At 45.0% G+C, this 144,179-nt stretch overlaps 1 protein-coding gene across 1 annotated transcript; it reads right to left on the reverse strand.

The window, feature by feature from the left end:
- Positions 1-8,459: 8,459 nt before the first annotated feature.
- On the reverse strand, positions 8,460-110,754 carry LOC144819505 (uncharacterized). The gene is made up of 2 exons (XM_078677358.1): positions 109,763-110,754; positions 8,460-8,713 (listed from the first exon to the last, which is right to left on the reverse strand). The coding sequence occupies exon 1, from the start codon at positions 110,737-110,739 to the stop codon at positions 109,858-109,860; it is 882 nt and encodes a 293-aa protein (XP_078533484.1). The 5' UTR covers positions 110,740-110,754; the 3' UTR covers positions 8,460-8,713; positions 109,763-109,857.
- Between the last annotated feature and the right edge of the window lie 33,425 nt (positions 110,755-144,179).

The following is a 144,179-nucleotide window of genomic DNA, read 5'->3' on the forward strand; positions in this document are numbered from 1 at the left end:
ATCTTCTTCACCGCCTCGTGTGGATGATCAGTCGCAGTCTGTCTCCTCCTCGTCTCGAGGGAGTTAGCGGGAACACCCCGCTGTTGTGCACTTGAAGTCCGTCGAAAGTATGGAAGGGACAAGGACCCGACTTACATCGCCGGCGCATAGGGAAGAGGGAGCAGTCACTGTTCGGGCGCCAATTAATGTGGTAAATAAAAAACTAATTATTTACGCTGTCGGAATTTCTATAATTACCCAAGAAATGGTAATACATAAAATGAGGAGCAGAGTCCGTGGTCTTCGAGTTGAAAGGGTTTTATTCCAGAACTCGAGTTAAGGGAGAGCTCCTTCACCAAGTGGGTTCAGGAGTAGTCTGCTTTACTTGGAACATAACAGCACTTATATACATTATGAGTACAATCAAAAGAAGAAGTTCCCCCGGACTTGATTCAATCATTCATGATGTAATCATACGGAAGACATAGCATGCTTGTTCTCGTTTAAAGAATAGCTTGGATTACATTTACACATAGACAAACATATTGCATTGGAGTGATTGTGGTGACAAGTTGCAGAGTTACTAGTGTCTGGGGACAGAGAATCAAGGCATTGTTACAGGGTCGTTTCTGTCGGAAAGGTAAAGAGGACGAGGCATTGTGCGTTCTTTACTTCTTACACAAGGGCGGTGATGTCTCACAATGGTATATGTGTGCAGCTGGGAGGAAGGAGAATGGGCTGTGGTTAACTATTCCCATTCATGGCTGTCTCGTGTGCTTGATCAGGTTTTCTCTTGATTGTTGACCCAACCCGTGGCTGCCCCCGCAAGCTGAGAGATCATTGACGAGCGAGAACTGCTCGTTCTGTGAGAGAGGTGGAGAGGGGGGGGTTTTGGCGAGCCAACCATCTTAACTGACTCCGTTCTGGTCTAAGGGAAAATATCGAACGGGACGGAAACCCGTAAGATACACGATGGCTGGCCATTATTTTCTTTGCAGGTGCCAGTACAACGAAGAGAAAAATAGGCAAGAGGGGGTATAATAAGATCTGTGCTTGAAGTAGGAAAATCGGCTTGCCTGGTCGGTGTTAGGGTGAATAGGGTGCATGATGGGACACCAGGCGGAAGAGGGAGTTTTTAGTCAACTTCCACAATTTGTCAGGACTTATTACAAGAAAATGTTTCTGTTCAAAGAAAATGTGCTCAAAATGAAATAAAACAAAACTGCACAGTGGTCCAGTGGCAAATTCAGAGAGTATCCACTGCCAGTCAACCCGCAATTGTTGGGTGTGGTGCATCAACTCGGGGACCCCGGCGTGGGAAAAGTCCCACGCTCTGGCGTGGAAAAAGTCCCACTCCAGGGTCCTGGAGTTAATTTCTGTTCATTCTCCTTCCATTTTTCTTTTTCACACTGTCTTTCTTAGCTGCTTCTCCTTAATCTCTCCCTTCTTCACTTGTCTCTCTCTCTTTCTCTCTCCACCTCTCGTTCTCTCTCATATTTTTGACGCCAGAGCATTTTTCCAAACATGAGCCCCATTGCTGTGGTGTACGATATAAAAAAAGAAAATGACATAGAACAAGTAGCTCCAGTAGCACAGCAACACCACAAAGGTCTTATCTAACACAGGATAGCCTTCTCAGTTTTTCAAAAAGTCTGCGGTGCTATGGCCCCCATCTGTAAAGTAAAGGAGGATATGACTAGCACTGCAGGCTTTTTAGATCTTGCCTACCAGAAAGCTTTTACCTGTCTGGTAGGCGAATGCCTCTTGTGGACTATACCAAAAAACGTACTGTGGGCCAACCCACTGCTTAGCATTGGTAGTCTTTGTTGCCACTATTATTTGCTTACTTTTATGCAATGGCTTTCCTTGTCCTTCTTGTTTTAGTCCCTGCTCCACTTCTGTTTGTCTCTTCCCTGGAGCATAACCTCTCTAGCACCCTTTTGACTGGATAACTTGTATTCCTCATGTCTGCTGTAAACCATCTTAGGACAACTTAGCAATGTAATCTGTCACTTGGCAGTTCAGACTTTATAGTTATTGTGAGTTTTGCAGAAAGTCTGTGAGTCATCTTCTGAGTACCCGCAACAGCATCCTTATTAGCTCTTGAGTGTCTATTAATGATTTGGTAGTTCAGTGGGATCTTATGTCTTCTTCAGTTACACCACCAAACCTCACAATAACCACAATGAGGTACTCAGGAAATGGATTTGTGATACCTCTAAATGTCGTTGTAGTAGTTGATGCACAGCTGATGTTTCAATAAAAGTTTAACACAAATTATAGATTCATTACTTATTGTTCGTTGGTGCTCTACCAGGTGGCGTCGCGGGTCCTACCGACGTCAGGTAAACTTTGATAACGTGATGCTAGAGAAGCTCTAGTTTCATCCCCAAGTAGGCACACATTGTTTGTCGACCTCCCTTAGCTAAAGAAAAGACGACTTAGATGCAGTTCCATATATGTTTCTTGATTTTATTTAATTTTTCACAATTTCTTGTTTCAAAGTTTCTTAGAATAAGGCGGATTCACATAACTGTGATTTAAATCATTTTTCAATGTTGCAGTTCAGACATTGTCTACTGAGTATGTCCAATGCATTTCGGGCATTTAGAAAACAGCCCTTCATCAGGGACTTGACACTAGGAGCAAAATGAATATAAACACGATTTAGTAAATTATAGTAATAAGATAGGCAAACATATGTGGTTGTTGGCAATAAAACCTAACACATTTTGTCCACAAGGAAAGTTTAAACCACAAGCACTAAATAACACCGTAATCATTACTGTTGATACAAAGTTATGCATCTAACCATTGGAGCAAAGTTATACATGTAACAAAGAAAGTAGCTCGGAGTATCACTTACATGCCTGTGTTCAAAGTGTAGGTGAACCTAACAAAACAAAAGTTTGTAAAAAAAACAGGATTAGGACCACTATGCTCGATATGAGATAGTTCAAGGTTGGTTGTTTAACCTAGCAAAGGGATATGAACTAACCTATTTAGAGTCGGTGAATGCCTTCGGTCCGGTACTCGTCTCCGCCAAAACGCCGGCTGAACACTTGGGTTTGCCGCGTTCATAATATTCAAAACACCTGAGTCATGTGACTAGTCACATGGGTCTCGAGACACTGTGAAAAGACTATAATCTATGAGCGTTTACTCGTATTGAAAGGAAAAAACTCGTACCTGGAGTTTAATATGGAAAAGAAGTGAGAACGCCTATCTTGGATAAAAATATATGTTAAATCCTATTCTCAAAAGCGAGAGCAAAAAAAGCGTATAAATTAATCATAAATTTTAATAAACTGTGGGATAGGTTAGGTGCAGACTCGAACTGGGATAAGAGCGGTCAGGAGTCCTGTTCGCTATTCATGGAGCCATAGGGAGGGTAATGTTAATCGTGCTAGGGAAATCGTGTCAGTGTGTGTGATGGTAGGAAACGAACACAATGACAACAAGAAGGTATGCAGAGCAATACAATCATAAATTATAAATAACATGAGAATTCAATCCTCTCGTTGAGTCCTGTAGGTTTCTGAGTTGATAATTTATGAATCCAGTAGTTCTCTCTCTGTAGCAGAAATTTATTATTGTCTCTGCCTTCAGTTTTCAACACAGTTTCAAGAACAATAAACTTGACTTGGGAAACATTATGCTGAGACTCCACAAAATGTGCAGATAATGCTGATTTTAAATTTTTCAGACGAATGTTTGATTTATGTTCTGTTAAGCGTACTTTCAACTTGCGTTCAGTTTTTCCTACATATAGCTTCCCACAGGGACACTTAATACCATAGATCAAATTGCTAGAATCACAAGTAGCACTGACTTTGAGTTTGATAGGATATCCTTGTGTAGGATGATTGATGATGTTTCCTTTAATAGTGTTATTACAGTTGCCGCAGTTTAAACAAGGCTTTGTTCCAGAAAATGAACCTGTCTGTCTTGGTTGATATTGAACTATTTCTCCCAGATTCTTGGCCCTAGTGAATGCAAAAATCGGTGGTTGACTAAATGAATTTCTGAAATCTGGTTCCATGTTGAGGATGGCCCAATGTTTGTTGATGATCCGCTTGAATTTGTTACTGCTAGTTGAATATTTGGAAACCACTACTGTTCGTGTTTGTTCTTTTTTGATGGTTGGTGTTAGGAGTTGGGCTCTATCAGTATTCTCAATTCTCTTTTTAGTTGTTTCAACAAGGGACTTCGGGTAACCTCTATTGGTGAATTTAGTTGACATTTCCGAGAGTCTCTGTTGAAGGGTGGTTGGATCTGAGGTAATCCTTTTGACCCTTGCCATTTGAGAATATGGCAAATTCCGTATTAAATTAGGTTCATGAAAGCTGGAATACAGAAGCATGTTATTCCTATCTGTTGGCTTAACATATAGATCGGTAATAAATCCTTGTGGAGTTACAGTGATTCTTGTGTCAAGAAAATTGACTGAAGTATCCGATATGTTCCAGGTTAGCTGAATACGTGGATCAATGGCATTAAAGTTGTGCAGTTCCTTTTTCAATGATTCCTCCGAATCAGTCCAAATGATGAAAAAATCATCAATGTATCTTGCAATCATTTTGAGATGTTTGGTCCAGTTTATGTTCTTGAGAATATGTTGATTTTCATACCATTCCATGAAAATATTGGCGTATACGGGGGCCGCTGAGTTTCCCATAGCCATCCCGGTAAGCTGTTGCTACCATTCATTTTTGATCTTAAAATAGCTATGGTACAACGTGTAGTACATCAGTTCCATAAGAAATAGTTGGAATTGTTGGTCTAGATCTGTTTTCAGTAATGCTGATTCAATAGCCTCAATCCCCATGTCATGGGGTATACTCGTGTATAAACTACAGACGTCCGCAGTGCATAGGAGTATTTTTTCTGTGTTGTTAAGAGGTATTTTTTGTAATTTCAATAAGAAATCTGAAGTGTCCTTAATGTAAGTTTGTGCAGCTTGTACTGACGGTTGTAAGTATTTGTCAATAAGTTGACCAATGGGTTGATGGAAACTCCCTTTGGTGGAGACTATTGGTCTCATGGGCGGACTTTGAATATCCTTGTGTATTTTAGGCGTCATCCTTAGAGAAGGGCTTTTAGGATTTGTGGTGGTTAAGAACGTTTTGGTTCTATCAGTAATAGTACCTTCTTTGTGAGCACGTTCAATGATGTCTTTAAGCGTGGTGTAGTATTCCATCGTAGGGTTGGTAGTAAGTTTGCTATATGTTGTCGTGTCATTAATGTGTTCCGTCACTTTATGATCATACATAGTAGTGTTCATTATGACAATAGCTCCCCCTTTGTCAGCCTTCGTAAGGGTTATTTTTTCATTTGTAGATATTCTTTTTAGTGTATCCAGATCTTTTTGAGTGATATTCCTTTTGGATGGTTTACGATGTTTGATTTTGTTAAGGTCTTGCTTAACCATGTTTTCAAACAAATCTAGTGTTTTGTGGCTCATTGGTGCTTGGAATGAGCTTTGTGGTCGTAATCCCAACAGTTGGTCTTTCTCTTGTGATGGGCGTTCCGGTATGACATTATCAAAAAAATGCCTAAGTCTGAGTTTCCGCATCAACTTAAAGAAACTGACCTCCAGTTCCAATTGGTCGGTGGACGTGGTTGGTACAAAAGAAGTACCTTTTTGTAGTAATTGTAATTCGTGAGTATTGAATCTTTGGTCACTGATGTTAATGACTAGGTGTTCAGTGGTTGAGTTTTCTTCGGTTTCTTGTCTTTCTCCTTGGTTGTAGATGATGTGCTTCGTGTATTGGGTGGTTCCCTTTCTTTCTCTTTTTCTTTTGCTTCTCCGGGGTCTCCTTTTTGGACTATGCACTGCGGACGTCTGTAGTTTATACACGAGTATACCCCATGACATGGGGATTGAGGCTATTGAATCAGCATTACTGAAAACAGATCTAGACCAACAATTCCAACTATTTCTTATGGAACTGATGTACTACACGTTGTACCATAGCTATTTTAAGATCAAAAATGAATGGTACCAACAGCTTACCGGGATGGCTATGGGAAACTCAGCGGCCCCCGTATACGCCAATATTTTCATGGAATGGTATGAAAATCAACATATTCTCAAGAACATAAACTGGACCAAACATCTCAAAATGATTGCAAGATACATTGATGATTTTTTCATCATTTGGACTGATTCGGAGGAATCATTGAAAAAGGAACTGCACAACTTTAATGCCATTGATCCACGTATTCAGCTAACCTGGAACATATCGGATACTTCAGTCAATTTTCTTGACACAAGAATCACTGTAACTCCACAAGGATTTATTACCGATCTATATGTTAAGCCAACAGATAGGAATAACATGCTTCTGTATTCCAGCTTTCATGAACCTAATTTAATACGGAATTTGCCATATTCTCAAATGGCAAGGGTCAAAAGGATTACCTCAGATCCAACCACCCTTCAACAGAGACTCTCGGAAATGTCAACTAAATTCACCAATAGAGGTTACCCGAAGTCCCTTGTTGAAACAACTAAAAAGAGAATTGAGAATACTGATAGAGCCCAACTCCTAACACCAACCATCAAAAAAGAACAAACACGAACAGTAGTGGTTTCCAAATATTCAACTAGCAGTAACAAATTCAAGCGGATCATCAACAAACATTGGGCCATCCTCAACATGGAACCAGATTTCAGAAATTCATTTAGTCAACCACCGATTTTTGCATTCACTAGGGCCAAGAATCTGGGAGAAATAGTTCAATATCAACCAAGACAGACAGGTTCATTTTCTGGAACAAAGCCTTGTTTAAACTGCGGCAACTGTAATAACACTATTAAAGGAAACATCATCAATCATCCTACACAAGGATATCCTATCAAACTCAAAGTCAGTGCTACTTGTGATTCTAGCAATTTGATCTATGGTATTAAGTGTCCCTGTGGGAAGCTATATGTAGGAAAAACTGAACGCAAGTTGAAAGTACGCTTAACAGAACATAAATCAAACATTCGTCTGAAAAATTTAAAATCAGCATTATCTGCACATTTTGTGGAGTCTCAGCATAATGTTTCCCAAGTCAAGTTTATTGTTCTTGAAACTGTGTTGAAAACTGAAGGCAGAGACAATAATAAATTTCTGCTACAGAGAGAGAACTACTGGATTCATAAATTATCAACTCAGAAACCTACAGGACTCAACGAGAGGATTGAATTCTCATGTTATTTATAATTTATGATTGTATTGCTCTGCATACCTTCTTGTTGTCATTGTGTTCGTTTCCTACCATCACACACACTGACACGATTTCCCTAGCACGATTAACATTACCCTCCCTATGGCTCCATGAATAGCGAACAGGACTCCTGACCGCTCTTATCCCAGTTCGAGTCTGCACCTAACCTATCCCACAGTTTATTAAAATTTATGATTAATTTATACGCTTTTTTTGCTCTCGCTTTTGAGAATAGGATTTAACATATATTTTTATCCAAGATAGGCGTTCTCACTTCTTTTCCATATTAAACTCCAGGTACGAGTTTTTTCCTTTCAATACGAGTAAACGCTCATAGATTATAGTCTTTTCACAGTGTCTCGAGACCCATGTGACTAGTCACATGACTCAGGTGTTTTGAATATTATGAACGCGGCAAACCCAAGTGTTCAGCCGGCGTTTTGGCGGAGACGAGTACCGGACCGAAGGCATTCACCGACTCTAAATAGGTTAGTTCATATCCCTTTGCTAGGTTAAACAACCAACCTTGAACTATCTCATATCGAGCATAGTGGTCCTAATCCCGTTTTTTTTACAAACTTTTGTTTTGTTAGGTTCACCTACACTTTGAACACAGGCATGTAAGTGATACTCCGAGCTACTTTCTTTGTTACATGTATAACTTTGCTCCAATGGTTAGATGCATAACTTTGTATCAACAGTAATGATTACGGTGTTATTTAGTGCTTGTGGTTTAAACTTTCCTTGTGGACAAAATGTGTTAGGTTTTATTGCCAACAACCACATATGTTTGCCTATCTTATTACTATAATTTACTAAATCGTGTTTATATTCATTTTGCTCCTAGTGTCAAGTCCCTGATGAAGGGCTGTTTTCTAAATGCCCGAAATGCATTGGACATACTCAGTAGACAATGTCTGAACTGCAACATTGAAACATGATTTAAATCACAGTTATGTTAATCCGCCTTATTCTAAGAAACTTTGAAACAAGAAATTGTGAAAAATTAAATAAAATCAAGAAACATATATGGAACTGCATCTAAGTCGTCTTTTCTTTAGCTAAGGGAGGTCGACAAACAATGTGTGCCTACTTGGGGATGAAACTAGAGCTTCTCTAGCATCACGTTATCAAAGTTTACCTGACGTCGGTAGGACCCGCGACGCCACCTGGTAGAGCACCAACGAACAATAAGTAATGAATCTATAATTTGTGTTAAACTTTTATTGAAACATCAGCTGTGCATCAACTACTACAAGTACATTTCCTCTTCTGTGTCCAACAGTTTGATAGCACGCATCTTGGAACTTTCAATTTGACATTATATTGATTTACAATATGAGTAACTACGATGAGATCTCTAAGAGCACTGAGGCCAGAGCCTCCACCTTTGCATTCGAATCAAAAGATGTGGACCAAATATATTCTCTCATCAGGGAGGAACTCACACAAGAAACCACAAGTCGGTCTAAAGAGCAAACAATCAAACAATTACTTTACCTATCCAAGAGGAAAACTAATCAACAACTTCACGCGAGTACTCTCATCAAATATCATAAGAACTTACGTATACCACGAGGACTGAGGATTGCCCTTAAACCTTCCCTATGCAAACACTCCAAAAAATTCCAAGAACGGTGGTATGAGATTCTAAATAAATGTTCACTGGACCTTATTCTCCTAATCATTCAAGAGCTTTCCACCATCTTGGAGGAACTTTCCACAGAAATTCAGGATACATCAACTGAACTCTCCAAGATGATGACTGAAGAAGAACTCAGCGTCACCCTGGAAGACATTAAAAACCAGATTGACCGACACACAAGAGAAATTAATGAACGCAAAATCAGGAAATTTAAACGGGATACTTTGGATTACCGACTAGGAGAGGTATATACATGGGCAGACATCTATGCCCAGAAACGTAGAAACCGTCCTTACAATTCAAATACCGATACCTCATCCACTGACAGTGAACAAAGACAAAAACCACGTCAAGCACAACCGACACGGACACCACAAGAACCCATCATTATAGTGGAACCAACTACCAGCAAAATACCTGATAAGAGTCCTTTTTTAGAACAGGGTCAATCCCAAAAAGGAGACCCCGGAGAAGCAAAAGAAAAAGAGAAAGAAAGGGAACCACCCAATACACGAAGCACATCATCTACAACCAAGGAGAAAGACAAGAAACCGAAGAAAACTCAACCACTGAACACCTAGTCATTAACATCAGTGACCAAAGATTCAATACTCACGAATTACAATTACTACAAAAAGGTACTTCTTTTGTACCAACCACGTCCACCGACCAATTGGAACTGGAGGTCAGTTTCTTTAAGTTGATGCGGAAACTCAGACTTAGGCATTTTTTTGATAATGTCATACCGGAACGCCCATCACAAGAGAAAGACCAACTGTTGGGATTACGACCACAAAGCTCATTCCAAGCACCAATGAGCCACAAAACACTAGATTTGTTTGAAAACATGGTTAAGCAAGACCTTAACAAAATCAAACATCGTAAACCATCCAAAAGGAATATCACTCAAAAAGATCTGGATACACTAAAAAGAATATCTACAAATGAAAAAATAACCCTTACGAAGGCTGACAAAGGGGGAGCTATTGTCATAATGAACACTACTATGTATGATCATAAAGTGACGGAACACATTAATGACACGACAACATATAGCAAACTTACTACCAACCCTACGATGGAATACTACACCACGCTTAAAGACATCATTGAACGTGCTCACAAAGAAGGTACTATTACTGATAGAACCAAAACGTTCTTAACCACCACAAATCCTAAAAGCCCTTCTCTAAGGATGACGCCTAAAATACACAAGGATATTCAAAGTCCTCCCATGAGACCAATAGTCTCCACCAAAGGGAGTTTCCATCAACCCATTGGTCAACTTACTTACAACCGTCAGTACAAGCTGCACAAACTTACATTAAGGACACTTCAGATTTCTTATTGAAATTACAAAAAATACCTCTTAACAACACAGAAAAAATACTCCTATGCACTGCGGACGTCTGTAGTTTATACACGAGTATACCCCATGACATGGGGATTGAGGCTATTGAATCAGCATTACTGAAAACAGATCTAGACCAACAATTCCAACTATTTCTTATGGAACTGATGTACTACACGTTGTACCATAGCTATTTTAAGATCAAAAATGAATGGTACCAACAGCTTACCGGGATGGCTATGGGAAACTCAGCGGCCCCCGTATACGCCAATATTTTCATGGAATGGTATGAAAATCAACATATTCTCAAGAACATAAACTGGACCAAACATCTCAAAATGATTGCAAGATACATTGATGATTTTTTCATCATTTGGACTGATTCGGAGGAATCATTGAAAAAGGAACTGCACAACTTTAATGCCATTGATCCACGTATTCAGCTAACCTGGAACATATCGGATACTTCAGTCAATTTTCTTGACACAAGAATCACTGTAACTCCACAAGGATTTATTACCGATCTATATGTTAAGCCAACAGATAGGAATAACATGCTTCTGTATTCCAGCTTTCATGAACCTAATTTAATACGGAATTTGCCATATTCTCAAATGGCAAGGGTCAAAAGGATTACCTCAGATCCAACCACCCTTCAACAGAGACTCTCGGAAATGTCAACTAAATTCACCAATAGAGGTTACCCGAAGTCCCTTGTTGAAACAACTAAAAAGAGAATTGAGAATACTGATAGAGCCCAACTCCTAACACCAACCATCAAAAAAGAACAAACACGAACAGTAGTGGTTTCCAAATATTCAACTAGCAGTAACAAATTCAAGCGGATCATCAACAAACATTGGGCCATCCTCAACATGGAACCAGATTTCAGAAATTCATTTAGTCAACCACCGATTTTTGCATTCACTAGGGCCAAGAATCTGGGAGAAATAGTTCAATATCAACCAAGACAGACAGGTTCATTTTCTGGAACAAAGCCTTGTTTAAACTGCGGCAACTGTAATAACACTATTAAAGGAAACATCATCAATCATCCTACACAAGGATATCCTATCAAACTCAAAGTCAGTGCTACTTGTGATTCTAGCAATTTGATCTATGGTATTAAGTGTCCCTGTGGGAAGCTATATGTAGGAAAAACTGAACGCAAGTTGAAAGTACGCTTAACAGAACATAAATCAAACATTCGTCTGAAAAATTTAAAATCAGCATTATCTGCACATTTTGTGGAGTCTCAGCATAATGTTTCCCAAGTCAAGTTTATTGTTCTTGAAACTGTGTTGAAAACTGAAGGCAGAGACAATAATAAATTTCTGCTACAGAGAGAGAACTACTGGATTCATAAATTATCAACTCAGAAACCTACAGGACTCAACGAGAGGATTGAATTCTCATGTTATTTATAATTTATGATTGTATTGCTCTGCATACCTTCTTGTTGTCATTGTGTTCGTTTCCTACCATCACACACACTGACACGATTTCCCTAGCACGATTAACATTACCCTCCCTATGGCTCCATGAATAGCGAACAGGACTCCTGACCGCTCTTATCCCAGTTCGAGTCTGCACCTAACCTATCCCACAGTTTATTAAAATTTATGATTAATTTATACGCTTTTTTTGCTCTCGCTTTTGAGAATAGGATTTAACATATATTTTTATCCAAGATAGGCGTTCTCACTTCTTTTCCATATTAAACTCCAGGTACGAGTTTTTTCCTTTCAATACGAGTAAACGCTCATAGATTATAGTCTTTTCACAGTGTCTCGAGACCCATGTGACTAGTCACATGACTCAGGTGTTTTGAATATTATGAACGCGGCAAACCCAAGTGTTCAGCCGGCGTTTTGGCGGAGACGAGTACCGGACCGAAGGCATTCACCGACTCTAAATAGGTTAGTTCATATCCCTTTGCTAGGTTAAACAACCAACCTTGAACTATCTCATATCGAGCATAGTGGTCCTAATCCCGTTTTTTTTACAAACTTTTGTTTTGTTAGGTTCACCTACACTTTGAACACAGGCATGTAAGTGATACTCCGAGCTACTTTCTTTGTTACATGTATAACTTTGCTCCAATGGTTAGATGCATAACTTTGTATCAACAGTAATGATTACGGTGTTATTTAGTGCTTGTGGTTTAAACTTTCCTTGTGGACAAAATGTGTTAGGTTTTATTGCCAACAACCACATATGTTTGCCTATCTTATTACTATAATTTACTAAATCGTGTTTATATTCATTTTGCTCCTAGTGTCAAGTCCCTGATGAAGGGCTGTTTTCTAAATGCCCGAAATGCATTGGACATACTCAGTAGACAATGTCTGAACTGCAACATCGAAAAATGATTCAAATCACAGTTATGTGAATCCGCCTTATTCTAAGAAACTTTGAAACAAGAAATTGTGAAAAATTAAATAAAATCAAGAAACATATATGGAACTGCATCTAAGTCGTCTTTTCTTTAGCTAAGGGAGGTCGACAAACAATGTGTGCCTACTTGGGGATGAAACTAGAGCTTCTCTAGCATCACGTTATCAAACCTCTAAATGTCGCTCATATTCACACAGAGGGAATTCCTCTGAAAATAGTCATATTAATAGAACATAAGCCCTCACCCCTCAGAGCGTGGCATGCTTTATCATAGGGCTCCACCTCCCATTGGTTAGAATGGTTACCAATGTGGACTATACCCCTGAAAGACAGGGGATCTCTCTATGTGTGAATTATGGGTGCCCAAAGATGTCTTGTGTGTGCGCTCAGTTGTTGAGAATAGAGAGGATAAAAAGTATTGAGACTAAAAATAGATGACAGGGGCTTGTTATGACCCAGAGGCTTGGACGACATGTTTCTGCCTTAATTCTTGCCCAAGTACAGGACCAGTGGTCTTTCTTCAGGGTCGAAATACTGCCTTTAAAATAATCACTCAATTTAGCGGATAATAAGACTGATATGTGGAACCAATGCATTCCTTGAAGGTGTTAACACTTCAACATCTTACGCAGCCTAAGGAAAAACAAAATAAACATAGAGACAAAAGATTCATATAATGTTTATATTAGTTATGTGGTCTTCTATGCTAATCGAGGACTGGAATAGTGACACAGCCATATCTATCTACCAAGCAGATAACCAGAGTGAAGGGGTGCACTCAATACCATAATCTTTGTTTGTCTGATATCAGTTTCAAGTGGTTTCTGACATCCCAGTCCATAACCATAATGAATCGGGAGCAAAAGTTGTGGAAAGCAAGTTCACTGTTTCCATCCAGTCTAAGAATTAATTGGCATGGCACAAACAAGTCAGATTGAAGGAACAGGTAGACAAAAAGATGAGTAAGCATGGCCATATACAGATTAAATAGTGTGGGGTTAAGAGAAGAGACTAGTAGCACTCCAACAAGGACCCAACTGATAACTTGAAGTAAAGCATAAAAACTGCCTGACTGCAGTTTCTTAGAAAGATGTGACTCCTATTCAGATCTTTCCTTCTGTTTTCATGGCAGAATCCTCTAAAGGATAGGCATCGATTATTCTGTAAAAGGGATATTTCTTGGATACTCAATGTGAACTCCATGACTTCCATACTTTGAACAATAGATCTTAATACCAAAATCTAGATATAGATCTTACAAAAGGAGGTAGGTGACTGGATCAGAGTGTAGGTGTTAAGGTTTCACTCCCAGAAGCAATTAAGATGGAGATTTGAAGGGATTAGTTCCCATGAATCTTGCTGAGAAGTATTAGAGGCCAAGATACCTACAGGCGAAGGGACCAATTCCAATGGATCACTGAAAAACAGTTAATTACATGAATGGAAATAGTCACAATCTTGCCTCAACGGGTAAAATACCATCGAAGTAAGTGTCAAATACGGAAGGGAACTATTCCTTACTCAAGGTAGTATCAATGGTGAGGGCTAAGGGCAACAGCAGCTGTACTGTTCCACAGTAGCAGTGGCTTCCATTGGTGGTAGAGAAATGAAGACATGAGGGAAAAATAGGAGCAAGCAAGGAGAACCATAGATGTCCCTGTTTGACGAACCCCTATGGAAGAAAACAAAAACTGTGATGGACACGTAATGGGAGCACGAGCTGCCCCATGCTAAATTCCACAATTGCTAAAGTTGACAGATGGCTTGTTCTTCCAGAATCTGCTATTTCTAGCTATCTGGAAGTGTTCTGGAAAAGTGACAAGTTTGCCTCCACTCTTCGTGTCTTTGGTGCCACAGCCGCATTGAGATGCCAGCACAAAAGCCAAAAGTGAGAGCAAGTCTGACCTGGCTTCCTCCTATGCTCAACTACATCCTAAGTAAAGACATATCTGACATTCCAACCACTAAGCCTACTCACTAGTGCAGCATGAAATACAGTGTCAGAGGCCGGAGAGAGCTCAAGTAGAATCATCACTTCTGCACCTCCCTGGTGCAAAGTTATATGGAATCCATTACGAATTGCTACCAGCACAACTTTTCTATGATAGGACCTGAAACTTGCTTGAGCAGGATTAAGTATTGTTATCTATTATGAACTCAGAGACTTGAGCTCTAGCTTCCTTTTCTACAAGCTGCGCACTAAATGCCAGCAGAGAGCTGGGATTATAATTGCCTAATGAGGAAGTATCTAAAATGAGTTTTTATGAGTAGGGGACTGATGCATGTCCTTTTCCATTCGGAAGGAAGAGTTTCAGATTCAAAGGATACATTTACTATTTGACGTGATACTGGAGAAGTTATAAGAGGTATCATCTGCATTATCCATGCAGGGCGTATTGCATGCTCTATTGTTCAATGGATTCCATAAAGATTGTGCAAATTCCTGTGCCTCATCGGAGCTGACAGTAAATTAGCAGGAGTAGTTGCAAAACAGTGGAAAATGACTGATACATGGGTTGGAACATATTCTTAAAGAAAGAGGATAGGAATTCACATAGCAAGAGTGAAGAAGAACCAGATTTATAATTGGATACGTTAAATAACCCAACACTTGTTAAATTTTGGCAGGGCAAACTTTCCAAATTTAACAGGAGAAAACACACAGCAGTTACTCTCTCATGCAGTTTTTGGTTAGTTAAACACCAAAATCTGCATGTTATTCCCCATAAATTCATATTAGATGTTATTTATCGCACCCAATAAATGGCGTATCCTGTGGTATTGCTATTTATCAGAGGCTGTAAATAACACCTCAACTCGTAATCAGGCCTTTTGTTTTTTTACATGGGCTTTTAGCCTGACGATTACTTACCACTGGATCGCTTCACCTTCATTCTCATTTCCTTGGTTCTCCTTGGTCAGCGGGTGCCGGCTTCACTTCCTCTTCCACTGGTTGCCCCCTCCTGGAGCAAGGCCCAAGTACTACTTCCTTGCCCAGTGCGTGCTGAAGTTATGTTATGTTATTAGAACTTGTAAAGCGCGCTGCTACCCTAGGGTGTCCTGGCGCTGGGTCCTAGTTACCTGGGGAAAACCGTGAACTGATTATTCAGAGAAAAGCCAGGTTTTCAAACCCTTCCGAAAGGAGATAAGATCTGGGGCATTTCTGAGGTGGAACGGAAGCTCGTTCCATGCTTTGGAGGTGCAGTGAAAGAAACTTCGGCCTCCCCAGTTAGTTTTCTTAAACATAGGAGTTCGAACTAGTTTAGACCTGGAGGAACGCAGGGTTCTGCTGGGGACATACCAAATGAGCATGTGTTTAAGAAACTCCGGGCCAATCCCGTTCACTGCCTTAAAGACCACACAAAGGGCCTTAAACCGTGATCTAAGTGGGATTGGAAGCCAATGTAATTTCCTCAGCTCTCCTCTAACCGAGGCAAACCTAGCAGTATCCGACAGCAGTCTGACTGCCGCATTCTGGACCAGTTGCAACTTGTACATATGTTGTTTCTATACATTAAGATAGAGGCTGTTGCAATAGTCCAGGCGGGACTAAATCAGAGCCTAAGGTTGCTGGCTGAGAGGAAGAGCTTGTTTTTTTGATTATCCTGAGGACTATAAAACAGGCAGACGTTACCTGGTTCACTTGGTCCCCCATGGTGAGTTTGTTATCCACCAGGACTCCCAGATTCTTGGCTTTCCTAGAGGGTATAGGGCGGGATCCCAACCCTGATTTCTACAGACAATGCTAATTCTTTTTTACTCAAGGCCAGTGCAAAGTATTATGGAGGTCGGAATAAATCAGGGAAACTTCTTGCAATTTACCTTAAGATCAATAAAGAAGTACTATTATTGATTCTATTCTAACTCCTTCTAATCAAAATCTATATAAGACCGAAGATATTCTTTCAGAATTTACAAAATTTTATCAGACGCTTTATTCCCCAGAGTTCCAGTCAGACACACATGACTCCTCTAATTATTTATCTTCCATTCCTGCACCTACACACCCTGACTTAGATTTTTCTTTATTAGAACAAGATATTCAGATACAAGATATTTCTACTGCTATTCGTTCTATTAAACAAGGCAAAGCTCTTGGACCTGACTGTTTCACTATCAAATTCTACTCATATTTCTCTTCTTTTCTTATACCTAAATTACACCACCTCTTTCATTATTTTATTTCATCTAAGTGATCCGTGGTTCAAGAAGCATTGATATGCCTTCTTCCTAAAGACGGTAAAGACCATAGATTATGTAAGAATTATCACCCAATTTCTTTAATTAATTTAGACTATAAGATTTCGACCACATTTTTAGCTCTACGTCTGGCAAATTTTTCCCCACATTTAGGGGCCTATTACGATTGCGGATTTCCCGCATCCACCGGGCCGGCGGAAGCCACCGCCGGCCCGGAGGATGCGGGAAATCCGCCGCGGAGCCTTGAAAGACCCACCGCCATATTAGGATGGCTGGTGGGTCTTACTATCTGTCCTCCGCTTTTCCGCCGCGGGCGGATTCCGCCCGCAGCGGAAAAGCATTAACATGGCTGGCGGTGTCTATCAGACACCGCCAGCCATATTAGGATGTCTGCAGAAAGATGCCTTTACACGGCGGCATTTCGGCCGTGTAAAGGCATACGGATTTGTGTTTGTGAAGGGGGGGTGGGGGGTGCACATGGGGGACCTATGGTACCCCCCTGCATTTGCCTGCACAAAGCGGCAGGCACCGCGAGGTGCCTGCCGCTTTGTGCATGCAAATGCACAACTTACATTTTTATCATTGCTGCGGGTGCTGCTTCAAGCAGCACCCGCTGCAATGATAAAAATACAGGATGTGACCGCCAGGGTGGCGGTCACATCCTAATTTGCACGGAGGGACCTCCGCTGCCCCTGCGGACGGTCCCTCCTACTCTATGGTGGCGGACGGACTCAGGTCCGTCCGCCATCATAATCGGCCCCTTAATTGGGAGAGATCAATGGGGATTTTTAAAAGGTAGACCTCTCTCCGATAATAGTCGCTTATTTTGTAATGTTATCAGTAAATCCTAATATTACAAGTCTTCCCTAGCAGCGATTTCTTTAGATGCGGAAAAAGCGTTTGATAGAGTTAATTGGTCTTTGCTTTTTGCCACTCTCCTCTGCTTTGGGTTTGGTCCCAAATGTATTCAAGTTATTTCATTGCTCTATTCTTCTCCCAAGTCTTCTATTTTAGTTAATCGTCTGATGTCTCCTTATTTTCCTCTTCGCAGAGGTGTACGACAAGGTTGCCCTCAAACCCCTTTATTATTTATTCTCGCCTTAGAACCCTTTTTAATAAAGATTCGTTCTAATCCACAAATTACTGATTTCTCTTATGGAAACTCTCAACTTAAACTTTCAGTTTATGCTGATGATAGCCTCTTATTTATTTCACATCCACAGTCGTCTTTACCAGTGTTTTTATTGGAAGTAGATAGCTTTGCATCGGTCACAGGTTGTAAATTAAATGCGGATAAATGTGAAATTCTTCCTTTAAATAATGTATGTTTCTATGCTGACTTTAATGCATCTTCGTTTCATTGGAGTCCAGATAAAATTAAATATCTTGGCCTATTGTTTTCGGACTCTGTTAAGAATTCTATCACTCTGAATTTGAACTCCTTATCTACAATCTTTCTAGAACTTACATCTCGCTGGAATCCCCTATTTCTATCCTGGTGGGGTCATCTTGATACCATCAAGATGATGCTTGTTCTTATTATATTGTTTTATATTTCAAAAATACCTGTTAATATTCCCCAAACTTACTACAAAAAGTTTACTCAATTTTGTCTACATTTTTATGGAATGGGAAAAATCTAGGATGTCTCTGTGTAAACTTAAAAAACCAGAACATTTGGGAGGAGTTAATTTAACGGACTTTGGTAAATATCATCTAGCATTTTGTCTTAAACATTCTGCCTTTTTTTTTACAAGATAATGATGTTGTATCTATACCTTTATGGGCAGATCTGGGGAAATCTTTTTTCAGTCCATTTTCCCTGCTGTAGTGTTTGTCTTTCATGTCCAGGCCTACATTCTTACCTCTTCCAATTTTCAAAAATATGTGCAAGATACATTCCCATATTTTTATTTCCTTCAAATCACATAAAGATCAATTTTTAGCCTCTTCTATTTGGTATAATGTTTCGATTAAAATCAACAACACAGTTATTTTTTGGAAAGATTGGTACTCTAAAGGTTTGAAATGGGTTTCTCAATTATATCATGATAGTTCCTGTTGTCCTTTTTCTGAAGTGCAATCACTTATTTCGCTTCCAGCTTCGTATGAAGATAAATATAGATTACTTATCTCAGCAATACAGGTGGCTTATCACAATTTCTCTTCTGAACAGTTATCTTCATTCTTTCCTTCTCCTATTTGCAAGCTATTAGATACCTTACTATCTGCATCAATATAAAAGCATTTAACTCTAATCCCAGTAGATAGAGATAAAACAGAAGTGGAACATCTTTGGGAAATAGATCTACGATCCACTTTTCCCACATCTCTTTGGAATAAGATTTGGTCCAAAATAAGAAAGTCTTCTAGAGCGGCTAATACAACCATATTTTTTTTATTTATAATAGACTATTAATTACACCTGTTAAATTAGATTCTTCAGTATCTTCCAATTGTTGGTCCTGTTCTCAACCGTTTGCAGATCTTAAACATATGTTATTCGAGTGCCCTCTTATATATGACTTTTGGCTAAAAGTTTGGAAACAGATACATTCTATTTTTAATTCACATTCTCCTTTTAATTTTATTAATCTTTTTCTGGGCAGCACTTCTGATTATTGGTCATCTCAATCCAGGGCGTTTTTGTATAATTGATTTACTTCTTGCAGTAGCTTTTCAACAATTTACCAAATCTTGGAAGGATACTTCTCAAGTGTCCTTTCAAGCATGGTGGTACGGTGTATGTTACCACCATAGACTTGATAGGGCATACATATACACTGTTTCATTAGCTATTAAAAGAGACCTTTTATGGCTCCCAGTTACCTCTTTTTTGGATAAGTCTGCTCAAGACGCACAAACTCATAATCCTCGAATTGAAGAAGTGCCTAAACCTACATGATTTATTCAGACTAAGTATATTGTTCTATTTATTATGTTTTATTTTCTGAATTTATATTGTTTATCTCATTGTAGCTATGTAGTTGTTATCCTGATGGTGTTATGTTGTGTTCTTTTTTCAAGATTTATGATTATCTGATCAATGATTATGTTGTTTATTTAAGTGTTATTGTTGCAAATTCTTTCTATAAACTTTCACTTTAAACCTTTAAAAAGAATCTGCTCCTGAGTTAAGAGGGAAAGAACATTAAAATGTTCAACCAGTACTTCATGAAAACACAAATTCAGCATATTGTTTCAATGTGCCTGCTGCTGCAGGAGCCTGTCTTGATCTTCACAGGCTTACAAAAAAGTAATCTGCCATTAGATATTGACATATATTTGTGTGGCAGCAAGTGGAATCCAAAGCCTCCTTCTGCACTCCATCCCTGTTTCTACAGAATATATATCACACGCTGATGTTTTGTGCCTTGAGGGCATGCACCTTTCTGCATGATGTCGTTTTTTGTTTTCTGTCAAGGGCTAGTAGAAAAAATAAATATACCTACTATTAATTAACCCTCATAGTATTCCATTCCATCACCCCTGTGCAGAAAAACACAAGCAATGGCAGAGATGTGGAAGCCTAATTGGGACAGGCACTATGAGCATTCAGTGCCTCACTGGTGAGGTTGTGGAGACCTGGTCTACTGTGGTAGTCTGTCGCTTTTGAGGGCACAGCTTATTAGCAGATCGGAGGCGCCTTTTCTGAATGACACAGTGGATGAATTTAGTGTTATGAGCAGCCCGTAATAAAATAAATGCCAGGGATAGCACTGAGTCAGCATGTTACCATTCTCCTTTTTCTTTTACTGTCTTAATGAAAGTGCTGCAGATGTACTCAAGTCCTGCTCAGGTTTTGAAAGACTGCTTTCTACTATTGCCTTTTAGAAATGTGTGTGTTGACTAGCACTGTTCTGTGCTTAGAGTGTTTACATCAGCTAGCACTGGAGCAGTTCTCAAACACTGAGGAGAAAGCAAGGAAGGCAGACTGCAGATTGAGTTTTGCAATGAATGGTTTGTGGGGGTGCTGTTAAAGGCTATGGAAAGAAGCGCTGGTGACTGCACCATGAGAAAAGTGAATGATGTTTCCCAGTTTCATCATCATAAAACAAGAACAAACGTTGTATGAAAGACATGTTGTACCGTCCCTTCCTTACTGCTTGAGCTGCTACTTAGGCTCCCTGGTAGAACAAGGACAGGTGTTGACTCTTGTTATAGCCTGTACATGGCCTTATAGATCTTGTCCGGCAACAAAGGACACAGCCATTTTTATGCACGCAAAGCCTTGCTGCCCCCATTATCAGAGTCCCTGAGCTCTTTTCAGCGTTTAACTGGGGAAAAAAATAAGACCAGGCACCAAAATATAAGTAAGATATATAGCTAAGCAGGTAGCTAAAACGAGTAATGTCAAATTTCATTCTCGACTGTGAGCCTTGCAGTAACCGGATAGGTTCTGTTCACTTTTACAGTGCTTCAAATTTATACTCTGTCGGTTAGTTGTACTTTTCTTTTCCTTTAGTTGACATCAGTACCAGTTTATTGATGTATTAGCCATTGGCTCCTGGCAGTGCACGAAAGAGACGCCCGTATGTGTTTACACATGGGCAATAAATCTCAATAAAGCTCAAGAGACAGCACACATAGGAAAATATTACACAACATTTGAAACACTCCTCTGAGAAAAACAGAACAAACATGTTTGTTTTATTTTGTGATAGGACATATTATGCTCCACTGCATAAATAATGAAGAAAGAATTAGAAACCTGTTTGAATAACTACATAATACCTCCCATAGCACTGTGAATAAGCTTTCATTCGTTTTTTTGACATTATTGTTTTTAAATAGCAAGGGCCAAGGCCACAAAGGCATCAGGGCGCTGAACAGGGGACTAAACATGGAGTTTGATGCAAATTTTACCAAATTGCACAATTGCAATTTTACACTTCTAGTAAAGGTTCTTTATAATACATTATGTAGCAAGAATATAGTTTGCCTAGTATAATGTTTTAGAACTCTAATACACTTATTAATGTAGTTATTCTGCAAATCTCTACACAAACAATTTACTTGTATTTGACATTGTCTAATTGTCTTGATTAAGTATATTGGTTACTCAAAATCATATATTCTTTCAGTATTAAATAGAATCTTCAAATACAGTTCATTCTATTTTCTCTCACCAACTGCTACTACTTAGTCTAAATAACACATATTCTAGGAAACACTAAAAACATTCTACCTGAATAAAAATAAAATATTAACAAAAGGGACCAGGCCACAATTTTTAGTTAGGCCAATATCATCCTGTAACATTATTATAAAATGCATATATCTCCCTTTTAACATCCTAGAATTAATCATGGCAACTGATGTTAAATCACAGACAGTGACTGATTGTATCTATCTATGTGGAAGACAAAGTTATAATGATGCTGATGATATTGTGATATGTACAGAAGAATGAGACATGCATTCTTCTCACTGACCAAGCTCCAGTGAGCTGTCGCTATCCCGAGTTCAAATCCTAGCAAGGCCTACTCATGCTTTCCATTGTTCCAACGTATGTAAACTCCAAAGTACCATTAAATTAGGTAGCGTTTAGGCACCACATAAGTGAGGCAGGGTAGGTCGAAGGCTATACGCGTGTTCACGCTGGACCCAATCGGTGTCCATTTCACCTGCCGGTAACACTTGCAAGTAGTCACTTGACAACAGTGTAGGTTATCAACCAGAGAACGTGGTATGTAGATTTTCACCTATCCACGCAGTGTAGATAGCGTTCCCTTTGATCCTGAGGTAGTGCCCAGATCTTTACGACATTTAAGGCACGAAACATGTCGATCACCCAAGAGTAGGGCACACACAGCTAGACACGAGGTCTCTAGTTTTCTGCCCCTTTCGTTATTTTAATCAGGCAGTTTACCTTCATAATAAACTTGTTGTTAGGACTAACTGACCTGTATTAGATTCATCCCCTCCCACATCTACACACACTAGGCCCCTCACCACCCGTGCAACTACCGGCAGGAACAAAAAGTCCCCGATAAAGAGCCCCGGTCCGGGTGCCGGTCAGGAATTGCAGCGCCGACCTGACGAGGGGCAGGCTCATATGATGAAGCATGACACCTAGCTTGCTGGGTGTGTGAGAGCCCTAGTTCCGACAAGGGGAATTCCCCCCCCCCCCCCTTTTTTACCAACATATGTGGGGTCAGAAGGTACCCAACCCACACTACAGTACCTCTCCTTTCCTTATCTTGAATCCTAGAGGAACTTCGTACCCTTCTTGTACACAGCCTTGGTGGGGCATGTACGCTGGACCTCGATAAACTTGCCCCTGTGTCCCTCCTTTTGATATACAAATTGCACAATTGCAATTTTACACTTCTAGTAAAGGTTCTTTATAATACATTATGTAGCAAGAATATAGTTTGCCTGGTATAATTTTTCAGAATTCTAATACACTTATTAATGTAGTTATTCTGCAGAATTCTACACAAACAATTTACTTGTATTTGACATTGTCTAATTGTCTTGATTAAGTATATTGGTTACTCACAATCATATATTCTTTCAGTATTAAATAGAATCTTAAAATTCAGTCCATTCTATTTTCTATCAACAACTGCTACTACTCAGTCTAAATAACACATTTTCTAGGAAACACTAAAAACATTCTACCTGAATAAAAATAAAATATTTACGAAAGGGACCAAGCCACAATTTTTAGTTAGGCCAATATCATCCTGTAACATTATTATAAAATGCATATATCACCCTTTTGACATTTTAGAATTAATCACGGCAACTGATGTTAAATCACAGACAGTGACTGTAATATCTATGTGGACGACAAAGTTATAATGATGTTGATGATATTGTGATATGTACAGAAGAATGAGACATGCAAATATCATTCTTCTCACTGACCAAGCTCCAGTTAGCTGTCGCTATCCCGAATTCAAATCCTAGCAAGGCCTACTCATGCTTTCCATTGTTTCAACATATGTAAACTCAGTACCATTAAATTAGGTAGGGTTTAGACACCACATAAGTGAGAATGAGACACTACATAATACAAGTTCTTATTTGTGTTCATTAAAAGGAGGCAGTTGCATTTGAGCCATTGAAAGCCTGTGGGTGGAAGTCTGTATACTGCATTAGTTCTACTTAGGTTTGCTCTGGGCAGCTAACATTTCCAACACTGTTAGTCATTGCCAGCATAATTACTTTGTATGTGATCTCGGTGCTTGAAGGGCCATCACTGTCATTTTTCAAGCTTATGTGACTGTACTTGTTGTAGCACCAGAAGAAAGGTCAATACTGAAGTCATTTATCTGGTGCCTATCGTTCAAAGAAATGCATTTTACAAATGAATTCAATATTAACTCATTAATCTTGTGATGTTGGATCTTTGTTACTCCATTTTGAGGAGGTGCAAACAATATTGATATGACCTCTGTCAAATATTTAATATCATCTATTGCAAGAGAAACAAACCTAGGCCAGCTTGCACTACTTTACTATTTTAGTAACATTACCACATCTCTGGGGGGGGGGGTGAGGGGTAGTGCATGCATTGCACATTCATGACCAATACTGAAGTGCATGTGCTTCTCCCATGAACGTGGTTTCATTTGGAGCATACAAAATTTACACATTTAGTTTACTGGTTAGTCCATTATATAGTGTTATACCATATGCCCAGGATCTGTAACTAAATTCTACTAGTGCCTGGTGGTGTCAGACACAATTTCATTGTTCACTTACTGTGAGTCCTACTCCTCTTAAAGGTATAACTCTTATATTGAGTGCCTTCTTACTGGTAAAGTTAGTTTTACCATTACTATTTTATACTTGTCATTTTTAGAAGTTAGGCATTACTCTGCTCTTGTAGATCTATGTCCATGCAGTCTGTCTTCAATATACATCTAGACATTGATGCAGCTACACTTTGTGCTTTTACTCTCCCTGTCCAGACTAGCACGCAAACTATTTTTCATATTTTATACAATTTGTCTCTGGCTTACCTTGAGTTGCAGGGCTTGCCGGTGATAATTGTAAAACTTATTTCTACTTACAGCTGTTTAAACACTTTCTAGTCGGCTTACCATTCTTTCCTTAAGGATCCACTTCTGTGAAATGTGCTTTGTCACTCACAATGTGCACTTATACCCTGAAAGATAAACACAAAAAAGGTTTCTTGCGAGGAATTTATTTTTTGTCAAAAAGAGTAACAACTTGTGATACTCAATTCAGCAGTACAGTGAGCCGGGAGCGAAAAGTAGCTAAACTTAGGACAAATCTTTCTCACAAGTTCTCGGCATTGTCTAAAAGTTGACAGATACAAATGTCCCCTTAAACAATTAGTTCAACGAACCATCACCATAGTACTGGATGTATCTGTGCTACAATTACACGAGATCACAGTATAACAGGCAAGCATTGGCATAGCCAATAGGTCTCGCCTTTGGGGCGTTATAAGTGTTTAGCTAGAGTTATTGTTTTTGCCAATGTTTGTTAGTTAAGTTGGCGTGTTCAAACCTCACAGAATATAGCATGCCTTGCAGAGCAGCACATGCTCTCTGACTCTAGACGCCCCAGTTTTTGCATCCCACTTAAAGTCTGTCAGTTTTTTTTACAAACACAGACATCAACTTAAAACTCAACGCACAGTCCTGCCACTTCAGAAAACTCCAATACTGTAAGATCAGGGAGAGGCGCTTTCATAGCTTATTTGACATGCAGGAGGGTCGCTTTTTGTAGGAAGGATAAAGCGAACGTCCAGGGACAGCATAGAACACCAATCTGAAAGTGATCCCCATTTTCTGCTAAAAGGAAACAAATGCTGCGGTAGATTGAACTATCTACCCATGATCACACTGCTGAGTTGGAAAGCCAGGATTATGAAAACAGAGGCCCCTCGGTTTAGACTTCGCAGGTTGGCCAATAAAGTACACAACCTCCGAGTATACACCAACCATGTCTGTGGGACGGCAGGGGCAAGGGCGGGTATGCTTGTCCTCTTATGTGCCGGGCAGCTACGGACTGAGTGCAAACCCCCCTCCCCCGTCCTCCTCCCGGTTCCAGCTCGCCGGTTCACAGAATGAGGCCAGATACCAACTCAAACTGGATTTGTAAGTTATCCGTGTCGGGGTTGTCAGGAGCACCAGGTATATCTACGCCACTAACCTTCTGTAAGAGCCAGCAGGAACGATGCCGTGAAGAGTATCTTCTCCCTTACCCTAATCATTACTCTCACCACAATGGAAGACCACACCATGGGAAGAAAAGCACCCAGGGGAAAAGGGAAGGGGATAAAATAATAAAGAACTCCTGTTTCTGCACAGGTCTGGTCTAGGCCACTTGTCACCCTCTGGGATCTCTGTAGGTAATAGAAAACAAGAAGAGAGTAAGAGGCACCACACGCATTCACACACAATACTCCTGTGCTAAGACTTAATTAACACTCACATTAGGTTCTGCAATGAAGCCCTAATAGCACAACCAGTTCGGGGACTCAGAGAAATCCCAAGTCTTCTGGATTCTTCTAAGGGAGTTCCCAAAGTACCCCAGCAAGGTTTAGTGTAAAAGAAACAAGAAGTGCACCATACCCAATGGTGGAAAGGTTGAACAAGTCCCAGCCGGGACGTAAGTATCAAAACAGTAATACGGCCGAGCTCTTAGCAACACCTTTGTATACTCCTAAACCAACCTAGGCAGGGTATGAATTCAAGATGCTGTGAAGGGGTAAGAAACACTGTGGCTGCTTCAAATATCAAAAGCTATAGTTATAGAGTTGCAAAATATTGGTAGCAAGATTCACGGGAGGAGAGCGCCTTTATGCGCTGTCTCCGACTCTCGCGTATGATAACAGAATACCTGTGGAGCGATGAACTGCGGCCTAGGAACCTCCGTGACTCCATAGAAAATGGCCGGTGGCTGGGATCAACCCTCAGGAGGAGAGCGCCTTATGCGCAATCTCTGACTCTCGAAAAAGCGTGCAGCTTCGGTGTTTCAACTGCAGCACTTCCCGGGAGTTTTGATGGCTCCGCGACGCTGTAGAAAATGGTATCAGGCAGGAAAAGCATCCTCGAGAGGAGAGCGCCTTATGCGCTGTTTCCGACTCTCGAGAAGGCTGTAACACCGGCCGAGAATGACCCGGAAACGATTGCAGGAGCCGGTGTCTTAGAGTTCAGGACGCTGAGCACCCCTGTTCTCGGAAGCAGAACGCTGCTTGAATCCAGGAAGGACAGCGTATCTGGGTGATATCTTTGTCAGGAGATAAACGGGAAAGCGAGACAAGTTCAAACGGGGTTCGAAGAAAGTTTGTCAAACCCCGTTACTTACAGAGGTGGGTCTTATATAAGAACATGCCCTTAGGAGCCGCCTGATTCTGCTTCCTTTAACAAGTCCCCTAAGCCTCCTGGGAAATGTAGTTCCCTCCGCTACTCTGCGTATAACGTACCTCACATTCACAACTGAGGAAGGTGTTGTGTGTATGTTGTACATAAAGGTACCCTTTCTGCTCTGACCATCCGAAATCGCTACAGAACCCCCCTCAAGGATCGCCGGCTCGGCGGTTGTCCAGGCTTCCCCGGGTGGTTAACGTGGAACTGCTCTAATAGGTCGGGACAGTTAAGGTTCTGCACAGGCTCCCACATTCTGTCCTCAATCCCGAATCCCTTCCAGTCTACGAGATACTGCACTCTACCTCTAACCAGCCGGGAATCGAGGAGGACTCGCACTTCATACTCTTCCTGTCCCTCTATTTCAATAGGGAGGGGCCAATTAGGTAACCTCATGCCGGATGGACAGGGCTGGAGCAAGGAGACATGGAATACTGGATGAATATGCCATGATACAGGTAAGGATAGCCTCATAGCTACGGGATTAATAACTTCCTCTATACCATAGGGACCGATGTATCTAGGTTTCAGTTTGTTTACCCCCTTAAGATGAATGTTCTTGGTAGACAACCAGACCTTGCCCCCCACCTGGTATATCGGTTCTGGGTTCCTCTTCCTATCGGCAAAATGTTTCTGAACTTGCTGAGCCGATAAGAGATGTTCCTTTGTATTGATTAACACAGCTTTGAGTTGATCATGGTGTTCTTGGATGCTCGGAAGTTTAGACTGGACAGGCCATTCAAATGGAAGCATGTTGGGATGGTAACCGTTCAAACAAAAGAAAGGGGAACAACCCAAGGTGGAGTGCTCATCATTGTTATAAGCGAGTTCCGCTGTCCATACCAAAGGATACCAATCTGTTGAGTTTTGGAGTGTAAAGCAACGAAGGTATTGCTCCAAAGTTTGGCTCAAGCGCTCTGTCTTTCCGTCGGTTTGAGGATGGTAACTGCTGGACAGTTTGGCTTCAATGTGCATGGATTTGCATAAGGCCTTCCAAAATCGGGAGGTGAATTGTGAGCCCCTGTCAGTAATCAAGACACTTGGGATTCCATGAAGTTTGACTATGTTTTGCAGGAACACAAAGGCCAGTTCAGAGGACGTGGGTAGATGTTTAAGCGGTATAAAGTGACCCATTTTTGACAAATGATCGACAACCACCAATATGGTTGTATACCATTCGCAGGGCGGCATTTCCACAATAAAATCCATAGATACCGTATGCCAGGGTTTAGGAGGAATAGGTAGTGGCCGCAGGAGATCCGCTTGTTTTGTATGACTGGCTTTTCCCTGCGCACAAACAGCACAGTTTTGTAGATACATCTCCGTGTCTTTCCTCAATGAAGGCCACCAAAAAGATCTTTGATACTGGCAATAGTCTTATATCTTCCCAGATGTCCTCCCAACGTTGAGTCGTGTGCCCATGCTAATACCTGTTTTTGCAGGTGGTGGTTTGGGACATGTAATGCTTGGTAATGATATAACAGGTCGTCTTTTTCGATGCGGCATTCAGGGCTCTCTTGGATCCAAGCATTGCTGTCTATGTCGGACACCGATGCTTTGAGATCTTCTATGAAGTCTTGAGAAGTAATCAATGCCAGCGAAGTGTTAGGAAAACATGAGTCAGGAAGGATAGACGGTGGTTCAGGCTGTTCTGGCGACAGCGAGTTATCGTTATCTCTATTGCGATACAATACATCGGCCTTTCCGTTTTGTGGACCGGGTCTGTATTTAATAACAAAATCATAATCGGAAAAGAACAAAGTCCATCTTAATTGACGTGGGGTTAAGGCCTTAGCTGTTTTCAAGAACAATAGGTTTCTATGATCAGTATATATCTCGATAACATGATGTGCTCCTAGTAGGTAATGCCTCCATTCCTCACATGCCCGCTTGATGGCCAGCAACTCTTTGTCGGATATTGAGTAGTTCACTTCACTAGGGGAGAGTTTCTTTGATAAATAGGCCACCGGTGGAGTTGCCCGGTTGAAGGATGGCATTGAGATAACACTCCTCCGATCGCATGCTGAGAGGCATCTGTCTCCATGATGAATGGTAGTTGTGGATCGGGGTGTTGTAGAATAGGGGCTTGTGTGAATCTTTCTTTGAGTACATTGAAGGACTTCTCAGCTTCATCACCCCATATGAAAGGAGTGTTTTTCCGCAATAGGCTGGAGATGGGGTGGATGATCTTTGAAAAATCCTTGATAAACCGCCTATAATAGTTGGCGAAGCCCAGGAAACATTGAACGGATTTCACATGTTGGGGGTTTTCCAATGAGTGATCGCCTCTACCTTGCTTGTTTCCCTCTGGAAGCCGTTTGCATTTATGATATATCCCAGGAACGCCACCTCCTGAACATGAAACAAATTTATTTTCCAGTTTGGCATATAATGAATGTATAGGGAGTTGTTCTAGAACAGTTTTTACATGGAGAATGTGGTCAGGGAGAGTGGACGAATATACAAGGATATCGTCTATATTGACGATGCAGATTGTGTCCAGCAATCCCCGTAGTACTTCATCCATGAAGTACTGGAACGCCGCCGGGCATTGCAAAGCCCAAAGGGCATTACTCTGTACTCGATAAGTCCGAACTTGGTTCGGAAGGCGGTTTTCCACTCATCCCCTTGTTTTACCCTTGCCAGGTGGTAGGCTCCGTGTAGATCCAATTTCGTAAAATAGCGAGCCCCTTTGAGTTGATCTAATAAAACTGGAATCAAGGTTAGAGTGTAATGATTTTTTATCGTGATCCGGTTAATCGCTCGGTAGTCTATGCATGTACGCAATTCATCGCAATCCTTTTTAGAAATAAAAAAGAGAGGCGAAGAGGCTGGTGATAAGGAATGCCCTATGAAGACAGAAGCGAGGTTTTCATCAATGTAGTTCCGTAAATAACACGTCTCAGGTTCCGTGAGAGCATATACCCTGCTACAAGAAATCTCTGTTCCAGGGGTCAGCTCAATCCGGCAATCATAAACCCGGTGAGGAGGAAGTTGGGTAGCCATCTGTTTTTCGAATACCAGCCGATATTCTTCATATTGCCTCGGTAAAGACGTAGCACAACAAAAAACAGGAGTAGGGCAAGCAGTAGCCAACAGACTGGCCTGTGATTCCTCTTGGGTTTGAGCAGATAGGACCGCCTGTTGGGTGCAATGTTCTCTGCAATACGTAGAATTCAATATCACTGTGCAGGCAGCCCATCCGACGACAGGGTCATGTACAGTAAGCCAGGGCATATCTAATTTCAGGCGGAACTGAGGAGCATCTATGACATCGAACTGTATGTTTTCGTAATGGCTTTCTCCAAACCTCATTACGATAGGAACTGTGTGGTACAAGACAGGTCCTGAAGTGAGGGCAGTCCCATCCACTGCATTCACCTGTGTTGGGGCCTTCTTCTTTTCCCACACCACACCTATGGTCTTGGAGTATTCCTGATCAATGAAATTACCCATCGCTCCGGCATCTAATAAGGCTGCACAGTTATGTTGAGATTATCATTCATATACAACCAGACATTGACTGTTAGATGTGCTACTGCTGTTTGGGTAGTATGCGCAATCACTGACGAGATCGTTTTCCAAGCGCCTGTTGAATCAGTGACCTCTTCCTGATTCAGGCTTGTCAGTTTTCCGACGACTCTCTGGATCCAATCGAAGCCTGCCCCCGTGGATTCATACTTCTGTCCTGAAGTTAGGCTCGGGCACGACATTCCCTGATAAAATGACCCCCTTTTCCACAATACATGCAAAGTTTCAATTTTCTACGCTTGTCTCTTCCTCTGTGGTAAGTGGCCCTCTGATACCTCCGATCTGCATTGGCTCGGATCTGTCGCTCTGTTTGGGGTTTTCTTCATGTTGAGGTTTAGGCCTAGGGAGGAAAAAACGCATTTCACCCTTTGACCTGTCCCCTTTTCGTTCCTGTAGCCGATGGTCCAGCTGAACAGTGAGGTCTATCATTTCTTCACAGGTTTGGGGCACCTGCACCACCTGTGAGAGAACATCTTTTAATTCACCCCTCACCCCTTGATAGAAGAGAGTGGTTCTTTTCTCCTGGGGCCAGTCGGTTTCCACAATCAGTCGGTTGAACGTCGTGATATAAGAAAGCAGGTCCTGAGAACCTTGTCGGAGAGTTAATAATTCATGATCTAGAGACATCATATGGGGATTGCGGTCAAACAATTTTCTTATTTCCAGACAGAAATCGATGAATCTATGCAATACAGGATCATTGCATTCAATCAACGGAATGGTTCAAATAGCGGCATTTCCTCCCATGTAAGAAATCATAAAAGCAGTTTTGGAGGCCTCATCCTGAAAGACTGCAAGCGACATTGTAGTGTAGTTCCTATCTTCCCAATAGGCTCTGCGCATTGGAATAATACCTACAGCAGTAAAGGCCTAGGCCAGACGTTAACTAGGTCTACTACTGTCGATACTAGACTTAAAGTTTTGGGTTTGCCAGCTTAGCTCAGAGTTCACTAGAAACTTTCTCGAATGTTCAAGGAGGAATTAACTTCCCTGATTAGACAAGAAGGGATTTAGTTTCTGACAACCATAGAACATGACAACTTTGCTCTCCCCTAATCAAGAGTCAATCTCGAGAGTCGTGTGAACAAAAGGCAAATTATTTTACTCAGTCAGTACGTGCATTCTTAGTCTCATCAGAATGTAGAGAAAAGGAAGAGACGGGCGTGTTCAATAAAAAGGTGTTATTTATTGATCAGTCTCTTTTCTCATACAAGAGAAATGGATCGATATTATTGCAATACTTATAGTTAAGTAAAGTGCATACATTAAAAGCAATAGTATAAAATAATACTGTAAAAACATGGATATGGTTTCTAAGCCATAAGATGTTTTAAAATGAATAAAATATATTACATACACATATACATTTGACTAAACGTACTCAACTGGTGTTTCTAGATACGCCTACCCCGTGTACCTGACCTAAGTCTAATGCGTGGGCGGGAATAGATAGTTACAGTTTAAGTTAAGTTTGTTTTTGCCAAGTGAATAACTAAAGAATTCTCTGTGAGGGGTTATTCAGTTCTGTACCTGGAAGTTAGGATGAATGAGGAATGGTATCTCTCTCTCTGGTCTCGATATTCCAGGCTGCCTGCGAGGACTGCCCAGAAACGCCGGTGCTGGATTCTCGGCAGGAGAAAGCAGCGCGTCTCTCAGCGCGTCAGAAAGGCGGGGCTGCTGCCAGCGGGGTCTGCTCTGCTCTTCGCTTCGGCAAGTATGGCTGCTCCGTCTCGTCACCACGCGTGTGTTTGCATATGGCAAGATCGGTAATATTTATACCTTTAAGGTGCCGAGATTGACGTAAGGATGGACATAGATACGTCAATAAGGATGTCATACGACTTGCTCGTTAGCACATTCTTTTACTAAAGTTCTCGGTGAAATCAAAACAATGGCTGCAGGGTTTTGCCCAGGTTGTCATAGGTTTGATTTGTTATGAGAACTCCGTATGCCTTATCAGGGGCTGGAGGAATATCGCCTGTCTAATTAGATCGCAAGTGTTATGACCTAATCAGATAACACGTTCCTGTGCCGTAGTGTGACTGCGTCAGATAACGGTATCTGCATCATGGGGGTTTTCTGCCTCATGGGCTGACTGCTAGTTAACTTGTTGGTTTGTTTAACTAGAATAGGGTCAGGAATAGGGGGATCGATTCAGAACCTATAGGAATACATGACACCCACTCCACGCTAACTATGGACATATTTACTAATCTAGGCATAGTATAACATAGTACAACATACTATAGAGTAGTGTGTATACCTTACCACCCCAAAATACATAAATGCAATTTGAAATTTTCAAATATACTGAAAAATTGCAGACATATATATATGGTATGCACTCAAGCTGTAGAAAAATGCCAAAGTAATCGCATTTGTATACATTATTGCTTATTTGGTATATGAGAATTACACATGAAATGGTTTCTTAAATACAGAAAAAAGTTTCGAGACCATTCCATCACAGGATAAAATATCTATGAACATGCCAGCGGGCAGCTAATGTCTATAAGTTATCTAAAATTTAGAAACCTTAGTTCTCTAAGAATAGTTCTTACTTTAAGCAGAAGATAGTGTCCCGAAAAATATGCAAAAATATTTGGGGCTGCTGGAAAAACTGCTGTCCGTGAACTGGAGCGAAAATGTTCATGTGACTTTATTTTTAAAGTTGAAGGCCGAATTCAGGGAACGCCGTGTGCGAGCTTGCTCAAAAGTCTCTATTTCTGTTCGGGTGAGAACATCATATCATTTAGGCTTTCGAAGAAACTGTCAACAGCTTCCTGGGAAAGTTCCACTAACTCGGAAATAGGTGTAATCATGCATTCTTGCGCATGATTGTCTCCATTGACATTCTGATTTGCATTACTGACAGAAGGTCGTACCTGTTCGATGCTGCTTTCATCTTGAACTTCACTACCCATCAATCGTAGTGGTGAAGCTTCCACGAATGCCGTCATCAGGATTGGTAGCCTTTGAGGGCAGCACAAAGCATGAACCTTGATCGGGCTCAACAATGTTTCTGCATCCATCGGCGCATCCGATTGTAGCGTCAGACAGGTGTCTAACACGCATTCTTCTCCGCATAGCAGACACCTCAATACAGGTAAAACACATCTTTGCCACATTGGTTGAAATGATAGAAACCAAGTCATGTTCAGGTCTCTAAGCCGGGAGAGTCCCATGATTTTTGATATCCGGTCCCGGTATCCAATGGCTAGGATTGTTTCTTCCCTTGTCGCAAGAGTTTTGTCTGTGACATGGGTTGCCATAACGAAAAATAAGGACTAAGAATAGGATTCCTGCAATTAGTCCCAGGATCAGGGGAAGTCCGCCAAAAATCGAATGGACGAAATCTGGAAAAATACCCAGTATGGCTTTGAATGGTGTTAATGCCATCGAAAATACTGTCTTAAATACCTTTGAGACCCCATTGGTATCAGAAATATTTAAGATTTCATTCAGGATTTCCGCGAAATGTACGGGGGAATTAGTTGATAATAATGTATGTATCTCTGCAGTCGTCCTTGCGACTTGTAGATCATACGTTTCTTTTGATGACGAGAGCCTGGTAGGCGTCTGAAGAAGGACTGTTTTCATTCTGCTTAAAGTATCTATTCGAATAGAAGTAATTTTCAAATCGGGCCATGCCCTTGCCTCCCTGTCTGGGAAGGAGCTGGGGAACAATGAGCGTCCACAGCACTTGACCTTCGCAGTCGTAGTTACTAGATAAGGAGTCCCGGGCATAAGACTACAACATCTACGGTCTACACTAAGAATGTAACTCCCATTATAGAGTCTTTGAAAGAATGGTTCTATTTCTGTTGCAGGTGCGCCTTGTTGGTGACATGAAAGGTTGTATGAATTCCCTTCACAGGCTCCATGCAAACTAATTCCGTTACACAGAAGTGTGCCACTTAGTGACATCGCACAATTATTGCCACTAAGAAACACTTTCTGTCCTTTATTACTGACACATGCATGTGAATAGGGCAGGTTCCATGTTGTTTTAAGGTACCCCTTTCCTAATTTCTCGTACATGCCAGCCTGTATATATTTTTGGCAGTATTGAAACCTGAAGGTTGAGATTGGAATATTTATTATCCCATGTATTATCCATTCACTGACAGGTCGTTCTGACATTGTCATTGGTAATCTTTCTAGTTTTTCAATGCTCAAGATTGTATAATCAGCACCCTTTTGCGCCATACTGATTTGTCTATCAGTAAGGTTAAAGATTCGGAATAGTGACGTTGTGTTGATTAAACGCCAAGGCACATAGCCTGAACGCAGATTTTGTAACGTCCAGCCAAGCTGTACAATAGAACGCAATTGTGACTGACCGTGTTGTAATAACAGTAAGTCTTGCGATAATATATCGATTGCTGAAGACACAATGCTGTCCAAAGAAAAAATTCTGGAGGACAGAGTCATTAACCCATTGTCCACTACAGAAAGTGATTTTTCCAAATTAATACGGTCAATTTCCCGTATTCTCTCTGCTGTTTCAATTTGAGTAACCTTCCAGGCCTCATTGTATACTGCATATACAGAGGCTGCTATGAAACGCTTTTGACGCTGTTTGCGTGGTCCCAAAGTGAAATCACGCAAGTCAGCACCATCAGTAAGTAAAGTTAGGTGTTGCTTAATTTCTGCCAGTGTGGAAGTTTGTAGCCATTGAAGGCATAATTTGCCCACACTGTAGGTGGTTATTATCCCTGGGTGATGTCTTTGAGGATATCTAGGGTCTGGCCTGGTCATTTTGAACCCCTGTGTTTTGTTCAGGAATCTGTCTTGACAGTTATTAGTATCTGTGGGCCAGATCAACCACTGTTTCCAATCAGGATGTGTTCTGTTTTGGTTTAATATATGGTTTACGTCTATCTCTTCATCTGTATCAGAGTTATTGCTAAACATTGTTGGCTTTGGAATAGACGGTTTATTTAAATCTTTGATTTTGGCTAAGCCAAGACAGGTGGTCTGTTGAACAGTGTCATTTAAAAATATCATTTGTTCTGGGATCATGCAGGCTCTAAACAAAGCTTCTATACCCTGTACTTGCCATTCTTTTGTACCCCAAACACTTTTCAATTCAACATTTTTGTCCCAATAATCAAATCCAAAAGTATTCATTTGTTCAAAAAATGAGTCTGAATATAACAATTTTGTGTTGGTTATCATGGTTTTGGTTCCTGTCTTGTTCGACAATTTAAAATAAAATGCTTCAGCATTACTTGTGTTAAAACCTGAAAAATATGAATATTTGTCGTAAACGGTTCTTGAGCTCCCTTTTGGAGGTGTTGCACAATGTTCCCATTGATTATAATTTAAAACATTTCTAGGTTGTGCAGATCTATGTAAAAAGTGGTCACCATAGTGGTTATAGCAATACATACTGTCATAATTTGTAGAACCCTGCAAATAATCATGTTTGGTAAATTTAGCAGACATTACTAAGTCAGACATCATATTATTAATGCTTTCGAAGTCCCAATCATCAGCAAATGATTTTGGTTTTGCAAAGTCACTCAATGAGATCTTAATTTGGTGTGGATATTTCAGGATTTCGACCGGACCATAAATTTCATAGTCAGTGTTGTCCCAGGCTACCCCACCAGGTATCGGATTGGCTGTAAAGTTGGCTGAAGAAAGTTCTCTTTTCTCGACGTGTGAAGATGTGTGTGGTTTGAGGATCAAGTTGATTTTCTGACTTGCTGTGTCCATTTTAGCATATTTTCCCTCAATGAAGCGTCCCAATGTTAGTATCATGATGAGCCAAAGTATGAGGATAAATGCACCAAAACCCACCCAAAATTCAATCCATGGGGAAATCAGATATGTTTCTTTCAGTTGTCTCAAAAGTTCCTTAGCTTTGTCTTTAAAGGTTTTTGATGATGGCTGTGTCTTTGATTCGCTGAAGCCCTCAGAGGAATCATCGAAGTTTATGTAGTAGCCGGATGCAGTTCTGTCAATTGTTCCAATTGGTTCAGGATTTCTGTTTCTTGCATTTTCACTTGGTACTTCATTATAGATTGGTGTGTCTCTGCTAAATGTTTTTATTTGGGTTTTCAGAGGTCTTAGTTCTATTGCATTGTTGCATAGTCCTTGTTGTTCTTCTGTAGGCGTTTCGAATGTGATGAGCCTCTTCGTTAGGACCTCTGTACTGGTAGCAAACCTTGGTGTTCTGCTACTTATTGGGAGTCCACTTGGCCTACTGTTTGTTATCGGCCACATGTTGTGGTTTTACCAGGTCGATTGATACCACTCGGTTCTCCTTTTTTCCAGCAAGTGGCGGTAGTACAACTGATCTTGTCCCGTTGACAGACAAGACAGGAACTGCTTTTCTGTAAGAAGGCCCAAATTCCTTCTTTACCGCGATCTTTTCCCTGACTAGATCCCCGACTTTTGGAATCCAGACAGGTCTTGCTGGGACAGGTGGTGGTTCTTCAGTGGTTGTTGGCTGTTGTTTCAACTTTATGTTGCTCAGGTCTTTTCTTGTTTTGTTTAAGTCCTGCAAAATAGCCAAACGGTCTTTGATATCAAAGGTTTTTTCTTTCACCACTGAAGTCTGACTATCAATGTCAGAGATCATCATCCTAGTTCCAAATAATAATTCGTACGCACTGAATCCCTTCAGAGAATTTCTTGGCAAGTTATTGAGACTACGTTGGACACTTATTAGATGTTTGACCCACCCAGCTCCCGAACCTAATATCCTTTCCGTTATAGATTGCTTTATGCCTTGGTTTTTTCTTTACACCGTCCCGTATCCCTCAGGAAGGAAGTGAGAAGATTCCCGCTGGACTATGCTCATTTGGCCATGTTTCCCCCCAGGCTTGAGGGCTAGAGTGGAGACAATGGTCAAACATAGCATGCTCTTAGCGTATATGCCATTTAGACCCGCAAATCTTTGTATAACAGTCCGAACGTCAGCCGAGTGCTGGTGATCTACATTATAAGTGGAACTAGCCTGTATAAGTTAATCGCAACCCTTCCTTTTTACTCCTGATTTTTTCTGGAGTACAACGACGAGGTATTAAACTGCTTCTCTCCCCACTGCGATCTCTGTTGCAGTTTGGGCAGTTTTTTACAAACATGGTGTGACGCAGGCTCATGCCTGGCCACCAGTACCGTGATTGTAATTCTTCCAGAGAATCTTTTAGTTTAAGGTGTCTGAGACCCTCGCCCATATGTGCGTCTGCGATTAACAAGTTTCTCCTGTCCATGTTTGGAATCACCCTATCCCCCACTCCAGGGATTCGAGCAAAAGGGACGGAGTTTGCATCGATTATGTATGTATAATTGAGTGGATAGTTGATCGGTAACGCTGAGCAGTCGCCTTTTGATGACGTTTTCACTGCCAGCACTGTTTCATCATCAATGTATGTTAATGTACGCTTTTTTCGAACTACGGGAGCCGATTTAGTGGCTGCCGCTGTGGCTGTTTCAGCCAATGAATTCCCTACAACGTGAACGCCATCACGCTGATGACTCAGTGAGTGTGTCACGTGAGTCTGTGGTAGTTCTTTTTGTAAAAGAGCTATTTGTTCCCAGAGCAGTTTTTGCTTTATTGGTGCATCTGTGTCATCTTTGTAACCGTTTTGAATCCATGTCTGCAAATCGCTGTTATATGATTTGACGCAGTAATATGAATCTGACACTATAAGTGTCGGGAATTCGCGATCCGCATTATCTAGCGCCATTTTCAAAGCTAATATTTCCGTTTGTTTTTCTGAATTAGTTTCTACTGAGTGTGATTTTGTTAATAGAGGTTTTAGTTTACCTCCGCGCCACACTTCTTTTGTAATCTCACGTGTGGGGTTGTATGCTTGTTCTCCCCAAACGGACGGTTGAGCATGTCCGTCTGTATAGATTACACAGGCGTAATGTCGTAAAGGCAGAATGTCGATTGGCAGAGGATATGTTTCTTCATATTCTAGATTTTTTAATTCTTCTAGTTCTTAAAAAATTGTCAACCAGGCTATACTTGATAATTCATATCCTTCGTATAGGACTTTCAGATGGGCAATTCTGGATTTTTTAAAGTTGAATTTGTAACCCTCTGCAGCGAACCCAAGTATTATGGTGTTCACTCTTTTCAAGTGAGTCTCCAAGTCATCATCTGTTAAGTAAATGTCATTGACATAAGATAATGCTTCATCATCATATAGTTGAAGTAATTCTGTTACTCTCGCTGAGAATACCCCCGGGCTGTTCTTGTACCCCTGGGCTAACCGACAGAATTGTTTTTGAGTGCCATTTACTGAGAATGCAGTTAAATATCTGCTCTCTGGTGCTATGTTTTGACAAAAGAATCCATTAGAGATGTCTAAGGTTGTTTTGTATTTTTTGCGCACTATGTTATTCATTAGTGCAGCACTGTGTGAGTTTTGCACTGCAAAAGTTTTGCAACATGTGTTAAGGTGTCGGTAATCCAAAACTAGACGATATGAATTGTCTGGTTTGGAGACCGGAAACAAAGGATTGTTCATTTGTGAGGTGCAAGTTTCAATCACCCCCTGGTATTCTAGCTGATCTAGTATTTCATTTACCTGTTTTTTAGCTTCTTGCTTAATTGGGTACTGCCTTTGTGCAGTAGGTTGTGATTTTAACTGGATTTTGTGAGGAGGAGAATCCTCATCCCATCCCACGTGATTTTTATATAAAGCAGGTGCTAGAGCCACTGCCCACTTTCTAGCAAGTGTGTATTTTTTATGAATTGGAATTTGATTTGAGAAGGCAGGCATAATTACTTCTTCGCCATGAGGGCACTCCCTGACAAACTCTGGTGGCCAGTCTTTTTCAGCTAGAAGGATGTCATAGCCCTTGGAGAGATTATCCCAAAATAGTCCCCTTATTTTCCTAGTCTTATCTCCCTCTATACGTAATGTTATCTCGTATATCTTGTGAGGTTTGCTAACCCTGGTGTCTGCAGTTTCCACTTGAAGATATTAATTCGTGTCCACTGTCTCCAGATGATTCATAAGGACTTTGCGAGCTATGCTCACTTCCGCTGCGCTGTCTAGCATTGTCTGAGCCCACTCTCCGTTTTTCAGTTGTGTCCTCAGTATTCTCGGCATTGTTAACTACCTTGATACTGGCTACCTTCTTTTTTGGAAATTGTAATTTCTTTTTTAGCTGAGCAGGTTCCTTGTCTTTGGACTTGGCTTGCTCTTCTCTTTGTTCTGATCGTCCTCTTCTTTCCGATTTCTGCGAGGAAGTCTGAAAAGATTGAGAGGGACGTGTATCAATGTCTTGATATCTATCAGGCTTTTTTATATTATCCCTATTTCTAAGGTTATATCTTTTCCCAGAGGGGTCACTCTGAGGTGACCTGTGTCTTTGGTTCGGAGATTTTTCTCTTCGCCTAGGAGACCTTCCTCGGGACTGGAATTTCTTTTCTTTGGGATTGGATTGTTTGTTTCCATCCCAGTTCTTTTTTGGTGAATTATTATTAAAAAATATTTTTTCTGGACTTTCAGTCAGTTGTGGTTTTACTGGTATTCCACCTAAACTGTCCCTACCTAGTTCCTCATAGGATTTTTCTATGATTCTGGCAATTTCAGCTGGTTGGTCTGCTATATCTGTCTCTTTTAACCTCTGGCGGATCGCCACGTTTGCTGCTTCACCTTTTATGTTGGCTAATAATATAGCCGAGACCTGCTTGAAGTCTTTCAGTAATTTCATACCAAGAGTTAAAGCGGGTTCAGGACCATATTCATCTTGAATTTGTTTTAGCACATCTGGTATTACCGAAATGGATGGAACACCGTGCGTTTTTGTGTAGATGGAAGCAAAGACTGTACCCCAAGTGTCACAGTCCTCTATGTGTGGTGCGATTCCCATTGGGAGACAGATAGTCAGAATCCTGTGCTTTTCTAGCGGGGTGGTGTCAGGAAACACCGCCTCAATTTGGGTAATTTTCTGTGCCAACCAGAATGGTATTTGTTCCCGTTTAGCCGGTACTTTACCTAGGCAGGATTGGATGTTCTGTGGTGTAATTTTATTTGTGTTCCCCTGGTGAGGGGTCAGCTGTGGAAGTTTAATCGCTGGCTGAATTGTTGAAGTCCGCATCACATACTGAACTAATTGTCTATGAATTTTTATTAATTGTTTTAGCTGTGTTAACAGGTTAGCTGCAGACATCCCGTCGATGGTTATTTCTTTTGTTTGCAGATCAGGTTTCTTATGGAAACAAAGATTAGATGCACAATATTTTGGAACTGTTTATCCTTCAACGTTGACTATACCAAGAACCATACATAGGAGTTCCCTCCTGCGAGGTCTGGCGGATATAACCTTTCACCCACTCCAGACGTCTTTGGAGTATTTGGGAAAAGGGGTCTGAGTGAGAAAGCACGACTGAGTTACTCTAAATGTCTTACGTTAGTTTTATCGCCCTTTCCAAACGCGTTGGGCGCCATGTAGTGTAGTTCCTATCTTCCCAATAGGCTCTGCGCATTGGAATAATACCTACAGCAGTAAAGGCCTAGGCCAGACGTTAACTAGGTCTACTACTGTCGATACTAGACTTAAAGTTTTGGGTTTGCCAGCTTAGCTCAGAGTTCACTAGAAACTTTCTCGAATGTTCAAGGAGGAATTAACTTCCCTGATTAGACAAGAAGGGATTTAGTTTCTGACAACCATAGAACATGACAACTTTGCTCTCCCCTAATCAAGAGTCAATCTCGAGAGTCGTGTGAACAAAAGGCAAATTATTTTACTCAGTCAGTACGTGCATTCTTAGTCTCATCAGAATGTAGAGAAAAGGAAGAGACGGGCGTGTTCAATAAAAAGGTGTTATTTATTGATCAGTCTCTTTTCTCATACAAGAGAAATGGATCGATATTATTGCAATACTTATAGTTAAGTAAAGTGCATACATTAAAAGCAATAGTATAAAATAATACTGTAAAAACATGGATATGGTTTCTAAGCCATAAGATGTTTTAAAATGAATAAAATATATTACATACACATATACATTTGACTAAACGTACTCAACTGGTGTTTCTAGATACGCCTACCCCGTGTACCTGACCTAAGTCTAATGCGTGGGCGGGAATAGATAGTTACAGTTTAAGTTAAGTTTGTTTTTGCCAAGTGAATAACTAAAGAATTCTCTGTGAGGGGTTATTCAGTTCTGTACCTGGAAGTTAGGATGAATGAGGAATGGTATCTCTCTCTCTGGTCTCGATATTCCAGGCTGCCTGCGAGGGCTGCCCAGAAACGCCGGTGCTGGATTCTCGGCAGGAGAAAGCAGCGCGTCTCTCAGCGCGTCAGAAAGGCGGGGCTGCTGCCAGCGGGGTCTGCTCTGCTCTTCGCTTCGGCAAGTATGGCTGCTCCGTCTCGTCACCACGCGTGTGTTTGCATATGGCAAGATCGGTAATATTTATACCTTTAAGGTGCCGAGATTGACGTAAGGATGGACATAGATACGTCAATAAGGATGTCATACGACTTGCTCGTTAGCACATTCTTTTACTAAAGTTCTCGGTGAAATCAAAACAATGGCCGCAGGGTTTTGCCCAGGTTGTCATAGGTTTGATTTGTTATGAGAACTCCGTATGCCTTATCAGGGGCTGGAGGAATATCGCTTGTCTAATTAGATCGCAAGTGTTATGACCTAATCAGATAACACGTTCCTGTGCCGTAGTGTGACTGCGTCAGATAACGGTATCTGCATCATGGGGGTTTTCTGCCTCATGGGCTGACTGCTAGTTAACTTGTTGGTTTGTTTAACTAGAATAGGGTCAGGAATAGGGGGATCGATTCAGAACCTATAGGAATACATGACACCTGTGTTGGGGCCTTCTTCTTTTCCCACACCACACCTATGGTCTTGGAGTATTCCTGATCAATGAAATTACCCATCGCTCCGGCATCTAATAAGGCTGCACAGTTATGTTGAGATTATCATTCATATACAACCAGACATTGACTGTTAGATGTGCTACTGCTGTTTGGGTAGTATGCGCAATCACTGACGAGATCGTTTTCCAAGCGCCTGTTGAATCAGTGACCACTTCCTGATTCAGGCTTGTCAGTTTTCCGACGACTCTCTGGATCCAATCGAAGCCTGCCCCCGTGGATTCATACTTCTGTCCTGAAGTTAGGCTCGGGCACGACATTCCCTGATAAAATGACCCCCTTTTCCACAATACATGCAAAGTTTCAATTTTCTACGCTTGTCTCTTTCCTCTGTGGTAAGAGGCCCTCTGATACCTCCGATCTGCATTGGCTCGGATCTGTCGCTCTGTTTGGGGTTTTCTTCATGTTGAGGTTTAGGCCTAGGGAGGAAAAAACGCATTTCACCCTTTGACCTGTCCCCTTTTCGTTCCTGTAGCCGATGGTCCAGCTGAACAGTGAGGTCTATCATTTCTTCACAGGTTTGGGGCACCTGCACCACCTGTGAGAGAACATCTTTTAATTCACCCCTCACCCCTTGATAGAAGAGAGTGGTTCTTTTCTCCTGGGGCCAGTCGGTTTCCACAATCAGTCGGTTGAACGTCGTGATATAAGAAAGCAGGTCCTGAGAACCTTGTCGGAGAGTTAATAATTCATGATCTAGAGACATCATATGGGGATTGCGGTCAAACAATTTTCTCATTTCCAGACAGAAATCGATGAATCTATGCAATACAGGATCATTGCATTCAATCAACGGAATGGTTCAAATAGCGGCATTTCCTCCCATGTAAGAAATCATAAAAGCAGTTTTGGAGGCCTCATCCTGAAAGACTGCAAGCGACATTGGTTCAAAAAAGTTTAATATTTCTTAGGATCCCCGTAGAATCGATCAGGAAGAGCCAGGGGTATCCCAGTATTCTGTAGAACGTGGACTGTTGGAACAAAACTGGTTGCAGATGGTAAAGTGAGAGTGGTACCAAAGAACCCTCCCCCTTATGTAGGGGCTGGTGGTTGCGTGACCTGAGCTGGAGGGTACAATGTTGCTTCCTTAATATAAGACCCTCTAACCTGCCGGGTAAGGCCCGCTATCTCTCTTCTCATAGTGCCCCTTTCTTTTCTAAGTTCTTGGTTCTCGAGTCACAATGGAAGACCACACCATGGGAAGAGAAGCACCCAGGGGAAAAGGGAAGGGGATAAAATAATAAAGAAGTCCTGTTTCTGCACAGGTCTGTTCTAGGCCACTTGTCACCCTCTGGGATCTCTGTAGGTAATAGAAAACAAGAAGAGAGTAAGAGGCACCACACACATTCACACACAATACTCCTGTGCTAAGACTTAATTAACACTCACATTAGGTTCTGCAATGAAGACCTTATAGCACAACCAGTTCGGGGACTCCGATAAATCCTAAGTCTTCTGGATTCTTCTAAGCAGGTTCCCAAAGTACCCCAGCAAGGTTTAGTGTAAAAGAAACAAGAAGTGCACCATACCCAATGGTGGAAAGGTTGAACAAGTCCCAGCCGGGACGTAAGTATCAAAACAGTAACACGGCCGAGCTCTTAGCAACACCGTTGGATACTCCTAAACCAACATAGGCAGGGTATGAATTCAAGATGCTGTGAAGGGGTAAGAAACACTGTGGCTGCTTCAAATATCAAAAGCTATATTTATAGTGTTGCAAAATATTGGTAGCAAGATTCACGAGAGGAGAGCGCCTTTATGCGCTGTCTCCGACTCTCGCGTATGATAACAGAATACCTGTGGAGCGATGAACTGCGGCCTGGGAACCTCCCTGACTCCGTGTCTCCGTAGAAAATGGCCGGTGGCAGGGAACAACCCTCGAGAGGAGAGCGCCTTATGCGCAATCTCCGACTCTTGAAAATGCGTGCGGCTTCGGTGTTTCAACTGCAGCACTTCCCGGGAGTTTTGATGGCTCCGCGACGCTGTAGAAAATGGTATCAGGCAGGAAAAGCGTCCTCGAGAGGAGAGCGCCTTATGCGCTGTCTCCGACTCTCGAGAAGGCTGTAACACCGGCAGAGACTGACCCGGAAACGATTGCAGGAGCCGGTGTCTTAGAGTTCAGTACGCTGAGCACCCCTGTGCTCGGAAGGAGAACGCTGCATCAATCCAGGAAGGACTGCTTCTCCGGGTGATATCTTCGTCGGAAGATGAACGGGAAAATGAGACAATTTCAAACAAGGTTCAGTGAAAGTTTGTCAAGCCCCGTTACTTACAGAGGCGGGGCTTATATAAGAACATGCCCTTAGGAGCCACCTGATTCTGCTTCCTGTAACAAGACCCTTAAGCCTCCTGGGAAATGTAGTTCCCTCCGCTACTCTGCGTATAACGTACCTCGCATTCACAACTGAGGAAGGTGTTGTGTGTATGTTGTACATATAGGTACCCTTTCTGCTCTGACCATCCGAAATCGCTACAATCCGAGATGGAGTGCCCTTGTAATGTTTGTAAAGCGTGGGTTCCATGCAAGGAAACTGGGTTGGTGTTAAAGGTACATATAGCACTAGAAACTTAAAAAACCCTGTCTTGTGTTTAGTTTACATAAGGATTAGGGAGATTTAATTAAGAAAGGGGTTCGAACTCCCCACTTGCTCGTTTGCTTTGGCACAAACAGACTCATTGTCATATAGGAAACTGTTACACTGTTGTTGAATCGGTGCTTTCGTGTTTTTTCCACTGGAATAAATGTAAGCAAAGCATTCGTCCGTTGCTACAATCAAAATATAATTGAAACACACAACTTGAAATGCACTTGGCTTTGCATGTGTTGTGTGCACAAATGATTGTAGAAATACACACCAGGGCACTGTGTGCACATGAGAGCGGTTTACAGTATCAAGAACAGCCAGCTCGAGGAAAAGGGTGCATGTTCAAGGAAAGCACGTGCATGAGTAGACATCAGTGTGCATGCCAGCGGGCAATGCTTGAAATGGAAAAAGAGAACTGCTGTACCAGAGTACCTGCTTGTTTTGAGAAGTGCCGGTACTCTCCAATTAAAACTATTACGTTTTTCTTGAGAAATGCAGGTACTCTCCCTCGCAAAATAACAAAAATTCCGGTACCGGCCCATTTAAAGCACTCTTAACTTGCATATGTTGTTTTGGTTGTTTAAAGTGTTGCCTGTATAAAAAAAGAGTGGAGGGAACAGGAAAGTGAAAGCGACCGCGAAACAGGCAAAAAAGTGAAATCAACCGGAGGGAACAAGAAAGTGAAAGCGACCGCGAGACAGGCATGAAAGTGAAAGTGACCGCGAGACAGGCAAATGTAAACAAGCGCTCGCAGCCACGCTAATTAGAAACAGATGGCCCTTTTGCGCCGCTGCTTGCTCCCACAAGGTGGATGCCGCCATACGCGCGAGTGTTACCAAAGTACAGACCGATTCCAAAAGGTCATCACCTAGAGCAGCGCATGCCCACTGCCCTCGGCTCAACATAATAAACTAAATAATCGGATGAACAAAACAAACTTGTGACATGTATCTCATGTGCACTGAGAATCAGAGGGGTCCAATGGGTATGCAGGGGCGGGCCGGACAGGAAGAGTGGGGCCAGCATCCAACCCACCTCAGTCCCGGGAAGGTGGAGACTTTCGGATCGAGGGCCTGAGTTTCTCAAAGGTCCCAGGTCCAACATCATAGGGTGTGGGATCTTAGGTTAGGAAGAGATGCAGCGCACCCAGTCTGGGACCACAGGCAAACCTCCGACAGGTAGGCTACCAACGGGCTCCAAATGTAGTCAAATCCTGTACAGGCTTCTGCCATTATACCTGCCATGCGCTCGAGCACCAAAGCTTGCCACAACCGGGTATGTAATTGTGAAAGTGAGGGGGGTTCCGCCTTCTTCCATGCCGCTGCCACCACCATTTTTGCCGCACCCAAGCATAGCCAGAAGATGGAGCAGTCTCCCCCTGTTTGATGCCTCAGACAGGTGTCGCACACCCCCAAAAGAACATGTTCCAGGGATTCTGAGATTGGGTAGCCTAGGATCTTCCTGATCAGGGCAAGGATTTCTTTACAATAGGGTTGAATGGCAGGGCAATCCCACCAGATATGGTGGAAGTCGCCCAGTAGCCCACAGCCCCTCCAGCACTTATCTGAAGTGCCTGGGAAAAGGGTATGGAGCTTTTGGGGATTTAAGGCCCTCCATTCGACTGGTCCCAAGTATATGGAGAAGCGTCTGGCTTTTTATGTCCCGAGGAGGACTCTACGGTCGGCCTTGTTGGCCAAAGCCGTTGTTCCCTCGGTTAACTTGCCCGGATTGGAGGGCGTTCCTTCCGATACCTGGTACCGCGCTGCTGGAACGAGCTACCTGTCTCCTTAAGAAAGTCAAACAGTCTCCTCTCTTTTAGAAAGGAGCTGAAGACCTGGCTTTTTTCAGTATGACTTTCTCCTTAGATCTCCGTGAGCGGCTGTGTTGTGTTCTTCGCTACAGTTTCTCTTTGCCAAAGCGCCGGGACGCCCCTTGGGGTAGCCGTGCGCTATAGAAGAGTTCTAAACATAACATAACATAACATAAGTACCAGTCATACATTACTATGTAATGAGCTTCTCTGAGAAATATGGTTCTGTTAAATTTCCCAATATCTTTATAGAGTGAACCCAATTGTTTCTCCGTCAACGGTGTCTCTAGTATATTGTCCCAAAAAGCAGTGTGTCTTAGGGGCAGATTTGACCTGATGTATGCAAGAGCGAGTAGAAAAATGAGACACACCCCCTCGACCTGGCTCCAGACTTCACAAAGCACTCTACAGGGAATAGGTCTCGTGTAGCAACATGTCGCTTCTGGGGCTGTAGCAGCCAGTGCTTCAGTTGGAAATAATGGTACTTTTCTGTCACTGGGAGATTAAAAGCTATTAGGCAACACTCAAAAGAATGTAGTTCGCCCCCAAACAAACATGTCTGATACCATTAGCAGCCTCCCTCCCTCCATTTATCAAAGGGCCCCTCCAATTGGGCAGGCGGGAAGTGTTGAGTGCACGCTGGCATCATTGTGCTTGTGCGCTCTTACTACGTGCTGCTTGTTGAACACAAGCGGGACACCGTTGTGTCACGCTCGTGCCCATTTCATAAGTGGCCTTTGTAGAGGTCTTTTGTCCCTCATGAGAAAGAATGTTTTTTATTGAATGTTGGGGAGATGAGGAATGCGTTGTAACGTATATTCATTCTACATCTGTCTTTTAGACCTGACCTGACGGTCTTCCTCATTAGAAATCTCTATAGACCACAATTCAAGGAGTCAAAACAGGAATTACCACATCCGATTAGGAGTCAAAACAGGATTACCACATCCGATTTGGGTGGTAAAGAAAGCCCTCACACACTGACCTGGTCAGTGTCATGCTTCATCATCGGGCCCCACCGAAAGAGGCCGAATGCCTCTTCGGTGTGCTACGACGCCAGAAAGACTGCGCAGCTGGTTTGTGTGTGGGGGGCGTGCTCTTGTTTACAGTGAAATATTAAAAGTGCCTAAAAAAAAGGGTATCAAAAACAAATTTTAATGAATGATCCCTGAGGCACAAAGCAAAGAGTATTATGTGTCTGTATTTACTTGCCAAGGTTCAGGATTGGTAAAATACAGAATATACTCAAATTCTTTTAGTCAACATGTTTCAGCCATAAGGGTGGTATATTACCGAGGCATTCTTCAGGACTAAACCCCGGCGGTATGGGCTCTCTAATCACCCACCCTAACCTGGGGACGTGAAAGTGAAAATGATAAAAGTGAAAAAAGTGCGTAAAAATGTCGGAAGAGTAAAATACTCAATTCCAAAAAATACTCCGTAAATTTGGAGTGTCACTGCACCTGTAAAGTGAAAAACAAAGACAAACAGAAGACAGACATGAACATTGTTAATACGAGCCTTCCTTCGTTGTCATAGTGCTCCATGATATGTGGCTCAAGTGGTGTTCCCAAAGTAAACATAGATTTTATGCACCATCCAGATAGCCCCTAAAGGATGATAGCAACTAGCTCTGGGAAGTGATGTGCTAGAGGTGTGCTATTTACAAGACAAACGATTAAAAATGGGGGGATTAAATCAATGGACCTCAGAGGTCTGTGCCCCTCAAGTTGGTAATAGAAGGTATAACTCTCACTTTCAAAAGGGGCGCTACTAGCACCATGGGTCTCGGGAGGGGATCGGAGCGACCTGGCACATCCTAAAAAAGAAGAAATGGTACAGTTGCAAAAGCCTGTGCACGAGCAGATACTTAGCTCTATTGGCAGATGGAGCAGCGGTCTCGTTTTCAGTGGTTACTCACGCCCTCAGCGCTCTCGACCCGCTGCAAACCTGGTTGTGGCCTCAATGTCGGACCCCGAGGATAGAAAGCCGGGGTCGGTAAGCCTGTTTTTAAGGAGCTCGGTCGCGTATGCGACCTGTTTCCGGGTGGGCGTGTCTAGCCGAAAGCGAGGCTTGGGAAGCACACGCCCACCCCGGCGGGCCCAGTCTTGTTCAAAACGAGGCTTGGATGTCGGCTGGTAGTGTTCCACCGGGGTAGTGATGACAAAGTTGCTAGGACGAATAGCGTTGTAGCGCTAATGCCAGAAATACTAGTAGATCCAAAACTACTAGGTTCTCGTCATTTATTTAGAGCATTAGCACAAATAGGTCTATGTTGGAGGCAAAGGACTCTACCTTAGAGCAAACGCTCATGGCACTAAAAAGGTCTAGACTCTGGGTGTCAGGACTGGACTTTTTGGATGTAACTAATCATTAATGAGAATCACAGGAAATGGAGTGACTGGTTTTTGCAGACAGATACTTCCCAGTAATGGTTGGAGTAGTAGATCAGAAATAGCAATACTTCTCTCAAGATAGTATTGAGCTCCAAGGAATGTCATCGTTAAGCCCATTAACGTTGGTGCCCAGACGATACACCCAACGTTGCTCCTTTTCGAAAAGTCTACTGGTTATGTTGGCTGTACCCTTCACCTCTTCGATTACCGTCCACCTCATGTCATTCGGAGTGTGGTTTCTGTCCAGAAAGTGGCGGCTCAATTTAGTGGTTAGTTTTTTGCATCTAACATTGCTCCGATGCTCGCAGATACGTTGTTTTATTCTGCGCGTTGTCATGCCGACATAGCGTAGCTGGCATGGACACGTGATCAAATACACCACGTTCATGGTGTTACAATTAGTATGTTCTCTTTGGGTCCATACTTTGCCCGCTTCAAGCGACAGAGTTTTGGTCGCCTCTGTCAGATGGCAGACACTACAGTTAGAGCACGGGAAATGCCCTACAACTTTTGGCATACCCCATGCGCTGGTGACTGTAGGAGTGGGTTCAGGGAATTTGTCCTTTGGACGGGTGTGCACCAGGGCGTCTTTTAGACTACGACCTTTTTTAAAAGAGAATAGAGGTTTCTCCCAATTCTCCCTGTAAGAGGTCAGTATGTTCCAATGTTTGTTTATAGATTTTTTCATTATGTTAGACAGGCTGCTGTATGTAGTCACACACGCGAGGGGTATTGATCCCGGGTTGGTGACTTTTTCCTCTAGCAGGGCCTCCCTTGGTTGGTTCCTCGCTCTCTTGAAACCTTTACTCAGGATAGGTGCTGGATATCCTCTGTCTTTCAATTTCCCAGTAAGGTTTAAGGACTGTTCTTTGAAGTCCGAAAGGGAGGTACAGTTGCGCCTAAGTCTCAAATATTGCCCATAGGGGAGGTTTTCCTTCAAAGGGCGGGGATGAAAGCTACTGAACTCTAGGAGGTTGTTTTTTGCAGTGGGCTTATGATGTGTCTTAGTCCTAAGGCCAGCTCCTTGCACCGAAATCTCAACATCGAGGAAGACAATCTCAGATCTGCTCTTGGTGTTTGTAAACCGCAAATTGCGGTCTAGGGTGTTAATCCAATTAAGGAATAGATCAAGATCGGTGTCATTCCCAGTCCATAGTAGTAGGATGTCATCTATGTAGCGCTTCCACAGGAGCATTGAAGATGAGAAAGATTGGGAGGTAGGCAGGATGTATTTGGCCTCAAAATCTGCTACATACAACCCTGCCACGCTTGGAGCAAAAATGCTGCCCATGCTGGTCCCTGAGCATTGTAGATAAAGCTTGTCTTTAAAAGAGAAGAAGTTCTCTTTAAGGGCAATTGTGGCACACTCGATAATGAAGGCTTTGGGTGTTTGATGATCCCATTCAGTGGAGTCTAGTGATTCTGCCAGGACTCTGATTGTGTCGTCCTGGGGGATACTCGTGTACAGACTTTCAACGTCCAGGGTAACGAGAGTGACTGAATTTTCCGGGAAGGTTACATCTGATAGTAGGCGTAGGAGACTTTTGGTATCCTTGAGGTAAGTTGGGGTGGACTGCACCAAAGGTTTCAGGAAGTAGTCACAAAATTCGGATAGGGGCTCAAGGAGAGAACCGATACCCGAGACAATCGGACGGCCTGGTGGAGGAAGTCTGTTTTTGTGCATTTTCGGTAATGTGTAAAAATAGGGTATCACACATTTGGAATTCCTCAGAAACGCAGCCTCGTTTTTGGACACCTGTCCTTCTTCCTCTGCCTGTTCAACAAGGGTCGTAATCCTATTGGTGAGGACTGCAGTGGGGTCTACTGTTAGTGGGGTGTAGTTCCGAGTGTCCTCAACCAATTGATAGCATGATTTCTCGTAGTCAATAGTGTCTTGAATGACGATGCCCCCGCCTTTATCGGCCGGCTTGATAGTAATCGTGCTGTCATTTTGCAGTTGTTGCAGTGCTTGATACTCAGCAGTGCTGAAATTACCGAAAACTACGGGTTTTCACAGGACTCTAGGTCTTTGAATACAGCCTGCTCAAAGGTTGTGATCGCTGCAGGCGTGGTGTGAGGAGGGGGGGTGAAGGTTGAACTTGGTCTCAAACCTGTATCACCGTTTCTTGTAGCCTCGTTGGGGTCATCCTTGCCTTCGAAAAAAGCTTTCAGTTTAAGTTTTCGGAAAAAACTGGCAAGTTCACAGTGAAGTTTGAACTTGTCAGGTCTGGCTTTAGGAACAAAACCCAGGCCTTTCTCAAGCACCTGGACTTCAGTGGGTGTTAGTACTCTGGTAGAAAGGTTGGTCACTAGGCTTACATCCCGCTCATTCCTGGTTGTTGGTTGCTGCGAGTGTGGCTCGCTACAGAGTCGTCCTCCTCCCAGGTAACTCGGTTGTTGCCTCTCCTCTTTCCTCTCCCTCTCCGGCCACTCTCTAAAAAAGGCTGCCTTTGTTGGTTCTGGAAATTGGGTGGGGGCATAAAACCTGGGTTCCAGCCCATGAAAGGAACTGGGGACTAAGAGAGTGTCTCCTTCTCCCTACCTCTCCCTTTGTTGTTAAGTATTATAGCAGCGCACAGCTGTGAGAGCTTCTTTTTACTACCGGCAAGAAAATCCCCTTCATTGCTGGGTTTTAAAGATTTACTCCTTTTGCCTCACTTGTACTACTCCACCATGGCGAACATGGGCCTGACATATTCCGAATCAGAGATAGAGGAACTGATGTCGGACACATCGATATTTGCAGATCCCCAAATATCACAGGCAATAGCTAATACCACTGAATGGGAAAATCTCACAGAGAAAAAAAGAGAGCATATCCGCACCATTCTCCATGGGACTATCCTTAAACAATATCTGATGTCAAACGCGGCACCCAAAGGGTTGCTAGTTACTAATTCCCCTTGTATCTTCCTGAATGATGCGACCTTCCGCAAAGACTAGGCCATGATCGCTTGGCATTGTACACGCGACTGGCTAGTCCTAATTATCAAAACAGCGCTAAGACTCTCTGAAGCACTGATGGTGGAGATCACAGAAACTGAAAGAAACTTTAAAACCACGATCACTGGTTTTAAAAAACGGTTGGACAAACTCAATAAGGAACTGAATGAGTACAGAGATAATTTGATGCAGTCGAAAGCAACCAAATTACAAAAAGATCAAAAAAAGTTCGAGTTTGAAAAGGTGTATCCCTATTCTGCTCCCACTTTCACCCCCCCCTACTCGAAACAACAACAAATCTGACCACTCTGATGATGAGTCTTCCAACAGCAGTGGATCGAGCAATAGCTCATTCAAGCAAACAAAGGGAAGAGGGAATCGTGGAAATAGAAACGCAAGGGGCAGACAAGGGAACCAAGGTCAACATCATCAATGGCAACCACCTCAAATGATGATGGGCCATAATCCCTTTGCCTTTCACCAACCTCAGTTTCCTTTCATGGGCTGGAACCCAGGTTTTATGCCCCCACCCAATTTCCAGAACCAACAAAGGCAGCCTTTTTTAGAGAGTGGCCGGAGAGGGAGAGGAAAGAGGAGAGGCAACAACCGAGTTACCTGGGAGGAGGACGACTCTGTAGCGAGCCACACTCGCAGCAACCAACAACCAGGAACGAGCGGGATGTAAGCCTAGTGACCAACCTTTCTACCAGAGTACTAACACCCACTGAAGTCCAGGTGCTTGAGAAAGGCCTGGGTTTTGTTCCTAAAGCCAGACCTGACAAGTTCAAACTTCACTGTGAACTTGCCAGTTTTTTCCGAAAACTTAAACTGAAAGCTTTTTTCGAAGGCAAGGATGACCCCAACGAGGCTACAAGAAACGGTGATACAGGTTTGAGACCAAGTTCAACCTTCACCCCCCCTCCTCACACCACGCCTGCAGCGATCACAACCTTTGAGCAGGCTGTATTCAAAGACCTAGAGTCCTGTGAAAACCCCGTAGTTTTCGGTAATTTCAGCACTGCTGAGTATCAAGCACTGCAACAACTGCAAAATGACAGCACGATTACTATCAAGCCGGCCGATAAAGGCGGGGGCATCGTCATTCAAGACACTATTGACTACGAGAAATCATGCTATCAATTGCTTGAGGACACTCGGAACTACACCCCACTAACAGTAGACCCCACTGCAGTCCTCACCAATAGGATTACGACCCTTGTTGAACAGGCAGAGGAAGAAGGACAGGTGTCAAAAAACGAGGCTGCGTTTCTGAGGAATTCCAAATGTGTGATACCCTATTTTTACACATTACCGAAAATGCACAAAAACAGACTTCCTCCACCAGGCCGTCCGATTGTCTCGGGTATCGGTTCTCTCCTTGAGCCCCTATCCGAATTTTGTGACTACTTCCTGAAACCTTTGGTGCAGTCCACCCCAACTTACCTCAAGGATACCAAAAGTCTCCTACGCCTACTATCAGATGTAACCTTCCCGGAAAATTCAGTCATTCTCGTTACCCTGGACGTTGAAAGTCTGTACACGAGTATCCCCCAGGACGACACGATCAGAGTCCTGGCAGAATCACTAGACTCCACTGAATGGGATCATCAAACACCCAAAGCCTTCATTATCGAGTGTGCCACAATTGCCCTTAAAGAGAACTTCTTCTCTTTTAAAGACAAGCTTTATCTACAATGCTCAGGGACCAGCATGGGCAGCATTTTTGCTCCAAGCGTGGCAGGGTTGTATGTAGCAGATTTTGAGGCCAAATACATCCTGCCTACCTCCCAATCTTTCTCATCTTCAATGCTCCTGTGGAAGCACTACATAGATGACATCCTACTACTATGGACTGGGAATGACACCGATCTTGATCTATTCCTTAATTGGATTAACACCCTAGACCGCAATTTGCGGTTTACAAACACCAAGAGTAGATCTGAGATTGTCTTCCTCGATGTTGAGATTTCGGTGCAAGGAGCTGGCCTTAGGACTAAGACACATCATAAGCCCACTGCAAAAAACAACCTCCTAGAGTTCAGTAGCTTTCATCCCCGCCCTTTGAAGGAAAACCTCCCCTATGGGCAATATTTGAGACTTAGGCGCAACTGTACCTCCCTTTCGGACTTCAAAGAACAGTCCTTAAACCTTACTGGGAAATTGAAAGACAGAGGATATCCAGCACCTATCCTGAGTAAAGGTTTCAAGAGAGCGAGGAACCAACCAAGGGAGGCCCTGCTAGAGGAAAAAGTCACCAACCCGGGATCAATACCCCTCACGTGTGTGACTACATACAGCAGCCTGTCTAACATGATGAAAAAATCCATAAACAAACATTGGAACATACTGACCTCTTACAGGGAGAATTGGGAGAAACCTCTATTCTCTTTTAAAAAAGGTCGTAGTCTAAAAGACGCCCTGGTGCACACCCGTCCAAAGGACAAATTCCCTGAACCCACTCCTACAGTCACCAGCGCATGGGGTATGCCAAAAGTTGTAGGGCATTTCCCGTGCTCTAACTGTAGTGTCTGCCATCTGACAGAGGCGACCAAAACTCTGTCGCTTGAAGCGGGCAAAGTATGGACCCAAAGAGAACATACTAATTGTAACACCATGAACGTGGTGTATTTGATCACGTGTCCATGCCAGCTACGCTATGTCGGCATGACAACGCGCAGAATAAAACAACGTATCTGCGAGCATCGGAGCAATGTTAGATGCAAAAAACTAACCACTAAATTGAGCCGCCACTTTCTGGACAGAAACCACACTCCGAATGACATGAGGTGGACGGTAATCGAAGAGGTGAAGGGTACAGCCAACATAACCAGTAGACTTTTCGAAAAGGAGCAACGTTGGGTGTATCGTCTGGGCACCAACGTTAATGGGCTTAACGATGACATTCCTTGGAGCTCAATACTATCTTGAGAGAAGTATTGCTATTTCTGATCTACTACTCCAACCATTACTGGGAAGTATCTGTCTGCAAAAACCAGTCACTCCATTTCCTGTGATTCTCATTAATGATTAGTTACATCCAAAAAGTCCAGTCCTGACACCCAGAGTCTAGACCTTTTTAGTGCCATGAGCGTTTGCCCTAAGGTAGAGTCCTTTGCCTCCAACATAGACCTATTTGTGCTAATGCTCTAAATAAATGACGAGAACCTAGTAGTTTTGGATCTACTAGTATTTCTGGCATTAGCGCTACAACGCTATTCGTCCTAGCAACTTTGTCATCACTACCCCGGTGGAACACTACCAGCAGACATCCAAGCCTCGTTTTGAACAAGACTGGGCCCGCCGGGGTGGGCGTGTGCGTCCCAAGCCTCGCTTTCGGCTAGACACGCCCACCCGGAAACAGGTCGCATACGCGACCGAGCTCCTTAAAAACAGGCTTACCGACCCCGGCTTTCTATCCTCGGGGTCCGACATTGAGGTCACAACCAGGTTTGCAGCGGGTCGAGAGCGCTGAGGGCGTGAGTAACCACTGAAAACGAGACCGCTGCTTCATCTGCCATCAGAGCTAAGTATCTGCTCGTGCACAGGCTTTTGCAACTGTACCATTTCTTCTTTTTTAGGATGTGACAGGTCGCTCCGATCCCCTCCCGAGACCCATGGTGCTAGTAGCGCCCCTTTTGAAAGTGAGAGTTATACCTTCTATTACCAACTTGAGGGGCACAGACCTCTGAGGTCCATTGATCCCTTCATAAGGAGTACACGCATTTGCGTTTTTAATCCCCCCATTTTTAATCGTTTGTCTTGTAAATAGCACACCTCTAGCACATCACTTCCCAGAGCTAGTTGCTATCATCCTTTAGGGGCTATCTGGATGGTGCATAAAATCTATGTTTACTTTGGGAACACCACTTGAGCCACATATCATGGAGCACTATGACAACGAAGGAAGGCTCGTATTAACAATGTTCATGTCTGTCTTCTGTTTGTCTTTGTTTTTCACTTTACAGGTGCAGTGACACTCCAAATTTACGGAGTATTTTTTGGAATTGAGTATTTTACTCTTCCAACATTTTTACGCACTTTTTTCACTTTTATAATTTTCACTTTCACGTCCCCAGGTTAGGGTGGGTGATTAGAGAGCCCATACCGCCGGGGTTTAGTCCTGAAGAATGCCTCGGTAATATACCACCCTTATGGCTGAAACATGTTGACTAAAAGAATTTGAGTATATTCTGTATTTTACCAATCCTGAACCTTGGCAAGTAAATACAGACACATAATACTCTTTGCTTTGTGCCTCAGGGATCATTCATTAAAATTTTTTTTTGATACCCTTTTTTTAGGCACTTTTAATATTTCACTGTAAACAAGAGCACGCCCCCCACACACAAACCAGCTCCGCAGTCTTTCTGGCGTCGTAGCACACCGAAGAGGCATTCGGCCTCTTTCGGTGGGGCCCGATGATGAAGCATGACACTGACCAGGTCAGTGTGTGAGGGCTTTCTTTACCACCCAAATCGGATGTGGTAATCCTGTTTTGACTCCTAATCGGATGTGGTAATTCCTGTTTTGACTCCTTGAATTGTGGTCTATAGAGATTTCACTTAGATTGACCAAGTGTTTGATCTGACCTCTCTTTTCTTGTTTTTGCATAACTGACTGGGGACTAAGAGAGTGTCTCCTTCTCCCTACCTCTCCCTTTGTTGTTAAGGTCTTCCTCATTAAACACTGACATTCATCTCAATTTCTCGAGTCTGTCATTTTTTCACCCAGATTAATTTGTGGAAGGCTTTTTCCTACACTGGCAATGAGCAGGGATGGAGCTGCTCTATTCATATTTGTTTTTTTACTTCCCAAATTTACGCAACAAGTGGACGTCCAGGGTCTTTACTGTACAAGGCATCTACTATCTTACAGAATCGGAAAATATTGGATTCAGCATTTTTTTTTTTACAAGGCTTGCTGTCTACTTGGGCTATTACGAAGGATTGTGAAGAATTGGAACACTACAGCAGTGAGTCATACTTATATATTTCTTCCTACATTGCCTGACTGTGCAGTTATTGAGGATCGAGGACCCTGCACGTGGTTCTCCAAGAGGGGGTGTGTTGCGGCTCGCCCTCTTGTTGGTGACATTCTCGTAAGGAGTGCACGAGAACGTGGTGACGTCTGAACGGCACGAGAACATGGTGACGTCTGTATGTAAGCAAGAATTGTGCATTTCTAAGGGCCAGCAACGGTACCCAGGACAAAGGCGTCTGCATGCTAGACAATGGTATCCAGGGCAACAACATTGTATGCAACGCGCCTAAATTTGATCCAGTGCACAGCGATGGGCACGCTTATGAATCGAGCCTGTCGTTGTCGTGGCTAGAGTATACAGCAATAGGCATGCTTTTGTTATAACCAATTATAACAAATTATTGGATCACATACTACAATGCTACCATGCACCATTGCCTGACCTTTATAATCTCTTTCTGGGTTATTCCTTCCTGGAGAATACTGCCAATTACAACAAGAACACCACTGCAATGCATTATCACATGTTTTTAGCCTCCCTGCATACACAATTTCTGTGATATGCACACATTGTACATTTCAGGTTAAGTGTCCACCTTGACTTTTTTTATCATTATTGCTCCTTTCTTTATTTTTATTACTTTGTGGGATATTATGTCTGGCATTGTACCACCCCCTTCTTTACTGGCAACACCAGGCAAACCATTGATGGATTGGGAAATATGGGAACCTGTTTTTCTAGCATATGTTGAGGAATTAGAGGGAGAGGAATGTGAACCAAAAAGAAAATAAATTAGGTCTTCTTAAACATTGTTTAGGTTGTATAGGCTTAAAAGAATTTAAAAAATGACCTACATTAGTTAACCATGGCAATATCAATGTATACCAGTGTGCGTCTGTCTATGCAACTCAATATAAGATATGGAAAAAAGAAAAATGTTGTCATGGAAAGGTTCATTTTCTACTCAAGGAAACAATCTGAAGAAACCATTGAAGATTTTGTTTCAGCTCTTAGGTCTCTCGCGGTAACGTGTGACTTTCAGCATAACACGTATGAACAAGTACTTAGAGACCAGATTCTTATGAGGACAAATAACAAAAAAGTACAAGAAAGTTTGTGGACCACATTTGACATGTCCTTAAATGCTGCCATGGACATTGCCAAATCTATTCAGCATCCGGAGAAGTTTGTTAAAGAAATAAGGGGTAATGAAAAAAGTGAAAAATTAAGCATTTCTTAACATGTTGACAAATCTAATAAAACACCTATGCAAAAAAACTGAAAGTTTTCAAAAACCTGATGGGAGATATAAAGGGACAAGCATGGAAAACAAAAAGCATATTTTATTGTGTCATACAGGTGCGGGAGTAGTGAGCATTTAGGCAATTCCAAGCTATGTCCTGCCAGTGACAAAACATGTTCAAAGTGCAGCAAGAAGGAACATTTCAACAGAGTATGTAGATCTATGTCCAAGAGAGTAAATGTTTCAATGTTATGATTAATGTGACAGTGTGTATGATAGCTATGAAAACAAAATCAACACTGTCATTAATATTTGTGGGAATGAAGGTGTTAGCAAATTTCCCTCCTGTATAATTTCTAAGGATGGGGTTGAGTTACAACTTCTGGTAGATTGCTGTGCATGGTGTACAATTATAGTGCAAAACATTATAAATGATAAATGGCCTAAGAAGGAATTGATTGCTCCTGATGTAGCACCTGGAGGGTACACTGGACATAAAATTTAATTGGTCAGCTATTTTTGGGCCAACTTGGAGTTTTCAGGACGCCACACGTTTGGCAAAATATATGTTGCAAAATCAGGGTAATCACTTTTGGGCTGGCCACACCAAGAACACATGGGAATCAAAATTGACCCTAGAGCTAATCCTCCTGTTTGCGTGATAGGACTTTCAAATGCACTCGATAATAATAACTCCAAGTTTATTTCTGACCTAAAAACTCAATTTCCAAGTGTTTTCAGCTATAAATTAGGAGAGTACCATGGGTTTAAGCTTATTATTAAACTTTGTGACAATGCTATTCCGATTTATCTCAGAGTGAGAATTGTTCCCTTATTGTACAGATCCAAGCTCAACTACATCCTTAAAGATTTGTGTAGTAAGAATATCATTTAACCCATCGAATCATCACCATGGGTTTCTCCTGTGATTTCAGTTAAATCCACAGGGGAATTTAGGCTATGTGTGGACTTATGCAGTCTAAACAATGCTATTTGAGAGGACGCACATCCTCTTCTTAATCTACATGAGATGGTATCCACATTAGCTGGTGTGAAAGTATTCTCCTGCATTGATTTAGCTAGTGCTTACCATCAAGTAGTCCTGGATGAAGAATCCAAAAACCTCACTGCATTCATAACTCCTGAAGGACTGTTTAGGTACTGTCGCATGCCTTTTGGCCTCGCCAGAGCTGCTTCCGTTTTCCAAAGATTGATGAAAAACTCTTGAGGGGTTAACAGCCCCAATAGCATTCCAAGATGATATACTTGTATATGGTAACAACGCTTAGGAACATGATCGAAATTTAAAGCGTGCACTCACTGCATTGTCTTGTAAGGGTCTTACCCGTCACTCCGACAAGTGCAGATTTAAAGCATCTGAAGTAGAATACTTAGGACTTTCAGTGGTGTTTGTATTAATCGCAAACGTAACCATGTTGAGAATATTACTAATGCTGCAACTCCCACTTCCAAAGAGCAACTATTAGCTTTCCTTGGCCTCACCGAATTTTATGCCATGTTCATTCCTAATTATGCATCCAAGGTAGACCAATTGAGATGCCTACTTAAAAATAACACAAAATTTGAATGGACAGAAGAAATGTCTGCAGAGTTCAACGCCTTGTTGTGAATGCACCATGTCTAAAACCTATTGTAAGTGGAAAAAAATGTATTGTCATGGTTGATGCTAGCAATAGTGGATTGGGTGACGGTGTAATTCAAAGAGACTGCGGGAAGGAACGGATTGTAACTTAAGCATCCAGAGCCCTACCTGATGCAGAGAAACATTACTCTGTTATAGAGAGGGAACTTTTACCTTGCGTTTAGGATGCTGAATATTTTAGAACATTTCTAAGGGGCACTAAATTCATTATCAAAACTGACCATAAACCTCTGATATACATGATGGCTGACACACTATGTCTGCGAGATTAGCCAGATTAGCGTCTAGGTTTCAGAGTTTTCAGTATTTTTTATTTTTATTTATTTGAGTTTTATATAGCGGTGGCTAGACCCGGAGGTATCAGAGTGCTTTACATGAGGATTAAGACGTGTTACAGCGTTACATCAGTTACAGTTACATCACAGTTACATCTGTTGCTCGTGCATTAAATATAACTATAAGAACAAGTCCGCGGGAGGAAGGGAAGGGAACATAACGGGGAGATGAGGAAGAAAACAATGTCTGATGTCCAGCTGGGTAGGTGCCGGCCAAGGAGGTTAACCAGAGTCAAGCTCCTCTTTATATACATATGATAGCTCCACCAGGCATCAGCCAAAGATTACTCTAGCTCCGCGATAGGTACGAACAATTATGAATTCCACCCAGAGGGCAACGTCATAGTTCTATTGAAGGAATGTTATAGGAGGGGGAGGGATGAGAAAAACAGGGAGACGGGGAGAAACTGTGCCTCAATAGCTGAACCGAGCAGCTCCACCGGGCGTCGGACATAATGCTCGAGCTCCGTTGTCAAGATAGTGATCAGGTGTACTCAGAGAATGTCAGAGTAGTGCAGGGTGGGGTTTTGGGGGGGTGAGAAACCATGGTCCGAATGAAATCCAGATGCCATTCTTGAGGTCAGACACTGTCCAGAGAGGGTCCTGTGAGGAAAAGTTTTGGCTCAGTAAAAAAAGTCCCCTGGCTATATCTATAGGACGGGGGGTTGGTTCTCGGAGAAGTCTCTGCTGCTATCCAAGTTATAAGCATTGGGGATGGGGCCTGCTGCGTGTGCTGATAGGATTGCCTGAGAACAATGCTTAAAATCTGTCTTGTCAGTGAGGGTGGCATGATAGGAAAGGGTATGTAGCTTGGCTGCCAGCTTACAGTAGTTTCACTCCAGCATGTAGCTCCTCTACTATACGGCGGGCGCCAAGTCAGCGTCAGGCATGTCTCGACTTGGGCGCCATGTTGAAGTCAGGCAAGGCTTATCAAGATGTCCACGTTGTTACAAGCAAAGAATTTGCAAAGCACTCTGCAGTAAAGTTTCCAGGGGCCCGGCCAGGACAGCCATCTTAAGGTCAGGCCGACAGAATGCATGGACCCAGGGGTGTAGGACAATCTACTGTTGTGATACAAAAGGGGATGATGGACGGAGCGTTTGAACAAATCAAACACTCACCCCCAGTCAACTGATCTGGGTTTAATCCATCACCATTCTTTAGTTCACTCAGCCACCCCAGTTCAGACATGGCTATATGCAAATCAGTCTGACCCTGTGCCTTATGGGAACAGTCCAGCCCGAACTGCCAAGCCATGTCTTCCCTGGACCGGAAACAAGCATCCTGGGACCGGTTTCGGATTCATAATCCTCATCAGCCAGGGTATCTTGAATCCAGTGGCCAAGTGAACAAGGGACTCACATCTGAGTATACCCTGCCACACTTAGGGCGAACAAAGCGATATAAAAGGGGATGATGGACGGAGCGTTTGAACAAATCAAACACTCACCCCCAGTCAACTGATCTGGGTTTAATCCATCACCATTCTTTAGTTCACTCAGCCACCCCAGTTCAGACATGGCTATATGCAAATCAGTCTGACCCTGTGCCTTATGGGAACAGTCCAGCCCGAACTGCCAAGCCATGTCTTCCCTGGACCGGAAACAAGCATCCTGGGACCGGTTTCGGATTCATAATCCTCATCAGCCAGGCTATCTTGAATCCAGTGGCCAAGTGAACAAGGGACTCACGTCTAAGTATACCCTGCCACACTTAGGGTGAACAAAGCGATACAAAAGGGGATGATGGACGGAGCGTTTGAACAAATCAAACACTCACCCCCAGTCAACTGATCTGGGTTTAATCCATCACCATTCATTAGTTCACTCAGCCACACCAGTTCAGACATGGCTATATGCAAATCAGTCTGACCCTGTGCCTTATGGGAACAGTCCAGCCCGAACTGCCAAGCCATGTCTTCCCTGGACCGGAAACAAGCATCCTGGGACCGGTTTCGGATTCATAATCCTCATCAGCCAGGCTATCTTGAATCCAGTGGCCAAGTGAAGAAGGGACTCACGTCTGAGTATACCCTGCCACACTTAGGGCGAACAAAGCGATACAAAAGGGGATGATGGACGGAGCGTTTGAACAAATCAAACACTCACCCCCAGTCAACTGATCTGGGTTTAATCCATCACCATTCTTCTTTCTTCAATCTACTGTTGCCCCATGCAATTCTTTCGGAGAGGATGAGGCTGTAGCAGGACAAGGTGGAATAAAGTCCCATTGATAAAACTATTTAGCAGTGAAGACCCTGATGTACGTGCTGAATCCTCGCTCCGGGCGCCATTTTGAGGTCAGGCATTGCCCTTGCCTGGCCCACCTTAAAGCAACTCTGCCAAATTTTCCTCCCAGGGTGAGACACCACTTGTGAGTAACACCATGATCACCCCTGCTGGCCAGTACAGTGGGCCCCAGAGCTTCTCTCACCTCCCGGTTACACTGACTGCGTCGGGGAAATCACATGTTACGGCTTCGATCACCGCGCGTCTTCGTCCCTGACATCATCAGGGAATCCATCTCGAGCATGGGAGACTACCCCGGCTATCTAACAGCCTCTGTGGAGATAGGGCAACTACTTCCTTTGTCGCCGCATACAAAGCAGTCTCCACAGGTCAGTGCTGGTTGCTGAAATCCCGCTGGATAGACTGCCGCAGCGCTATCTTGTCCTCGCTGCAGTCCAGGCGGCAGATACTTTTGCGACGCTTGATCGGATGATGCGATCGGAGGAAAGCGAAATAGGTCTCCCGGTGATCCGCCTGCTTTTTCGGTTGTTGAAACTTGGTTAAGGGTGGGAAAACAATGCGATAGAACACTGTAGAGGAGGCTGGAAAGCGGATTTGCAACGGAGCATCAGCTCTGCGCAGCCATGATGGGAGCTTAGAATATGTGCAAGGTAGATCCATGTCTAGGTTCCACCCTCTATATCTGATATGGGGGAAGTTGAGAAGGAGGATTGTGAGGTAGCTTTTACCCTTCGTGATGTCAATTTAGTATGTGGTGAACAAACCATTGCACAAGAGAATGTGTGGTTGCATGAAATGGGAAAGGATGAGGAGTTGAGGAAGGTGATACACTATATTTTGCAAGGATGGCCTGAGAAAAGAAAGTTGTCTGGTGATTTGATGAGTTATTTCAAAGTGAAGAAAGTATTAGCAGTCGAAAATGGCATTGTTTTAAGAGGGGACACATTTGTTCCTCCTTTCAATTTGAGAAAAACTGTTGTGGAAACAGCTCACAAAGGGCATTTAGTGATATCAAGTACTAGGAGACATGTTAGAGAATCCTTTTGGTGGCCAGGTATCGACATGTGTGCAGAACATCTTGTGAGAACTTGTGCAGAATGCGCTTCCAGTGACAAGTCGGCTGTAGCTCTGCATCCTGAACCCCATCCTGTGGAGTTCTCTGCTGCCCCTTGGTGGAAATTAGGCCTGGATATTATTGGAACATTTTCTGTTCTGCCTAGGCACGAAGCATTCGGGATCGTGTTAATTGACTACTATTCCAAGTGTCTTGAAGTCAAGATGGTAAAAGATGTTACTTCGGAAAAGGTAATAGAATTTTTGGATGATGTTTTTTCTCAAGAGAATATTACCAACAATGGACCCCAATTTATTAGCAAAAAGACAGAATGTTTCTTTGAGAAATGTGGAATCACGCATAAGAAAATAGCAGTGTTCCACCCAGAGGCGAATGGTCAGGTTGAAGGGTTCAACTGTGTTATAAAAGAGGCCATTCAGTTATCTGTGAAAGGAGGTCTGAATTAGAGAAATGCTTTACAATCTATGTTATACAGACCTTCACCCAATTCAGTGACTTTAGTCAGTCCTTTTGAATTGTTAAGGGGACGCAAACCCAGCACCAGGTTAGTTCCCTGGTGGCTGAAGAGGAAACAAAGCAAAATGAGTGAGTTTACTGATGCGGATTATGAACAGGTCCGGCGCAAGTTTGAGGAATATAAGGAAAAGATTGAACAAAATATGAGAAAGAAGCAAGGAACCATAAGCAAACAGGCAGTTGAGGTTGGAGCCATGGTTCGCATCAAAAGGAAAAATAAGGTTGGCAAGGGGTACCCAATTTAGTCATCACCCAAGAAGGTCATTGATGTTTACAAAAATGCAGTTAGAGTGGATGGTGGAAGCGTATGGAATCTAAACAGAATGTCCTTGTTCAAAGGAGGGAGAGTTCATCTGGAAGATCCTGGAAGCAATTTATTTTTAGACATTAAGGAGCAAGATAGTGCCAGCAGTCAGGACACATGTTCTGCAAGCAATGCTATTGTTGTTCCAAAGTGTGTGAGGTCTCGCCGCCCTCCTGTGAGATTCCAAGATTATGTCATGTGTTAAGGAAAAGGGGAAGGTGTGTTGAGTGCACGCAGGAAACATTGTGCTCGTGCGCTCTCACTATGTGCTGCTTGGTGGACACGAGCGGGACACCGTTGTGTCACACTCTTGCCCATTTCATAAGTGGCCTTGTAGAGATCTTTTGTCCCTCGTGGAAAAGAATGTTGTTTATTGAATGTCGGGTGAGGGGAGATGAGGAATGCGTTGTAACGTACATTCATTCTGCATCTGTCTTTTGGACCTGATGGTCTTCTTCATTAAACACGGAGATTCATCGCAACGTCTCGAGTCTATCATTTCTGCACCCAGATTACTGTTTGGAAGGCTTTTTACTACAGGAAGCCCAAGCTAAAGTGGAGGGAGTGTAAGGGGACAGGAATGTTGTTAAGGGGAACGAATTTGTGACCACGTCCCATGCTTGGGGCGTGGTAGCCATCGAGGTGCTCAGGTAAGCATTCTTTGAACTGTCCTGCTTTGACTTGCCACAGGCGGTCCCAGATGGTTCTACCCACCACCACCCGGTCCATATGGAGCCAGTGCCTATCGGAGGCCCTGAGGGACCACTCTGAGATGACTTTGAAGTTCAGCCACCCTGTAATAGAGAAGAAAGTCCGGCAGGGACAACCCCCCGCAAGCCGAAGTTTGGTTAGTAGTCGGTGAGCCAGCCGGGCCCTCTGCCCCAGCCAAATGAATTCAGTTACGTAAATAATTCCCTGCCAACCGGGATTGGGAGGCCCTGGAAAAGATAGAGAAGCCACAGCAGCGCATTCATATTGATTGCATTGATTCTATCTAGCCAGTTGATGAATGCGAAGCCCGACCTCTTAAAGTCCGCCTTAAGCTGTTGCAGCAGTGGTGGGAAATTGGCTTTATATAAGTCTGATGGGTTAGGTGTGATTTTGATGCCCAGGTATGTTATTTCATTGAGTACACATGTAAATTAAGTAAGAAGGATTTCGGCAGGTTAGTTTTAAAGCCTGCAACTTTCTCAAAGACACTAAGCTCAGACTGGATTGCCGGAAGTGAGGAGAGGGGTTCCATGACGGGTACAAGGACACCGTCTGCAAATAAACATATCTTATGGTCGTCTCGACCGAATTTAGGAGCAGAGTTGTAGATTTTTCCCTGCCTTAGGGATGAGCGAGTTCAATGACTCTCCCTTTGAAGGGGATACCTGATGAAGGGTCACAATCGCATTAAAAAGTTCTGTCAGGTGGGGTACCAGCTCTGCCCCAAAAGTTCTGTAGAACAATGCGCTAAAACCATCAGGCCCGGGGACTGTTGAAGTTTTAAGGCATCTATTGCCTTCTGTACTTCCTCATGTGTTATAGGTTGGCTGAGAGATTTGTTGGCCTCTGCAGAGACCTGGGGTAGCTCAAGCGGGCTCAGATAGTGCAGCTGGTCTCCCTCCCTATGGGGGTCCACCCTATAAAACTTTTTATAAAATTCCCGTAAAACTCACGCATTCCCCTCCTTGCCAACGTGTCCAAGTCATCAATGATGGAACTAATATATTCCTTGTCTTGCTTGGCTCGTAGCTGCCTCGCCAGCGACAAGCCTATTTTGTCATTTCCCTCTTACACCCTGGCCTGATGGCGTAAAAAGGTATTTTCCGCTCTATTAGCGTAGATCACCTGAAATTTGCCCCTAACTGCCGTGACCTTTCTTTGAGTGGCTAAAGAAGGGGCTTCCTTATGAAATTTTTTCCATTGTCTGGAAAAACCAACCTCTCTAAGGTTTGTTGCTGTCGAAGTAAGGTGGCCAGGGCGATACATTTACCCCGAATGACAGCCTTGAAGGCGTCCCAGTTAGTCAGGGGAGAGGTGTCCTTGCGGTCATTGTTGTGAAAAAAGTCTCTGATAGACTGACGTAGTTCATCTCGTAGCAATCGGTCTCTACATAGAATATCAGGGAAGTACCATCTCTTTAGTGTGGAGCAAGGCGCAGGCCAGTCCTTCCCTATTTCTGTGGCGCATGATCAGACAGGCATATCGAGTAAAGTTTAGCTGTCAGGGAAGCGGAGGCAGAGTGATTGGCTAAGAAATATGTGGTCAATCCTCGAGTATACTCTGTGTGCATGTGAGTAGAAAAAGGAGTCACGCGTAGTAGAATTCAATACTCTCTAGATATCTAATAACCCCATCCTCCTGAGGGTGGATTTAAGAGTCTGAGGGAAACCCCCTGCAGTAGCCCTGTGTGGGTGAGTGTATCTAGAGAGGGGCCCCAGATAAAGTTAAAATCCCCCTGTAGAGCTATGTCCCCCATGGCGAAACTCTCAAGAGTTGTGAGGAATGTGCAGAGAAAGTCTGTTTGACTTGAGTTCGGCACATAGACCGTGGTGATGGTGCATGGGCGACATGCAAGATGACCCCTAACCATAAGGTATCCCCCTGCCCTGTCCGCTCTCGTATCTGATGGCTGAAAGGGCACCGAGGCGTGAAACAGAAGTGCCACCCATTTTGTTTAGAGGTATTAGAGAAGCGCAGAATCAGTGGTTAAGACCTATTTTGTAGGCGTTGTTCATTCCCTTTCTTCAAGTGGGTCTCCTGTAGGGTGACTATTTGCGCCTGGTCATCCTCCAAGAACTTCCAAATATGCTGCCTCTTGTTAGGGGATTCCAGGTCATGCACTTAAGGACCATCAAATCGTGTGGGGAGAACACTGAAAGCCCCTAGGTTCAACACCCACCCACTCACTGCTCACCTCACCCCACCCCACCCCCTGAAAGAATAAATCAAATTCATCATGGGAATAACCTAATAACCTAAACACAATACAACAGAGGAATTCAGAGTCTCCAGAAAGGCGAGACAGTGTCACGGGTGGTGACTTCCGGGTGTATCCATGACCGCACCCGGCACCTCGCATTGCTAATTGTTGGATACTCAATATCCCTCAGCCAGTTCACCTCCAGGCCCCGGAGGGAACCCGAGTCCGGAAAGTCCATGCGAAAGAGAACTTCACCTGCCATTGTGCCTCAGAACTTGCCCCTAGGGTGGAGGGCTCTTGCTATACACCCACCCTGACTGCATAGGCTCCCCCGCTTTACCGTGAGATGGGGGTACACCTACAGGAGCAAAAATAGGACAGTGTCAGGAATCCAGCTTCTGTTGCCGAGATGACTTGCCGCCCTTCTTAGAAGTCTGCCAGGGTCCCGGTCCCCGCTTCTCCAGTGGCCACTCCGCCGCAGCCGATCTTGAATATTTCTCTACTGGTGCTATTTCCAATCCCAGCAGAGCAGCCGCCTCAGACAGCCCAGTGAAGTGGCATTGCTTGCGATTGAATGAGAGGGCAATACCAAAAGGGTATGTCCATCTGTATTTAATTTGACGATCTCCTAATGCCGTAGTTAAGGGTAGAAACTCCTGCCAACGAATCAGCGTGGCTTGTGCTACATCTTGAAACAATGAACACCGGCACCGCTGAAAGGAGACTGAATCAGAGTTTCTGGATTTTCATACGACGAGTTCCTTAGTTTTGAAGGAGCTGAATTTCACCAGAACATCCCTCCGGTGCTTACTCCCCCTTTCTGCTCTCTGGCCAGCTCGATGCACCCGTTCCAGCTTGACCTCTGGGGCATCCTCTCCCAGGATACTGGAAAAAAGGCCCACCATGAACGCCTCCAGATCAGGGCCTTTACAACCTTCATCAAGGTCCCTTATTCTGATGTTGTCCCTGCGTGAGCTGTTTTTGAGGTCTTCACATTTGAGCAGGGTGGTGTGTAGTTCGTCAGCAGCTTTGGCGGAACCCGTTTCCAGCGGCACCAAATGTGCCTCAAGCTCCTGATATTTTGATTCCAAGTACAAGGTGTCCACATCAGCCTACCGCACCATCAGCTTAGAGTCCACCTACAAACGAAATGCTTCAAAGGTGGAGCTCATGACGGCTTTGATGTCCTCTCTGAGTTCCTTTTTGAACTCTTGTAGAGTCTCAGAAGGTATTCTCTGGTGAGCGTCAGGTCAGCCTCTGTTTGCGCCGCCCCCCTCCTGTCCACCCGGGCTTCTGCAGGAGTAAAGTTACTTGAGATACAGTTATTCTGCATCTTTTTGGGAGGCATATGGTTGCTGGCCACCGATCCTGCACGTCCACTCCCTGCCCAACCTCCACCAAAGTAGCACGAGTGTCACAAAGGAGGGCAAGGTACACCACACTGAGATCCCTCAGGTCGCCTCGCAGTGATTATGTGTAGAGCCACATCTTGGGCTGGCTGCCTCCATCTTTAATGTAAGTTCCCCTACGTGCACCCTTTCACCTCTGCTAAGTAGTGCACCAGGCCGGCCACACAACTCTTTATGCCCACCTCAACTGGGACAGCTCCTGTTCCCGGCTGGTCCTCTCTTCCGCCGCCGAGTTAGTGTTGGCTGATCGATCATGCTCCTTCCTCGGGCGCCATTTTAAGATCAGGCCGATTGCCTGACTCGTAACACATGGACTCCCGCTGTGGCCGGGAGAGATCCCAGAGGCGGGTCTCACTTAATGTCCAGGTGCGGCCCCCACCCCGCAAGCGTCCGGGCAAAGAAGCCAGCCACACCGCCTCGGTGCAACCGGGAGCGAGCCCCAAGGCCAGGGACCCGGCGCACCACAGCTCGCAGGACCAGGCGACTGGAGCCCAGGAAAGCTTGCTGACAGGGAGGCTCGCCCCATCCAAGCGCCCTGCATCTCTGCTGCCCTGCATCTCTTGCGGCTCTCAGGGGCTGGCAGAGCCCGCCACCATCTTGTCGAGCTTCCCTCATCACCACCCAGAGGCGGTTCTCCCTTAATGTCCAGGTAAGGCCCCCACCCCGCAAGCGTCCGGGCAAAGAAGCCAGCCACACCGTCTGTTATGTTGGCACTTTCCCCATTTGCTTTTTGTACCTCTTATGCCCCCGTCCCTGCCGCGCGACCCCAGGCATTTGCATGCGTTACGTCAGATAGCCATCTGACAGTTGTGTTGACAGTTTAACTGCCATTGATTGTAAGCTGGTGACTGGAGCGCTCTCTCCTACCGGTGTGTCGTATTTACAAGGAATAAAGTAACACTTTCAAGAATACCGTGTGTTTACTTAACAATTTTGGCGACGAGGACGGCACACCGGAGAACCCACAACTTGATGAATATTTTAAGTGAAGAGACTAAGAATATGACGGCATCGTGAAGCGTGTATTCCCATACACTAAGTTATACCGAGTTAAGGAGAAAGAGCAGCCTCCGTGTTTTCCGGCAATTTTGATATATGAGTGAATTGATAAATTGAACCTTGGACTTTAGCGGATTTAATATGACCGGTGAATACTGATTGAACTTTGGGCGTTCTCGTGAAAATTATATAGTACAGAAAAGTAAGACCCGAAGTAGGTGAACACTGGCATCTGCGCAAGTTCATGAGGTGAGCCTTGAGTTGAGGAAACTGTGCAGTCTCCGTGAACTCGGCAAGTACAGATTGAAGCTGTGGTTAATTTGAGTGATGAAAAGAAATAAATGATAACCTGCAGTTCTTTATCTGGGTGAAGTTGATAAAGTGAGCCTTGGATGCGTAGCATATGAAGCGTGACCGGTGAATAAAAAGTGGACTTTGGGTGATCGTGAGGAAAGGAAACATGATGATAAGGAACCCGAAGTTGCTGAACACTGAAATCTGCGCTAGGCTTATGTGGTGAGCCTTGGTGGCTGGGAGGAGGAGAAGTGTGCGGGGAAGGGAGCGACGAATTCTCCGAAACCGCATTTTGAATGATGTGAAGCAGCGCACTAAGCGTTTGAAGTGAGTTTCTCCTCAGATCTCCCGCCCGCAGCCAAGAGCAAACGTCATAACGTATTTGCGTCAAGGGGCCATTTTGAGTGAGGAAGACACCGCGTAGTGAAGCAAATTAAACGCGCGTGTTAATTTTGAAGGGAAGTTAATACCCAAAAGGCACCAGTAGTGTGCATAAAGATGAAATTAGATAAATAAATGAGTAAAAGGTGAACTGAAGTTACAAGGTGAGTAAAACGGTAGGAATTTCTGAAAACAAGTACATAAGTGCCAAACTTCTTTGTAAAAAGGAATAATACAGGAATTTAAAGAGAATTTGATTGGTTATCAGAAGTTCCGGTAGTTAAAAGAAAATGTAAAGTACAGGGTGAATAAAAGCAGGAACAAGCAACTTGGAACAGGTGGACGGTTACTAACGGAACGCAAGTAACAGATCACTAATATTCAGGTGCCAGAATCTCATTAGGCGTAAGCTCTTAAGGAAAAAAAAGAGTAAAAAAAAACGTAACTACTGGCAGAGACAAAGAGCGGAACAGGTACCACGTCGAAGGAAAATATAATAACATTTATTTTAAGGAAACTGTAAGTAAAAATCTTTAGTTGGTTTAAAGGAAGAACATTCACTTCAAACGAACAATTTTGTGAGGATGAATCTTTGAGAACTACATAACGTGAATGCGAACTGTGCTTCAGAGCGCATCACGTCATCGCGCTTGGTGAAATTGTGAGAGATTAGCCTAGACTACACACATCACATATTGTGTGCAACGCAAATAACATCCTACAGTGCGAAACTTACTGGATGAGTACAATAAAGTATCTTTTGCAATAAAGATTATACTGGATGAGCAAAATAAAGTATACTTTGCATGAAAAAAAATAACTAAATTGAGTGAGAAGGAACAACTGAACTGAGCGCATAATCCATAGCCTGTCACACAGATAATATTTTGGAGCAGATTCTACAGGAAGAGTACAAAGACTGTATCCTTTAAATTGAACATATATAAAACAGGAAGAAATAACTGTACTGTTGTAAAGTTGAGATTTATTATAATATTGACATGGATAAAAACATAATGCATAATTTACCCCCACTTGAACCATTTATGAAGGGAGATGGTACAACTGTTGCAAAATGGGATGAGTGGAAGGAATATTTTAACAATTACATATACATATTTGACGAGGAGGAAGAACCATTAAAACCAGAGGAGAAGGTAGAAATATTGTTACACAGTTTAGTAGCAGGTGGAAAAAAAGTGTACTATAACATTGAAAAGGAAGTCAATAAGAGAGCAAACAGGAATGTATTTGAGGATGTTACGGATGATCTAGATGAACATTACAAACAAAAAATGAATGTCAATGCTCAAAAGAACAAAATTTACAGGGAAGATGGTGATTGCGAAATGGAAGTGAACAAAAGTGAAACCAAACCTAAGTGTACCATTGACATAGGTGGAGTAGAAATTGACGTTATCGCTGATTCAGGGTCACATTGTACAGTGGTAAGCAAAAGTATATGGAAGAGTAAATTAGCAGTAACACTAGGGAATGAATTAGATGAAGCTGACACGTCCCTGAAGACATACACAGGAGAAAACATTAACTTAATTGGATGTAGAGAGGCGAAATTGAGTTACATGAAGAGAAATACATGGAGTAAAGTTTATATTTCAGAAGAAGGGCCCTCTGTACTGGGGTGGGAAGAGAAAAAGAAATTAAGAATAACTATAAATCCCAACGGCACAGAACCTTTGAGTAGGCTGGCACGAAACAACAGTAGACAAATTACAAGGTTGGTGATGTTAAGTGAGAGAACACCACCATCTAAGGCCAATGTTGGATGGACAAGGGCTGCATGGAGTAATGAATGGAAAAAAGAAGCAGAAATTGACAAATTCGAACAAAAACAAAATACATTCATGAGAAATTTCGTTGTAGATATTATTAGCAAAGAATTCAAGAAAAAGATCAGTGAAGAAGATGTGGTAGAAAAAAGTGAACTTGCCTATAAAGGAACATGTATGGTATCACAATCCACGGTGTTAGAGGAGGACTTTTGCAATTCTACCTGCCTCAAAGATGGGGAAGCGTGGCACTCTACTGCACTTATTGAGTAAAAAACCTATGACAAGAAAGATATATGCTGATGACATTGACCAGGAAGAGGAAGATGGTCAGTGTCTGGTTGAGTCAAAGTGTAACATGCATGGAGAGTACTATGACTGGTTATATAGTGAAGTGTCAGAGAATGAAAGTAAGGAGGCACACAAACACGTACAATGTCCACACCCCAAAGCTCAATTAGCAGAGGACTGGGTGCTTGTAGAATGCTGGAGAGAATATGAGTTAAGAGACACAGAGGACTCAGCCACATTCTCATGCGGAAGGTCTTTGATGAGGCATGTACTGAAGGAGTAGGGTTTGTTGGAAAGGAAAGTACAAGTGGCACTGGTACAGAGTACAACAAGAGAACTGATGTTAGACCTAACACTGATGGTGACACTGTGAGGGAAACCAGTTGTAGGAGTAGGCGTGGACGCAGTGTAATATGGTCCAGGAAATATCCCAAGATGAAGGATCCTAAGGCTGTTGTCACTCACCTTGATGGAGAAGTTGGTACGAGCAATAGCAGACAGGAACACAATACCGAAATGGATTGCCGTGTCGGGTTGAACTATGAGGTATCAGTGGAAGAGAATAAGAAGCCACACCATGTGGTAAAATTTGGAATTGACTAGATGCATAATGGATTTGCGGGTCAGCACGAGTTCAGTGGATCAGAAAACTCAGCGATTCCTCATGTGAAGTTCATTCATCCGCGTTGGGAAATTAACAGAACTGTGTGTGGGCCTACACGAAACAAAGGCGGGTTATACTATTAGGAATCAGTGAATGAGGAAAAGGACACACTCATACACCTACAATGTTCACACTCTGAAGTGTACTCTGGAGCTAACTGGTTGCATATAGAGTTTTTCACAGTGCACGAGTTCAGCGGATCAGAGGACTCTGTCTAATCCTCCTGTCAAATTCATTCATCCACGTGGAGGATGGACTGGACTTAGTGTGGGCCAGTATGGTATACAGACTTTGTTGACAGCAACACCACCGGTTATTCTAGAACTAAGGACAACCAAAAGTCTGCAGTTGGACTCTACCCAGAGGATGACAACAGGGAAGAAACCCTGTTACCAGAGTCGACTTGCTACCTTATGAACTGACCCATAGATTACTAAGATGTCTTGTTGACTTACAGTTATATGTTCTCTTTTCTTTTCCTTCGGAAGGAGATGTGTTACGTTGGCACTTTCCCCGTTTGATTTTTGTCCCTCTTATGCCCTCGTCCCTGCCGCGCGACCCCAGGCATTTGCATGCGTTACGTCAGATAGCCATCTGACAGTTGTGTTGACAGTTTAACTGCCATTGATTGTAAGCTGGTGACCGGAGCGCTCTCTCCTACCGGTGTGTCGTATTTACAAGGAATAAAGTAACACTTTCAAGAATACCGTGTGTTTACTTAACACCGTCTCGGTGCAACCGGGAGCGAGCCCCAAGGCCAGGGACCCGGCGCACCACAGCTCGCAGGACCAGGCGACTGGAGCCCAGGAAAGCTTGCTGACAGGGAGGCTCGCCCCATCCAAGCGCCCTGCATTTCTGCTGCCCTGCATCTCTAGCGGCTCTCAAGGGCTGGCAGAGCCCGCCATTATCTTGTCGAGCTTCCCTCATCACCACCCAGAGGCGGGTCTCCCTTAATGTCCAGGTGCGGCCCCCACCCCGCAAGCGTCCGGGCAAAGAAGCCAGCCACACCGTCTCGGTGCAACCGGGAGCGAGCCCCAAAGCCAGGGACCCGGCGCACCACAGCTCGCAGGACCAGGCGACTGGAGCCCAGGAAAGCTTGCTGACAGGGAGGCTCGCCCATCCAAGCGCCCTGCATCTCTGCTGCCCTGCATCTCTAGCGGCTCTCAGGGGCTGGCAGAGCCCGCCACCATCTTGTCGAGCTTCCCTCATCACCACCGCGGGCCGGTTCTCGCGGCGTCTACGCATCAAACTGCAAGTGTGGCTGAAGGCAAGGTTACCGCTAGCAGTTACGCCATTCCTGCCAACATTCCCCCTGATTTCACCCAGCACAGGTAAGCGAGGCGTGGAGCCTACAGGGAACACGTCCTCGCAGCCATGATGGTTGGCCCCGCCCCCACCAACAAGGACATTTTTTATTCAAATACAGTCATTGATCAATATTTTAAAATCATTTCTCTCTGTACCGGCACAACCTGCTGTCTTGCTTTTCGTTTGAGGACACCTAAGCAAGACTTCAAAATATCAGGACACAACATGAACACCCTTCAGAATAGGACCCTACGCACTTTAGAGTACCAAAATACAACATAAACAAAAGCCCATCACTCATTTGCAAAAAAAGGGGAATATTTATTACTGCAAGTTCCCATATATCATATGGCAATAATGCACAAGTAAAATAAATGCATATAGTGAACCTATATACAAAAGAATAAATGCATAGAAAGATAACTGCATGTACCCAAAAATGTGTAATTAAAACTTGGAATACATCACCGGCTGTCTATTCATCCTGCCAGAACGACTGGGGAACCCTTTGACAGTCTCAGCAGGAGCTATCAGCCAGTAAAAGGCTCTAGACAGGTCCACCGCTCCTAGAAGAGTTTCTGTCAAAGCGTCAGGGGGCCTCCGTCCTTATACTGTTTGCTAACACAGAGAGAGACTTCTAGAAGCTCCCCCTCCCTTGATCTGCACTGTAGGTGCTGGCTACACCATCTGCGTCGAGGTGACTGAACAGAGCTGGCCAGGCTCCAATGAGAGCTGAGGCAGGATTATTCACTTTCTCATCCTTGAACACTGCACACATCCCACACAGTCTGTTCTAGTAGCTTCTCTCTCTCGCTCGGTGAAGTGAGAAAAATAAACAATTCTGTGTGGGCAAGTGACCTGGGGACTGCCTGTGTTCGCTGCTGAAAGGCAGGGTCACAAAGACGCACGATGAAACGGTGCTCACAAATATGATTACAGCGACATGGAGTCAATGGTCAACACATGATCTCACAATACATAAATGCCTGTAGCATTACACTTCACCCCGTGACCACTGACTAATAATTAGCATAACATATAGACGTAAAAGTAATAGTTCTAGGATGAAACAAGGATATAAGGTTAGGCACACATTGCATACAGCAACAAATAGATATCAAAATACTAATTATAATGAAAATGACACTTAAACTATAAAAAAAGTTGTCCAAAATGTGGCAACCATCCAAATAACCAATACCACCACCCCTTGTCCACATCCTGCTTTACTCCTTTGAATAATTCATGCAAGGCATTAAGATGTGAATGGATGGATGTGGAATTGTCAGAAAAATGTAAACAACACAAACCTTCAAATTCTGCACAGCCATGATCATGTTTTTTTTATAATCAATGTTATTGATTTTAATGAAAACAAAACAATACAGCCACATACATACACAATAAAGTGCTTTTCAACCCACTGCATTGTTTGTGTTATTTGTACAATCGCAGCCACAACACTACAAAGTGCATATGCATTCCCATTGGAACATACTAGCTGCTTATAGTCACCCATCCTATTCCGCTTGACCCAACTATTTGCCCGACACCCTGTCATTCTGCGGGCATTCCAGTGCTATAAATACCCGTTTCTCTTGGAGCACACCCCACTCCAAGCCTCTGTGCCACTGTGACATCTGGGGGAAGTGGGTTGTTCCCATTAGCTGGCTATGTCTCTCTTCGCTACTATGAGGGCTGTGCCCAGAAATGTGCTTGCAACCCTCCGACGCCCTGCAGAACTTCAAGGAGAAAGGCCACAGGCATGCGGGGAACCTCCCAGCCCAACCTCCAAGTAAGTTCTGCAGCTATAGTGTTCCAGTACCTGTCTATCGCCGGGCATACCCACACCATGTGGTAAAAGTCTGCAGGGGTCTTTCAAAGCGTGGGCAGTCTGAGCTCGGTAAAAGGCCCGCCCCCGATATAGCCTGACTGGGGTGAGATATGCGCAGTATAGGTAATATATTTGGACTAGTCTCAGTCAGGAAGAAATGGTAGTGACCTGGTGGGCCATGAGGGTGTCCCACCAGATGTTGTCCTCTAGGGGGCCCAGCCAATTTTCCCAGTGTGCCCTGAGGTAGTCGAGGGGAGGCATTAATAACGAGTGTAGGGTAACATTGGAAACACCCCCTTTCCCTAGTGCCCCATCAGAATCTTTTTAACATTTTTTTAAAATAATCTTTTTTATTATTAAACCAGCTCATCAAATAGTACAACGTCTGAAAGTACATTGCGGGTATACAGATACAGCACAGCTTGAGTGGCACTCTATGAAATGGGTCCACCACATCCCTTAAATACATGAGGGTCAAGAAGTTAGTTTCTATTCCAGTAACAGTTTATATCTCACGTTAAAAAAATTACAGGCGCCTATCTTAATCACGTCATCAGAGACGTTCCCCAGTAGCTCTGCCAAAGGCCCCATATTTTCTCCCACTTTTTGGGGGCCCCATCAGAATCTTGGCCTCCAGTGGGCTAAGTTCCTGGAGAGGAGTATTAATGGGAAGATGGGTGTTAAGAGCATTACTGAGTTGCAAGTATTTGTAAAATTGTGTTGGGTTGATTCCAAAGTATTCCTGCAACTCCTGGAAGGTATGCCTGAAAGGGGGCTGTGGCGTCAGTTTTCCTTCCCAATGTGTCAGTTGAAGCGCATATCTCCTCGCAAGTAAAAACGTTTGAGTCACCACTGGGATGGAGTTAGACATGGCGGACCCATACAGCATTGCCTGGAGCTTGGAAAACCCCAAGAGAGTGAGCTCCAGCTGATACTCTGGGTTGGGCCACCCTCCGGAAAAACATTCATTAATCATAGTTGGGTAGCTAGGTAATAGAAATAAAGGTTTAGACATACCCAGGCCACCATCACAGGTGCCTCGCTGACAATGGGAAAGAGCCAGTCGGTGTCTAGAACCACCCCACAGGAACAAGGTCTTTAGTTTGTCTAGAGTTAGGAACCAATGATGCAATAGGCAAAGCTGGAGATTCTGCAAGACATCTAGGAAGCAGGGAAAGATCATCATTTATATAGAGGTATTCTTGTTATTGGATTTAACTTCAGCGTCTTCCATTGTTGTAGATACTCTCGCACCCTCTTAGTCACTGGTGTAAGGTTCAGTGAGGAGCAGCGCCACCCAGATTCCCAGGTATTGGAAGCTTAAGCACTGAATTGAGATAGTGGATTACCATGCAACACAGTCACAAGAGTTGGTCAGGAGCACCAGAGTGGATTTAACCTGATTGACCCACAGTCCAGATGCCTCACCAAAATGATGGAGTATGCAAAGACAGCCTGGGCCTGTTCTTTTAGTATCCTCCATACACAGAAGAACACCGTCTGCATACAAAGTCATGTTATCCTCCCGGGCCACCCCAATCACCAGCCTCTAATTTGGGCGTTGCACCTTATCACACTGGCCAAGGGCTAAATTGCCAGGACCAAGAGGCGCGGGGACGGGGGCAGCCCTGGCGAGATCCCCTACGAATGAGGAAGGGGTCTGAGAGGACTCCATTCACCTGAACTCAGACCGTGACAAGACCCCAGAATCGCTGCCCCATACGCCTCTAAGCAGCACCTCGTCCAAGTATCCCCAAGTATCAAGAGCCTTTTCAAAGACAATAAGGAGAAGGGCTAAGTTCGATGAGAGGAGGTGCCGATGAGCCAGGGCAAAGTAGAGGCGTTGGGGGCAATGTCTTGTTCTTCTATGAGGCATAAAGCCACACTAGTCAGGGTGAATGAGGGTATTAAACATTGGTCTAAGTCGGGTGGGCAGTATGGTTGCGTAGATTTTCACGTCTGTATTGATAAGGGGAATGGGTCGAAAGTTCGGACAGATCGAGTGCGGTTGCGTCTTGGGTAATAAGGCACTCATGGCCATGTCAATGTCTGTGGCGAAGTAGCCCCTCTGCGCTGCCTCCTCGTATAAGACATGGAGATGAGGCAACAAGTCCTCCCAGAATGTGGAGTATTACTCCGCAGAAAACCCGTCAGGGCAAGGGTTCTTCTCAGACGTCACCACTGAGGTGGTTGAACCCAACTCCTCCACGAAAATCGACTGATCCGGCAGCTGAGTTTTGATGGAAGAAAGTCAATGGAGAGGTATCTCCTGCAGGAGGTGGGACCGTAGCTCAAGATTGTCCAGTAGAACTGATGTATAAAGGGTGCAATAGTACTCTGCAAAAGTCTGTGTAATACTGCGAAGGGTGCGCTGGGTGCGCCCATGTTTGTTAGTGAACGCTTATATGATCCCGTTGGCGAGGGGGCGAGATGCAAGCCAATAAAGAAGCTTACCATTCTTGTCCCCTCACCCATAGACCCTGGCTGTGGAGGCCCTCCACATTTGCTTCTCTGTTTCTAGGGAGAGGCATCAAATTCTTCCTGTATAAGGTCAAGCTGGTAGTAAACTTGGAGTACCCAGATGAAGAAGTAGAGGGGCGTGGTCCGAGATGCCTCGAGAAAGGATTTTAATATGGGTGACTACGCCACAGTCTGGGGCCGACATAAATATGTAATCTATGCTGGAATGACTATGATGGGTTGTCAATGTGGGAGTGTACTGGTGCTGCAGAGGGTGCTATACTCTCCAGATATCACACACGCCAAGTGTGGTGATCCAGTTCAAAAGTCGTCGAGCACCCAAACGCCGTCCCGATTCCAGTGGCATCCTGGTGAGAAGCCATTACTGCATTGAAGCCACCCAAAATAACAGTCAAGCCCTCTGGAAACTTGGAGATGATATGAGAAAGGCTGTGGAGGAATGTATCTATGGCTGCTGGGGGTGCGTAGGCTGAAACAAGATTCAATATTCATCCTCCCGCTTTTCCGGTCAGGGCTAGGAATCACCCCTGGGGGTCAGCTGTTGTCTTTGTAACTGTCAGTGGGAAGGAGCGGCGCAGTATTAGTAACACACAGCGAGAATCCTGTGAGAAGCCCACATGGAAGACCCTGTTGTTTCCCTGCCTCGCTGAAAAGGGACAGTGGTTTCCCATTAGGTGTGTCTCCTGCAACATCAGAACAGCCGGAAGAAACCGGTGAAAGTATTTCAGAACTGCAGTGCGCTTTATACAGTCCCGCAGCCCGTTGACGTTCGAAGAGAGCACCCGGAGGAGCTCCAGGTAGGGAGCAGGCCAGCCTGGTGGGCGGGCTGTCAGGTGGCAGCAGTGTTTCATGTTGGAAGGGCAGAATTGCACTTTCAGAGTGGCGCTACGTGTGTGAGAAGAAAGCAACAGTGAGGGTCTTTTCATGTGGCAAGAGCAAAAAAGGAACAGGTGTCTCAAAACATATTCTCTAACTCCCCCCTCAACATACCCCCTCCCCATACTTAGAGCCCTGAATCATCTGCATCTGTCATCCCACAATTGAAAACAAAACTAGAACTCAGTCTGAACTCAGGAACAGAGAGGTAGACTCCTCCATTTTGCAGGATCACGTGTGGCATAACATGACTCAAGATCACCAGCAGCTGTTGAAAGCCACATCTTGTCAGCATTGGTTATGACAGTACATCTACCGATTGTAGGGCTCCTTGAAAAATCAGTATCATCCGCCGGGGTGGCCAGTGGATTAGGAACGTGTTCTGAAGGGCTATGCCGGCCAGAGGCAGCGTCGAGTTGACCAAGGGGTGAAAGAGCAGGTGTTGAGGACGCAGCTCTATTATCCATTGTTGGAGAAGACGACAGTGATTTCCCTGGCTTGGTGTTACGCCCCGGCCGTGAGCGCGTACAATGCCTTCTTGGTTTGGGGGCTGTGTCTGTCCTGGAAAGTCCGGTTATTTGAGGGTTAGCAGGCAGGGAGAAATGCAAGGGTAGTAGTGGCTGCTCCTCTGTAAGCCACGGCCAGAGGTGTTGAAAAAGAAGGATTTGTTGTCAAATATCACCCTAAGCGCACCGGGAACAGCAGTCGATATGACAAGTTAAATGTTTTGAGCTTCTATTTGACTGCTGCATATGATCCTCTCCGAAATTGCACCTCCCTAGTGTAGCCTGGGAACACTAGGACCATGTGTCCTTGGTAGGATAGGTCCGGGCGAGTACGAGCTTCTTGCAGGATGGCGTCCCAATCCCTAAATTTGAGAATTCGGGTTATCACGGTCCTGTGGGTGGGGGGGGACCAGGCAGTGGCTCTGGCATCACGGCACAGTGCACCGCTCTATTGTGGACCACAGGGACAGGCGTTCCGAGGGTATCCATGATCTGATCCAGTCTTCTTGAAAGGTGGTTGCTCAGGTGCCAATAAATAGCTAGTTATTGCGGTGAGATCAGTTTTCGGCATCCTCCGCCCGGAGTTGAAGTTCAGCTGTGTGTGGGATCAGGCAGGAGACCTGCTTTATAAAGTGGTGACATCATCCTCCACAGTAGATATGCGGGACTCTGCCTCAGAAATCCGAGCTGTCACGTTCCTGAGGTCCTGCCATATAAGTGCCATGTCCACCCTCACCTCCCCTATTTTGTTTCCAACTAACACATGAGAGGAGTGAATGGCCAGAAGAATGGTGGTGACGACGCCCTCGGATGGTGAGGTCTTGCTCGACGAGGCGCTGGTGGTATAACCCTGGTTAGCGGCATACTGCTCTATGCGTGTTTGAGATTCCCTGTCAGTTAGTCCTTGCCCATGGTGCCCTCGATTGGAGAAAGCAACTGCCTGAGTGTAGAGGTGGATGCTTGGCGCAAGCGTTCGAACAGTGCACCTAACACGTTTAGCCGGTCCAGGGGCTAGGATCTATTCACTTATAGGAGATGAGGCCATAGCTCCAGGCAGTCAGGTAGTTCAAACAGTTCGGGGGCAATGCGATGCGCAGTTTACCGTCCGTCAAAGGAGGGGCCCAGAAGCACTATTCACACAACCCTGGGTCCCCTGCTCAGGTCTCAGTTCAAATGGTGCGCAAGCTACAGCCTCCGAGGAACTGGCAGTTCCAAAAGGCAGAGCAAATGTATAGGAGTGGCCTCTGATTCCCTCTTAAGGGACTCTTCAAGATCCCAAGAACCAGGGGACCAGAGGTATGGCAAGTGACTGAAGGTGCAATGAAGGTCCGCCACTGCGTTTTAAGTCGCTTGAGTGTGAGGCTCTTCGACGTGGTGCCACTTCTGTTTGCAGGAGGCCTGGGTGGGATCAGCAGTCTATAGCCCCACAGGGTGGCTGTGGCCCACTGTGCACAGGTTGCACGTTCCTATCTGCGCTACATCCTGTCTAGGACCCGAACAGGTATAGCCATCAGGCACAGTACAATGTCCTCTGGTCACAGCAATAAGGGGGCCCGCCACCTCCCCATCGATCTCATACCAGTCCTGGAAGGGGCCCGACTGGCCCAACAGGATCATCTTGAGGGAGTTGCTCTCTAGACATGGCTCAGCTAGGGCGAGAGGTGGCAGGTTCTCTCTGATCGCTGCACAGCTGCCAGGGTTTTAGATTCCTATGAGTGACTTTTTCATAATTTCAGTGTTATTAAGAGTGATATTTCAATGACTATGAGTGACACTTTCTGGCGAGCAAAATCAAGGAACTAAGCTGAGAGAAACATATAAATATCTGACATTACATCCATTTGCGCAATAAGATTGTCTGAATCATACTGTGTGTGCTACACAAGACCATTCATTAAAAGGGCCATCTAATGAATGATGTCACAATAGGCATCAACATCCCAACAGACGTCCTCAAAGAAAGACAGGAGAGGCCTATTGGTTTCTCTTCGAGGGTGCCCCTTTACCCCTTTAAGAGAGAATAATCTCAGCTAAGCAGCAGCTCTACAAAAGCGATTTATGATATGATAAAAAAAGATAATTTCACTGTGATAAAATTAATCAAAGATAACTTCACAGTGGAAGAAAGGTGGTTCCATCCTCAGCTAATTTATCACTGGTAGTTAAGGAAGAGCTGGCATCATAGATTGAAAACTGGAATGAAACACCGGCTTCCATCAAGCCTCTCTCCTTTCTCTCTCTCACTTTTATCTTTTTCATCTTCTTACCCTCTTCTCCTTAATCATTTTTAGATCTGCTCGTTTAGGGTCAAACGTCTGCTTTCTCTCTCCTTTCTTTTTCTTTTTCTTGCCTCAGCCTGTTCCCTTTCACCACCTTCTCTTCCCTTTCTTCATCCCTCTTCTCTTCCCCCTCCTTCCTCTTGCCTTTCTCTCCTCTGTCCATACCTTTCTTTCCCTACACTCTTTTTACTATCCCAGTATTCCTCCATCTCTCTGCAACTTATGTAGCAGAATTACAACTTCAGCTGACACAAACCTCCGAGCCCACTGCATTCCAGTGGCAATGTCACCCCGGCCCGCATTTCAATGCCAGATGATGCTTGTCTCAAACATGACCCCTAAAGTACTCCAAGGCAAGACGCATGCTTCACTTCAGCTTTAATGTGCCCATGATTTTTTTTTGCTATTTGCATAAATGCAAAGAGGTGACGCACCAGCAAGCACTTTCCAATCCGCTTGCCGGCAGCTGACTCTGTCCCAGTGGTCTTAAGGGGCACGAGACCGATGTGTTACCTGCGGGCCTTCATGGTGATCAGGTCATTGCAAAGAGTATGCAGTGGGTCCTGAAGAACAGAGTACCATGTTTCCCAGCCTGTGAATTCCTCTTTTGATAATTTAATTTGTCGCAGCGGCTGGGGGTCGAATTTACAGCAGCTGCTCAGCCCCTCACACTAAGACAGGTAAGCCACTCGATGACGAAGGAGGTGGCGGCCAGCAGTGTGAGCAGGCAGCACTATCAGCCCTGCCATGATGGTTTGCTGCATATACTGCCTCCCACAAATTTATTCGGTCCGCAGGACATGACATCATGTCGTTCCCTGTACGCCTCATGCTACATTGTAGCTTTAAGCTCTGAAGTCTCTCAGCAGAGGGAGGCCTGCGCAGCAGCAAGCACAGGCTACGTGCGTGCTGCCAGCTGCCGCTCAGAAGTTTTATTTAGGCAGCCCTATAAACTGTCTTGACAGCTGAGGCACTATGCATAATGATTGACTTTGCATTTCAATGCGGTGATGCGCATCACTGCACTCAAATGCGTTAGTCTAACGCCTGATTTGTGATACTTGGCAGGACTGTCACTGCAAACGCATAGGAGTCAGCCAGGGCCCGCCTCACCGATTCACAGTAGGCCATACCACCGTGGGCAGCAAGGGGGTGGGGGCCACCACTGGGCAGCCCAAGCAGGCAAAGCTAGAGGCAGGTCTGGGATTTGGGCCACAAAGCAGTGGCGGGGTGCCTCACCACAAACGTGGTGCAAAGTCTCAGTGGCTGCACAGCACTGCCACACTGCAGTTCAGGATGGGGGGGGGTGTAGCCGATCTCAACTTGCTCCGACCTGCGGCTCAGCCGCCGCAGGTTGTTCCGCCCCCAGTGCAGGCAGACACTCTTCTGTCCAGGGGAGGCACGGACAGCCACCAGCAGGTCTCCTCTCCCTGCGGAGCCACCCCAGGCCGTTACCAAGCCCCTGCACTTCAGGGGCTACCACTGGAGCCTTCTCTGTGTCAGGGGGATGCAGAAGGAGATCCGACAGCACGCTGTTCACGGCCCACACCTGTCAGGTTCGGATGTATGACATTACAACGCATGTTTTTACATCGCATGCTTTTATATCGCGGTTTTTACAACCCATGCTGTTACAACGCATAGCGCTTTGGGGTGCTGGATAGTGAATAGTTTAATTTACTATTCCAACTCCAGTCCCCGTGGACACCAGGGAAGGTGTTGGATAGTAAATTAAATCTATTCCCTATCCTAGAGCGCCCCCCAGCACAATGCGTTGTAATGGTTTGCGCTGTAAAAGTTGCGATGTAAAGGCATTGCGTGGTAAAAGTTGCGTTGTAAAGGATGTTTCCCGACAGGTTCTCCCGCCCGCTCGCTTCATCTCTCCACTCGGACCCTCAGGTAGAAACGAGGCTCGGTCTGGGTGCTACCATCTTGCCTCCGGCAGAGCATTGTGTCTCTCTGCCACTCCGTGTATACACCGCTGACACTCCGCTGTTAATTCCCCATGGTCGGGTTCAGTGGGGATGCTGCTTGTAAGTTTTTGAGCCCCGTCACCAGCATGGATGCGAGTGGATGACGGAGAGTTCTGGAGCACTCTTAGAGTACGACCTCCATCTTGACACTCTTGGCCACACTCCCAGCCAAGGTTCTGTTTTAAAAGCAAATAGTTAATATCAGCTCTGTTATGTAAAGTAGCTTTTCTTGTTCCCTGAACATCTATTAGCAATTCAGCTAAAGCAGTAGAAGTTTCATTTTTATTTCTCTCCATTAAACATGTAAGCTTGTTTATTATCCTAGTATTTTACACAGTTAACCCAGGAACACCTACTATGGATGTAGCTAAACTAATATATTCAGTTTTGAATAACAAAGTAATATCAGAATCACTGTCTTTAGACAGTTGAAATGTCGCTCTAGCATAGCGAGAGGGTAAAGCTGAATGTAAAGGAAACTTCATAAGTCCTAATCGTGTTAAGGCGCATGGTCCACCAGTCAGGTTTGCTGGAATATGGGTGTATGATGTATTGCCTTAAGAAAATAGAATGGTTAATTTAACATGCCTAAACTGACTGGCAACAGACACTATGAGGGCGATTACGATGCGGCCTGGAAAAGCTCCGACCATCGGTTGGAGCCTTTCCGGGCCGCATCTCGGTTTAATTTCCGACTGCCGCATTACAATGCTGGAGGTCGGAAATTAAACCAGTGGGTCATTCCCTCTGGCTTCCAACAGGCTCAAGGAGCTCATGAGCCAGTCGAAGTCTGGCCCGTAATCCCAAAGGGTAGCCTTTCCGCCCATTGAATTACGATACTCTGTCTTCGGCAGGATTTTCATGTTGGGCTTTCCGACATGGAAAGCCTGTCAGAGAGCGAGCATGGGGGCACCTAGCAGGGCCCCCTTGCCTCTGCGGCCCTCTGGTTGGAGGCCAAGGGGCCACCTATGGTGATCGCCTGTTCATCCCTGGACCATGTGGCAGGCATACTGAGGTGTAGGTATGAACACAGACCCTCATTTCTCTATGGCAGCTTGTGTTACGGCATGTTTAAGGCCGTAGCACTAGCTCCCATAGAGGAATGGGAGTATGCAACCGAACAGTGATGAGGCGGTCGGGACAGCCAACCGGAGATCGGTCGGTCCCGTTTCTGAGGCGGTTACGTCTGCCCGACATCGTAATAGGTCCCTAGGTGTTTGCATGACATATTGTTATTTACAATGGTACACATACTATTGGTCCATAACTTACACGAGGTATGTTGCTCTTTCGAGATGTTACTTATAGAACCATCACACTTTAGCTGCTGGCACTTACCTATTTTAGCAGGATCACATGTAAGGTTGAAACAGGTGTCACCAGCAGAGATATTGAATGTTATGATACAAGTCATATTTTTCGACAGATTTTCACTCTTCTCCACCATCTCATCAGCATTGGTTGCATTAAAGATTTGTAAGAAAACAGCTACAGGAGTAGGGACAGTAACCAGACATGTGGAGATAACATCAAAGGTGCTCTTAATGTTCCGCATACAGAAGGTGGATTTGTTGAGTACATTTTGTGCCAAATAAGTCCACTTGTTCTCCGGCTGCTGTAATAATGTTGTCTCTTGATACTGGCGTTTGAGCCCCCTGGGCTGTGGGTATCCCTGAACCCTCCCAGTCCTCTCCAGACATGCCCCAACACAGTCCAAAATCCGCTATCATGACATACACACGACATGCTGGGATCTAGAAAAACAAACAAGTATTATTCAATCTCTCAAATAGCATATATCAGCAGGCACGTGTTCCCATTTCTCCTCTTCAGGTCTCATTACAACTAGGATGTTGTCTTTTCCTGTAGCTATGATTTCAGCAGGCTTGGGGGAGAGAGGTTGTTGGGTGATTCAATCCATACTTTGGCTCCTGGGTTCTTATCAGTGGAGCTGAACCCTCACTGTCCTCTTACAGTAAGAAGGGCTGGGGCAGACCCCTTCGTAACAATTCCTCCATAAACTGGCACGATAATAATGTAAGAAACTCGATTTCCGGGTTCCACTACTAAATCAGTGTCTCCACTGTTCAACAGTATCACCTTTATCTCTCCTTGGTAATCAGAGTCTATTACCCCTCTCAAAACTTGGATGCCTTTCAAGGCAAGCCCGGAGTGAACGGCAATCAATCCAAAATGCCTCGGGATAATCTGAATTCCAACCCCGGTTTCAATGAAAGCGATATCTCTGGATTTCAGTCTGTGCATCTGCAAAGTAAGTAAATCAAGACCTGCAGCCTCTGGGGTGGCCCGATATGCTGCCCAGGCTCCCGGAGCAGGCTCCCAGTACAGGATAGTGTTAGTGGCCATGTGAGGCTGAATCTGCAAAGTTTGTGCCAACATTCACATTAATGGAGTTTCTGTTTTTGTCAAAGACCTGTTGTTCAAAATTAACAATGCATCATGCAAGTAACTTTCCAATCTTTTAATGATCCATCCGACAATTTTTTCCACTGAGCTTTCAACAATCCATTTATCCTCTCGATGAGGCCTGCAGCCTGCGGGTAGTAAGGAATATGCTATATTCAGTCTATGTGTGCTGTGCACGAATTTGCCTTTGAATTGAGAAGCATGGTCACTTTGGATCTGCAATGGAATACAATAACACAAAACAAGTAGATCAAATGTTTTCAAAGTATTCTGCTGAGTGGCACCATTACATGGATAGACTATCAAATAGCCAGATTAAGTATCCACTACTGTACATGCATATGGACAACCCTGACTAATTGGCCCAATGTAGTCGATTTGCTATATCTGTCCTGGCAGCTTTCCCCTACCTAGCTGTCCTCTCATCACCTGTGGGACTGGTCTGTGTTGTGTATGCTGACAAATAGGATATTGCATAATTGCAGTCTTGATCAAATCTAGGGGAATGTGAATTCCTCTATTCTTTGCCCAGCTGTTGGTGGCTTTCTCTCTCAGGTGTACACATTTTTGGTGTGTCCACTTAGCCATTCCCACAAATCAGAATCTTGTATCACCACCTCTACCTCCAATATTTTGCTTTTGGATCTGCAAAGGAATTATTTTACCATTCTAGTGAGTATGTTGGGCAGTGAGTGTCTATGTGATATAAAGTACCTGTGCTTTGTGGTAGCATTTTCCAGATCTCATGCCACAACTCCTTACCCCACACCTCTTTTGAATGTATCATCTAGTTATGGGCATGCCATGTGAGAAGCCAGGTGGCTAACCCATTAGCGGTACACCATTAGTCTGTGTAAATGAAGCACTTTCCAGGTAATTCATGTTTCAAAGCCTGATACACAGTTTACAGTACTGTAAAATGGCTACTTTTTCCCTCTCCGGTATTAGTTAACACTTTCTTGGTCACAGGATTGTATGACACTGCTTTCCAATGCCTCTTAGCCCCCACATACCAGGCTGAGCCATCAGTAAACCATACATGTCTCTTGTCTTCTGAAGACAATGCTGCAAACGGCTCACCCCACTTCATATGGTACTCCTGCATCACAGGCATACTCTGTAACGCCTCTGATTCTTCCGCTGGGGCCTGTGCCACCTGCTCATGCAACACTGATGTACCTTTGGGACCGACTTATGGCCTGTCATTTATCTGCCACTACCACTTGATTATGCTGGCTTTCTGCGCATGCCCTATTCTATGATTCTTGGGTAACTCATCACCAATTGCATTATTGGATTTTCAGTGCTCAGTGTCCTCCAAGGCCCAATAACATAGAAGCAACTGCTTTTCAAATGAAGTGTACTGCTTTCCAGCATCTGGTAATTTATTTGCGCAAAATCCTAAAGGCACCCTCTTCTTTCCATGCTTCTGCCACAAACTCTAATCAGCATACTGCCCTTGCACTGTCGCATTTAGCTCAACATTCCCCTCTCGGACTGCCACAAACCGAAGGCATGCTGTATAGCCTCCTGTGCTGCTTCAAATGCATTCTGTTGCTGCTCTCCCCACTCAAACTAATATTTCTTTCACGTAACCTTGTACAAAAGGACCAAAATGTGACTTAAGTGAGGGATATGCTGTCTCTAAAAACCAAACAATCCAATGATCCTCTGAGCTTCCTTCCTAATTAGTGGCACAGCAAATTCTTCAATCTTTCATTTCACTTGGGGCACCACCTCTCTGTGTCATTGATGCCATTGGATACCCACAAATCTCACATTTTGAGAGGGTCCCTGTACGTTTGCGGGATTTATCTCCCACCCTTTACTCCATAATCCTATCCAGTTGGATCTGCACCTGTTCTTGTGTCTCTCCCTGTATCTTTACATCATCAATGTAATGGCAAAGCTGCACCCTGAGAATAACTGAGTATGCTTGTTCAACTCACAATAATCAACTGTCATTCGCCAACTATTGTCAATTTTGCGCACGGGCCACACAGGGTTATTCCAGGCGGTAGTGACCACCCCTGCCTCTATCAAGTCTTGTATGGTTTCACTGATCTCCTCATACCCTCCTGGAATTATGTACCGTTTCATATAGTTATCTTAGTGACTTGGGGCATCTTCACTGGAGGAATCTTTAAATAACCCACTCTCGTGGTGGCAATTGAGATGTACCTTTTTGATGCAAACTGATAACATCCCTCCTCTAAATGCAAAGTCATGCCTTGTAAAATGTCATTTACAATGATGTACTCAAGAATGGGCACTATCAAAACAGTGTATTCTCTTTATGGGAGACTCCCAATTCTCATATAGACTGTAGTTTGTGCTGCTTGTGTTTCTTTTCTACCCAAACCTGTAATTGATAAAATACTGTCCTTTGCAAATGTTTTGATTTCCATGTATTAAAGAGGCCTCCGCTCCAGTGTCCACTAGGGCTCGCACATTTTGGATGTTCCCATTCTTCTACTAAATCTCAACTCTAACATGGGGTCTGTTATCATTGCGAGCTCACCCCTGCATCGGAGCTTGGTTACTTCCCTAATCTAAATTGGGCCCTGAGCACTTTCTTCCATGTCAAATCGGGATTAACTCTCTGATAATCTTCAGGAAACTCCTTGTCTCTACCCCCACTGCTGCTCCTGTCCTCATCTGCCCAGTCATAACTCATATCCTTCCCTCCCATCAGACAGGGCTCTCTCTCTGTCCTTCTGCACTCTTTACCCCTTTACCTCTGACTCCACCTGTTTCTGATTAACCAGATTATTAACCTTCTTATTGACCTTTCTACTCTCTTCCTTTCTATCCAGCAGTCACCTCCGATATATCTCCCACACACTGTTGGTATCAATGCCATCAATTTATTCCCTCAACACTCCGTCTTTCAACAATGCCATAAACATTTCTCTCCTAGGCGCTCTATTATCAGTATAAGTTTCAGATCAGAAGGACCTCTCAGTCTTGTTCCACTCACCCAATTCAAGTACTGCCCCTAGCATCTGAGGCAAGGGATTGCCTGTTTGATTCATCAGCAACATCATTATAACATGTTTGTAGGCTGGTTGAGCTAAACAAATGATCTTATTTTGCTCTGATGTATTTAGCAATCCATTAATCAAATCATGAGGGGTACCCATTAGAATTGCAATCTTCATTACATTCGCTTTCATTCTCTTCCCTCAGTGTACACCAGGGCTTATCACTTTCCTGACTTGTCTGACTCAGTTGGGTATTTGTGTAAACATCCATCTGCCGCTAACTGCAGTAAAGTGGTCTGCGCATTTCCCTGAAAATGCCCAAGCTCATCTTGCACAGCAGGATTATTGCTTTGTATAAAAAACTTCGCAGAATCCCCATTATCTAAATGCACTCCCTGTCCCCCTAAATCAAACAAGCACACCTTCCATGCAATTGATGTTTCACCTGATCTCTGACAGAATCTGTCTAAAATATCACTAATCTGCTGTGTGAAATTCTCCAAGGAGTTCAGCACAAGCCCCTGTGGATTTTATGGATGTTACTGTAACTTTCACCAGTATATTGGTTGTACTTGGATGATTTTCTGACCCACCGTCTCATTCTGACTAATATCCTGAACACACTCTCGCCCAGAATCTGATGACAATTCTGATGAATACCATATGTTACCATCCCACTCCTCTGGATTCCAATCTAAACCAACCTTAGCAATAGCCAAATGCACCTTCCTTTTGTTAACCCTTTTGCTTTTTTCATTTATATTGTGCTACACGAACCACTGCCCTTTCACCCACAAGCTGATAAGTTTCCAACCTATCTTGCAATAATTTACTCTGACATGCAGCATTACAGAAGTATTCTTAGCTTCCACTAGCTGTTTTTCCAAAGCTTCAGGCTCCTTTTCTAACTGAATAATTTTTTCATGCATTTCTCTATAAATATTTAAGAGGATCCAGCCCCTTCAACCCAATGTACAAAACTCTTTCCCTTTTTCAATTGCCACTTTTTGCAAGCAAATGAATACATCTTCTGGCTGCACATCAGACATACATGCACTCCAATCCCCACTCTACCCAGCACAATGCGACCACTCATGAGCAAGTTGAACATATGGAACTAATTCTCATCCTGGTTTTTCCTTTGGTATCCAGGTACCTACTTTATCCATTTTTTGTTTTTCTGCCAAATATTCTGGCTCTTTCACTTTGAATCCTGCAAGTGACGCCAAAATGTCTTGCTTTTCTTTTCAGAACACCTTAGCAAGTCTTCAAAATACCAGGACACAATATGAACGCTCTTCAAAATAGGACTACACACTTTAGAGTACCAAAATACAACATAAACAAAAGCCCAACACTCATGTGCCAAAACAGGGAACTATTGCCTGCAGCTTCCCATATATCAAATGGCAATAATGATCAAGTAAAATAAATGCATATAGTGAACATATATACACAAGAATAAATGCATAGAAAGATGACTGCATGTACATGAAAATGAGTAATTAAAACATGGAATACTTCACCAGCTGTCTGTCTTGCATCATCCGGCCAGCATGACGGGGGAACCCGTTGACAGTCTCAGCAGGAGCTCTCAGCTGGGAAAGGGCTCCAGGCAGTGCGTCCACTCCTGGAAAAGTTCCTGTCAAAGCCCCAAGAGGTCTCCATCTTTATACTCTTGGCTTACACAGAGAGAGACTTCTAGAAGCTCCCCCTCCCTTCTTCTGCACCGTAGGGGCTAGCTACACTCTCTGCGTCGAGGTGACACAATGGAGCTGGCCAGACTCCGATAAAAGCTGAGGCAGGGTTCTTCACTTTGTCATCCTTGGACATTGTACGCCTCGCACACTGTCTGTTCTCGCAGCTTATCTCTCTCGTTCGGTGAAGTGAAAAACATAAACAATTCTGTGAGCACATGTAACCTGGAGCCTGTCTGCGTTTGCAGCTGAAAGGCAGGGTCAGACAGGCACAAGATGAAACTGTGTTTACAAATGTAATTAAAGCAACATGGAGTCAATGGTCAATACATGATCTCACAATATATAATGCCTGTAGCATTACACCTGCCAACAAATCCCCTTTTGGCACAGGCTCTTCTGCGTGGATTTAGGATTGCCGCAAAGGTATCAGCCACTGTCAGTTTAATAATACTGACAACAAGTAACTTAGTTACTTTTCAGTCCCCTATTTCACTGGCAGCTTATAAGTTTAGGTACACCTCATTCCCCTATTTTACCTCTAGCTATATTCTAAATGTTGAAAGGCCCTGGCGGCAAGGTTTTCACTCACCTGTGTATGACATTTTATGCCATCCCACTCCTGACACCATTTTGTTAGGTATATAAATACTTAAGCACCCTCCCAGGAGCAATGAAAGAAACAAACACAACACTGCAGTTTGCTCAGGAACAAATGAAATGTATTTGTCTGTTTACTTGCTGGCTAGCAAGGAAGATGTCAGGGCACAAACTGATGCTCTCGGCCTGCTTCTTCCCTTAGTGACTGGTTTGTGGGTCTTATATGCACTTAGTATGCCACCCTAGCAGAACTAAAAGGGACATCGTGCTAAATATGGTCAACAAAGAAATGAAGAGCAACACTGTGGCAATTATAATACAGTGATTATCAAGGTCGGGGTAGTTCCTCATAGGCCTGGTGGTCAGAAGGGATTGAACCGCATGGCTGATACTCCTGCCGCAGGGAGACTTGAAGATCAGATCGTGATGCCCTCTCACACCTGTTAATGTGTCATGCTTCATCATTGGGTGCTCCTCGTCTGGCTGGCATCGCAGTTCCTGACAGGCCTGGGGGCTCTTTGTCAGAGATCTTTTGATCTGAAGATGCCTTTAGGTGAATGCATGATAGAGGGCTGAATGAGAGTGGAAGAAGTGAAAAAAGTGAGTGGTGTCTAAAATAGGCTCTGGTATCCTTAAGACAATTATTTATAGGAGAAAGGTACCAGAACTAAGAAAAAACAGTAGTGCCATCGTGTGAGCTTCAAGTACCAGGATGGCTATTAACAAGGTGTGGTCAACATGTTTCATGCCTGGTAAGCCCAAGGGTCAGGCAGCACTTCGTCAGGACCAGAAAATAGTGACTTGGGGCCCGATGTAGGTAATCTCGATTTACCTACTCTTAAATACCGAATCATACCGATTCAGTATTTAAGAGTAGGTAAATTGGAAGTAGGCAGATGTAGATAATTTTTCTTTTTCAATTACCGAATCTGTAAGATTCGGTATTTACCGATTCGGTAAATACCGAATCAGTATTTGCCATTGATTCCTATGGGCCTTGAAGCCCATAGGAATCAATGGCAAATACCGATTCGGTAATTACCGAATCGGTAAATATCGAATCCTGCCAGGGGGAATGGGGTGTCACTTTGACACCCTGTAGCACCCCAATGTCAGGCTTGTGTGCCATGTGGCACACATACATGCCCTAAGGCATGCCTGTGTGTCACATTGCACAGGTGTACATGCACAGATGTGCATGTACACCTGAATTCGTTATTTACCATGCAATAGTATTACATGGTAAATAACGAATTCTTAGGGGCCTGTGGCACTGTTTAAAGCGCCACCTACATCTGCATTTACAGATTCGGTATTTTTACCGAGTCTGTATTTACCAATTCGGTAATTTTACCGATTCGGTAAATACAGATTCGGTAAAAATACAGAATCTGTAAATACATGCCCCCTATATTGGAATAGGCATTTACCGGTCGGTAACGGCCGAATTCGGCCGTTACCGACCGGTAAATGCCTACCTACATCGGGCCCTTGGTGCCCCTTCTAATAAAGGATGACTGTTCAAAGTTCAAGAGCCTGCACCTGAATGGTTACAGGCCAGAAGTTCCACCCCAAGATGAGCAGAGTAATGCTCCTTAGGCACGTAGGAGGGTCCCGGGCAAACTGCGGGATCCTTGTTAGGCGCTCAGGACACTGCCGTGCGACCTACCCGCCTCCATTCAGCCTGGAACAATGATAATACAGACGTACAGTGTAAGCAGAAATAAACAACCCGATGAGCAAACTAACAAGGAAGTGAGAAAAATTAAGTGACCTCTAAGTTAGTTCTGAACAGCTGTTGAAGCTTGTCTAGGCAAGGTCAGATGCTTAAGTGCAGACATATGTATATATGAACAGTTTCACCTTGATTTAGAAAGAGGACATCGGCACTCCTGTGGTTCAATCACTGCGGTTTATTCAAACTTAGAGAGAGTTAACATCCACGCGTTACGGCTGCCAGATGCCGCCTTGTTCACGATGTTTATATATATTTTTTTTCCCATCAATGTCTGCCACCTGAGGTGTTGCTTTGCCTGTCCCTCCCACTCCCTCCTGTCCACCCCATCCCAATTTTCCAGAAAAAAACAGTCTGGTGTGACCAGTGCAGGTTGTGCAATAGATCTTTTTTTTCTAACTTTCAGGCATGCTGCACACAAAGTGACTAAAAGTCATTGACAAAGCCAGTAGCGCTTTTAGAGGCAAAACCTATTGGCTTTGCCAATTTCCTCCCTGGGTGGCTCACCCCATCCTCTGTAGATGAGGACGACTTAGAATACAGAGACTCCATCTCTGAAATCGCAGCTTTTTTATTTTTTGACCTCTTAGAGTCTGTGCTCTGGTACTAAATGGTTTGATGGATCTTCATTTTATTACACTTTTATACCCATGTCCACCCTCTCTTTTGCTGTGCTCAGGCATCTATTTATCTGTATTCTTGCTCCTTGGGGCACCTTTTAAAGTTTGACTTTCTTTGGCATTGGGGCTTCGCAGCGCTGGCAAAAATATGTTTTATGTCATATCAGTGCTGAAGGCCATTGTAGCACTGCATTCCTATGTAAACCACATTGGCACATGAAAAATATTATGAAATTCCACACTGCTTTAATATTATAAAGTTACTTATTGGGAATATTCTCTATATTGTGGTCCTTTTGCATGATTTTGATTCTCCTTTTAACTACGTAGGCATGCGTATTTGTAGAATGTGATTTACTCCCACATCAAAGCCTCGAAAAATCATATAAATGTTACTAGACCTGCAGGTCTAGTAACTTGAATAATCTTCTCCACCTAACTGTAATATACTTGGCCAATAAACTGGTCTCATTCTGTCATCCTAGGCAAATATTTTATTTTGCAGAGCTACCTTTTTCATCATTATCACACATGAGAGCATCTTCCAATATGTGAGTTGAGCATTCCTTCTGTACGAAAAAACCTATTTGGTTTTATTTAATTGACTAAACATTTGCTCCATGCATAATAGGAGTCTAGCCCACATGTAGGGTACACATGAACCCTGAATTGCCTCTTAATTCACTAATAGCATTGCCATCAGGGCAGGGGCAGGAATGTTTATCTTTAAAAACTCACTTTTAATAAATATATTACTAAAGCATGAGGTGGTAGTGCACTGTTATTTATAAACAGCACATTTTACATTGAAATGGCCGAAAAACATTCCCACTAACATGCAGTTCTACTAATAAAACTACATAGTTTATAAACAATAATCTGTGGAAATTGAGTTTCAACAAACATATTTATCATTTTCACATCACTAAGTGAAGTGTTCTAAAAATATTTTTCCCATCACACAGAATTGCAAAACAAGGACTTTTCTAGCGACTGTAATGCATTTTTAAATGCTTCCACACAGCTATTTAAATGTGTGTTAGACTAAAATTTACATCCTACAGATTTTCATTTCACACCTTTTGTGCAGCACCTTTGTCAGACACTTCATTTTACAAAATCCTCGAACTTTATAGTCAGAGAAAGAAAAGTAACTATAGATGTAAACTGACTTATTTTTTATTTTCAAGAGTTTTATATAGCGCTGGCTAGACCCGGAGGTATCAGAGCGCTTTACATGTGCATCAGATCATAGTTACAGGTTACATCATAACGAAGGTTACATAGTTCTTAGAGCATGGCCACATAGTTACTGGTAAGGTCGAGATAAACAATACGCACAAATACGTAAGGCGAGAAGCAGGCAAGGTGAGAGATTCAGGGGAGGGGGGGTTGGAGCAGGGGAAGTAGACAGATAATGAAGGCGGGAAAGAGGAGGTTAGGGTGAGAGACACAGCAAGGGAAGAGGAGGGGAAGGGTGACTGGTACACAAACCGGTAGACGAGTCAAGGCAAATGTCCAAAGTCCAGTAAGTTGTGATCCCAGGGGAAGTGGTATCACTTCCCTATCTCTGTTGCGAGAGGCTCCCTTTGCGCAGTGGACTCTCTCAGAGAGGTCTCTGAGACTCCAAGACCTACATACTGGAACCTTCCAGAGAAAGGGGAGAGGGAGTGCTTTGGCAAGGGGTGCCATACCATACCTCAAGTGTGAGTGGCTCCGTTGGCGCAGTGGACTCACTCAGCGGGTTCGCTGAGACTCCAGAGTATAAATATTGGATCTTTCCCCAACAAGGGGAGACGGAGTGCTTAGTCAAAGGGCACAAAGGACAGGGGTTAGGCAGAGTAGCAGGCAAGGGGAGAGAATTCGGGGGAGAGGGGTTATGAGCTAGGGACGAGACAATGAGGAAAGACGAAAAGAAGTTTGTTGACGACCAAGGAGGGAATCCACGGCCCATCTCTCCTATAGCTAAACTAAGTAGCTCCATCGGGCGTCAGACAAAATAGTTCAGTCTCAATACATTGAGAGGAGGGAAGGAGAGACATAAAAGGAGGGCGGATGCGGTAGGAGACTGCAGGAGAGACGAAAGGAAGTGCAACAATGTGGTTCAACAATATATAGGAAAAGATCAAACAAGAAAACATTATATCAAACAGTCAGCAATACATTAGGGGAGGAGAGAGAGGAGCGAGAAAGTAGTGGGGGGGAGGGGAAAGGGGGGAGGGGTAGCGGACAGGACGGGCCACACAGGCGCACACGGGTAGATGGAGGATCACCATAAATCAGGAGGAAGAAGAAGGCAGGTCAAATGAACAGGGCTAAGGGAGGGGAGGAGGGAAAGTGAGGTTGGCTAGACCCAAAGGTATTAGAGCACTATACATGAGGATCAACAATGTATCAGACAAGATCAACAATTACACAATACATCAAAAATAATAGGCAATACATTAGGAGAGGAGAGAAAGGAGAGAGAAAAGCATTGGAGGGGGCGGGGGAGGTGGGAAAGGGAGGAAAGAGAGAAAAGACAACAAGGAGAGACAAGAGGAAGTCTGTCTAAAGACCGACTGGGTAGGTGACGACCAAGGAGGGAATCCACGGTCCATCTTCCCTATAGCTAAGCCATGTAGCTCCATAGGGCATCAGACAAAATAGTTCAGTCTCAATACTTAGAGAGAGGGGGAAGGAGAGACATAATAAAAATAAATGGAGGGAGGATGTGGGAAGAAACGACAGGAGAGATGCAAGGAAGTCTGGCTAAAAACCGACTGGGTAGGTGACGTCCAAGGAGGGAAATCCCCGACCTGTCTCCCCCTATAGCTAAACTAGGTAGCTCCATCGGGCAGCAGAACAAAATAGCTAGCTCTCAATTGACGAGGGAAAATTCGTAGATAAACAGGGTGGGGGCTAGGACAGGTGAGGGCAGAGGTCATTAGCAGGAAAGTGGAGAAGAGTAGAGCGGGGAGGGGTAGCGGACAGGACGGACCACACGGGCGCACACGGGTAGATGGAGGATCTCCATAAATCAGGAGGAAGAAGAGGGCAGGTCAAATGAACAGGGCTAAGCGAAATACAGTTGCAGGAGTCCAACCAGGGAAATGGGTAGTAGAGCCCCCGGAAAACGCTGCTAGTTCGGTGTAAGTTTCCATGGATCAGCTTTGAATCATTCTAAAAGTGGGTCCGTTCCATCTCAGGCGCCCTATAAGATCCAGCCGGCTAGGGGGTCAGCGCAGTCCCACTCCTGCGCATAAGGGCTCCAGCGACGAGTAGTTCTATTCCACGGAGGGCCGCCTCATGTCCCCCAGGCCGCAAAAACACTTATAATCTCTGTCTCTGAACACAAAATAAATGTGACAAGATAAAAACAAGATTTAAAGGCATCTTTAATGCTCCTTTATTTCTTGAGTGAACAGAATACCTGTTGTTTGTTAACTCACCAGAAAGAGTGAATAGGCCCTAAATAGAGCTCGCCCTGATAAAATCAGACTCACTATAGCGAGTGGGCGAATAGTTTGTTGAGGTCTGACATCTTTAAATGAACTGCCATAAGTATGTTCTTCATGTTAATCATAGGAATTCTACTGATGCTTCTTTAGAGTGACAATCCTCCCATTTTGTTAAAGGCATGCCTTGTATGTGTCGTATTTTCACATGTTGATTGGTATGGGAAGCAGATGTGACCTAGATGCTAGAGCTGCCACCTTTAGAACCTTGCGACCCAGGTTTGAATACTGGCCTCAGAACGTCACTCAACCATGTGTGATTCTGTGGAACTTACTTCATTTCCCTGTGCCTACAAAAAAGTGAAACATAATGTGTGTAAAATCTGTTTGTGTAATCACCACCTGATATACACAAACATAATAAATACATCCATACATTACCCTGGGAAAGACTTTGGGCTTCTGACTTCAGCAATAACTTCTCTGTTGTGTTACCTAATGTTAATAGAAGATGGTCACATTTCTTTAAGTGCTTGCTTCTCTCTACAGTTTCTCAAGGCTGGAAACCTATGGTGTGTACAAAATACAGAATTTCTCCGATTCCAGATCAACCTTTATGTGACTACCTGCAGCAAGCTGTAGTCTTCATTGCTGCTTAAAATGTGGCACCAGAAAGGATTCACAAATGTATTGCTGAATTCATTTATTTGCTAATAATTAGAGGCAAAATATTAAGGGCCTCATTTATGAGGCATTGCGTGAGTTTTGCGCTTCCGATGCGTCACTTTTTGTGATGCATCGGCGGTGTAAAACATGCCTCCTGATGCGCACTATTTACAAAGTGAAGCATCTAAGCAGATGCGTCACTTTGTAAACCCCTGCGCTACATTATACCTGCGTCAGGTATAATGTATGCAGAGGGGGCGTTCACCCGCAAAAAGCCTCGTAATAGTGACGCAGTGAAATGTATGAGATTTCACTGCGTCACTTTTAGGATGCTGTTGCGTCAAAATATTGCGCCTGCCTCACAGCAGGCGTAAGACTGACGCAAGCCCTTTCACATGGGGCTTTCCCCATGTGAAAGGAAGCATTGCTGGAGTTGCGTCACTTTTGTGACACACTCCAGCAATGCGTCACTTTTGCGCTTACAGCTACGTCAGAAATACTGACGTATCTGTAACTCCATGCGACATGATGCGTCATACTGTAAATATGACGCATCAATCATGTCGCAAGGAGTGCGCACTGAGAAGTGACGCATCGCTGCTTTCACGCAGCGATGCGTCATTTCTCATAAATGAGGCCTTAAGTATTTATGGAGCACACAAACAGAATTAAAGTTAAAATGCAACGCCAGACATATCCCACAGCAATTTAGAAAACTAAAAAACAATTAATAAATAAAATGAGATAAAAATGACAAAAATCCAATCAGTAGAACCACAGATAAGCAATTTTAAAGTTTTAATGTAAAAATAGCACCAAGAAGCAGAAAGCGCTAACTGTGAGTTTCTGGTAGGGCTTGACTGGGACAAACTCACCCCAACTGGAATGGAGTGCAAGCCACATACAGGGGCCAAGGTATTCCTGCTGAAAAATGTACCTTCTCAATGTCCGGAGTACCAAGTCAAAACTTCAGGATTTCACAGGAAAAATTCAACTGATGCCAGCCATAGGGAGGAACCTCTTGGGAATCAGGAACCCACTCCAGCCGAGGCCAGCAGGGATTAGGCAGGTCTAGTTGCTCCAATTCAGTTGGGCAGTTACCGCAGGCCTCTGGAGCTTCTTGTGTCCCTGTAGCTCGGAACAGGTCAGCCAAATGACCCTCGAAGTCACGCAGGTTAACCTGGGATGTTGAGCTTTCCTTCTCAGAGAGCAGGGCAAGCCTCTAACATCTGGGCAGTCCTCTGAAGAACAAGGCAGGACTCAAGCAGCAGGGCAGTCCTCAGGGGAAATAGGCAGGCCTCAAACAGCAGAGCAGTCCTCTGGTTACAACAGGGCAGTCACCTGAAGAACAAGGCAGTCCTCTGGGGAACAAGGCAATGCTTGTTCTGTAATGTCCGCAGGCCCAGGAGTGTATATATGATTGGCTGAGTAAGTCCAGTATTTATACCTGATTCCACCATTTGAAGTGGGGGAAACCTCTAATCTATCTCCGCACCACATCTGCTTATGGAAAGTTTCTTCTTTCTCCTTTCTTCCCCTGCCCAGGCTCCAAAAGGTCTAGGTTTACAAAGGTCTGGTGCCAAGTTTCCTTGTTAGTGTGCTGGATTCAGCCCTTTGAAATGTAAGTGGGACAAGGAAAAAATACCCCCTCCATCCTGGCAGGATGGCCCTCTCACAGCTACACCCAAGTCCTATTGTTTACTGTCTGGGCCCTATACTCATTCCTGATGGGTGAGCTGGAATGATAGAAACACCTAGAAGTCCTCAGCAGGATTAGGGCAGGGAAATTCCAACTTTTCTAAAAGAGGCATTTTCTAAATTATAATCTAAATTCCAACTTTACTATTAAAGAGGATTTTAAATTACAATTCATGGGAGTCCAAACATGACTTTTCTACCTGCTCTCAATCAAAAGTTAATAAACAACAACAAGATGGCCAGATGGATTAGTACATTATATTCTCACCACACGTAGCCAATAATCCTAAGTGGGCAAACTTTTCATTTAGTACTTTTTTACTTATTTCATTTTTTCAAAAACCATTTCAATATATCCAGACATAAACCATACACAAATAGTGACATTCACATGTAACACCATAGTACAAATACACTTTTTATACAAAAATAAATGCAAAACATTCATATAAACACCATATAACAAGGGGAATGAAGGGATGCCTCTACTGATTAAGTTCATGGGGCACCAGTCCTAATAACATGAAAACAAACAAACGGCCGTTTTACTCTTTCATATAGGTCTGCTTGTTTGACTATGCTGGAACTATTTTAATTGATTACAAGGGTTAATAAACAGGGGAACTGTGTCCTAAATTATAGTCCTGTAACACCCTTCCTAGGTCCTGTTCCAGCACAGGGTCAATGCGTTTCGAACCCGGACTTTATTTTTGGGTTCTCCTCAGGACGTGGACTGGACGATGGCCTTCACTGTGGGACATACAAATAAATATATAGTTGGTGTAAGGAAGACATGATCTACTTTAACTCATTCTGACTCACACACCATTAAATTCCACCTGGGTGTACCTGTGTTTCTTTAGATCTTCCCAGGGCATGTATCTTTATTTTGATGGGAAAGAAATGGCACTCTGCAACTGTATGCAAAAATAGGGACAGCATGAGTTTTTTATTTAGTAAAGTTCTAGCCATACCTGAATTTTATGTAACAAATTGCAAGAAAGAGGATACCCGCGCAAACTCGTAAAACATTCAATGAATAGAGCACGCTGGACCCCAAGAGAACATCTACTTGAGAAGAAGCAGAAACTACCAACTGAACGGATAGTGTGTGTTTCTACATTCGGCCCTCACACGCAACCAGTACAGAAAATCATTCGAAACCATTGGCACCTGGTGGAAGATGCTATTCCAAATATTGGCAAACCGTTGTTCGCACTTAAAAAGGACCGAAGCATAGGGCAACAAATCATCTTGACACGCCCTCCAGCAAACGTGTTTACCTTGCCAGTGTCTGACGACAGGGCAGGTATCGCACATGAGAACATGGCGGTGTGCCTCGAGGCATTGAGCATGCTCCTTGAGACACCAAATTATGAAGACGTGTCAGAAAATCTGAAATATACAGATGCACGACAAGGAAACATGACATCCACAGCTACCACACCATAGTCTTGTTGCTCAGTATTCGGCACCGCCATTTAAAATGTCATTGGGAAAGCATAATGAGGCAGCAGGCAAGAAGAGGACCACTCAGACTGCCAATCAATCGAAAAAGTGATAGCATCTGTGAACAAAAATGTTCAATTCTATTAAGGACTCGGAGGCGAAGATAATGCATTCCCTTCGTCACTGCTTATTACATACAATACTATAGTAAAACCATAAAGAAAAAACTATAAAAGCTATAATACCCATGTGAAATACAGAACTACAAATCCCAAGATTCCAACAAAAGATGGTTAATCAACATAGACATGTTCATATAAAGTCTTATGAATATGAAATGCCTTCCTTTTCTTGCTGTAAGGACCCAAGGACATCTATTTGTTCTTGCTTTTGATCTAAAACTAAAGAAATAAAGGTGCTAACAAATATACTGCTATAAATGTAATAATAAAAGAAGGCAGAAAAACAATAGCAGTAAATCTTCATATAAATAAGGCACTACAAACACAATCACTGCAAGAAATCTTAAAATTGGGCAGGTTAATCTTCGCCTCCGTGTCCTTAATAGAATTGAAAATTCTTGTTCACAAATGGTATAAAATATTTAATTCTCTGTCAGGACCCGAGGCTTCTGATTATGCAATTTCAAAGATGACCTGCTGACAAAGAAACAGGAGTACTTACTGTTTTAAATGCAGAATTCTTTTAACATTGAAACAGAAGACCAATCTGCTAAACAAATTATATCCTCAAGGCGAGCTCCAACATTAAATGATTTGGAAGCAACAGCCCCTCTGATAGAATGAGCTCCAAAAACAGAAGTGTCAATGCCTACTTCAGGAAAAATCCAGCTGATACAACACACTGAAATTGGACAGGAATCTGGCGCTTAAGATTTTACAAAGGAAATTATCTGCTGTTTAACATCAACAGATCTGAACTCGGTGGTTTAAGATTCATACACATCATTTATGTCACCAGCTTGAAAAGGCATCTGTTTGGTTGCAGATTTAGTTCTCCTTGAAATTAAAAAAGTTACTCCTTAAGGAGTGAAGTACCTACCTGTTATATCCAAAGCTCTTATATCTGAAACTCTTTTACAATAGGTTAAACATAATAAAATAGAAAGTTTGGCGGATAGTTGTTTCTTTGACAAATATTTGTTATTAGGCCAACTCTGAATACATTTCAGTTCAATACAGACATCCCAACGGGTTGAATATTTAGGACAAGGAGGAGAAGTAAATCAAAAACCTCTAAGTAATTTGGAGTTCAAAGGATGTTCACATACAGGATGATCTACTGTAGGTAAATGTCCAGTCGATTTGGCCGATCAATAAGAATTTATTGTACTAAAAGAAACAGCTTCAGCAGCAAGAGAAGCCAAGAAATTTACAATAAAAGTTACACCTGTTAAAATGGAATCCAGATTCCTTTCTATGCACCAACTTGACCATCTGTTCCATGCCGATCCATAAGTGGAATCTGAACAGGCTTTGTCAATAAGGTCAAGAGCTTGTTTTGAAAGTCCTGGCACTTGCCATCATCTCCTGAAAGTTTGCAAGCTATTAGATGAACACGATGTTAGAAGATTAAACAATGAGGTCCAGAAGGAGATCAGGAGAATCTGGAAGATTGACATGATAATTCCATCAAAGTTAGAAACCAGCTCTGAGTTCTCCAAAGACGATATTAGAATTAGCTCTGCTTTTTATCTCCTTGTATGAAAAATTACTCTAAGAATCATGGAAAATGGCAGGAAGGTGTAATTCAACTCTTTCCATTCCTGAAGGAAAGCATCCGTAACCAGAACTAGAGGGTCCAGCCTCCAAATGTAGAATAGCAGGAGTCGGTAATTCAGGTGGGATGTAAAAAGATTTATATTGAATGAAACTCAAAAGTTCATTAACTGGAGAGAAAGAGATGATTTTAATATCTAGTCACTGGGATCTTTGAGATTATTATTATTATTATTATTATTAGAGGCTTTTATAGCGCGCTCTGTTACTAAGAAAATAGTATCCTGGCGCGGGAGAGATGGAAGGCAAAGCAGAGTGGTTTCAGTGTGCAAGTTCCCTGTATGATGTACTATCCCTTGAATAAGATCATCTGGAGCTATATTCTGACTGGCAAAGCGCGGAGATACCCCTTTGGGGGTTTATTAAGGAGCTATATAAGAATATAAATAAATAAATAAATAAAATAGGAGTGAGAGCCCTATGCGATGATGTTAAAAAGGTGGGTCTTCAGTCCCTTCTTGAACACGGTGATGGATTGGGCTGTTCTCAAATGTAGAGGAAGGGTGTTCCAGGCTCTAGCAGATCTGACCGAGATGGATTGACCACCAAGCCTGCTGTATTTAAACTTTGGTACAGTCATTTGAAACAGATTAGTTGACCTAAGAGGTCGGTTAGGAACATACAGTGAAAATCTTTTTCTCAGATAGAGTGGGCCGGTTTGATGGACAGCACGGTATGCGAGGACAAGGATTTTAAATAAAATCCTATGAGCGACTGGAAGCCAGTGAAGAGTGCGGAGAGGTTGACGGGCACTTGAGCTTTTGGGTATGTTAAACACAAGCCGCACAGCGGCATTTTGGATAACTTGGAGACGATGAATCAAATAGGCCGGTAAACCACAGAAGAGGCCATTCGCGTAGTCCAATCTGGATAGTATGAGGGCGCGGATGACAGTCTCCTTGGCCCCTCTCGGGAGCAAAGGGAAGAACCTGCGTAATGTTCTGAGTGTGGAGAAGCAAATCCCAGTGAGTTTTTTTAGATGGTCCTCAAATCTGAGGTCATTGTTAAACCAGACTCCTAAGTTTTTTGCAGGGCCGCCGATGGATTTGGGGCATGGCAGATCGTCGGGCCAAAGAGAGTCGCTGAAGTTGTCTGGAAAGGAGCCATACAGCAGGATTTCTGATTTACTTTCGTTGCATTTTAGTTGGGCGAGGGCTAGCCAACGAAAGACAGATGATAGGCAGGACTGGGCTCCCGACGTATCCAAATTGTTTTTTGGCCAAGTGAACAGAAGTTGTGTGTCGTTAGCGTAGGCCATAGTTTTGGCTCCCAGCTGTTCGGCCAGATATATGAGAGGGGTCAGATATATATTAAAAAGCAGGGGGCTGAGGGTAGAGCCCTGAGGTACACCAGTAGTAAGTTTTTTGGGAGGGGAAGCAAAGGGCGGCATCCAAACTTGTTGAGATCTATTATGTAGAAAAGATGACTGCCAGTCAAGGGCGGAGCCTGTTATGCCTATGGCCGCTAGTCTTGTGAGCAGAAGGGAGTGAGGGACCGTATCGAAGGCGGCAGAGAGGTCCAATAAAATCAGAGCCGCTCTGCCACCTCCGTCCAGACATTCCCGAATAGCCTCGGATATTTCAACTAACGCAGTCTCCATACTGAAGGACGCTCTGAAGCCTGATTGCGCTGGGTGGAGTGCCTGGGAAGTTTCTACAAATTTGTCCAGCTGCGTAAAGGCCACTTTTTCGCATATTTTTGCCAGAGCCGGCAACAGTGATATGGGTCGGAAGTTAGCGGGGACAGCGGGATCCAAACCATTTTTTTTTAAGAGTGGGAGCAGTTTAGCTTGCTTCCAGCAGGCCGGAACGGTAGCAGTAAGAAAAGAGCAGTTAATAATGTGTGTCACCTCATAGCCAACAGTGTCTGCAAGACCCGCAAACACTCTGGCAGGACAGGTGTCCGAAGGGGATCCTGATTGTAAGGTAGCAAGAATTTTAACAATATCTGTTTTTTCTCCTGGAGAGAAATTGGCAAACTGTTCCGTATGGACTGGCATCATGGGGGATGGGGTAGCCAATGAAGAAGGAAAGCTGTTACATACAGTAAGTAAATCATCCTGAATTTTGGTGATCTTATCAACAAAGAACACAGATAGTTCTTCGCACCATTTCTCCGAGGAGGTCAGTAGGGGTTGAGCAGCACATGGTGAGACAAAGCTTTTTACAATAGCAAAGATTTCCCTGCTATTGTTGTTAGCCTTTGTTATACGCCCTTCATAGTATTGGCTTTTGGCAGAATTCAAGCCTGCAACAATGTTCTCATTTCCTAGGAGATAAATTGCTTGAATAAAAATATTGTGGCAGAGGCAATAATGCCAAAACTCTTTCGCACTCTGCAAGAAGACAAGATTTTGTTCCCCCTAAATGATTGATATATTACACTGCTGAAATATTGTCCATTCTTTGAAGGATTTTGAGGTTTGAGAAGAAAAGGAACGATCGCAAAAGAGCCAGCTAATAGCTCAAGGCAGTTGATATGAAGATATAATTCCTCTTGAAACCATTTTCCTCCTGTTGTTATCACTCCACACCTCGCACCCCAGCCAAACTGACTAGAATGTGATTCAATCACAAGGTCTGGAACCAGCCCAACAATGGCTCTTAAGTTTCAGGTATCCGTATGATCGAGCCACAACTATAATTCTTGTTTCACCTCTGTTGTAAGTCGAATTTGATCTACATGAGAAAGACACTTCCTTAAATTGAGAATTTTTATTCTTTGAAGTGCTCAATAGTGTAAAAGTCCTTGAAAAATAGCCTTAATAGAAGAAGCCAAGAAGCCACAATCTGATTAATCGTCAAAGGGTTATTCTGTCTTTTGAGAGAACTGTGCAAATCTCTTTTGATATTCCTAATCTTTTGAATTGGTAAGGACAGGGAGTATGAAATGGAATCTATGGAGAACCCCAGAATTGGTATCTGATTTGTTGGAAGGAGAACCGATTTTTGTAAACGTATTACAGAACCAATATTTTTAAGACATGTCATAGTGAGACTGAGATGAAGGAGCAAAGTGTTCTGACTCTGAGGCCTAATAAAAATGTCGTCCTAATAAATGATTTAACAAACTCCTCAAGTCCTGAGAAACTCTAACATTGGTTTCAGAAGCTTGGTGAATCACCAGGGAGCTCAGGATAGACCAGAAGGAGTAATGAAGTACCCGTAAGTTGTATGACACTATTGGGATGGAAGAAAATGATGATGAGGACGGAAAATGGGAACTGTTAGATAGGTGCCCTTGAGATCTCGATGAACCATCAAGTCACCATTTCTTAAAAAGGTCTCTCAGAAGATGTATACCTTCCATCTTAAAATGTCTGGAAAAGATCTAAGAATTGTTTTTTTAGGTTGATCACCAGTCTAAATCCTCCTCCCTTTTTGTCTACCAAAAAGATGATGATGAGAAAACCATTGAGATGTGGGTTGCAAAGAGTTATAGCCTGTTTCTGAATTAAAGAATTTATTTCCTAACCCATGAACTCCTGCTTCTGAGATTAAAAGTACATTTTCCTCGGAGTGTGTATTTGAATAGGAGTGTTGGAAACATCTAAGTGAAAACCCAGTAGAGTTGGAAGAATCCAATTTTGATGAAATAATTTTAATTCTGCCTTGTAAACTTAAAAAGTATGGATTCATGCAACTTACCTGGAAAGGTAGCATTTGTTTAATTTCTACTGTAGTTTCCACCTTGGCAGCGACCTTTGAATCCACGACCTTTTGAAGGGAAGAATGGAGTACCTCTTTGATTGTCACTTCATTGGCTCCTTTTTCTGAGGGAGCAATGACATGGAGACTGGTAAGAGAAACAGCTGGCTGAGAGGTTTCTTCCTCTGCCGGTCCTGCCAAAAATGGAAGGCTGAAAAACCTTTCTTGAGACAGATTATGCTTTGTCTAGAGAAGTGAATGTATTTACCACTTCTTTAACAGAAGATTTCCGAAAATAAAATGTTCAGCAGAGGAATCCGCTTCTTTAGTCGCAAGTTCACATAATTTAGGTCCAATTCTAAGAAGAACTGATCTATGATGTTCTGCTGAAAGAGAACAATTTCCATTGCCATAGAAACAGAAAGCTCGTTGAGTTCAGCCTACTAATATGTCAGGCTCAACAGGAGTACCTTGATCCTGGCAGATAATACTAAGTCTAGAAATTTTTAAAGAGGTCCTGAAAGTTCTAAAAGATTGCCTTGGCATTCCCTCCAATATCTATCTATGCATTATTTAGGTTCTTTAATGAATGTACCTAAAAATGTAACTAACTTGGAATTAATATCTGGAGCAGACGCAACTTTGCCAGATAGACCTGGATGAGGGCATTCAGCACAAAGTTTATTCCTAACTTCCTTAGGAAAAGATGTTCTCAGTGTATTCTGAATGTAAGCCGCAGCTTTGTGAGTTGGTTCCATTCTCTCATGAGTGAGTATGTGTGATTTCTTCAAAGACAAAAGTGTCATTTAGAAGACATGCACCTGAATCTAAATTAGTTGGTGTAACTTCCCCAGCTTCTACATCAACACACTTTCTCTTTTTAGCAAGGAGATGGCAAGATCTTTCCTCATCATCATCAGAAATATCAGTCTCCAACTGATCTTCTTGCTCATTAGGGGAGGACCTAAAGGTATCAACATCTTCCTCATCATTAGATTTAACGATTCCTGAGAAAAATATTTAAATATGCTTTCTTTTAAGTTCTTTAAGGCGTTCCCATTTAAAGATTTCTTGTTTTTTTATAAAAAAAAATTGTGAATCATTAAATAAATTAAGGGGCGATTAGGAGTTTGGCAGAGGGATACACCATCACAAATGTGACGGATATCCTGTCTGCCGTATTACAAGTTTCATAGGATATAGTGGAATTGTAATTTGGCGAACAGGCTATCTATCACGTTTATTACGGAATAACCCTCTCAGCCAATAATCAGTCCCTAAGTACATTTCTTAAATGTTGAGTCATGGGCCCCAAGTTAAACAATTATTATTTTTGTATATGACTTTTTTTTTGGCTATGCAATTACTAGAAAGTTTATTTATAAAAAGGCAAGCTAATTTATTTTGTTGATCGCAAAGGAAGTGTATAAACAATTGTCTTTTAAAACATTCTACATGAAAAAATCTCAATGTACACTTAAGGGGAGTTTTACATCTATTGATTATAATAAATGGCTAAGCAAACAACAACTCAGGAGATGTTCCTTCCTTGCTACTAAACCATCTTTTTTTATTAACTTTATTTGCACGTTTTAAGTGACATACAATACAGGTGTACAATCCAAAATCAGAATTCATTGACTATATAGACTTAGACACATTGGTTGCCATCCAGGCAATTACACTTATCATGAGCAATCACATAGTAGTTCCCCCGTTCATGAATACCATCTAATGCCTTTCCCCTTCTGAGCTCGTACTATTGTCCCCCAGATGTACATTGTGGGCTCCCCTGAGGCTCCTCGACTAGCAAGTCATGGCAGAGTTCCCACAATGCCCTTAAATCCTCCTCCAGCTTCTTGCACCTCTGTGGCACGCTTTCATGTGTACCTCCTCTGCCAGTGTCCACTAGTTCACATCTCTCAGCCACTCTGAGACCTTAGGCGCCAGTACTCCCATCCAGACAATCGCTATTCTACATCACGCTAGCACTAGAAGCAGTAGCAGAAGCCTGTATGCTGTCTTGCTTTGGGTTTAAGGTTTACGTTTGAGGCCCATTACAAATTAATGGGGTAACCCGATCATCGCCACAGGACCTGGGTACAACATGATATGAAAAAATTGGTCCTTGACTAACCTTGGAGAAAAAAAACAACTATTGAGGGAAAACTTTATCATACGGGGGTTGCCAGACCCATCAGCCACTTGTAATTAATACTATTCAACTGTAGTTTTTAGCCAAATGCACACCCTGAAAGGAAAAGGAAAATTTCCTAGACACTCATTGCGTATACATAAAATACACCCACAATCTTTAGTTGAGTGAAATTAATTTTTTATATATTTTGAAAATTCAATACAAACATCAATCAATCAATCAATCAATCAATCAAGACATTTATAGAGCGCACTACTCACCCGTAGGGTCTCAAGGCGCTAGGGGGGGGGGGTGTCGTTACTGCTCGAACAGCCAGGTCTTGAGCTTCTTCCTGAAGGAGAGGTGGTCTTGGGTCAGGCGCAGGTCGGTCGGGAGGGAGTTCCAGGTCTTGGCGGCCAGGTAGGAGAAGGACCTTCCTCCTGTTGTCGCTCTTCGGATGCGGGGGACGGCGGGGAGGGCGTGGCTGGTTGATCTGAGGTGGCGCTTGGGAGCGTAGAAGTTGATTCGGTTGTTGAGGTAGCTCGGGCCTTGATCGTGTAGGGCTTTGTGTGCGTGGGTGAGGAGACGGAAGGTGATTCTTTTGTTGACGGGGAGCCAGTGCAGGTGTCTCAGATGTCCGGAGATGTGGCTGTTTCGTGGGATGTCGAGGATGAGTCTGGCTGAGGCGTTCTGGATCCGCTGGAGTCTCTTCTGGAGCTTGGTGGTGGTTCCGGCGTAGAGGGCGTTGCCGTAGTCCAGTCGGCTGGTGACGAGGGCCTGGGTGACAGTCTTCCTGGTCTCGGTGGGGATCCACCAAAAGATCTTCCGTAGCATGCGCAGGATGTTGAAGCATGACGAGGAGACGGCGTTGACTTGTCTGGTCATGGAGAGGGAGGAGTCCAGGATGAAGCCCAGGTTGCGTGCGTGGTCCGTCGGTTTGGGTGCGGTGCCCAGGGCGGGGGGCCACCAGGAGTCGTCCCAGGCGGAGGGCGAGGAGCCCAGGATGAGGACCTCCGTCTTGTCTGAGTTCAGTTTCAGGCGGCTGGTCGTCATCCACTCGGCTACATCTTTCATCCCTTCGTGCAGGTTGGCTCTGGCGGCGGCGGGGTCGTTGGTCAGGGAGAGGATCAGCTGGGTGTCGTCGGCGTAGGAGATTATGTTGAGGTTGTGTTGGCGTGCGATGGCCGCGAGGGGGCTCATGTAGACGTTGAAGAGGGTGGGACTCAGCGAGGATCCTTGAGGGACGCCGCAGATGACTTCGGTGGCCTCTGACTTGTACGGTGGTAGGCGGACTCTCTGTGTTCTTCCGTCGAGGAAGGAGGTGATCCATTCCAGTGCCTTCTCCTGGATTCCGATGTTGCCGAGGCGCTGCACTAGGGTGCGGTGGCAGACAGTGTTGAATGCCGCGGAGAGGTCCAGGAGGATGAGGGCCGCTGTTTCTCCGTTGTCCATCAGGGCTCGGATGTCATCGGTGGCAGCGATGAGGGCGGTCTCGGTGCTGTGGTTGGCTCGGAAGCCAGACTGTGAGGGGTCGAGGGATCCATTTGTCTCGAGGAAGGCGGCCAGCTGTTTGTTGACGGTCTTTTCGATGACTTTGGCCGGGAAAGGGAGGAGCGAGATGGGACGGTAATTCTTGAGTTCGGTGGGGTCCGCTGTAGGTTTCTTGAGTAGAGCGCTGAGTTCGGCGTGCTTCCAGCTCTCAGGGAAGGTGGCGGTGTCGAAGGAGGTGTTGATAATGTCCCGTAGGTGGGGTGCGATGACAACGTCAGCCTTGTTGAAGACGTGGTGAGGGCAGGGGTCGGTCGGAGATCCGGAGTGGACGGAGTTCATTGTGCGGACGGTGTCTTCGGTGCTGATCGGAGTCCAGGCGCGGAGGGTGGTGGTGGGCGGCGTTGCTTTGGTCGTTGTGTGCGATGGTTGAATGCTGAAGCTGTTGTGTATGTCCGCGATCTTGTTGTGGAAGTAGGAGGCGAGGGAGTTGCAGAGGTCTTGCGATGGGGTGATGTCGTTGTTTCCGGCGTTGGGGTTGGAGAGCTCTTTCACGATGTTGAAGAGTTCCTTGCAGTTGTGTGCGTTGTTGTCCAGCCGGTCCTTGTATGCATTTTTCTTGGTGGCGCGGATCAGTTGGTGGTGTTTCCGGGTGGCGAGCTTGAGGGTGGTCATGTTGTCCATTGTTGGTTCCCTTCTCCATACTTTCTCGAGGGCTCGGCAGTTCTTCTTGGAGCTCTTGAGTTCGTCGGTGAACCATGGGGCTTTTCTGCTGCCGGGTCTGCTGGGCAGGGTCCTCAGAGGGGCGAGTTCGTCCGCGCAGTTGCTGATCCACTTCGTGAGGTTGTCGGCGGCCTGGCTGGGGTTCGCTGAGCCGGCAGGAGGGTGCTGGCTCAGGGAAGCGGTGAGCTGGTCGGCTGTGATCTTGTTCCAGCTTCTTCGGGCAACCTGTTGCTGGTGGTGGTGGATCGTCGTTCTTTTGAAGGTGAAGTGGACACAGCTGTGGTCCGTCCAGTGGAGTCCTGTTGCGTGGCTGAAGGCGATGTCTTTGCTGGATGAGAAGACGGCGTCGAGTGTGTGTCCGGCGAGGTGGGTGGGGGTGGACACCAGCTGCTTGAGTCCGAGGTTGGCGAGGTTATCGAGCAGGGTGATGGTGTTTCGGTCGCTGTTGTTCTCCAGGTGGAAGTTGAGGTCCCCCAGGAGGATGTAGTCGGCGGAGGGGAGGGCATGCGGGCTGATGAAGTCGGCGATGTCCTCGCTGAATCGTGTGCGTGGTCCCGGGGGTCGGTAGATCAGGGTGCCTCTGAGGGTGGTCTTTGGGTCGGTGTGGATCTGGAAGTGCAGGTGTTCGGCGGTGGTTAGGGTGTCGTCGGTGTTGGTCGTGATGCGGATGGTGTCCCTGTGGATGATGGCGATGCCTCCTCCCATCTGGTTGGCGGTGCGGTCCCTCCGGGTGATCTTGTAGCCCTCTGGGATGGCGATGGCGATGTCGGGCGTTGAGGAGGCGTTCATCCAGGTCTCTGTGAGGAAGGCGATGTCAGGGGCTGTGGTGTCGAGGAGGTTCCAGAGTTCGATGGCGTGTCTGTGGACGGAGCGGGTGTTGAGCAGGATGCACTTGAGGTGGTTGCTGCTGGTGTTCGGCTTGGCGGGTGCTGGTGCAGGGTAGGTCCGGATGCAGGTGAACTTGCAGGCGTGGCAGCTGAAGGGTCCGTGGGTGTGCTTCGGGGTGGCTCGGTGACATCCCGGGATGCCGCCGGTGTTGAGTGCGATGAGTTCGGTGGCGTTGTAGGATCGTCGGGTCGGCCTCCGTCGGTGGGGGCCAGGGGTCCTGGCACTGGGCGCGGTCCAGGCACGGACGGGCGCAGACGGGCTTACCTTTGGCGCGCCTTCGGCGCACAATCGGCGCGCCCGCTGCGCGTTTGCACGGTCGCCATATATGGCGAAGTGCGCGGGGGGCGGAGCAGCTGGGAGGCGGGAGCGGGGAGGGTACAGAAGGAAAAAAGGGGCGGGGTTAGCGGCGGTGGCGGGAAGCGGGGAGCGGGGAGGGAAGACGGAGGGCAGCTACTGACAGCAAACAGCAAACAGCAAAACAGGCAAAACAGGCAATACAGAGGTAAAAATTAAACAATTTACAACAATTCTAACAACGATGACACCAGGGAGAGAAGCGGCGAGCACGGACCACATAAATCCAATGGTAAAGACATTACCACACAGATGCAAGGAAAGGTTGTTCAAGAGAGAGGGAAAAGGAAAAGCTCATGTTAGAGGGGGGGAAAGGTGAAAATCACAGATTTTAGAGTTGCATAGTATTCCTTCGTTTAAAGATGATGCTGCTTTACGAAAAGACAGTACAATATGGCCTGTCCTCGACAGTTATTTACAACATATTTAGCAATATTTTGTAAGTGCATTAATGCAACATCCTGATGGTGGGGAAATGATATACTACAAGCCCTTGATGGGGGAATGCGTCGGAGTTTCAACTAGACTTGTGCAATGAGGGTAATTTACTACCTCTGCTTTTGGGTCTTCTTCAGGACCAAGGGGTGGAAACGGCAACCTAAGGATAGAGAAGGATGTGTTAACTAGATGCAAACACCAAAAATGGAGGAGTGTGGAAAGAAGGCTGTATGTACTAACCTAGTCCTGGTGCCAGTTGAGGGCGTCCCAGGTAAATATTCCCCAGCGGTGAATAGTCTATGAAAAGAACAATTCATGTTAAATTGCAAAAATACGTAAAAATACAAGACAGGGTGTGATGTGCGCGCAAAGGAAAGTTACCCCCAAAATGCAGTATGACGCGCTGAGGAGAGCCAAACAAATGTGACGTCCTAGGGGGTATTTAAGACCTCAATCGTTTAATCCTAGCACCAAAATGGCAATTAGTCCATATTACTAAGGGCCAAACAAGGAGGTGGCATATAGTGAAAACACAGTACAAATTAACTTTTTCCAGCAAAACTGAAGGAGGGTAGAGGGGTAAACTCCTAAGAGGATGAGTTGTACCTGTGAAAATGCTAACGGGCCCGGCCTCGTAAAAGCTGCTCCGTCAGGTTCCAGAGGGAACTGATAGGCGTACGCGGCCTCTCTTAACCACTTGGCTGCTAAGGGGTTTTCCCCTCTTGCGCTACAGATTTATGTTCCCCATTATACATGACGAGTTGACCTTGTCATGAGCACAGATTCATTGTGCCTCATGACGAGTTCACCTTGTCATTAGCATGCAAGTGGTTAAAGGAAACCAGCTCCGGCTGGTCCGGCGTGCACGTCGCGCGTGCACCATCCATTGGCTTGATGGCATGCGTGAGAATGCGCGTCACCCAGGCTAATGGGAAACCCAGATTGAGCCGTATGGAATATTCAATGGTTGTCATGTCAAACAACATGCCCAGGGACTAGAGAGATAATTGAGCTGGTAACCAATTATGCCAAAGTGTTCCAAAAGGGCTGCATAAGACCATTACACATGGTATAGACCCTTTTTTCTTGATGAAAAAACAATGCAAAGCAAGGCCCGAGGCTGGAGTACTCGAAGCTTAAAAAAGTGAATAGAACGGCAGAATGTATTAAAAGGAAAACACTGCCCACCATTTGAAGTAAATCAATTACATAAATTCCAAGATGCATTTCCCATTTTGTGAAAGTTCCGGAATTCATGATCTTGTGGAAATAAAGTCGCACAACCTAAGTGTGCTCAGCATATATGTACAGTGACTACAATATACAAGTAAACAGAGACAGTCTGCAGTGCAATAAAAACAAACCTATTTACAGGATATATATACAGAAAACGGGGGTAAGGAAAATTAATCCCCCGGCGTGTAGTTACAGAATAATTACATATGTACAGTAGCATGAGTTTACAAACACAGTGCAAACCAATGATACCAACCCCAGTATGGGTTCAGGTAGTGTATTTAGCCATTACTTAATGTTGCGGCCTGTCTGTCTATCTCCTCATATTCATTCCAACCTCTCAACGTGGTGTCAAAAGTGTGGATCCATTTATACTCGCGAAGATTGAAGGTATAGGAGAAGTTACCACCCCAGGGATTATTTATGAACTCTCTCGATGACCCACCACTTGAGGCAAAATGTTGAACTAGGGGGGCACCTTGTACCGCACAGCGTATCCTACTACAGTGCTGTAGTATGCGAGTCTTGACTTTTTATGTCATCTGGCCGATGTATAGGAAGTCACAGGGGCAAGCAATGGCATATATTACCCATGCGGAGTTGCAGTTTGTATGGTCTCTGTTGGTGTGAGTGTACCCATTATGTGTGAAGCTTTTAGTCATGGAGCAGGCCTTACAGCTGCCACATTTAAAATGGCCCTTAGTTGGGGGAATATTCCACAGAGACAGTTGGCTATTGTTGGGTTTTGAGGGAAGTAGAGATTTGACCAAATGGTCTTTCAATCTTTTCCCTTTCCTAAAGGCATGCATGGGAGGATCTGGTATACCTAGGTCATCAGCCACTAGAGGCCAATGTTTGTTGATGTTTTTTTTTTATTTCAATGCTCTTGTGGCAGAAAGTGGTGACACATGTCAAACGTTCTTGTGTATTGGACTCCCTGGTTCTGTGTTCTAGGAGGAATTCCCTGTGGCAAAACCATGCCCGCTTCCGGGCTTTCTTGAGGAGACTAACTGGGTAGCCCTGCTCTGTTAGATGGCCTACAAGGTCAGCTGACTCCATAAAACAATCATGTTTCTTGGTGCAGTTACGCCTAACCATGAGAAATTGCCCAAACGGCAATTTGTCCCTGAGGCTGTGTGGATGGTGACTTGACTACCTCAAAAGAGTATTCCTTTCACTTGCCTTTCTGTATAGGGTGGTATGTAAACTCCCTTCAACTGCCTTGATGGTGATGTCCAGAAAGTATATCTCCTCAGTGTTGTATTCTAGGGAGATTTGGATGTCGTTGGATCTTTTATTCAACTAATCCATGACAAAAGAGGTTAAAAGCTTCACACATAATGGGTACATTCACACCATCAGAGACCATACAAACTGCAACTCCGCAGGGGTAATATATGCCATTGCTTGCCCCTGTGACTTCCTACACATTGACCAGACGACACAAAAAAGTCAAGACTTGCATACTACAGCACTGTAGTAGGACGCGCTGTGCGGTACAAGGTGCCCCCCTAGATGAACATTTTGCCACTTTTGGTCACTCGGCTGAGAGCCTCAAGTGGTGGGTCATTGAGAGAATTCATATTAATCTCAGGGGTAGTAACTTCTCCCATACCCTCAATTTACGCGAGTGTAAATGGATCCACACTTTTGACACCATGTTGAGGGGTTTGAATGAATATGAAAAGATAGCCAGACAGGCAGCAACATTAAGTAATGGCTCAATACACTACCTGAACCCATTCTCAGGTTGGTATCATTGGTTTGCACTGTGTATGTAAACTCATGCAATTGTACATATGTAATTATTCTGTAACTACACGCCAGGGGATTCATTTTCCTTAGCCCTGTTTTCTGTAAATATATCCTGCTTTGTAAATAGGTTTGTTTTTATTGCACTACAGACTGTCTCTGTTTACTTGTATATTGTAGTCACTGTACATATATGCTGAGCACACATGGTTGTGCAATTTTATTTCCACAAATTCATGAATTTCTGAACTTTCACAAAATGGGTAATGCATCTTGCAATTTATGTATACTTCAAATGCTGGGCAGTGTTTTCCTTTTAATTCATTCTGCCGTTCTATTCACTTTTTTAAGCTTCGAGTACTCCAGCCTAAGGCCTTGCTTCACATTGTTTTTTCATCAAGTAAAAGGGTCTATACACGTGTAATGGTCTTATGCCGCCCCTTTTGAACACTTTGGCATAATTGGTTACCGGCTCAATTATCTCTCTAGTCCCGGGGCATGTTGGTTGACATGACAACCATTGATTATTCCATACAGCTCTATCTGAGTTCCCCATTAGCCTGGGTGACGCGCCTTCTCACGCATGCCTTCAAGCCTACGGATTGTGCACGCGCAACGGGCTCGCCAGACCAGCCAGGGCCGGTTCCCTTTAAGAGATGCCGCATACGCCTGTCAGTTCCCTTTGGAACCTGACGGAGCAGCTTTTACTAGGCCGGGCCCGTTAGCATTTTCACAGGTACAACTCATCCTCTTAGGAGTTTACCCCTTTACCCTCCTTCAGTTTTGTTCGAAACGGTTCATTTGTACTGTGTTTTCACTGTATTTCACCTCCATCTTTAACCCTTAGGAATATGGAGCAATCGCCATTCCGGTGCTAGGATGAAACGATTGGGGTCTTAAATACCCCCTAGGACATCACATTTGTGTGGCTCTCCTCAGCGCGTCATACTGCACTTTGCGGCTAACATTCCTTTGCGCGCACATCACACCCTGTCTTGTATTATTAGCTACTTGCGCAATTTAACACAAATTGTTCTTTTCATAGACTGTTCACCACTGGGGAATAGCTACCTGGGATGCCCTTCACTGGCACCAGGACTAGGTTATATACAGCCTTCTTTCCACACTCCTCCATTTTTGGAGTTTACATCTAGTTAACACATACTTTTCCATCCTTAGGTTGCCCTTTCCACCCCTCTGTCCTGAAGAAGACCCGCAAGCGAAGGTAGCAAATTACCCTTATCGCACAAGTCGAGTTGAAACTCCAACCCATTCCCCCATCAAGCACCTGTACCATATAATTTCCCCACCATCAGGATGCTGCATTCATGCACTTACAAAATAATGCAAAATATGTTGTAAATAACTGTTGAGGACAGGCCATATTGTAGTGTAGTTCCTATGTTCTCAATAGGCTCTGCGCATTGGAATAATATATCCTATAGATTTGACGTAAGACTTATGTCTACTAGGTCTCTATCGAATATATTAGACTTAATTGTGAATGTCAGCTAGCTCAGAGGTCACTAGAAAATTTCTCGAATAAACAAGAAGGGATTAGTACAACCGCATAAACATGACAACTTTGTTTCCCCATGAATAAACGTATCTTCAGAGTTGTGGAAACAATAGATAGATATTTTCCTCAGTCAATCATGCATGCTTCGTTTCATCAGAGGTGCAGAGAAATAGAGAGACAGGCGTTTTCAATAAAAGGATTTATTGCTATGATTACGTATGGTAATCCCCATTACTCTTAGTCCTACTCGTCCTCGACCCAGTCATCACTCATGAGGTATTCCACACGACAGGAAACAAAACAGGAAACACTTTTAGGCTCCACCCCCCCTCCTGCCAGGTGCTATATCACTACCAACTACCAGAAGCACATCCTGACACACCAAGCAACAAAGCCCTGGACAGGGAGGGAGGGCGGGAAGTATGACTGGGTCGAGGACGAGTAGGACTAAGAGTAATGGGGATTACCATACGTAATCATAGCATTACCTCTACGTCCCTCGTCCTCGACCCAGTCATCACTCATGAGGCATACCAAAGCAACGCCCAAACAGGCCTTTGACAACCCAAAGACAGAACACACAGACCAGACACAAAAGAGTGCAGCAAGAGAAAGTTTTAATACAAAAACAGAACTCAGAGCGGAGGGGGAACCCCCACAGCTTGCAACACCCCATGACCAAAATTGGTCCGGTCAGACAAGGCACAATTCAATCTGTAGTGCCTCAGAAACGTGGACTCAGAGGCCCAGGTCCCAGCACGACAAATCTCATCAAGAGACACACCATGGAAAGCAGCCCAGGAGGCAGACACGCCCCGAGTGGAACGCGCCTGAACCCCCGCCGGACAATGCAAAGCAGCACCACGATAGGCAAGAGCGATGACAGCCTTAATCCAATGACCCAAAGTGAGCCTGGAAGCAGCCTTACCCTTACCAGCCAAACCAAAGGTGACAAAGAGAGAGTCAGAAGAGCGAAAATCCCCAGAACGAGCCACATAAATAGACAAGGCACGCTTCAGGTCCAGAGAATGAAGCAACAGCTCAGAAGGAGAAGAAGGAGAAGGGCACAAAGAAGGAAGAACCAACTCCTGAGAGGAATGGAAACGCGAGCGGACCTTGGGGACAAAACCAGGATCCAAAGAGAGCACAACAGCGTCATCCAGAAAACGCAAAAACGGGGGGGAACAACGCAAGGCCGTAAGTTCACCCAACCGCCTCGCAGAAGTGATGGCCACCAGAAAGGCCACCTTGTAGGACAGAAACTTAAGGTCCACAGACTCCAAAGGCTCAAAGGGGGAAGACTGTAAAACACCCAACACCAAAGAGAGATCCCAAGGCGGAACCAGAGAACGAACAGAAGGAGCGGAAAGAGAAAAACTACGAAACAGACGAGACACCAAAAGGCCATCAGAAGCAAGAAAAGAACCCGGGTCCCGGAAGGCCCGGATAGCAGCCCACTGACCACGCAAGGTAGGCACAGCAAAATGCTTCTGAAAACCATCCAGAAACTGAAGGATAGAAGACACAGGGCAAGAGGTAGGAGACAAACCAGAAGAGGAACACCACCTCGAGAAAGAAGACCAGTGCTTCGAGTAAGAAGACAAAGTAGACGGCCTACGAGAGGCCTGCATCACAGAAAAGATGTGGTCGGGCAGACCACGGACCCCAAGAGACATCCGTTCAACCTCCAGACCGCCAAGGAGAGGGGAACCAGAAGAAGGGACGGGGACCTCAGAGGAGAGGGGTAGCGGGGCAGAAGCCAAGGGGGGTCTACCGCCAGGCCCAGCAGCAGAGGAAACCAGGACCGCCTCGGCCAGTGAGGAAGAACAGCCACAACCTGAGCCCCCTCCCGTTGAACCTTCAGCAAGAAGGCAGGAATCAGAGGAAAGGGAGGAAAGGCATAGAGAAGCCAAGGAGGCCACCGGAGAGACAAGGCATCCACTACCCAGGCGCCCACCTCCGGAGACCTCGAGCAGAACAGGGGAACCAGGGCATTGGACCGGGAGGCGAACAAGTCCAGACAAGGAGTCCCTAACCGCAGGCAAAGCAAGCGAAAGGTCCGGGGGGCCAAGCACAGGGACAGAGACGAAGGAAACCTCCGGCTCAAAGAGTCCGCCACCACGTTGTCCACACCCCGAATATGCTGAGCAGACAGGGCCAGAAGATGTCACTCCGCCCAGTCCGAAATGGAGCAGGCCACCAGGTTCAGGGAAGAACTGCGGGTCCCGCCCTGGTGATTGATGTAGGCCACAGACACCGTGTTGTCCGATCTCACCAGGACATGGCAACCCCGCAGATTAAGATGGAAAAGCCGGAGCGCCCTCCCCACAGCAGACAACTCCCTCCAGTTGGAAGACCTGCAAGACTCCGACGGCAGCCAACGAGCCTGCACAGCCCAATGATCCAGAGTTGCCCCCCAGCCGGAAGCGCTGGCATCCACAACCAGAGGAGGAGGCAGACGGAACAACATCCCCACAGAAAGGTGGCATGGATCCAGCCACCACTGAAGCGCAGACACAACGTCCAGAGTCACAGGCACAGGAACCGCATAATCCAGGACAGGAAACGGGACCCACCGCTGCACATGCCACAGCAGAGGGCGCAGATGAACCCTGGCCCAGGGCACGGTGAAGACAGAAGCAGCCATGTGGCCCTGAACCTCCAGCCACTGAAGAAGGGGAGCCGAGGGCAGAGACAACAACCTCCTCAGCAAAGACTGGAGGCGGAGAATCCGGGCCTCTGGCAGGAACACCTTCCCCAACACGGAATCGAACACAGCACCGATGAAGGTCCTCCGAGTGGCAGACTCCAGGTGGCACTTTGGCAAGTTGATTAAGAACCCGTGGTCCCTGAGCGTAGACATGGTCAAGAGAAGGTGGCGAGACATGACCTCCAGGGACGGAGCCTGCACCATCCAGTGGTCCAGGTACGGGAACACCGACACCCCCAGGAGATGGAGATGGGCCACCAAGGGAGCCACCACCTTGGTGAACACCCGGGGGGCGGACATAAGACCAAAGGGAAGGACGCAGAACTGCCAATGACGGCCCTCCAGGCAGAAGCGTAGGAAACGCTGATCCCTCACAGCCACCGGGACGTGCAGGTACGCATCCTGGAGGTCCAGAGTGGAGAACACCCAACCGGACTGAATCAGCGGGATAACCTTCTGGAGAGTCTCCATCTTGAACGGGATCTTCCTGACGAACAAGTTCAAACACCGGAGGTTGATGACCACCCGAAATCCCCCCGTTATCTTCGGTACCACAAAGATGACGGAGTAGACACCCAACCCCCTTTCTGCCAGAGGGACAGGAACAACCGCAAGCTTGCTGGCCAAAGACTGAACCCCTTCCGACAAGGCCAGACGGCGGGAGGCATCCCGAGGAGAAGGGGTCACCACCACACCGGAGGGGGGAGGAGGAGACAAGAACTCGATCCGGTAGCCCTCGGACAAGACATCCAGCACCCATCTGTCCGTGGTCGTCCGGCGCCAAGCAGGAAGGAACTGGCGAAGCCTCCCACCAACCAGAGGCGGACCACCAGTGAGAACGGCCCCTATGCCGGCATAGTCAGGAACGCTGAGGACCAGTCCCGGCACCACGCTGGGACTTCTTCTGAAACTTCCGGGCAAAAGACCTGCCAGCGCCCCGCTGACTCCGAAAAGAAGACTGCTGAAACCTGGAAGGCTGTCGGAAAGACCTGGCACCAGAGAAGGAGGAACCCTTACGGGGCTGAGGATCACGAAAGGACAAAGAATGTTTGCGTTCCTTGAGTACCTTGTGGAGCTTCTCCTCCAGCGAGTCACCAAAGAGACGGGCACCAGTAAAAGGCAACCGCAAAGCCATGGAACGCTGGGCCGCATCCGTCTTCCAATCACGCAGCAACAGGTTACGACGGGCAGCCACAGAGGAACCACAGGACATAGCAGAAGCCCTCACAGAATCAAAGGCAATGTCTGACAGGAACTCCACCTGGCGCTCCATAGACTCCAGCAATTCCGGACAGCTGGAACCCTCCTGCATAGCAGAGAACAGGGATTTGAAATCAGTCAGCAGAGACTGGGAAACATACGCCCCATAAACGCCAGAACGAATCGCCAGGTGAGAGGCAGCATAAGACTTCTTCAGCGCAGAGTCCACCTTCTTGTCCACACCATCCTTCAGAATGTTATCATCCGCCATAGAAGGACGTCCCACAAGACTGGCCACAACAGAGTCCACAGGAACGGAATCAGGCAATTGCGCAGCCATATCCTGCAAAGGATAAAGCTTGGACATGAACCTGGGCATGGAAATATGATCAGGGTCCTTCCACTCATTCAGCAGGACATCAGAGACAAAGGGATGCACCGGCAAGGATGAGGCAACAGGCTTCCGAAACTGCGGCAAGAGAGAATCCTGAGAAACACAGGGCGCAGAAACATCAGGAAACCCCATGTTAACACGCACATGGGAAAGGACGTCAGGCAAGAGATCCCTGGATATGTATTTGCCCTGGAGCTCAACAGCAGCTGAAGAAGACTCATCAGATCCAGAAGAGGACGAAATATCAGAATAAAGGGCAGCAGAACCAGAAGGACCAGCAGCACCCTTCTTGGACGCCCTAATATCAGAAAGCGTCTCCAGGATAAGGCGCTTAATCCTATCATCATCATCCCCCTTGGCACGCTTTACAGGAGGAGGAGAGGAGTCCCCACCGGAATCCGAGGAGGAAGGAGGCGCAGGAGAGGAATGCTTCCTCTTGTGATGGTGTTTGCCCATGACTGAATAACCAAAGCACAAACAGGAACAAAAGAACACACACACACCCCCCCAGTGGAGAAACATATATAAACGCAAGGCACACCCCAATTAACCCCCCGCAGGGTGGAAAAAAAGGGGAGGCAAGACCCGACCCTTCAGCCAACCAACAGGCCAGGCCGGAGAAGAGGGAGGGACAGGCAAAACAAAACTGGAAGCAGAGACAGCCCTCGCGGCAAAAACGGATAAAAAGAGGCACGACTCACCGAGGCCCCCAACCACCGCAAAAGGCACGTCAGACGCGGGACGCATGGGAGCCGGAACCGGCAAGGGTCCGGTAAACACTGGCGTCAGCACAAGGAAAATATCCCCCAAGGAACGGAGCGCCCGGAGCCCACCCGGGCGACCGTCCCAACAGACTCCAGGCAGGAAGTGCCTACCGCGCATGCGCGCAGCCGAGACACTCGCGAGAGAACGCCGGGCTTCCACACAACGAAGAAGCCCGGCCACACAGAGCGAGCAGCGACCGGCAGAACCCCCCCTACCCGGCAACCACAGGACAACGAGGCCGGGGGGGGGGGAGGGGGTAAAGAATGCGCGAAAACATGGGGAGGAGCGAGCAGCAGGCAGCGCACCTCAACCCACGTACAAACCCCAACAAAAAATAAAACATCCCCGGGCCCCCACAACCACAGGCCCGGGGAGGGGGAAAGAAAGAACGCCCCAGGGAAGAGAGTGCACACAGCAGACCAGCGCACCTCACCCCTACCTGACAGCAGGCGAAAGGAGGAGCCGTCCACGCCCGACCTCCACAGCAAGGGACCGGAAACCAGGCAGGAAGAAGGAGGAAGACCAGAGAAGCTACATCCCCTCTCCTGCAACGCCCGAAATGACATGCTGGACATCATCCTCCTAACCAGGGTGAGGTCCCACACAGATAGCTCCTGGAGAAATGGAGCTATCTTTAAGATTCGCTCCACAAAGGGCTGCTGGTGCAGGCAGTCTGCCTCACCACGTATGGAGCTGCATAAGAGATTCTTGCTCCCTCCAGCAACAACGCCGGCAGGCTAACAGCTGGTGTCCTATTGCATAGCAACCTCTTCTCCCAATTGTCCACTTCGTCTAGCCAACAAGCAGCGTGTTGAGGCTGTGTGGCATAATAATAAAGATCCAATCTAGGTGCATCGAGACCGCCGTCTTCATATGTGTGGGTCAGTGTGGCAAGTGCCACTCTGCTTCGCCGTCCTGCCCATGAAAGTTCTATTAGTATGGAGTCCGGCATCCTGAATATCTGCCTGGGTATGGGACATAATGCGTTTTGCAACATGTATAGACAGCGGGGTAGCACCACCATTTTGGCCACCGCTAGTCTTCCCATTAAGGATAAAGGAAGGGTATTCCAGAAGCTCACCAAGCGTTCCAGAGCGTCGACCGTCTTGTAGACGTTGAGTTGCAGTATTTGTGCATAGTCTATTGCCATTTTTATACCCAGGTACCAGAAGTGCTCTGGTTTCTGTATATGACTTTAAAAAATGCCATAGGAATTGATGTATTAGAGTGACATTTTATTCATTAGTAAATATTCGGGGCGGAGCTTGCTTGACTCTAAGATGGCCACGAGTTATTGCAGCTCTCCGATCGCCACCAGAAATCCGGCAAAATCCGTACAAAGATCCAATCTGTGCCCTGATCTGGAGGTGCCATCGCCTCTCCGTAGTTGAGAGTATTCTAACGCGCCCAGCAGCGTGAAAATCAATGCTGCATTGGTGGAATTACCAATGGTGACGCACTTTGGCAGCTGTATAGCATGGAATATTGTTGCGGCCCGATCAACGTTGTGACCCATCTCGGGTGGGAGGCTTCGGACATAAGCCCTCTCTGTGGATTGCCACGGGCACAGTGACTGACACGGTGGCACAACTGGCGGAACCCCTGCGACACACAGGTACCGCCGAATCAAGCTGCTTGGGCCGCGAGGGGGACTGGTGGAGCAGCGGACCGGGGCCAAGAATCTGCCTGTGGGTGTCTGCGTACGTCAGCGGCCCCCCGTTCTCACTGCAGGCTCCTGCACAGTTGGTGCGCATTTCCTCCACGCAGCGCCCCCTGCCAACCCGATCCAGTGTATCGAGGTCATGAGTGCAGGCTGGAGGTGACGAGTGGGGGCCCTGTGGCAGGCGCCACTTTGCGGCCCCAACTACTTTGCCGTTCCTGACGGTGTGCTTGATTACTAGGACACCGCTACTCGGGACACTTCAGCCCCCGAGTGCTCTCCAGAAAGTGCATATTTAGTTTTCGGAAACCTGGTCACTGTGTGTAGGTGGACGTGGCTCCTGAGGACAGAACTGCTCAAGACCCACTCAAGTAATTTGGCTTCACCTGATGTGGGCGGCGTCACATCGAAACCATCCTAAAGGGGGAGATACCCATGAATTGTGAGTGCTGCCACAGTGGGGGAAAGGAGTGTATCACGACGCAGGGGCAGAGGTTGCTCTTACGACCTATTGCAACATTGAGACCCCAACAAGAGTGCACTCCTGCAGCACTGCGACTTAAGCCAAGCAAGACACTCTGTGCAACTCACTTAGCCTTCATTCATCCTCACATCATGGGCAAGACAGATAAGCTCCAGTCCAAGCTGCAGTTCGACTTACGCAAAACTCCAAGGTCGAACAGCTCTGCTCCCGCTGAACAGGGCAATGCTTCGGATGAGCCAGAAGTGGGCGCTGACATAGATGTGAAGCACGCATTCCACACAAGCCAACAAAGTCTCTCGAAAATAGATAGTAAAATTGACGCACTCTCATTCTGGATGGATCGCATGTTGGAACTGCTGGACAAGCACGGGGAGCGGCTCGAAACTGCGGAAGAACGGGTCTCCGACATGGAAGATGTAACACGTGCGGATACAGAAACCGATAAAGAAACAGACAAAATTCTATGAGCACTACAGGCAAAGGTGAAAGATCTGGAAGCACGATTGAGGCGGAACAACGTGCGCATTTTAGGAGTGGCTGTGTCGTCCAATATCGGCAACATGGAGCAGTAACGGAGCACCTTCTCGGAAATTTTCCCCATAGAACAGGTGCATCGATCGTTGGCACCAAGACCAATTCCCAGAGCACCACATTGGCCTATAATCTCCAGATTCCTGAACTATAGGTACAGAGGCTCTGCCTTACATAAAGCCTGTGAGTTAGGAACGCTCCATCATGAGGGATTAGCCATATCCCTAATCACCGATTTCACACTGCAGGTACAGGAGGCACGTAGGCTCTTTATTCTAGCAAACAAGAAGAAGCTCTGAAACTTGAACCTGGAATATAGCATGCTCTATCCCGTGAAACTAAGAATCAAAATGGACAGCAAAGTTCATTTTTTCACCGACCCCAAAGCCGTCCTAGTGCCCTCAAAGACAGAGAACAGCGCTCGAGACAACGTGGTTCACCACTGCATCGCAGTCCCAGGCGGAAGACTTGCCAAGTCCACATGAAGAACACGTACAGAATAAGTGTTTGTAAAAACTGTTCTGCTGAAGATATAACGAGGAGTGGCAAGTGACACTATGGGTAACTAGCGCGCCATGATGCGTAAGGAGAAGTGAACACTGTTAAAATAGGGCAGACCTTGTGGGTGAAAGTGGGAGCGGGCTTGATTAATGACACCAAGCACAATGACTGATTGTCAATTGTAGGCGCATTCTGCTGGGTGCATAGACATTTTATTTGACACCTTACGGGGGCAGGTATCAGCTGTTAGAGATCTGGTCTATTGATAAGGTGGCGGAGGGAACTAGTTCTGATGGCAACGTTTGCCCCCAAGTGTATCACACTGTTTGTTTGCTTTTTCCTGGGGTTATTGTTTGTTGTTGAGGGTTGGGGTGGGGTGGGGGAATGCAATTAGTCGCGATAGTTGTGGGTGCTCGTGGCATGGGAAGGAATGTTGTTTTTCTTCACGTGCATGATTGCATGAGTGTCTTTTTTCGCTATGTTGGTTTTGCTCAGTATACACCGTGGGCAAGGGGATCCGTCTGCCGCTGGAATCACCTCTATCACGGCCACTGATAGGGTAGGACCACAGGGTCTACAACTCATTACTTGGAATGTCCGTGGCCTAAATAATGACAGAAAGGTTAGGAAAATAGGCACTTATTTCAAAAGACACTATGTGTCTTTCGCAATCTTACAGGAAACGCATCTCACCCCGGAATGTAGTAGAGATACGCAACGTAAATTACATGGGATATGCTTTTCGTCTGATTTCCCTTCCCACACTAGAGGGGTTCTGCTATGGGCCAATAGAAAAGCTGGGGTGGAGATGACAGGCTTGTTGAGTGACCCACAGGGTAGGTTTGCGGTGGCTCTCTGCAAGAAGGGCAACCTGCAATTTCTACTAGTGGGAGTGTATGGCCCGAATTATGACGATCCTCAATTTTACAGTTCCCTGGCGGCCAAATTGGTACAATGGAAAGGCATCCCACAACCTGGGGGGGGGATTTTAATTGCATTTTAGACCCAGAGTTGGACAGGTCACAAGGCCTGCCCAGATGCCCAGCAGCCGCAGCAGTAGCCTTGCAAAACATTATGCATGCAGATGGCCTCCTGGACATCTGGAGACATAGATATCCTGCAGCGCGTGGTTACACTCAATACTCATCAGTGTATGAATCTCACACCCGTATAGACTTTTGGATAATGTCCGGGAGGTTAGAATTGGGTGCTCGCCTGTGATCATCTTCCATGTACATATTCTGACCACTCTCCGGTTCGACTAACACTGAGCTATAACACTCCTCATGTCCTGGCATTCACATGGGGCTTTCCCCCTTACTCTTTATTAGACACAGTATTTTAGGTGGAGCTGGCAACGGCCATGGAAGAGTTCTTCTCTAATAACATTGGCTCCGTCCAATCATTCACCACAGTCTGGGAAGCATTCAAAGTCTACATTCGAGGGATGGTGATTTCAAAGCATGCGGGAGTGCTGCGCTCTATTTGGGGCAGGTTAAATCTTTTAGAAAAGGAAATCGGTCAACTAGAACGTGCTATGTTCGAGACCGGGAAAGCACAAAGCACCCCACTCTTAAAACTAAAATTGGTGGAGTTTCAGGATACCGCTAATGATGAAATTTAACATATGGGGAAATACGCAACGGCACATATCTACGGAGAGCGGGATCAACCGAGTGCAGAGTTGGCAGGGTTACTGAGGCCCAAGAGGGAGCTAGACAAGATGGTAAGCATGTTGGATGAGAGCGGAAGCCTGCTTAGTACCACTGAAGATCTCGCAGCACACTTTTGTGATTATTACAAGAAATTATACACCGAGCAAATTCCAACAGATAGCGAGGCTCTAGAGGAATATCTCTCATACATAAAAATGCCCTACTGGTGACCGAACATAGAGAACACTTAATGGCGTTGTTGACAACTGATGAGATTCGGGGCGCATTGAGTGAGATGGCAGCAGGGAAGGCCCCAGGGGCGGATGGTCTGCCGGTGTTCTTTTCTAAAGAATTTCTGGATATACTGATCGCCCACCTTAAAATGCTATATGAAGAGATGGTGGAGTCGGGATCGTGCCGCATTCTATGTGTGAGGCTATTATTGTCACGTTATTAAAACCGGGTAAGCCACCAAGCCACTGTTCCTCGTATAGGCCCCTGTCCTTGCTTAACTTGGATGTGAAGCCTATGCCAAAGTCCTGGCCAATAGGCTTGCCCCCCTGTTACCTGGCATTATACGACCAGGGCAGGCGGGATTCGTCCCCAGCCGTAATCTATCTCATAATCTGAGAACCTTGTTTGGGGTGGTGCAGGGATTAAGCCCAGAAGTCAAAGCTGCTGCAGTGTTTCTCAAAGCTGAGAAAGCTTTCGATTCTGTAGAGTGGGGGGTTGCGCAAGATAGGAGTTGGAAATATATTGCTACATCTAGTACAGTGTTGTATGCCTCACCCACAGCCAGAGTGCAGATAGGAGAGTCAGTTTCCCAGCCATTCCCCATTACATGCAGGACGCGGTAGGGGTGCCCATTGTCCCCGCTCCTGTACGCAATAGTCGCAGAGCCCTTGGCTCGTGCTATTCGTGAATATTACACCCACAGAGGGCTGGGATTCTCTGAGTACACCCTCAATATTTCCGCCTATGCAGATGACACTTTACTATATGTTTATGACCCAGAACAACCTCCCTCCTTATTGAGGGAGGTTGTTCAGTTCGGTGGGCGTTCTGGGCTTCGAGTAAACTGGACTAAATCCATCATATTCCCCCTCACCCCTATCACCACAGAGCCCAGCATGGAGTTCCCGCTATGCTAGACTGATGAGTCAGTACGGTACTTAGGAATTCAATTTCATACCGATCCCGCGATAGTGATTCAGGAAAACTACAGCAAAGGCACGCAAAAGCTGGTGGAAAATGTAGACAAAAGGATACGGCTCCCACTTTCTTTAATGTGACGGATCCCTATAATGAAGATGGTAATTTTACCACGGTTCCGCTTTCAGAATATACCTATTCTTCTACCCAAATATCTCTTTTCAAAGTCTGGCGCTCACAATTGATTCGGCTCGCATGGGCAGGTAAACAGCCCCGAATACGATGGGATTCGCTCACTCTTCCTTATGAACTTGGCGGGTTGGGCGCCCTGGACTTGGAAAAATATTACAATGTGGCTACTAGCACATTCCCCCATTACTGGATTAATGGTCCACAAGACGTTCCCTTTTTATATTTGGAAAATAATGCAGGGGCTCCATTGTCATTGCCCCAATTACTTACCCGTCCGTCCTCTAGGTGAATGCAGATTTTCGATTCGTTGGCATACACGGTACATACATGGCATAAGCTTCTACTCTTGCAGGCAGCGGCATTCTTGTATTCCCCAGAAATGCCACTTCAGTGGGGCTTGTGGTTCTCGCTGAGTCAGGATACGGGAGCCAGGCAGGCACTGCAATCCATTGGCATAAATAGAATGGGAGATTTCTTCCGCGATGGTACATTAGCAGCCTGGGAGGATTTGCAACGAGCTGAGGTGACCCCAACAGGTACAGCATTATTTCACTACTTTTGGGCTAGGCATGTGTGGCGCGACCTCCTGGGTGACGATTTCCAGGAACCGCAGGCCATGGAGACATTCACTAATCTCATTAAACTGAAGAACTTCTCAAGCTGATAACTAAATGTTATACTACTCTACAGGTCACTCGTTGGTCTGAAGTCCTCTGAGTCAGATTAGAAGGGCAACAAGATCTGGTTTCCCAGTAGAGCAATAAAGAGTGGCAGTATTGTTGTTCCCGCACTCAATCAATTTCTCTCAATGGGAGGCACAGACCTATTAAATATAAATTTATGCATAGAGCATACTGCAACCCCTCGCGACAGTTTAGGTGCAGGCTGGCACTGGGCTCTCGCTGCCAAAGGTGTGGGATGGGGGATGCCGGATTCTGACCCCTGGCCTGGCAGTGTCCTGGGATCAAGGTATTCTGGGATAAGGTGTTGCAGGAGTTGGGTACAATTATTAGTGCAGACCTGGAACCGGACCCAGAAATGGTTCTCCTGGGGTGGGATCTTATCGTTAGCAAGACAGTGCGGCCGTTATTAGCCATTGGGCTTCTTTTAGCTAAACGTTGTGTGGCGCTGTGCTGGATAGGAGTTCCACTCCTGCTGATAAAAGACTGGCACGCCAACATGCTTTATTGTAATACTCAGGGTGATACATATAGGGGGCTGATTCCGATCCGGTACAATTCTCGTCCGTACGATTCGCATCCGGAGCCGTCTCCGTACGACTCGTACACACACCGTACGACTAGACGAGTACGATCCGGACCGGTGTATCAGGACGCGATTCGTACGGTCCACGTCAGGTAAGGGCGATTCGTACAGAAAAGCGCACATTCACATACACACCGTACGGTGCGTACCCCCCATGATCATGGGGTTACACACCGGACACCCAGCGGACATGTGGTACGCACCGTACACCCAGCGTACATGGGGTACGGTGCGTACACCCCAAGATCGTGGGGTACGGTGCGTACACCCCGTGATCGCAGGGGTATGCACCGTACCCCTGCGATCATGGGGTGTACGCACCGTACCCGGGGGGGGGGTGGGGGCGTTCCGTACCTGTTTCGGGACAAACTATGCTTTTACGGCTGTTTTCAGCTCCCGTACAAAAAGGGTCGTACGCTGCGTACCCAACGCGAATCGTACTTGCCGGTTTGGAAAAAGCAGCCGCGAACCGTACAGATTTCGCATACAGCGGGTTCCGAGGGAGATTCGTACGGGATTTGATTTGTACGGTCCCTGTACGATTCGTACGGAGTCCAGCTCCTGGTACGAATCGTACTTCGTCGTATGTACGGGGGACGTTGCAGGGTACGATTCATACAGGAAAAACGCTCCCAACGGTAATTCGGAGCGCTTTTTACCGGATCGAATCGACCCCATAGTGAGTTACTCCCTCCCGGAAGCCACCCCAGGAATTACTGGGGGCCGTACCAAACACATCTTGAAAACACAGCCCCCGACACAGTCTCCGACTCACAGACCACTCCCATTAAGATAGCACACAGGTGGTGGGTACATTGTAGACTGAGGAGGCCACGGGTGCATACACAACTCTAAGGACTAACAGATCAGAGCAGGGATATAGGTGGGACACTGTCAGACTGCATCGAGCACTTTACCAGCACTGGCTGAAATCAGTTTCATAGCTGACATCGAAAAGACGCTATTCCCTAATTGTCCAATACAAGTTCCTCAAATAACAATGTCGATGTGTATTAAGTTGCCTTGAAGCGATGTAACTGTGCGTGCAATTGTTTATATTTTATTTATTGATGAAACTAATAAAAAAAACTTTTAAACAAAATTATAAATATACTTGTTAGTTTTAACTTAAGCCCACAGGAAAAAAAATGGTCACAAAATTAATTAGATATTTAATTAACTCAAACCCCCTTAAAATACAAAGGGTTAACTCGCTCAAATTGCCGTAGAAAATAAATAATTAGGGGAAATGAACCTCAGTAAGCTCAATGTAAATATACTGGTTTAGGCATAACTGAAAAATTGTCTCGACTAACGCGGTATTCCATAATTATTGCACTATGAAAACACTTTGAAATTCAGGGTGTCTTCACATATAAACAATATTGAAGCAGATCCTGAGAACGAAACTACTATGACCTTCGTGCAGAAATAGGGGCGGGCGAAGGTGTGGTTATGGACAGGAGGAGGTGGAAACAGGGCAGGCCCCCTCAGAGAGGTTGAAGCCTTCAGAGCACGTCCAAAGTGCAAGACGCTCAACCAGCTGTAAAAGAAGCAGGAACCAGCAGAATGCATCCACTGCTTGAGGCACGTGATCAGGCACTAAGAGGACCAGTAGGCCAAAATATTAGAGGAATCAAGATGGAGTAAACTTGTAAGACAATGTAATGAAAATGGACATAACAAATGACAAGACCAACCGGCGGGGACAAGTAGTTAAAGTATGTAACGTGAAGGTCGACTACATCATTATACTGCTTTTTGTATCGTGAGGGGCTCCTCGTTGACCATTTTTACCTTACCACCAGGATTTTTGATATACATCCCAATTATTTCTGTTCTGCTGTGACATTGTTGTCCCTCTCCTGTGCTTTGTTCTCTTTTGCACCTATTACCTGGATCTGCGCCTCAAAAAGTGTTCTTAATGAACATTATGAGCTCATTATGATGTCGGTCGAAGTTGCCTGCGACCACCACCCATTGAGGTCGGCGGTCCAGACACTGCAATTACAATGCGACTGCACATGGTGCAGTTGCATACTCCCATTATTCTCTGGAAGCTTGTGCTACAGCCATAAACCGGCAGTAGCACAGTCTCCCATAGAAAAATGGGAGATTCTGTTAATCCCTGCACCGTGTAGCAGGCACCTCAAGTTGTTCTGCACAAAGATTTTTTTTTAAAAGAGGGTCCAAGGGAAAGTTTAAAGACCTGCAAAGGATTATATCCCCAATACCATAGTTAAATACAACACACAGAAATCCTTGGGTCTGGAGTGGAAGGCAAATGGTCAGAGATACTGAGAGAATTACATAGAAATATCTATGGAGTGATCCCTTTCAGGACGTAATTTCTCATCCACCGTAGGTGGCTTGCTTCATCATCTAGGATTCTCCTCTTGGTGGGAAGGCCTAGTCCCACCAAGGGCTACAAACCGCTCACTGAGAGGGAGGAGCTCAGGAATGTTTTTTGTTCTACTCTATAAATGATATTCAAAATCCACCAGATGAGAACGATATGAACTGGGTGAGGGTGCAGCGGAACAGAACAAATACTGTGTGGGAAGTGATGTTAAAACTAACTAGTGAAAACAGATCATGTACTTTATTAGTATGTTCTCACTGTCAGGATTAAAAACAGTGCACCTGCAGTATACATTTTAACTGCATGTGTCAGACGAAACAAAAGGTCAACATGTTTCAGCCGTGATGACCCACTAGGTGTCAGGGCTTTCGTCAGGACCTGGTTAGATGCTGCTGCGAACAAACAAGTGAATAGTGAACAAATAGTTAACAAAAATGATACTGAAATACAAAACCAATTGTACTGCTGTTTTCAGTTCAAAACATAATGAGCATACCTGTTTTGTTCGGATAAGATACCTCACCTCTACCTGGCGACAGCTCAGGGAAGGGGCACCACTCTCTCCGTCGGTACCCTGGGCCGTATTGAGGCCGTAACCTTAAGGTGCCTGCTACGCGCTGCAGGGATTAAAAGGGGCGCACCATAGGCCCCCCTCAGCCCCTAACCGGAAGCAACAGGGTGAAGGAGGCCCTGCTAGTGGCCCCCATAGTCACTTGTTGACAGACTTTCCATGCCAGAAAGCCCGGCATGGAAAGCCTGTTGGAAACCAACTGTAATTTCAAGCGGCGGAAACGCCGTCCTATAGGGATTTTGCGCCGGATCCGACTGGCCGACGCTCCTTGAGCCCATCGGAATGCAGCCGGAATGACCAGCTTGTTTCACTTTTAACCGCCTACATTGTAATTGGGTGGCCAGAAGTGAAACTGTGGATGTCGGTCGGAACGGAGGCTTTCCGACCGACATCGAAATTTGCCTCTATGTGTGGCTTAATTTATGTGCTTTTTGATCCAGATCATGTGACCGAGGCATCACCCTCTATATCCCCCCTTTCCATCCTCTCCCACTCCTTTCCTCCCCGCCCGCCTGCTCCCTACCCCCTTCCTTCTATTGTTTTTGTTTTGTTCACATTGCAAATGCTAATAAAAGCAATTTAAAAAAAAATAAATCATATAACTTCGCCGACTTGGTCAGTGAGACTTTGTAGTCTAAAACAGCAAATAACCTGAAAACAATCAATATAGTTAAATAAGTAAGCATATAAAACATTTACAAAAAGCTAAGAGAAAATTTACTTAATATGGCTGCCAAGCAGCAAAGAAGAAGAAATGATTTCATATTGATTAGACTTTATATGGACATGTCTATGTTGATTGGCCAGCTGTCGTTGGAATCTTGGGATTTGTAGTTCTGTATTTCCCCTGGGCATTGTTTTTTCTGTAGTATTTTTCTTTATTGTTTGTTATAGTGTTGTGTGGCTGCTGTAATAAACAGGGAAGAAGGGAAAGCATAATCTGAAGCCTACGGTCCTGACATAGTATCTCTGACTTTACACACATAAATCAAACATAGATTGAGAGGGACAGGCAGTACCTGTTTTTTTGTGTGAGTTTTGTTTAAAAATAAATGCCCAAAGAGTTCTCTGTATCTTTGGTTGTTTTTTTATTGATAGCATCAGGATTTAGAGCGTGATGTGAAAGGAAACACAGCTGAGACATGTTTCACCCCAAAGTGGATGGCACGCTAAGGGCTTTCTCAAGGCTGATTACCATATATATATATGAGCTATCATGTACAAAAAAAACATACACCCAAACAATTCACATAATAAGTAATAATTACAGAGACCAAGATACAGAAAGAAAATATCAGAATTGTACATGGAGGGGAACCTAATTTATGAGTGTGAAGTTACCTCAGCCAAAAAGGAGCACTAGTAAGTCCGGCACCACACATGCCCTACCACTGATACTGCAACACTCTTCCATAGAAAATAATGGAGGCAAGGACTTAAGCTAGAATTTCACAGGAAATAATGTTAAAATAAAATAATTTATTTTGACTTCAATGTAGCCAAAATGATGAGCGGCTTGTGTTCTGCACTATTTAACTGCCTTTATTCACCTCTAAGAATAGAACTTTGTCTGTGTTCTTTGATGTGTGATGGGATTCTCTCCCCCAGTGAATGATACGCACTACTACTGTGAGGGTCCACGGTATTGCCATTAGGAAAGTGTGTGTGCTGATTATGATGATATATAAATTAAATTGAATGTTAAAAAAATGACATATATTTAAAATGTATTTTGATTACTTTTTTAAATTTAAACATAATTGTATTTGTTAAAAAATATTTGTATTTCAATTAACTCTGTAAATAACTGTTTGTAATTATTAATGCATAATAAGTCAATACAAACATTTTACTTTAAGTGAGACTTTTTTTTCATAAATTTTTATTAAAAGATGAAAAAACAGCATACAAGGCAAAAAAGGAAACAGTGTACATGGACATGTGTTCACAGAGGAGGACACCTAGGCACAATGATATACAATAGATCAATAGCACATGTTGTGGGGAGGGGGCCAGCGGGGAAACAAATTAAGAATAACATAAAGCACACACTATATGGAATGTCGGATCAGGGGGACAGGGGGACTTCGGGGCTTTCCACGAGTGGAGGCGAACATATATTTCCACGGTATGCGTTCCACTGGCTCCAGATGCTATTCCATTTTCTAGGTTTGCCCCGCGCCACATACACAGTCTTCTCTCTGAACATACACCAGTCCATATTCTCCTTCCATGCCGACACTGTGGGCGGCCGCCGGGAACCCCACAACTGCGCAACATCCCTTTTGGCAATCATATTCCCAAGGGTCGCCCACCGTGTCTGGGCCTCACTATAATCATTCGGCTCCCACACATTCAACAGGCATCGTCTGGCCTCCGGCAGCAACACCCCTCCCGTGACCCTACCCATCACGGCATGCACATTATTCCAGAACGTCACCACCTCCGGACACTCCCAAAGTATATGGAGGAAAGTTCCAAGCATCCCACAACCACGCTTACATAACCCGTCTGAGGAATAACCCATACGAATCAAGTGGGGACCAGTGATATATACACGATGTAAGATTTTGAGCTGAACGAGTCGGAGACGGGCAGGAATCGCAACTTCTTTGGGCGAGGATAATACAGCTTGCCAATCCTCGTCGTCCAGCTCTAAACCATCACTGGTCCAAACCTCTCTAAGACGCACCAGCAGATCCACACGGGTGTTGATCAGCTTCTTATATATGTGGGAAATGGTACTGTTGGGGACGTGGCCGTCAAGGACCCTATCTTCAAGGGGGGAGGACTCGGGATGACAGTACCCGCGGGGAGAACCGAACTTAAGGCATGGTGAATCTGTGCATATCGGAAGAATTCCCTGTCACTCAATTCATATTCTGTCTTTAGCGCTGCAAAGGTCTTGACTTTGCCCTTGACCCAAAGGTCGCCCACACAGCTAATACCAATCATATCCCATTTTTCAAACCCTTTCGTTTTCCAGAGACATCCCAACATTTCAGAAGCATACAACGGGGTCGCACGAGTCAATTGATCTCTCCATCCCACAGACGCATTCGCAGCATGCCACACGCGTACAGCAATCTCGGTAGGTCCAGATAAATCCTTGCCCGCCGCCTTGGAGTAGAGCACCCTTCTGTAGTCCCCGCCCGGTAGCAAATATTTATCCATCTCGAATGCCGGGTTAGGAGCAGGAGCGTATGTCGCATGATTGATCGCACTCAGCTGCGAGGCCCAATAGTAACGCCTAATATCCGGCAGCGCTATACCCCCGTCATACCAGGGAAGAGTGAGTTTAGCGAGGGCAATACGCGAACGTCCATCCCAGATTAACCGTCTCTGCAGGCTCTCAACCTCTTGAAAGTAGCCCGCCGGAATAATATCAAACGTATTCTGAAGCGCGTACAAAAACCGCGGCTTGGACATTATTTTAAAAAGGGCTGCGCGCCCGAGCGGTGATAGAGGCAACCCGCGCCAACGCACAACATCAAGTCTCAATCTTTGAAGGGGAGGGAGCAGATTACATTCGTAGCGAGCCACAGGGTCCAAAGAAATAAAAATCCCCAAGTACTTAAAGCCCGTCGGAGAGACCTGAATGGGGCATCTGCGAGGCAAGGGGGGGGACCGCCCGAGAGCACGTATACACAGGATTTAGCCCAGTTTATCACAAGGCCCGAATTTTTCCCAAGCGAAGTAAGCACATCGAACAAAACATTCAGAGATTTTCGAGGGGACGTAAGGTACATTAGGATATCATCCGCATAGAGCGAGACGCGATCCTCAAAGTCCGGGGACAACTGGATCCCCTTAAGCGAGGGCTCCCAGCGCAACCAGGCAGCCAGCGGCTCAAGGGCAAGGGCGAAAAGCAATGGTGACAACGGGCAGCCCTGTCGCGTGCCCCTCCCGAGGACAAAAGACGCAGAGACTCGACCATTCACAACCACCTGCGCCAGTGACTCCGCATACAAAAGTTTCACCCAGCCGATGAACCCGGGGCCAAATCCGAATTTCACAAGAGCGGCCCAGAGATAAGGCCACTCAAGAGTATCGAAGGCCATCGTAGCATCCAAGGAAGCCAAGATGGCCGGCTCATGAAAAGACGCCGCCCTCGCGAGAACACCGTGCAAGCGCCGCAGGTTGAGTGCCGTGTTACGGTGTGGGATAAAACCGGACTGATCCGCATGGACCAGGTCGCTGATAACGTTCGTCAGGCGGTTAGCTAATAACTTAGCCAGAATTTTCGGTTCAGCGTTTAGAAGCGAGATTAGTCTATAAGATGAACAGCGATCCCGTGGCTTCCCCTCCTTGTGAATCACTACGATATTAGCAAGACGCTGGTCACGTGGAAGGGAGCCAGAGTCGCGGGACTCTAGAAACATATCACGAAGATATGGAGCCAGTGTATCTGGACACAATTTATACAGTTCGATAGGCAGACCATTAGGACCCATGGCCTTGCCAGAGCGCACTGAACGAATGGCGGTAGCCACCTCATCAGCCGAAAGCACCGCGTCCATCAGGTCTCTGTGAGCCGCAGACAGGCAGGGCAAAGTAATATCGCGGAGCAACAAATGAGAGTCGGCCTCCGGCCTATCAGAGACCGGAGCATAGACAATTCGGAAGTGCTCCGCAAAGCATTCAACAATTGCAGCCGGGTCAGTCACACACACTCCGTCAAGGTTCTCAATCACAGGAACTACACGACTCGCCCTTTCTTTCTTGTCCAGCCACGCAATCAATTTACCCGCCTTATCCCCAACATCATACAGTCTGCCCTGCTGTTCCCTGCTCATGACCTTCGCAGCATCAGTAACCAGGGTCCTATAATCTAATTGTTTGAGGCTGAGGGAATGAAGTTTGGCACGGGACACTCCGCGCTCCAAGTCACTCTCCAGCGCGGCTATCTCCGCCTCCAGACGGACCATCTCTTCATGCTTACTTTTCTTGGCGTTAGCAATCAGAGATAAAGCCTGCCCACGTATCACAGTCTTAAACGCTTCCCACAACGATACAGCAGATGACACAGACCCCACATTTTCTACAAAATAATGATCGAGGGATTTCATCAACTCACTACGGGTCTTGGGATTGCGGAGAAACCAGGGGTTTATAGAGGCGACCCGTCCCTCATTACTCATAGTAGTATCCATGCTAAGCCAGACTGGGGAGTGGTCGGATATGCCCCGGGCGAGGTGCCTCACCTCCCCAATAGAGGAGGACAGCGCCGCCGGCACCAGAATATAGTCGAGTCTGGACAGACTGCCATGGGCTCCAGAGTGAAAGGTGTATTGCACCTGATCCGGGTGCAGCAACCTCCAACAGTCTACCAGACCCAGTGTCTCCAAGAACCCACTCAGCCAGGATTGCGACTTGGGAAGATCCCTGGGGGGGTAGCGATCTATGTTACCGGAGACAACCGAATTGAAGTCTCCGCCCATCACCAAGATGCCCTCAGGGAGCCCAACTACTACACGCCCAAGATCCGCAAAAGTCGAGGTCTGTAGACCTGGCGGGATATAGACAGTAACAAATGAGACAGTCCTCACCTCCCATCTACCAGTGAGAGCAGCATAGCACCCCCTGTCGTCAAGAATCACATCATCGATTGCCAAAGGGAGGGAGGACCTGACGAGGATACCCACACCCCTAGAACCAGAGGTGAAGCCAGAGTGTGCCACAAGACGATACCCTCGCCGATTCATGGCATGGCACGTGTTCCCAACCAGATGCGTTTCCTGCAACAATACAATATCGGGGGAGAGGCGCCGCAATAACTGTAACACAACACCCCGTTTTATCCTATCCCCCAACCCATTGACATTCCAACACATTATTTTCAACCCACTAACCCCCATCCCAGAAAGAAGTGCAGAATCCACCCCATAACGAACACAATGACCTGATCAAGAAGAAATACGATATGTTGCCTTGAAAGAAACCCACAAACACCCAAGAACCCCCCACCACCCCCCAAACAGAACCCGTTACAACACCCCCCACCCTGCACCCCTGCGTTAGACTCAAAAGCCACTCCAACTTGCAGTGTGCCTGTCGCCCTATCATTAAACTAGTCTACAAAAAGAAACCCCTGAGGAGGAAAGAGTCCCACTCCCCCCGTCACCTCCGGGTATATAGCAATAGAACACAGTAATAGAAGAAGTATCAAACCCAGCCGAATAACACGTGAATGTTCAGAAATCAGGAACCATAATGTCACTCTTGTTCCGATACGCCGCCCTCGGCTCCACCTAGATGCCCGGTTGAGTCAGTCTGTTTGGGAAGGGTATCCAGCCAGTCACTAACTCCGTCAGGACGATCAAAGAAGAAAGTCCGGTCTTCGTATTCGACACGCAGCCTGGTTGGAAATAGCATTGCATATTTCAGGCCCAAGTCTCTCAGCCTTCGCTTCACTCCCTGAAACCCCATCCTTTGTCTCTGAACAAGCTGCGAGAAGTCCGGGTAGAAGCTCACCGTCGTGTTCTCGAATCTTACGGGGCCACTTACTCTCGAGGCCTGTAGGATAGTGTCTCTGTCCCTAAAATTGAAGATCCTGGCGATGATAGGTCTCGGTGAGGCGCCAGACTTCGGTTTTCCGCCCGGCACTCGTTGGGCACGCTCCACGGCAAAGAATTTACTCAGGCCTGTAGGGGCCAGGTGATTCAAGACGATGTCTTCCACAAGGAGATCAGTTGCCAAAGCACCAGAAGTCTCAGGGACCCCAATAAGGCGTATGTTGTTGCGCCGGGCCCTGTTTTCAAAATCCTCCAGTCGATAGGCCATGAGATCGTTGGAGGAGCGCAAGCGTCCGACTTCCGTCTGCAGATCAGATACATCGGTCGTGAGGCTAGAAGTCTTCAGGTCCAGAGACTTGACTCTTTCATTGGTCTTTGACAAATCAGCTCTGATCAAAGTAACATCAACTGCTACAGTGTAAATTTTGAGAGCGAGAGCCTGGTATTGCTGACCAATGGAAGCCTTCATGTTGGCAATGGCGCCTTGTTTACGTTCATATGGCGGGTAAAACTTTCTATTTTAGCCAATGAGGTGAATCGAGCAAGGGTGGTTGGAGTTTAAAAAGGGAGGTACTGAGGGGTTAGTCGACACGTATCGAAATGGAGAGGGTGATGGATTAGTTTGAATGTCAGAAGCAGGTATGTTTAATTATCGGTATTCTTTGTGTTGAATGATGGATGTTAGCAGAGTAGAAGTCTTGAGTGCTAAGAATGTAAGCGGAACTGGAAATCATGAGCACGTAGGGTGGCATTGAGTATTATAACGAACCGAGGGGACTGTTTACAGGCACGGAGAAACCGGATTAATTTGCACGAGGAATTGAGATGTAACTTACATAGGCAGAGGGGGAGGATGAGGAATGACAGTTATCGTAGCACAAGGGTATAGAAAGAAACGACAAAATGTTAAGGAGAGATGCGTGTTCAGTGCACTAGAGGGTTGTAAGTCACCTGAAAAGCGCCTAATGGGAATGTATGCTAGCGACACGATTAGTGGGGGATTATTTACACTGTATGCTCCACGGGTTCATTTATTTTCCTGAACTAATGATGAATTCAGATGTTATAACGGTACGGGTTTCAAGAAATTTGTGGTAATGTAGTTACATGCTGATTCATGGTTTTGATGGTAATGGATTGTTTTGTTTTATTGTCATTGACAGTGACCCCTGACGAAGGGCACGTGTTGCCCGAAATGCATTGGGTATTTTAAATAAAAGCTGCTTTTTGACGAACTCCTGCATCTGTCATGTTTTGGCAAGAGGTCCGGATGGGCACAGCCTCAACAAGAGAAAACTTGAAAATGGCATAATATCTTTCGTGTGGATTTCAGAAAAGAATTAAAATGAGGAATAACTTGAAAAATGATGGTTTAAAATGGATAAGACTGGATAAAATGATGTAAAATATATGACGTAGCTGGATCAGCGTGGTACATAGCTGTGCAATCGGTTTGGGGCAAAACCATGCCCCATCCCCTTACCTTTGGCAATGGCGCCCATGACATCCTGCAAAGTCAATTCGGTCAACGCAGTCGGATCGTCATTGGGGCCCTCCAAAGCTCGACTGGCGCCACCGGGGCACACCTTGGGTTGGGTATAGCGATTCATGACGTTGGTTTGAACCGGTCCCCCACGCAGAGGCGTTTTAGTCTTCCGCTTCTCGTTGTCAGGCCTGGTAGTCATTTTGAATGGTGAGCCCCGAAGGGGCCCGCGAGACCTGGTGAAAATGGCCGCTCACCACCAGACCACTGAAAATCACGAAAATGGGCAGAAAGGGCAAAAGCAACAGCTCAGCCCAACACCCAAACCCTCACAACAGTTGGCATATGATCAGGAAGCAGAGTTAGGCTGGACCCCGTTGGGGGCGCGAGGCAATCACGCAATCAGAGGAGACAGAGGCCCAGAAACGAAACCGAAAGTCAACTCAGGGCAACCAGGGTAGCCCCTCAGGCCGTTGTTGTTCAACTACTCCCCGGCGTCTTGGTGTGCCAGCTCCCGGTGTCGCCGTAGGGCGGGCCTCCAAAACTCCGATCGGCGTATCTGCGGTTCCCGAAGTCCAAATTAAATTTTGAAAACAGCTAAAGTGTCAGCTGAGGTTCATCTTCAAGTACCCGTGGTCAAAGTCAGGATATCTTTCAAGATATCAAGTGAGACTTTTTTAATAAATGTTTAAAATTCTAATTTTAAATTAACTAGTATCATTAAATTAATTAAATATTTAATTCAAAATTAAGTAAATAGTGCTGTTGCATTTTGATACGTTCTGCTGTATTTAAACAAAATGTATACAAGAATTTACATTAATATTTAACATAAAAAAATGTGTATTCAGTTTCTATAACTTTAACAAGCATTTTCAAATTTTCCCTAGATTTTACCATGGGGAAATCTCCACCCGGTTTTAATACAATAACAAGAAGTGTTTTATAGAATTACATAAAAGTGATGTAATTATATTTTAATACAAATTAATATCACCTTAATTGTTTAATTCAACAAAGGGTGTCATATTTTAAAATTAAATTGCAATTATGTTTTATTTTTATAATATGTATTAAGATGAAATTGATTTTATTAATATGCTTATTAGACTAGATAATTTAATTTAGTTTAGCATTATTTCCCAGTGGGGTTTTATTTTAAGTGTTTATCTCAGTTCGATTTCTAAGGTTGGCCATGTATGATGCTAGACTTACTCCGTCTTAGAGCTGTAGTACATTTAATATTGCATTGGGTCTTTTTTGTCTGTAGTAACTTTCAAGTGAAATTTGTGACTAGCAATGGGCTTACTGTTTTGTGGGTATATGTCTGTCCACCATTAACCCTCCCTTATTTTCTCTTTACTCCTCCCTAAACCCCACCAATTTTGCATTAAGTATGCCCCATATTTTAATCACTACCTCTGTCCCGCTCACATTTACTACTAAGGGGCCTATTCTGATGTCGGACGGACCTGAGTCCGTCCGACATCGGTCAGGAGCCGTAATCGACCGACCTGCTGTGGTCGGTTACGGCCCTGCAAGTACGATGCGACCGAACCCACTCCCTCTGTCCCGCTCACATTTACTACTAAGGGGCCTATTCTGATGTCGGACGGACCTGAGTCCGTCCGACATCGGTCAGGAGCCGTAATCGACCGACCTGCTGTGGTCGGTTACGGCCCTGCAAGTACGATGCGACCGAACCCTGTTCGGTCGCACTCGTATACTTCACATTGGGAGCATGCATTCCGAGCGGAATGTATGTCTCCATTGTGAAATGCAGGGGTGCAGTTCATCCCTGCACCATGTAGCCGGCAACCCAAGGTGCCTGCCACCGGGTGCAGGGATCAACGGAGAGGCACCATAGGCACCTCCAGGCCGCCATTCGGCAGCCTCACACCCATGGGGGCCGTACTGGGGGTCGCCAGAGACAGTTTCCGACTGCCATTTCGTGCCGGACACACTGGCATGAAAAGGCAGTGAAAAACTGCCATCGTACTCCCTCGGCGGTAAAGAGGCAACCGGGGGAGTACTGAAGGATTTCCGGGTGGCAGACGGGCTCTCCGAGCCCGTCATAAGCCATCCGGAAATCCGAGTCGGATTCCATTCCGACCGAGCCCATCGAAATGGCTCGGTCGGAAAGGAATCTGGCCGACACGTTCCGATTCGGGCTGAAGGGCTCCTAACATAGTTCGGAGGGATGTATGACGTTACAACGCACACTTTTACAACGCATACCTTTACAACGCATTTTTTACACCGCAACATCCATTACAACGCACACCATTACAACGCATACCATTACAACGAATTCTTAAAAAATACCTTTACAACGCATTCCACTACAACGCATACTACATTTACAACGCATACCATTACAACGCATTACATTACATTGCATATAAGGTAAGTGTTGGATAGTGTAGGGGTTAAAATTACTATTCTAACTCCAGGGGGTGCAACAGTAGGGAAAGTTTTGGATAGTGTAGGGGTTAAAATTACTATTCTAACTCCAGGGGTTGCAACAGTAGGGTAAGTGTTGGATGGTAAGTTTTGCGTTGTAATAGCATGCGTTGTAATGACTGCGTTGTAATGGTATGCGTTGTAGTGGTGTGCGTTGTAGTGTCATGCGTTGTAATGACTGCGTTGTAAATGTATGCGTTGTAATGGATGTTGCGTTGTAATGGTAGTGCGTTGTAAAAATTGCGTTGTAAACATTGTATACCAGTTCGGAGCCCTTCCGACCGGAATCGGCCCCTTAAAAGTAAACTTACATGTGTGAGGACCTTGCCATAGGAAAG

The sequence above is a fragment of the Lissotriton helveticus genome, chromosome 2_1, assembly GCF_964261635.1.
Source record: "Lissotriton helveticus chromosome 2_1, aLisHel1.1, whole genome shotgun sequence".
NCBI classification, from domain to species: domain Eukaryota; kingdom Metazoa; phylum Chordata; class Amphibia; order Caudata; family Salamandridae; genus Lissotriton; species Lissotriton helveticus.

Excerpts from the sequence above, each read along its gene's own strand:
- LOC144819505 (XM_078677358.1), bottom strand. The coding sequence starts at position 110,739 with ATGAGCCCCCTCGCGGCCATCGCACGCCAACACAACCTCAACATAATC.